At 52.2% G+C, this 121,896-nt stretch overlaps 4 protein-coding genes and 1 long non-coding RNA gene across 7 annotated transcripts; 2 read left to right on the top strand and 3 right to left on the bottom strand.

Annotated features, from left to right (window-relative positions):
• Nucleotides 1–18,802: 18,802 nt before the first annotated feature.
• PAX1 (paired box 1) lies at nt 18,803–25,251 on the bottom strand. Its single transcript, XM_066547840.1, has 6 exons — nt 25,210–25,251; nt 24,736–24,857; nt 23,243–23,937; nt 21,834–21,979; nt 21,286–21,484; nt 18,803–19,407 (listed from the first exon to the last, which is right to left on the bottom strand). The coding sequence occupies exons 1-6, from the start codon at nt 25,249–25,251 to the stop codon at nt 19,316–19,318; spliced, it is 1,296 nt and encodes a 431-aa protein (XP_066403937.1). The 3' UTR covers nt 18,803–19,315.
• Nucleotides 25,252–54,303: 29,052 nt separating this feature from the next.
• NKX2-2 (NK2 homeobox 2) lies at nt 54,304–61,912 on the top strand. Of its 2 annotated transcripts, XM_066547744.1 has the most exons (3): nt 54,304–54,321; nt 60,284–60,859; nt 61,200–61,912. In XM_066547744.1, exons 2-3 carry the CDS (start codon nt 60,604–60,606, stop codon nt 61,766–61,768), a joined length of 825 nt encoding a protein of 274 aa, XP_066403841.1. In that variant the 5' UTR covers nt 54,304–54,321; nt 60,284–60,603; the 3' UTR covers nt 61,769–61,912. The 2 variants fall into 2 exon arrangements, with proteins under 2 accessions (XP_066403841.1, XP_066403840.1); XM_066547743.1 differs by lacking the exon at nt 54,304–54,321 and having other exon boundaries at nt 60,254–60,859.
• A 9,253-nt stretch (nt 61,913–71,165) lies between these two features.
• LOC136555155 (uncharacterized) lies at nt 71,166–83,399 on the bottom strand. 2 transcript variants are annotated; one of them, XR_010783435.1, is made up of 3 exons: nt 83,294–83,399; nt 73,825–74,019; nt 71,166–71,882 (listed from the first exon to the last, which is right to left on the bottom strand). It is a non-coding gene; the product is annotated as an uncharacterized lncRNA (long non-coding RNA). The 2 variants fall into 2 exon arrangements; XR_010783434.1 differs by having other exon boundaries at nt 73,825–74,024; nt 83,294–83,382.
• A 214-nt stretch (nt 83,400–83,613) lies between these two features.
• Nucleotides 83,614–85,701, top strand: NKX2-4 (NK2 homeobox 4). The gene is made up of 2 exons (XM_066547746.1): nt 83,614–83,989; nt 84,107–85,701. Exons 1-2 carry the CDS (start codon nt 83,614–83,616, stop codon nt 84,772–84,774), a joined length of 1,044 nt encoding a protein of 347 aa, XP_066403843.1. The 3' UTR covers nt 84,775–85,701.
• A 1,472-nt stretch (nt 85,702–87,173) lies between these two features.
• XRN2 (5'-3' exoribonuclease 2) lies at nt 87,174–120,022 on the bottom strand. The gene is made up of 30 exons (XM_066546100.1): nt 119,890–120,022; nt 115,724–115,851; nt 115,528–115,639; nt 115,130–115,241; nt 114,326–114,384; nt 114,156–114,245; nt 113,076–113,148; nt 112,928–112,978; nt 112,582–112,739; nt 112,115–112,189; nt 111,877–112,010; nt 111,733–111,790; nt 111,536–111,643; nt 110,846–110,890; nt 110,420–110,551; nt 109,302–109,420; nt 107,020–107,155; nt 104,810–104,917; nt 104,634–104,723; nt 104,076–104,148; nt 103,236–103,319; nt 102,574–102,671; nt 102,417–102,496; nt 101,222–101,278; nt 100,577–100,645; nt 100,343–100,477; nt 99,355–99,482; nt 95,059–95,119; nt 91,078–91,216; nt 87,174–87,939 (listed from the first exon to the last, which is right to left on the bottom strand). The coding sequence occupies exons 1-30, from the start codon at nt 119,962–119,964 to the stop codon at nt 87,877–87,879; spliced, it is 2,850 nt and encodes a 949-aa protein (XP_066402197.1). The 5' UTR covers nt 119,965–120,022; the 3' UTR covers nt 87,174–87,876.
• Between the last annotated feature and the right edge of the window lie 1,874 nt (nt 120,023–121,896).

The raw sequence follows: 121,896 nt of genomic DNA on the forward strand, positions 1-121,896 counted from the left end.
GCTGACAGCTTTGGATGGGATTTGGGATATTCCTGGTGGGGCAGTGGGAAGCAGGGAAAAGAAGAGGGATTTGCTGCTCATGGAAGTTTAAATCTGTGCTTGGGAAGGGGTGAATTCCCTTTGGGATGCCACTCACCTTGGAGAGTGACCAGGAGGGTGGACTGTGGGATGCTGGGCATCACAGGGATGAGGGAATGAGGGAATGAGGGAATGAGGGAATGAGGGAATGAGGGAATGAGGGAATGAGGGAATGAGGGAATGAAGGACAGGATTCCTTGTGGGTTAAGATGAGACCGGAGAATACTTTTTCAATTTATTTGGGAGCTGGACAAGGAGCCAAAATAGAACAAAATGGGAAAATAAGATGAAATACATCCCAGGATTTCAGGAATTCATCCGAGGACACAGTCCTGTGGGCTGGAGCCATGGGAAGGCGACATTCCCAAGAATTACCATCCCGGGAATGTCAGGTATCCGCCCCCAGAAGGATACTTGTATCCAACCAGCCATGGAGATGAGTTATCCCAGAAAACAGTGGAGCATCTTCCCAAAATGGATCCAAAAGCTAAAACCAGGCAGTGGGATCCTTTTCCCTCCAAACAGCCATTCCCTCCCATGCTGCAATTCCAAGGACAATCCCAGGGAACACCGAGTGCTTTCAGCTGTGCTGGAGTGATGAAATATTCCAGACACACGGTCCCAGGGCTGATCCCGAGGCAAACGGTGCCTGGAAACACAGAGAAGGTTTCTGGGAATGAGCAGTGCATGGAAGTGGATTCCCAGAATGTGAGGCACATGGAGGGCTCTGGATGTAGGATTGGGGGAATTCCTCCAGGAATCTCAGGATTTAGTGGCAAACTGGAGGATTTGAATCATGGAATTCCAGACTGGTTTGAGTTGGAAGGGACCTTAAATCCAATCCCATTCCAACCCTGACACCTTCCTCTATCCCAGGTTGTTCCAAGCCCTGTCCAACCCGGCCTTGGACACTCCCAAGGATGGGGCATCCACAGTTTCTCTGGGAACCCGTTCCAAAACACAACCCAAACGTTACTCCTAAAAAATTAAACTCCCTAAAAAAATCATAACCCCTCAGAAAGTTAAATTCCCTCCCCTCTCCCAACATTTCATCCCTGGGTCTTTCCCCTTTGGAACGGCAGCACATATCCCTTGCCTCTGGATGTCACCCAAGGATTCCAGTCTGACTGGGCAAAATCCCGGTGGCTGGGTGATCCCCTGAAAAAAAGAGACAGCTTTCCCAAGGGAATTGGAATGGAAAATCCTCCCTTTCCATCTGCAGCCAGTCGTATTTGGGAGATTTGGAGCTGCAGCTTAAGCAGGAGTTGAAGGATCCACAGGAGCATGAAAACTTCGGGAAGAGTGGGAAAACTGGGCAATAAATAGGATATTTTTCTCCCAGAACGCTGGAATGCTCCAATGATCTTATCTGGCCCTCAGGATCATTGGAACAGCCTGGACTGGGGTGGGTGGTTACAAATGTGCCAGAGTTTTCCCTGTGCCTTTGCAAATCCAAGACTTTTGTGACTGGAAGGCTTGGCTTTAATGAATCCAGTCCCTCATCCAGCCAGGGCCTTAAATCAGGAATATCCCTGAGGTTGCCTTAAATCAGCTTTAAGTGACTTTAATTCAGCTCTGGCCGATTCCCGATCGATTCCAACGACTCATTTCATCCCAACTTTCACGTCCATCCATCTTCCGACCTCGCTCTCCTCTTCCCAGCCCAGAGAAATGGGATCCAGCTGTCGGTGTTTAGGTCGGGAACGGCTGCCAAGGCGGGGAATTGCAGCGTTATCCAAACATTCCGGAAGGTTGGCTCTCTGTGCGGGAGGCATCCCTGACAAATCGGACTGGGAAGGGTGTGGAGAGGTCTCCTCATCCAGCCCCACCGCAGAGCCCCTTCCTGGGAATTCCTGCCTCCATAGCCAGTGGAAGGAGCTAGCAACAAGTGGCTGGATGTATCCCAGCTCAAACCCCATTCCTTAGGGATGAATCCCTCTCCATCATCCATGAGACACTGGGATTGGGTTGGAGGGGACCTTCAGCACCATCCCATTCCATGTTCATGGAAGCAGGGATGCTTCCACTATCCCAGGTTGCTCCAAGCCCTATCCAGCCTGTCCTGGAGCAAATCCAGGGATTTCTGCATCCACCACTCACATCACTGGAGACTTAACCCAGGTTCATTCCTTCCACGGAGCAGGATAGGGATTTGGATCTCAGCCTGTTCCCCTCCTGGTCCCTCCAAGGTGTCTCCATCCTTCCCAAATCATGGATTCCATCCTTCCTGAGCTATGGATTCCATCCTTCCCAATCCTGGACTCCATCCTTCCCAATCCTGGACTCCATCCTTCCCAAGCACGCTCCAGGCTGGAGCAGAGCCACGTGTTCCATGGCCAAATTCCCAGTGATGGATGCAAATGTCATCACTTATTTTTGTGGAAATTTCATTGTTTGTTTTCCTTGGTTTTCCAGCAATAACAACTCCTCTTCCACCCCGCCTCCAGCTTTTCATCTTCTGCCAGAGGCTTCCCCTCCCGACTTTCTCCAAATTATCTTAAAAACCTGGAATGATGGACCTAAAATAATTTTAAAAGGGTGTTTGGTTGGATTCTCCAGGCTGTGGGATTCTGGCCAAACAGGAGCACAGCCGGAACACAGGAGGTCACTTCATTTTTGGCGCAGCAAATTAAAATAATCCATGGAATTCCAGCTTCTCCAAGATATCTCGCATTGTATTTGGGAGCTCTTCATAGTTCAGGCTCTTCAGTGCCTGACAGTGTTGGACTTTCAGGGGTGATTCTGTGGATTTGGAAGTTTCCTTTTCCATATTTGACTGTCAGAGCCTTAAAGGCCACACTGTAACCCAAGATGCAAAATATGATCCTAAATCCATGGATATATGGATATATGATCATGGATATATGACCCTCTGGAATATTGTCCCAGGATTGTAAATTGGATTAGCTCCCCTCATTTCCCTGGCACTGCCCAGCCCTGACCTGCCCCAGGCCTTAAGTCCAGCCTAAAATCCCTGGAATACTCAGCCAATAAATGTCCACATGCTTTGAGCTTCTCCAGCTTGGAATATCTGGGATCAAACCATCCCAAACCTGGCCCCACTGGAATTTTCCCCCTTCAGCCTCAGTTCATCAAAAGCCTCTGCGGTTCCTTCTTCTTCTCCTAATGAAGGTGGAAATGTCCATGGTGAGGGGAATTTATGGATGAAGAAATTCCAGTGGCCATCATTCCATAATAAGGCTGACAGGCCTGTAAAATATTGCCCAAAAAACCCTGGAAAAGGCTCCAGCAGCTCCCTGGAAGGTGACCCAAATATTTTATGGAGTGGGCTCTGACGACCTTCCCTTATTTATGAATTTTTAAATGAGCGGGATCTGTTTAAAGGGGGGAAAAAAAAAACCTGGGATACGAAAAAAAAAAAAAACCCAAACCAGCTTCAGATGGTGACTTTAACCTCCCCTAGATTAAAAACCATTCCATCTTTTTATCCCAATTCCAATAAAAATCCTGTCTCCCGTGGATTTAGGGACTGCTTCCAACGCCACTTAAAAGCTGATTATTTTCAGGGCAGATTTTGCACTCCAAAGCTTTTTTTTTTTTTTAAATTATTTTTAAATCCATTTTAAAGGATAACAATTTCTTTGGTACATGTTTGAGACAGGGATAATTTTACCCAGGAAAACTGAGGGAAATTTAATGGAAAACCTTTCAATTCCACCCACCCTCCACTCGCTCACTCTCCAAGCCCCATCCAAGCTGGCCTTGAAGAATTCCAGGGATGGGGCAGCCACGACTCCATAGTCCGAGAGCTGAATCTGGCTGTTTGGAATCTCCCTTTACTCCAAAGGAAGCCAAAGCTATTGGGAATGGTGAAAAGTCTAAAACACTGGGATAAACCAAGCCACTGATACCCAGACTCCTCCTCTGCCCATTCCAGAAACCACTATTCCAGCAGCTCCAGGGAGGAATTCCGCAGCCAGAAATGGGGGGGAAACGCTGCTTTTCCATCCAGGAGAGCATTTAAGGAATATTTTACACCAAAGCCCCTTCATTCCCTTCTGGAGGGGTTATAAATGGGACAATCCTGCCTTGGGATAGAGCCCTTCAAACACCACAACATCAATATCCCGGCTCCTGGAAATCCAAGGAATATTTCTCCACGTCCACATCCCATTAATCATTTGGAAAGCCATTTATGGACCCAAATTACCAAGTGCCAAAACGCCCCTGACAGGGAGGGAAATTTATTCCTCTGCTTTATTGATGTTCTATTTATTATTAGAAATCCAATAAATTCTTCCCAGATTGGGAATTTTAACGGGAATTCTTCATGGCTGGGTCCCATTTGTGCTCTGAATGCTGTGTATAAAGGGGGAGCAGGGAAGATAAGCCAAAAAAAAAAAATCCTTTAAAAACTCCTTTTTTAGGATGCACTTGATGGGAAAAAATCCCCTTCCAGCCTGGCAGTGAGGTCGGGATCAAATACAGATTCCGGGACTCTGATAGGAAAATTTGGAAAGGTCTTTAGCATAATCCTTTAATCTGTTTGCAGGGAGATCCATGAAAAATGCTTTATTTACCTGAGTAAACAGTGGCTCCCATTTCCAACGGGAGGTTAAGCTGTTTGGAGAAAGGCTTGGGAGGAAATAATTCCAAGGATTTTAAAGCTTAAGGTGTCATTGTTTGGGTTTTTTGGGATTCCTTCCAAGGAGATCGCGGGCAACTTTCAGAGGGAGCAGAATTCGCTCAAATTCACCTGGAAGGGCTGAAAATCCTAAGTTACTCCACTTTGTGGGGAGTCTCAGTGGGAATGTGCCAGTTTGGGAATGAGGCTGGAAGCTGGGAAGTGCCTGGAGAAGCATCAGCTCCCATTTTAATACGGCTCCAACACATCCCAATTTTCAGGAGATCGAATGATCCCCTTTATATTCTCCTATAATCATTCCAGCCCTTCCTCATTCCAGGCATGGTTATCCAGCAGTGCCTTCTCCTGAGATCGGGATAAACCTCTTCCCACATGCAGGAATTCTGCTCATCCCATGGAAAAGGGAGAGGGGACGTTCCCACTTAATCCTTCAGGACTCCCAAACCCTGTTGGGAATAGTGAAAGGGTGATCTGCCCCCAGGTGAATCCCCAGGAATCTTTTGGCCACCAGATGCCCCCACAGAGCCATCCCAGGTCCCTGAGGGAAGCTGGACACAATTTCCCTGGATTTTGGGAAATCTCCAGCTCCTTTTCTGCCACCCTTTCCCAGTGCCACCGTACTGCAGGGAGGGAGAGTGGCAGGGATTTCTTTGGAAGTTCCCACCACGTTGGAAGTGGTCTCCTGGACACTGGGAATGGCTGGAGGTGTCCCAGTCCTCAGTGTAAAGGGTTTTGTGGTGATGAACTGGGAATTCCCAGGATTTCTGCCTGCACCCGGAACAGTGCTGGATAAGGCTGGGGTAGGAGCAGGATAAAAGTAATGCTCCCAGTGAGTAAAGCATTTTTCCAGCTAGATTTTCCCTGGAATTCTGCACTTCAGGCGTTATCCCACACTACAGAAATCTATAAACCCAGGAAACCCTTGGAAAAACGTTCTCCAAGCGCTCTCCCTGTAAATGTCCTCACTCCAAGCTCCCCTGCCTTTCTTAAATCCCTTTGAAAGCCAGTTCCTGCTTCCCTCCATGCTCCCAGTGCCTTTCCCTTCTCCAGAAATAAATTGGGATGTCTCTTGAACTCATTTGTGCTCCTTGCTGCCTTCCCGCTGCCTTCCCGCCCTAACTCTTTCCATATGGCCGCGGCTCCTTCCATGGAGCGCCTCCGCCTGGCTTCCCCCGCTCACTTCCAAGCTCCTTAATTTTATGAACAATTTCCGAACAATTAGAATGTGGAAAAGTCCTCCGAGGGAAGCTGGAGGATCCCTGCCCCCGGGGATAATGCAAATGTGGGCCAGACAAAGCCATTCCGCCCGCTCCCTGCGGAACAATCCTCGGATGGGCTGAGCTCATAAAGCCGAGATTTTCCATCTCCGCATTCCAGGGGCTGGATCCTCCTCCCAGTGCCACCAGAGTGACGTGGAATCACTTTGGGTTATTCCGGCTTCTTTTCCCAATTAGAGCCACTGCTTCCCTCCCCTGTTCCCTTCTTCCCGTGTTTATTCCGAGTAATGCCCGACACATGCTTATTTCATGCTATTCCAGTGCAAGGAAAACATCGGGAGTGAAACCAATCCACTTTTAATGGATCAAATACCGGCCTGCGAAAAGCCACAATTTTCCAATCAGAGTTTGGATTGAGGCAGCCCCTCAGCATCCCATGGAATCCCAACAGTTTTCCAACAGCCCCTTTCCTCTTCTCATCCCAACCAGGTCATTTTCCAATCAGCCCCATTACACTGAATCCATTTATATTCCCCAAAAATACATAATGACGGGAATTAGCCCCAACCCCAGGCCTTTTTTTAATCCCTCGCCTGTTAAGTGGAACCACATCTATCTCCGAGCGGGAATTCTTCCGGAGCCCGATGGAAATGGATTCCAAACAATGCATTCCTATTCAAATTCTCCTCCGTTTTAATCAAAAAAAGCTTGGATTATCTGCTGCCAATATCTCTGAAGGCAGCCTGGAGTCAGGCCCCCTTTGCTACCCCCCTGGTTTTTATGGAATACACGGAATATATGGAATTAATCCATCTGAATATCCAATGTGATGCCTAATGACTTTGGGATCATAACACAAGCGGGTTGTTTGCAGTCCATAAATAAGGAATGGCTTTTGCTGGGATTTCCCAAACCAAAACAGGCTTTGATTGGAAACAGGAGGCAGATCCAGCTTCTCCCTTTTTCATGGCTGAGGGAATTTGGGCTGGGAGGATGGAGCACCCACTGGCAATGCTTGGCAGGGGTTACTCCCAATTCCCGCTCTCCCAAAACCATGGGATGATGGGAATCATCTCGGCATGGCAGGGACTGGGACGAGATAGGCTTCAAGTCCTTTTGAATCCAAGCCATTCCATGATTCCATGATCCTGTCTCTACCTGCCTGCAGCTCCCGCTGGATCTTCATCCCTGCCTTGTGGTTGTTGGCAGAAATTCCGTCTCCTCTCCCGGCTGGAAGATCCTTTCTCCAGGATATCTTGGAGCTCTTCTCAGCACTGGCTGGGCAGCTGAGCTTCCTCGCAATTCCTGAATCCCAACCCTGAGTTGCAATCCCTGAATTCTCTGTTAAAGATCTTCTGAAACAGGAATAAAATCTCCCTGTCTGGGTGGATTTACTCCCCACGATCCATCCCCTCTGCTATCCACCTTTTCCTGCCTGGGGCTGAAATTCCAGCTCCTCGTTCCCACAATTATCTGGATCTCACCTGGCTTTGGATCGGCCTGAAATATTTGGGAAAGAAAGGTGATTCCATAGAGCAGCTGAGATCACTCTTGGGAGATGCTGATCTTCCACCAGGACCATGAGAGGGGTCAGGGAACAAGAGATACCCGGAGCACAATTCCTGGGAATGCTGATCCCTGGATAGTCGGCGCATGGACAATGGGAAGGGGACAAGATGCAGGAGTTTTCCCTGCCAGATCCCAGTCTCCATCCCAGGCTTTTCCTGGCTCCTGCTCAGGATGGGGCTGGCATTCCCATCCCCCTGGACAGTGGGAAATTCAGGAATCCTGCCTGGCTAAATCCATTTATTCCTCTGCATGCTCCTTGGTTCCTGGAGATGCTGAGCCAGCTTGGCAATATTCTGGTACTCCAGTAAAATTAAAGATTAATTTCCCTCTAAATGCTCCATAATTTGATTTTATTAAAACTTTTACAAGGAGACAAAAGGGGGAATTTCTTCCCCCATCCCAAATATTTGCCAATAAATCCTTTACACCCCTGCAGGGTCAGGTACTCCACGGTTGGGAAACAAATTCCATGTAAAAAAGTAAATATTAAGGGAAAGGATATAAAACTTTATTGGCACTAAAATTCCTACCCCCCTTCTTTCAGGGACCCAAAGAGGGAAGGGAGGAGAGAGAGAAATAAACCCTTTGGAAAACAGGGGGATTGTTGAGAGCGCTTCGTTTTCCCTGGGAAGGTAAGACCTGGATTTGACAGCCTGGGGCCCCGGGAATTGAGGGGGGATTAGAGGAGAGTCAGGCCTGGCGTGGAGGGGCTGGGAAGGGAAATTCCTTGGCTGGAGATGGGAATTCCCAATGCAGAGGTGTTGCAATCCCAGCATTCTAGGAAGGCCGGGGTTGGAAAGGTCCTTAAATCCTCTCCAGTTCCACCTTCGACTATCCCAGGTTGCTCCAAGCCCCATCCAGCCTGGTCTGGAACATATCCAGGTGTTTTCTCTGGGATTAAAAATCCCCTCTTGGTTTTTCATCCCAGAGTTTTCAGCCCTGCTTAGACGTTTCTTCTCCAGCAGCTCTTCCAGAGTTATCCAGCTTGGATAAAACGGAGTAGCCACTCCTTATTGGAACTGGCCGAGCATCTGCTCCAGCTTTTTAAGTTTTTATCAGGAAAATTTGTTTCCTGGGTGAAGGAAACACCAGCAGTGCTTCCACGGCTCTTATTCCCACAAATCTTTAACATTGGATAATATTCCTTAATAAAAGCTGTTACAAGGTCCTTAAGAAGCTCTTTATGGCCCTTCCAGGATTTATGTCCTGAGGAATCCCCGGGATGCAGATGTTTGATGTTATTCCAGATATGTAAACTGATATTAATTGTACACATTTCCCCCTGAAAAAACAGGGATATTTTTTCTCTTTTTCCCTTGGCTCTGGAAGCAGACATCTCATAATTCCTACAGCAAGGAAAAGCGGCACATGGAGCGAAAAAAAAAAACTGGATGAAAAATGTTTGTGCAGCTCGGCCTTTCCTTGGAAATGAAAATAAATGTCCCTAAATGCCATAAATTTCAATTCCTGCCAAGGCCAGAGCCCATCTCAGGATTGAATCCCGAGGAAAAATAGGAAACATTTGTTGGATCCGTCTGCTGAAAGCAGCAAGGAAATGATGTCATGGTTGGGAAAAATGAAGTTTTGGAAAAATCCAGTTAACACACCTGGCTTTGCTGGGGAAATTGGGATGGCTGGGAATGGGGGCTGCTACTCCATAGCAGGGTTTTCCAGGGAATATCACTAAATCTGGGGGTTTTTGGGAGGAAAACACCCATCATCATCCTCGGTCCCACTTGCTGTGCCATAGCTGGCAAAACAGTGGGATACAGGATTATATCCCAGATCACCGGGAATTGCATCCCAGCTTTCTGTGCATGCAGGATTTTCCAGCCCCAAATCCATCTCTGCAGCTTGGGAAGCCCCAGCATCCCAGAAAAGGCAACTCAGTCCAGGATACCTTTCTCTTCCCATGGGATTTGCCAAACATTCCGGCATCTGGAGCAAGGGACATTCCCTTTGATTATTTCCTGATGAGATTTATTCCATTTGTTGTCCTTAATGCTCTCCTTGTTTTCCCTTCTCTCCCTCTGTCCTTCCCTTTCATCCCAGAATTTCTGTCCATTTGTCAAGCACAGGGGAAAATTCAGGGAGACAGAAATAAAGATTGAAATACGTCCCCAATGAGGCTTTTCTTTTCCTTTTTTTGGGAATCTGCCCAATCCCGGGCCGATCCTGCAGCAGGGGAGTGGGAATTCTGGTGAGATCCCACCTGGAATCCTGCATGGATTCTGGAGCAGAATTGCACTTAGGCTTAGGATATTTTTTCATTTGCCAATGAAAGCAAATCCATTAAAAAAAATAAAATTGCAGAAGAAAAGAGAAACTCTTCACACTTCAGGGTCAAGCTCAGCTATTGATTCCAGCTCGGGGAAAGCACGGATTTTCCCTTTCTTTTTTGAGGGAATGTCAAAACATTTCACTGCAGGCTCAGTAAAACATTTGACATTTCCCAAGCAAAACCTTTTGTTCCCAAAAGCATTTGTTTATTCCCGATTTGACCCAAATTGAAGGACAAAAGAGTTCAATAATTCGGGAAAACCAAACGAAGCCCTCGGGATGGTTCAGGCTGACCCAGCGTGACACAGTTGGGATTGGAGATTTTCCCCAAAAAAGCTGGGATTCAAAATGTGCTGGGATTTTTTTGGCCAAAAAATCCACTGTGGGCTCAGCTTTTCCAAGGCTTTTATGGCGGGGGGGAGATCCCGGTGTTCCTTCTTTGGGATGGGAATGGGAGGGGGAGAGGAGCCCTCTTGGATAGTGGGACAACACATGGAAGTGGAGAGGAAGGAGATTTTAGCTTTGGTGAGATATTAAGGAAAAATCCTTCCTTGGGAAGGTGGGGAGGGACTGGAATGGAATTCCCAGACCACCCGTGACTGCCCCATCCCTGGAAGTGTCTGAGGCCAGGTTGGATGGGGCTTGGAACACCCTGGGATAGTGGGAGGTGTCCATGGCAGGATGGAATGGGATGAGCTGTAAGATCCTTCCCATTCCCTGCACTGGGAATTCCCTGCAAACCATTGTGGTGATTGGAGGTGTCCCCATTCCCAGGAATCCACATCATTCCAGGAGGAAAGTGACGCACCCTGGCCAAAGTGCAATTCCCAAATTCTCTTTGCTGGGACAGTTTCCTGTGGAAAACAATCCTTCCCTAAAAGTGCATTTCTGCCCCCATATCACTGCTGCAGGATTCAGGAATTATCCTGGCCGTGCTCCCGCATGGATCAATGGGGGAATTTAATCCCAGGAGATAACGAATCCCAGCTCCTCCCAGCATTTGTTGCTGGCATTTCTCAGGTCTTCAGGGGATTTCAAGGAATTATCTGGAGATCTGGCTCCTTCCAGGTGCTTTAATTAACTCCAGTGCTCCTTGGATACCTTGGAATCCAGGAATGCACTGCCCATCCCAATTTTCCTCCCAGGTAGCTTTAGGAAGCATTTCTTAGTTTTCCCTCCAAATTGGGAATTTTGTAGGGAAAAGGTGGGCCAGGTGAATCAATAACAATAATGCTTAAATTAATTTATACCAAAAATTATGGAAAATATTAAATTATATCAGATTGGTTAATTAATTAATTAATTAGTATTTAAATATAATATGATTTTATTCCAGTTTCATGGATATCTCTATTAAAATAAATTCTGGGATTGCACCAGTTAAAATAGAAATTGGGATGTTACCAGTTAAAACAACTGGAATTCCACTGCCTTTTTCCAGGATTTATGAATGAGTGGCTTCCACAAGCACCTGGGTGCACGTTACTGTGAACTTCCTGCACAATTCCAGGAGTTAGCAGGAATTCCTTCAGCATCCTAGCATGGATCATCACCATCCCATCCACACCCCCTGCTCATCCTCAGTATTCTCCGATTTCCCTGCTCTGGAGGGAAGAAAGTCCAGGACATATCTGGGATTTATGGGCACATTCTGGTGCTTTGGATCCCTCATTTCCCAGAGAGCAGAGAATTCCAGGGCTCAGGACCTATCCCTATGGAAGGCTGAGAACCTTGGAGCTGCCTTCCATCAGATTTTCCAGCGGACAGAGCACGTTCTGCTCAGAAATCCATCCCCCCTGGAATATCCAGCGTATCAGTTTTATTAACCAGGATCCAAGGAAATTTAGGAGCCTGGCTTAATTTGGGAAAATTCATCCCACTTAAGCATTTTTCCATGTCCTGCCCAAGCTGGTTTCTGATTTATCAATGACCTATTTCCCATCTATCCCAGCTTTCACTCCGTAAATCACATTCCTGCTTGGAGAAACGCCGGGTTTTTTTATGATTCTGTTTAAAAAACCCCTCATCTCTTTCTCGGAGGCTCCATATTTTCTGTGGAATATTGAACCATCACTTCCAATAGCGATGAGTCTGAGGACTTGTGGGATGTTCCAGAGGCTTCAGCGACCTTTGGAGCATTAATCTTTCCTACAGATAATCCTCATTCCATCCATAACTGCCTGGGTATTTTTTATCCTTGCTCAGTATTCTGTATTTTCTGGGGAAGCAAGCATTGCATGGAAAGGGAGCAGCCCTTCCATTCCAGCACTTTCCATGCAGGAAGGGAGGTCTGTGGGAGTCTCTCCCACCCTGAGCCTGATTTTGGGAAGCGCTGCCTGGAAAAAACAAACACGAGGCTCCAATCCCTCTTCCCATTCCCAAGGGATCCAACCCATTCTCTCCAGCAGGTGCTGGCCCAGGCTCAGGCTGGGTGGGATAATTCCAACAAGGAAAATTAATATTTTGGGAGGTTTGTTGTCAATTGTGTCCCATCCTGAGCCACACTCGAAGACTTTCAAAGGCACAATGAAAAAAATCCTGGCTTCCCAGAGGAAACTTCCATGGATTTAATGAGCTCCCAGTCTCTCCCCATGGCAGGTTATTTATGGGGTGGTTCCATGAAGCATTGGCTAATGGATATGGGGAAATGGCTCTGGAGGAGAGTGGGTTCCCTGCGGTGCTTGGAGCTGTGTGGGAATGGGATATTGGGCTCAGTCCATCCCAAAAAAACGGCGGGTGAGGGAAAAAATAGGGAGAAAGTTGCTGGTTCGTGGTGTCACTCCTGTGGCATCAGGAAAGGGAATGATTTCTTGGCAAAAATTCCTCAAAAAGCAGGACACCTGTGGCGGGAATGATCCAAGGTTGAATCCCACCACAAACCTGAGAGACCCACAGGGATCATGCAGAGAACCAATGCCATGATTAAGGGAGGGATCCATGGATTCACCTGAAACACAATCCGGGGTGAAAACGCTTTTATTGGGAGGTTTGCACATGGCAAGAAAAGCAGGACCACAGCTCAGGCTGAGGATGTTGTGGAAACCTCATCCTCCAAAATAATTCTAAAGCAATTCCAGAGGAATCAGCGGCAGCATCCAAGGGGGCTCTGCCAGGCCCCAGCTGGGTGCAGAGGTTTTGAAATGGAAACAACTCAGAAATTCCTAAAATATTCCCAGAAAAAGAAACATTTTCGCTTTCGCCCCAGCTCTGGTCTTGATTTTCCAGGCTGGAGGAGGAATGTTGTTGAATTTTATGGAAAGTGATAGTGGGACTCTCTGGAAGTGGCCATAAAAGATAACAGATTTTGTTTTAAAGGCAGATAAAAGTTACGGGCCCGTGTTCCTTGGAACAGGAATTTCCTTGGATACCAATAAAAATGTTGGTTATGAAGCATTTCCTGAGGAATGGCTCTAACCCTGAATGATCCTGGTTATTTGCTGAGGAAAATGGGTTTTATCCTGGACAATAAACCTGTGGAGATTTATTAACCTGGGAAGCACATTCCAGGCTCCAATCCGCTCCCAGCCCTTGGAATTAATACCGTGGATAGAGTGAAAAATCCCTCTCCTGCTCCAGAGCCATTCCCTGCAGAATGTCTCCCATAAAAGAGTTCCCTGAGCAGCCCTTGAGCTGGATTTTCCCGGTCTTTGCCTGGGTCCTTCATTCCCAAAGCCCGGGCTCTGTTTTAATGGGAATATTTCCTCTGTATCGCATTACTCTGGCACTATTCCCTGCAGGAATAACAGAAAAAAGATTTGGAATAGGAATATTTGAAACAACACATTTGCGCTGTCAAGGTGATCCCAAACCTCTTTGCCTCACCCAGAGCCTGAAACCCTGGTAATTCCATGGAAAAATCAATGGGAGAGGGTAAAGGGAAGAGTTAAGGCGTCTCCTTTCTCCACAGCAATGAAAGCTCAGGGAATCCCACAAAATATTGGAATGGAAGTGGGAAAAAGCACAGGGAGCCCCCAAAATATTCCAGCCTCAGCTGCCCCGGGATGCTTGGAACGGGAGTGGGAGGGTTAACAGAGGAATTGGCATTTTGGATAAATCAGCACATTCTGCTCCTAAAAATGCCTGGACGTGGAATGGGAGCCGGGGCAGGCCCAGCCCTGGGCTTTGCAAAGCTTGGCCCAAGCGCACAGCCCAGCCTTGCAGCAGAACAGGTAATTAGTGTTCATAATCAGTTTGTAAAGCTCAGGCGACTCCAGAGTGCCGGGCACTCCAGGAAAAAAGGGAATTTTCTCCTTCGGGATGCATGCGAGTGCCAGCGGAACATCTGCACCCAATCTAGGCTCTGCTCAGCCCCCAAATATTGTTGTGGTTATGGGCAATTCCCTTAAAAGCCGATCCCTTTCCAACCCCGCGCTACTCAGGATGAAATGCTTGCTGCTCCTTTAACTCTTTTTAGGGTTGGGGTTTTTTTGAAGTTAGAATTCCGCATTCAGGGTACTCCTAACCCTGCTGCTTCCCTGTTTCCCTGCAACGACGGAGTTTTGTTTGGGAATCTTTGTGCTTACTCAATCCTTCCAAGCTCAAAAAGCAACCTCACTCATTCCTTGAAATGGAGAGGGATCCGTGGTGTTTGGAAAACAATCGGATTCCTGACAGCTTTTCCATAGTGTTGGTGTTTTGCTATTGCTTGGGAGACGGGAGGGAATTTAATCCCAGAGCAAGATGGAGTTTGACAGCTCTGGCTCTGGAAGCTCTTTCTGGCATGGAATTTTTCCTGGAGGTGATTCCCAGAGTGGATAGAGCCCAGGTGGCCCTGCCTCATCCAAGGTGGAATGAAGGAAGGGGAATGTTCACGAGGCAGGGAAGTTCCTGGAGGTGCAAAACTCCTTGGAAGGGTCTTGGGATCAACCCAGCAGGTGAAATGCAGGGAATTCCAACCATCCTTCCATGGACTCCCTCGGTGGTTTCTCACCTCCCCCTTCAGCCTTGCTTGAGGTCTCCAGGCCCTCCTGGAAGGATAGAATTCACCCAAGATCCAAGCTGGGAATCCCTTAGGGATGTACTTCCAAACCCCACGGACACAGGGCCCTTTGCTGCCAGTTCCGGGTAGGGCGTTGGCTTTGAGGGACGTGGCTTTGGAATTCACCGGCTGCCTCCAAGAGCAACCAAGTTCCTGCCAGAGGGAATTTTATCCTCCCTTTCCAGCAGATTTACTGGGTTTTTTCCCACTTTACTGGGTTGTTTTTTTTTTCCTCCTAGCGCATTTCATCCCTTTCCCCAAACCTCTGGTTCTCCAGGAGAGGCTTTGGAGCGGCCTCATCCATAACCTAACCTTGCCTCCTGTCTCATTTGCTCCAGGGGCAGTGCCTGGATGCTGACAGCCATTCCCAACCTTAAAATATGGCTCTGGCAATCCAAGGGAGCCAAAAGACGAATTCCCTGCTGCCTCCAGAGTGTTCCTGCAGGAAAAGATTTGGGCAGCTGGGATTCTCCAGCGCTGCCTGGTTGATTCCCACTTTATCCCATGGGAGCGTCAAGCAGCCCAAGGAATGTGGATCCACCTCCACGAGCCTCCTGTCTCCTCCTAGGATCAGGAAAATCTTTGGCTCCTCACCATCCCACAGGGCATGGATACTTCAGGACCTTGGGTCTTTCACTTCCCAGGGATTTTTCATGGATTCATGAGGCTTGGCAGCTCCAGGATCAGCTCCAAGCCCCTTCCTGGCAAGGGGAGATGTTCCCTGTGGGAAGGTGCACAGGAACAGCAGTGGAACAGAGCAGAGGGAATTACAGCTCCTGAGGAATGAGCAGGGACTATTTTAGGGCCTCTTCCCAAGGTTTGGGAATCCAACAGTGCCCATCAGTCCATCCCAGCTCCTCTTCCTCGCTCCTTCCGGCGGCATCCGCAAGGTTGGGACGGACGGAGGCTCCAGCCAGCCCCAAAATGAAAAACGTAAATATGGAATATTAAAACCAGACCTGCTCCAGAGAGGAACTTTGACATCGCCACAAATCCGAAGAAGAAAGGGAAAACTCTGGCACAGAAATCCCACATGACATCATTTTCTGGGATCACGGTGCCAAAACGGGGATATCTCCAGGAGTGAAAGCTTCGCTGCTCCTTGCCAGGTCCATATAACTTTGGGATTAAAAGGACTTTCATATTTCTGCTGCAGGAGATGGGATGGCAAGGAGGAGGGAGGTTTTCCCCATGGGAATGATTAAATTCCTATCAGTAATAACAAGGAAGAAAAGTTTTGTCAGCCATGTCATTGATCTTCCTTCACAATTCCTCCCAAATCCATGGAAGCTTCTGCTTCCATGGAACCCCAAAGCCACAGAGCTGCTTGGTGGTGGAGTGAAACTATTATTAGGGTTCGGGGAAATTTTTTCCTGCCATTTATCATCCCCAGTTTTCTACAAATTATGGAGAGTTCTGTCAAAACTCCTCCAGGGCCACACTCCTGCAGCCATTCAATCCCAGGGAAGGGCTGATCCCACACATCCCAGACCGATCCTTGACCCTTCCCCTCAAAACCTTTCCATTCCAAACCTCTCCCAGCAGCTCCAGGGAATAAAAGCCCCTTCTCCAGCCTCTCGCTGGGAAATGAGGTGGGATTCTCCTGGGCCATGGGCTGGGAGCAGCAGAAAACTTTTGGGGAAGGTTTCCAGAGGTAAAAACCTGCTGGATTCCCCGAAAATTAAAAACTCCCTATTAAGAGGGAATGTTATGAAGTGCCTGAGGGAGCTGGGAATCAAATTCCCATTTCCAAGTGCAACTTAAGGAGTTGCGGGCAGGTTTATAACCCTGCAAATGAGGGGGGGGATTTGCAGCTTCTCCGGAGAGCTGGGCACGGATTTTTCCAAGTTCCTGCACAAGGAGGAGGATTTAGCTCCAAAGAACCCAAAGGATTTGCACCAATCTGACTTTTGGAACTTTAGATCAGCTCTTTTCCAGCCTGGGCCCAGTCTTTGGTACCTTGGGATCATCCACAGGATGATGAGCCTGGATCTTCCCTGGGCCATCCCTCATCTCTGAGGAGATCCCCTCCAGCCCCTTCCAGCTTCTCCAGCCACAACCCGGAGTGAGGAGCGCTGGAATCCTGGAAAAGCAGACCCTGCGCTGGTGCCAAACATCTGCAAGCCCCAGTCCCCCAGCCCCTTCCTACAGCAGAGGGATGGGTTTAAATCCTTAGGATTCCAAACACACCGGGAAAGAAATCAATCTGGGGTCCACCAGCAAGTCTCCAGTAACATTCCCCATCCTGCTCTGCACTCTCCAAAGGGTGCTAAAGATATATGGAGTAGGTAGAGCTGATGGAAACAGCTCCAGCCTCATTTTTTTTCCAGACTGCAAACCCCATTCCATTGGAATTGCCGTGTTCCGCGAGATGGGATCGATTTTGACAGGATCATGGCTGCAGAAGTGTCAGAGCTGATTGTTTCCACCCCTTCACTTTGTTCCCATCAATTCCAAAAGTTTTGCTCCCATCAAGTCCAATTTTCCCTAGATCCTGTCAGGCTGGATCACCTCACCTCACCCTGCCTAAAAACCCCATTTTATTTTATTTATTTTGGGGATTTTTTTTGGGGGGGGGGTCGGGTCTCCATTCCCAGGATTTTCCATGAACTGAGGTGCATGGTGCAGGCATCGAATTTCCCCAGGGATTTTCCCCTTGCCCCCATGGGAATACAAGTCCTGAGGGTGTTCTCCCCCCCCCCAGCAAAGCTCCTCCTTTATCCCTCCTCCCTGGGAATCCCAAGCCACAATGTCCCGGACGCTCCTAACAGGTGCCAGCTGGTTTAGGGCCTCTGGATTGGGGTTTTTGGTGGCTCTGCCTGCCCCAGGAATTCTGCTGGGCACAGGGAAATATTTTGGGGATGTTCAAGGAGAAAATCCCTTCTCCACAGGAAATCATGAAAATGGCATTTTTAATCACAGCCAGGGAGTGCCCAGGAATGGCCACCTTTGCCTTGAGGCTGTGCTCAGCATCCAGCTGTTTTTCCAGGGTTTTGGCAGGTCTATGGCAGTCTTGGAAGGGAATAACTCAGGTGTTCGTGCACCATCCCGGCAGGACAAGAATGGAAAGGATCTGACTCCAGCCTAGCACATCCCAGAGCCCCCAGTCCCGTATCCACAGGGATATCCCTGCCTGGGATGGGGGAATGAGGAGTCACATCCCAGCAGGACCAGGAGGGGGAAGGATCTGACTCCAGCACCGGTGCCTTGCTCATCCCAAAGCCCCAGTCCCATATCCAGAGGGACATCCCTGCCTGGAATGCAGAGATGAGGAGCCCCAGCGGATGCTGAGAACTGGCACACAGCAAACACCACACTTAAAGGGTTTTGCTGTCCCTCAACATTCCCACAAAGCTGCTCTTCCACACGCTGGAATGCAGCTTTTAATGGATAAACCCGGCAGGGGACGGGCCAGGGCCACTCCTCCTCTGTTTCAGGTGTCTCCTCCATCCTCACACCCCTAAAATCCACTCAGCCGCAGTCGGTCTGCAGATCCTGCCCTGGGACTGTGCTCTCACCTCCTTGGATTTCCCGGCTTCCCTCCCTGCCGAGCTCTGCAGTGGGAATCAAGCCTGGCTTTAGCAGAGGCAGAACCGAGTTTTGCCACGCCGAGGCTGGAGACAGAGTCGTGTCCCGGGCTGGGCTGCGTTGGCATCTCCCGGTTCCCTCCCTCCCACCGGGACGCCCTCTCCGCAGCAATCCCGGCGTGTTTTCTCCTGCCAGGATCTTCCCTCCCTGCCCCGCTGCAGGACCTGCCCCTTCCCACACAATGGAGGGACCGACGCCAGCTGGAGGAGCCAGGGAATGCGAAACCCCGTCCCGAGCGCATCCCAGCCGGCTGCCGGGCAGCAGCGCGGGGACACGGGGACAGCGCCCCGGCCGTGGGCAGCGCCCCGGGCCGGGTGATGCGGCGGGGAGGGGGTCACGGAGCCCCGGGATGCGGGAGAATGCCGGGAGGAAGCTCAGGGAGCGATTCCAAGGGATCCTAGAGAGTCCTCCCGCTCTCGGAGAGCTTTGGAGGAGGGAAGGTGCTCACCCTGAGGGAGGGAGAGAGGGAGGGAGGTCGCTGCAGTGTGCCCACGGCTGTCGCTTTTTATTAAGGTTCCTTATTATAGAAATATCCCGTAAAACGTCCTGGCACTTTTGGTCCATTTCCATCCCGGGGCAGAGGCACTGGGAAGGGGCTGGAGAAAGGGCTCCAGCACGGAGGATGCTCCTTGGGGAAGCCGGGAATTGCTCCCCTGGGCTGGGACAGAGCCGGGAATGCTCCCGGCAGTGCCTGGGGACGGAGGGAATCACGGCATCCAACAGTCCTCGGGAGGTATGGGGGAGGAGAAGGAAAAACTGAAAGCAAGGGGGAGAAAATACAATAAAATAAAATAAAATAAAGAAGGAAGACCGAAGAGTCTCTTCCGTCATCCCTTTCCGATCCAATGGAGGCTAAGCGTCCCTCCGGGAATGTCCTGCCGGGGATTTGCCGAGGCAGAAAGTCACCTGTCACCGCCCGGGCTGTCCCCGCGTCCCCACTCCGGGCTGCAGGAGCTCATTCCAAGGTCCCAAGAGTCCCTGGGCAGCTGCTCGGCGGCTCTAGGACGAGGAGGTCGGGATGGAGATTCCATGGATGGCGCTCAGGGGCTCCGGAGCTTTCCCCGCGGGGCTGGGGGGTTTCCTGTCCACCCCTGCAGGAAGGGGGAGAGGGAAAAAGGACGGGCGAGGCAGGGGATGGAGGCGCTCCGAGCACGGGGGGACGCCCCAAAAACCGCCTCCAGAGCCCCCAGCAGCGACCGTGACCCGCCGGTGACAGGGACAGCGCCGGTGGCACCGCCAGGGACACGGGGCGGCCCCGACCAGTCCCAGCCACGCACGGAGCGCATCCCTAAAGATTCCTAAAATTTGGGGTGTCTTGGGAGGGGACTGTGCCGGGGAGGGAGGGGAAGGGGACAGGACCGTGCCACCATCCCTGAGGTGATGGAATTCCTGCTGAGCTCCGTCCCACCCCAGCTCAGCCCTCGGGAATTCTGCTTTCAGGGACCAGGATATTTATCCCGGGGCTGCTGGAGGCACGGGAATAAGCAGGGAGGGGTTTCGGGGGAAATCCAGGAAATTGGGAAAGGGATGAAATGGTCTGGCTGGATTGTCCTTCCTTCTTTCCAGCCTTTTCCCATTTTTCCCACTCGCTACAGGTACTCCCAGCCCACCCTACCCTTCCTCCTCCAGCTCGTTTGTCAGATAATCCAACAATCCAATTTTAATCCAGTTTTCCAACTGGCAGAACAAGAAAACCGATCCAAAGGGAAAAAATGGGAAAATTTTAAAAGAAAATTTAAAAAGAGAAAAATAAAAATAAATTTTAAAACCACACGCAAAGAAACCCCACCAATATATCAAAAACCTACAAAGGTTTAGAGAAAGTCTGGGGAAAAAACAGCTTAAAAATTGGGAAATCAGAAAATTCCGACTCCAAATAATTTTAAATATCTCGAAAATGTGTTAAATGTGCAAAGGTGGCTGTGATCGTTTTATATCCTTATTTTTTTCTTTCCTTCTTTCTCGTGTTTTTTTTTTTTTTTTTATTCCTTTTCCTTCCTTCTCTCCCTCTCTTTTTTTTTCTTTTTCTTTTTTTTTTTTTTTAATCTTTAAATAATCGGTTTGAATTATTTATTTTCTCCCTCAATCGCTCCTCCCCGGCACAGCTGAGGTTACGACTCGCAGCAGGTTAGAAACGGTAAAATTATTAAAAAACAAATAAAATTATTAAAAACCAAATAAAAAAATCAATCAATCAAACAAACAAACAAAAAAAAAGAAAACAACAAAAAAAAATTTAAACCCCAGAGAAAACAAAATAAAAAAGGACGAATAAACAGGGAATTAATTGCAAAATAATTAAAATAATAGAAAGTCAAATAATGCGGGGAAAATGACAAAAATGTCGAAGGGGATTTTATAGCCAGGGCGGAAAAATCGAGATTTTTAAAACGAGGGAATCGAGCTCTATTAATGAGGCGAAATAATTAACGGGAGATAAAAGCAACGCCCCCTCGGACAGCCTCAAATTGCTCCCGTGGGATTCCCGGCGGAGCGTTCGGAGGGAAATTATTCATTAATAACCCCGGGAACCAATTAAATAAAATAACAGTTAATTATGATAACTAATAACTATAAACAAATAGATAAATCACTGCTGTCTGTTCACAATTAATAGGTAATTACAAGGAATTAATGATTCCCTGTCAAGGCTTCTGCTTTTCCAGAAAGGCTCCCGCTTTTTGGAATCGGTGGAATGGGGGAACGCGGGGAAAGGCCCCTGCTCTGTCCCCCACATTCCCGCATGCCGGGGGAAACGAGCAGCCCGGCAATCCTCCCCATTCCCGGGCGCTTCCCAGCGAGCGAGCAGGGAAATCCCAAGGCAGGCCCGGTACGCGGCGGGGACCCGCGGAACACCGGGCTGGGCACCGGGACGGATCCGCTCCCATCCCCGGCGGGGCGGCCCCTCCTGAGGCCGGGGCTCCCTCCCGGCCCTGTCCCCGCGCTGTCCCCGCGCTGTCGCCGCTCACCTTGGCCGCCGGGCTGCTTGAAGGCCATGGCCAGCTCGCCGTGGTGGCCGTGGTGGCCCAGGGGGGTCCCCTGCGGCTGCCAGGGAGGGCCCGGGGCGATGTAGGCGCCGGGGGAGCCGCCGTAGACGCCGGGCTGGCTGGAGGGGGGGTACGCGCAGGCCGGCAGGAAGGTGCCCATGGAGGAGAGCCCCGCGCCGGGCTGGGGACAGGCATGGGGACACAAAGGGGACAAGGGGCTCAGAACAGCCCGCCCGGGGGGCGGACGGGGCTCCCTGGCCTCTCTCCCCACCTCCCTGGCCCCTCCCTGCTCTCCCTTCCCTGCCCCATTCCAGCCCCACTCGTGCCGCGCTCCCCTGTCCGCCGTGTCCCCCCAGCCCTCACCTGCGGGTATTTGATGTCGCCTGTCCCCTCCTGTCCCCCCAGCCCTCACCTGCGGGTATTTGATGTCGCCTGTCCCCTCCTGTCCCCTCCTGTCTCCCCAGCCCTCACCTGCGGGTATTTGATGTCGCCTGTCCCCTCCTGTCCCCTCCTGTCCCCCCAGCCCTCACCTGCGGGTATTTGATGTCGCCGTCCATGGCAACCTTGTCCAGCCCGTTGACCGCCTGGCCCGGCCCGGGAAAGCCGCTCCTGTTCACGCTGGGCCACTCCTCCATTTTTGGGGGATACGCGGCCCCCTCGGTGCCAGCCAGAGCCCCTGGGGAACAAAACGTCAGCCCCGAGCCCCCTCCCCCCAGCAGCTTTTGGGGTGAAACAGAGGGAATCCCCGCTTTTCCAAACGCCTGGCTGTGTAAACCCAGGGGCTGGGGGCACAAGAATCCGCGTTGCCTCCAGCATCCCGAAATTTGGGATCACAGCGCGGGGAGAGGCTGTGGTGTCCCCCCCCAAAACCCGCTCGCCGTCTCCCCCCTCCCTCTCCCAATTCCCAATCCCCGATAATTTAGGGGCTCCAATTTCTCTCCTGACGAAGGGGATTTGGAGAAGTGACATCGGAATTTTAAGGATAAATGATTGCGCGGGGGGAAACGCATGCGGTTGATTTACTCGGGCTTTTGGAAGGATAAAAGGACCCGCAACCCCCTGCCACGGCCCGCTTGTCCCCCCTTGGAGCCGGCGGGGCTCGGCCCTGGCGCTGCCGGTGCTCCCGGAGCCCCAAAATTCCCAGATTCCTCGGAAAAATCCAGAAGGCCGGATCCGAGTTTCCTTCTCTTCCCTTTCCTCCCCGATTTTTCCTCTCCTGTTGTTTTTCTCTCTTTTCCCCTCCTTTTCACATATATATATGTGTGTATATTATTTTTTTTTAATCCCCCTTTGCGGAGCGAAATTCAGGGCTCCGAATTTGCGGTCGGCAATCTATCATCCCTAGGAAAATATTTTCCACATTTTTCATAAAAAGTTCAAGATGTGGCTGAGCCGAGGCCGCATCTGGCCCCACCGCCCCGATGGGCTGGTGGAGCAGGGGGAGGCCCTTGGGAGAAAAAAAGGGGGAAAAAATGGGGGGGTTGGGGGGGGGGGGGAAGGAAAATATACGAAACAAACAAACAAAAAAAATCGGAACAAACAGCAAAAAAACCCGAAAGAAATAACAACAATTCGAAATAAACTAAGAAGCTGAAACTAATAAAAAAGAAGGAAAGACGCGAAAAGGCACGAAAGGAGCAAAGAGGCACGAACCAAATAAAAAGCCGAAAAGCCGAAAACAAGCAAAAGAAATCCCCGAACGAGCCAAAAGGCACGAAACAAACAAAAACCCCCGAACAAACAAAACCCCCCGAAACAAATAAAAAACATCGAAACAAACAAACAAAAAACAACAACAAAAAAAAAAAAAAAAACCACCCAACCGAACAAAAAACCAAAGAGACAAAAGAAAGAGACCAAAAAACCACTAAATCGACCAGAAAAACGGGCCAAAGGAAGGACGGGAGGGGCGGTGGGGAGTGGAACGCACGGTACCCACCCGCCTGCTCCACGAAGGTGCGGATGCCCAGGATGTTGGTGACCGAGTGCGCCGAGGGCCAGGAGCGGGGCAGCGGCACCGGGGGGGCCCCGAGGTGCGGCCCGGGGTGCGGCGCGGCCTTGGCGGGCGGCGGGGCCGCGGGGCCCGGGTACGGGTACTGGTAGATGTGGGCGCAGGGCAGCGCGGCCGGGGGCGGCCCGGCGGGGGCCAGCGGGCCGATCTTGTTGCGCAGGATGCGGCTGATGGAGCTGACCGAGGGCACGTTGTACTTGTCGCACACGCCGTCGGCCAGCAGGCGGTCGCGGATCTCCCAGGCGAAGATGCCGGGGTCGCCCTGCTTGTAGTCGCGGATGTGCTTGACCACGGCCGGCGTGGTGACCCGCGGCTTGCTGCCGCCGATGGCCCCGGGCAGGATGGAGCCCGTCTCGTGGTAGCGGGCCAGGATCTTGCTGACGCAGCCGTGCGACACGCGGAGCTGGCGGCTGATGTCGCAGGGCCGGATGCCGAGCTGCGCCAGCTCCACGATCCGCAGGCGGATGGCGTTGGGCAGCGGGCGCCCGTTCACGAAGACGCCGCCCAGCTGGTTCACCTCGCCGTAGGTATGCTCTGCGGGGCGGGATGGCACGGATCGGCATGGCACGGATCGGCATGGCACGGGTAGGAGCGGCGCTGGTGCCCGCGGGATGGGGATGGCGCTGCAGCGGGAAGGGGAGAGGGAAAAGAGGGGAGAAAGGGGAAGGGGAAGCGAGAAAGGGAGGGGGAAAGGAGAAAAAAAAAAAGGGGGGAAGAAAGGAAAAGGAAGGGAAGAAAAGGAAAGGGGGGGAAAGGAAGGAAAGTTGAAGGAAAAAAAGAAGGGGGAAAAAGGAAAAAGGGAAAAAGGAAAAAGGGAAAAAGGAAAAAGGGAAAAAGGAAAAAGGAAAAAGGAAAAAGGGAAAAAGGAAAAAGGAAAAAGGGAAAAAGGAAAAAGGGAAAAAGGAAAAAGGGAAAAAGGAAAAAAGGAAAAAAGGAAAAAGAAGGGGAGGAAAAAAGGAAAAAGGAAAAGCAAAAGGAGAATGAGAAGGGGAAGGGGGAAAGAGAGAGAAAAAAGGCCAAGGGAAGGGGGAAAGAAGGAAAGAGAGGAAGGAGAGATACAGACAGAAAAAAAGGGAGGTAAAAGGGACAGTAAAAAAAGAAGGGGGAGGAAAGACAGGGAAAGAATGAGAGAAAAAGAAAAGTCAGAAACGACGAGGGTGGGGAAAAAGGACACAAAAAAAAAAGGAGAGCGGGACAAAAGGAGAGAAGGCAAAAGAACGAGAACGGGAGAAGGAATCTCAAGGAGGGAGCGGAGCGAAAGCGAAGGGAGGCGCGGGGAGGACGGAGCAGCCCGGAGCCCTCCCGGCCGGGCACGGCACCCCGGCATCCCCAGCCGCCTCCTGCCCCTTCCCGGTGCCCTGCTCCGCCAGGAGCCCGTCCCGGAGCCGTCCCGGAGCCCGTGCGGGGCCGGCCGCACTCACCCATGGCCCGGCGCGGGGAGGGGGCAGCGCCGGCATAGAGAGCCCGGGGGGCGGCCGGGCCGGGCCGGGGGGTCCTGGCGGCGCCGGGAGCGAGCCCCGCTCGCGGGGAGCCCCCGCCGCTCCTCGGGATCAATTTGACGTGGGAATCACGTCAATCGCGGCCGTCACGGCGGCGGCGCCGCCGCCCATTGGCTCCCGCCCGCTCCTAAATGGCCGCGGCCGGCGGGGCCGGGGGAGCCGCCCCCTCCGCCCGCCCCCTCGGGGCTGCGCCGCCGCCGGGGACCCCCCCCGAGCGCCCCCGAGCTGCGGGAGGGCACGGCGGGGACACGGCGGGGGAATCACGGCCCCCGAGCTGCGAGTGCCCCCGTCCCGCCCCGAGCGGTTCCCAAGCGGGACAGGGACACGGACAGGGACAGTGACGGGGACAGGGACACGGACAGGGACAGGGACACGGACACGGACAGGGACACGCACCTGCCCCGCCTCCGGCCCCGACGGCAGCCGCGGGTGGGGCATCGCCGGGGCTGCGGGACGGGACGGGACGGGACGGGATGGGACGGGAGCGCTTTCGGGGGACACGGAGCCCTGTCCGGGGGGGCTCCTCCGAGGAAGCGCTGCTGCCCAGCCGCTGGAGGCGAAATCCGCCTGTTTCGGCCCCAAAAACCCCGCCCGGGGGTGAATCCGTCCAACGCGGCTCGGACAGCGGCCGCGGGATTCCCGGGGATTTTTATCCCCCCTCACGGAGAGCTCGGTGGGAAGACCGTGAGTGTTTCCCGCAAAAAACTGGAAGGGTGGGGGGCTCGGGTGGGGGGAAGCAGCGCCTGGAAAAGGGGGGGTGTAAAGAGGGGGGCTCGGGCAGGGGCAGCGCCCGTCACCCCCGTGTGCGGGCAGGGGGCACGGGGGGCACCCCCGGATCCAACCGCAGCCTCAGTGCTGGAAGGAGCCCTGGGAAAGGCAGCGGATCCATTCCCCGGGAGCCTCGGCTCGCCCAGGGCGGGGGTCCCGCGGGTGCTCCGCGCCCCCGGGGCAGCCCCGAGGCGGTGAAATGGCAGCGCTCGAAAAGCGGCCGGGCAGGGCAGGTGCGGCTCTGACGGCCCTGCGGATCCCCGGGGATGGGTTTTTGGGGAGGTCTGGGGGTCCCCTGCCGCCGGCGGAGGAGCCTTTTCCCCCGCACGGCCCTGGAGCATCCCTCGCTCCCTGGGGATGAGGCTTTTCCAAGGAAAAGGTCCCGGCAGGAAAAGATTCCCCCACCTGCTCCCCACACGCCACCCACGTTCTCCGAACCCTGCCGGGTTCCCGGGGACATCACTGGGATCCAGCCCCCTCAGGAATGCACGCCTGGATATAGCGAGGGTGGAAAGGGAGATGAGGCAAAAAGGGAAAGGGAAAAAAGAGGGAAGGGAATAATTGAAAAGAAACGAAGGAAAAGATGGGGGGAATCAACCTGAAAAGAAAACGAAGAAGGAAAAAAAATATAAGAAGGGAAGAGAGGTAGATGATGAAGGGAAGTTAAGCGGGGGAAATGAAAAAAAGGGAGGGAGAATAAAAGTAAAAATAAAATCGTTTTTAAAATTGGGATAAAGAAGAATAACTAAGGAAAAATAAGGGAAAACAGAAAATTATTAAAAGGAATGGGAAAAGAAAGAGAGGAAAAGAAGGGAAAGGAAAGGGGCGGCTGCTCAGGTGAGATGTGGCAGGAAAATCCCAATTAATTTGCTCCCTGTCCAGCTCCCCGCGGAGCTCCAGGAGCAGCACCGGACCCCCAAATCTGCTCCCCCTGGCCATTCCCTGCCCTGCCCTGGTCGCGATGGTTTCCATCTGCTCCGGCTCCTCTTTCCCTTCTCCAGCCCCTCTTTCCCGGCTTGAACACGGTGCGGCGATTTTAAAACCCTAATTTTCCCTGTTTTTGCCAAAGATGCTGGAATTTTGTGGGTATTTTTATGCCGGGCTGAGCCTCGGGTGACAGGCGCGATTTTACGTCATTAATTTTGCTGAATAAAAATCCAGAGGAGCTGTGAGCTCTGGAAGCTTTTCCTTTTTTTTTTTTTTTTTTTTTTTTTCCTTTTTTTTTTTCCTTCAATTTTTAAATAGATTTATCAGGAATATTGGATGGAAATATCAAGGATATTGGATAGGAATGTCAAGGATGTTTTTCCGCTGCAGCAGCTGGAGATTAGAACAGTTAAAGGTAGGGGGTCCTGGGTGTTTCACCAGTATTTATTCCCGACTATTTATTGCAAAATAATATAATTAATATTATACTGTAATAGAATAATGCTGTTGAATTATTATTCAATAACAATTATATTGTTGTGTTGTTATCTGATACTGCCATCGTATGCTACATTACTTTATTATTATTAATTGATTACTGATTCAGGAACGCTGGGGCTCTTGCAGGAGTTTATGGAGCTCCTTTTCCATCGGGATCAAACCAAACTGGAAAATCCTGTGGGATCAGACACTCTGAAAACCCCCAGAAAGTGCTGGGTGCCTCAGCCTGTGCTTTGTGTGTCAGAGACATCACAAAATTCCAACAGGATTTTTTTTCTCCAGTCTTTTGCCCAAACGCGGGGAGTTGGAGGATCCCAAAAAAATCTTCGTGGTCGCTGAAGAAGGACGTTTGAGAGCTCAGCAAAATAAAATCCTGCTCCAGAGCTTCCCTCTGAGCATCTCTGTCAGGTCTGTCAAGGCCACAGCTTCGATAATTAACAATAATATTTGTCAGAAGCGATTTTCTTCCGTAAAATCCCTCCCTGCCAGAGGCTCCTCAAACCCACACGGATTAAAACCGCACCAACCCCCCCGGGAGTTTTTCCATTTGAATTTTTTTTTTCTCCCCCTAAAAAATCCCTCTGCGTTCTGTGATCAGAGATTCTCAAAGTGAAAACCAGAGCGGGATCCCGGAGCCTTTAAATAAAAAATTCCTGATGGGAAAGGTTGCTGATCCGAGGGCAGCTCGGAGCTTTGAAAATCCTCAATAAATCGCACGGGTCCATCCTGCTTTTCTCTTTATTTGGATTTTCTCCTCCTTTTCTGCCCGGGAACCGTTTCAGTGGCTTTTTTGTGGAATCTCATTTCATGCCCTGAGCGCAGCGTGGGCACGGGCAGCTCCAGCCGCATCCCGCAGCTCTGGATGCGCCCCATGCCAGGGATCCCCTGTCCTTCCCAGGGCTTGATATTTAAAAACACCGAGTATTTTGGGAAGAATCCCGGTTAACGGCGGAGCCTGGGGCTGGAAGGAGCTGGGGGCATTGAGGGTCGGTCCCTGCAAATCCCGCTCGCCACATCTGGGAGCCGCGTGCGAGGAGGAGCCGGCAGGAGCAGCCTCTGGAAGGGACTCGGAGAGCCGGGATCCCGCACGGAATGCGGCGAAAGGACAGAGCCGGGCTCCTTCCTCTCCCTCCCGCTATTCCCGGGAAAAAACCGGCACCCCTCTGCTGGAAATTCCTCCGGGGGTGCTGGGAACCCCGCGGGGCCTCTGGTGGGAGCGGGAGGTGCCGTGAGGCACGAACGGCTCCTTCCCACCGGGAGCCCCCCTGGAATCCTGGAATCCTGAAATCCTTGAGGCTGGAGAAGCCCCCTCAAGACCATGGAGACCAGGTGTCCCCCTCTCTCTCTCTGGGGAATGAATATTCCCTGGCTCCTCCAGTGCTCTGAAAGAGAAACAAAACTCCCTCCCGGTATTTTCCTTCGGCTTGAGCTCCCGTTCAGGGCTGGGCAAGCCTTGGCTGGGTGTAAATCCAGGCGGGATCAGCTCCCGGCTCTGCAAACAAACCCCACACGTGCTGGGGCCGAGGGGCTGCTAAAGCCATTCCCGTTGTTTTCCTAGCGGGATGGATCCCCCCTCCCGGCCACCGCGAGGCCGCGGGCTTGGCAAGGAGCGGGATGTTGAGTTGTGCTCCTGGAAAAACACCTCGGGGAGGCTGGAATAGCACCGGGGGTCTGCTGGGATTGGCGCGGGGCATCCGGAGAGATGGGGAGAGCAGGGAATTTGCTCCTCCTTGGAAAGACTTGGGAGGAGATTCGATAGGATTTGGTAATGTTAAAGTCAGGTTTTAGGGCATGGATGCATCCAGCAGTGTTTGGTGCAGGATCTTCTCGTCCTGAGAGAGTCCCGTAGGAAAGAGGGTGGCCTGAAAAGTGGGATAAATAATCCATAGATTTCCCAAGGAATGGCTCTGAACCTGCCGGGCTGCTCAGCCAGAAAAAGGGGAAGAAAAAACCTGAATTCCCTGTTGGTTTTCCTCAAGGTCCTTCAGCTTTGATGGTGGAGGCGGATTTCAAACAACATTTTATAGGGCTGGATATTAATTTAATAGTGCTGAATGTGATATTACTGAATATATAAACACTGAATTCAATAGTCCTGGATTTTCCAATCTGCAGCTCTTCCCTCTGGAAGAGGGCACCAAGCCAGGGCTGTGCCCAGGGTGCCATTCTGGCCATCCCAGAGCTCCCTGGTGCAGCTCCAAAGGATCTCCCGAGGGTCTGGAGCCATTTGGAGGCAGGTAAACTCTTTTCAGGGCTCATTTCCCAGCAGAAACTCGTCTCAGTGTGAAAATGCAGGGCCAGAGCAAGGTGAGCAGCACAGAACATTACAACCACCATAAAGGCCCCGAATAATCACAGCAAAACTCTGTTTATTTCTCCCCGTGTGGGAATGGGGGATATAAAATGGGATTTAAAGCTGTGAAGAGCTGCCTTGTCCGCTCCAGCCAATTCCTTCATCCCAAAAGTCCCTCTCCCTCTGCTTCCCATTCCTGCCTGACAGCTCCTCCTTGAACATGGTCTTTAAAATTAAATACGGGGGGGTGGGGATAAAAAAGAACTTTTCCTCGCTGCTCTGCCTCCCTGAATCTGCAGGAGACCATCCAAATAAACCAGAAAATAATTATTTACGGCCTTATAAATTTTTGTCACTGATTTCTCCAGGAGTAAAAACACCTTTTTGGAGCAAAATGGGATTTTTCTGTGGTTTTTATTTGCAGGTGTGTGGGGTTGAGTAGATATGTTTTGAGCTGAGAAAGATTTGGGGTTTCAGACCTGTTTGGCAAGAGAAACAGGTAAGAGAAAGCGGCTGGGAAAGTTTCATTTCATTTGAGAAAATTTCAAATGAGCTTTTTGGTTCAAATGGGCTTTTTGGTAAGGTGAATTGCGCTGCTCTCCTGGAAGAGCAGTGGTGGGATGGAGCCTTGAAATGGGAATATCCGGGATGGGGAGCATGGACTGGGAATACAGTGGAATTCCCCCCCTAAATCCAACACTGGGAAAGCACCCGGGACATTGGAGTTATTGTGCATTACCGGAAGTGCTCCGTGCCAGAATTCTAAGCCAGTAATTGGGATAAAATGGGAATGAAATTTCACATCTTGTCCTGGCAAGAGGGAAATGGGAGCTCCCTTTGGAAAGGCTGCACACAAACAATGCTCCTGCCACTCATCCCGTGGCATCGCCAGCCCAGCGCTCCGCGGGCACTGGTTTCCATTTATTCCCCGGAATTCTGGGAGATGTCAGCAGAATTTAACACACATGATGTGGGCAGATGAATGAGCTGGATCCTTTTCTGGGAATGAGAGTTCCTGGGGCTCTGTGTGGTTCTGCAGCTCCAGAGCTGGGGGGATTTATCTTGGGAGATCTGGACTCCATTTCAGGCCGGGAAAATCGCGCTGAAGCCAAGGGAGAGCTTCCCACTCCCATCAGCAGGTCCCAGGAATGCATTAAAACCCAGGCTTGACTTTAAAGCCAGGCTTAAGTCTTGCTTCTGCTGAAAGGTGAGGGATTTAAAAGAGCATTTCTGGGCTTACCTGGCTCTGGGTTTGTAAAAGAATCCTGCAGGATGCTGGAAGTTTCATGGATCCAGGTTGTCCCTCTGCGTTGTCTGGGAGCTCTGATATCCCAGAATTATCTGGATGAACACCATGGATATGCCCAGCCAGCATTTTTGGAGAGCCTGCCTCATCCCTCCCCTCCCAGCTGTGATTTCCCCACGGGAGGTGAGGGATTTCCAGCCCAAATTCCTGCTCGTGCCCCTCTCCACCTTCACTCCATCCAGGATCAATTCCTGCTCCAAATCTTTCCTCCAAAGCAGCCCAGGTAGTGAAGAAATTCCCCCAGGACATGGCCTGGATCAGGCCATTGTCCCCCAAAACACACTTGGGAGTGCCTGGGGCTGCAGGAGCCTGATGGCTCCAGATCCTTCCGTGGACAGCAGGATCCAGGGAAAGGGAGCATCAACACCAGGGAATAATGCTGGGAGCTCAAAACCCAGCTCAGGCAGGGAGACAAAGGAACTCCCTGGGATGGAGGGAGCGGGAGAGCGCAGGAAACCATCTGCCACGATCTTCTTTTCCCTCTCCTTACCTGCTCCAAGCTCCAGCACCTGCAGCGATTCATTTCCTCAGGATGGAATTCCTCTGATTGAAACCAAGAGATAACAGCCACGGAGGGGAAGCATCCCCATCCCTCCCGAGCCCGGCTCTGGCATTCCCCATTGGAAATAATTTATATCCTCTGGTCTGCTGGGCTTGTCCCACCAGCCCTAATGACTGGTTCTGTTTAATTTTCAGCTGCTTAATTGCAGCCGAACACTTCAACACCACTAAATTAAAACAAGCTCCCAGCGTTTCCTTGCCTGGGCTGCTGGCCCCGCTCCAAGGGGCGCTTAAAGCAACCTCAGATGGTTTATTCCTGCCACACAGGCTGCTCCCTTCCCAAAAAAAAAGCCTCTGTGTGCCTAAACCCAACAAAGTGGGAGCATGGAAAACAACTTCCAGGCGGGACGCGACTGGGATGAGGCCGTGTTCCCTCCCCCGAGGGTACCCAGCCATTCCCGTGGCTTGGAAAAGGGTTTGGGGGCCAGGAGCATCCTACAGGGGAGCAGAGCCCAGCCTGGACACACTGCCCTGATGGAGAAGCTGCTGTTGGTGGGGGTTTTTGCCAGGCAATTTTACGTCTTGGACCAAATTTCCCAGTGTGGAAGCACTGTGGGTATCAGGTACCCATTAAAAAGGAGCCAGAGGAAATGGAGCTCCTGCAGCAGTTCATATTCCAGGGTAATAATGGATGTTTAGGGTTGGGATGTGCCCTTTCCAGCACCATTCAGGGGGGATTGTTTGCTTTGGGGGGGGGGGGCTGGGAATCCATCAGCAGTGCCAGGCCTGGGACACGGAGCCGGGAGAGCAAAGGACAAACAGGATCTGGCTCTGCAGAGAGTGGGGAGAAATGAGCTGAGGCCAAAGCTGGCCCCTCTCCAGCCACAGGAGCCTGATGGCTACAGATCCTTCCACGGGGATCCCATCCCATCCCATCCCATCCCATCCCATCCCATCCCATCCCATCCCATCCCATCCCATCCCATCCCACCAGGAGAGAGGGAAAAACTCAACCTCCGAAGGAGGGAGGGAAAGCAACCCCCTTTAATTGGGGGGTAAAAATAACCCAAACCTGCAAGAGCAGCCCATGGAAAACTCCTATAAAGTTGAAAGGCCCTGGAAGCCGGGCAGGCTCCTCGTGCCCATAAATAATTTCCTCGTGGATCAGCGGAAACAATGCAATTAGGGGCCGGCTGCTGCAGCACGGTGGGACTGCAGCCAGGCAGTCCCTGGGAATGCTCAGACATCGTGCGGAGCTCCTCCCAGCTGCCTGGAGCTTTTAGGGCTTTAACAGGGTTTTTCTCAGGTTTTCTGTGCTTGAAATGACCCCCAAGGTATCAGAAGGTCTCTTTTTTCCCAGCCCTGCGACAGCAGAAATTGAGATTCGTCAGTTCTGCTTTTGAAGGTTGTTTATTTTTCCTTATCTATAACTATCTATTCCCTTATCTATAACTATCTATTTTCTTTTTCCTTATCTGTAACTATCTATTTCTTTATCTACAACTATCTATTTCCTTATCTATTCCTATCTATTCGTTCTCTGACCTGCTGAGGTCTGTCCTGCAGGTTGGTTCGTGGCACACTGACCGCCCTTGGGGTGGTGTTAACTTTTTATACATAAACTACGTCTAGTTTATTTACAATAATTTTCCAACACCTATCACCTATGTTAGGCACTCTGTCTCTACTGTAAACCAATCCAGAAGTGCCACCATCCCAGCAGAAGATGGAGGGCAAGAAGGAGAAGAACAACAGGACATGCCCAGATTCCTCCATCTTGCCTCTTGAACCCCCATTCTAAAAACCCCAAATTCTACTTTTTCACCCTGTGACAAATTAACTATCATTCTACTCAAACTCTCGTGGTTTGTAAATCCTCACACACAAAGTTGGTCATTGTTTCCAAGGGCTAAAATCGAAGGCACAGGTGTCTTTGATTCCCTGCCAAGGTCTCTGAGCCCCCTGGCAGGGTTTCGAATCACCCAGGGCAGCCAGAGGAATGTTCTGGGTCCCCACAGGTTTTTGCCCTCTTTAGACAGGACAAGGGGACAAGGGCCAGGCCTGGCTGCTGCAGGGACCGAGCAGGATGGCTGGGATAAGGGATGGGACGGATTGGGAAATGGGAGTGGTGCGGCTCAGCCTGCCCAGGAAGGAGCTGTGGGATGAGGGGATGCTGCTCCATGGGGCTGTGTCCATCTTCTCCATTTTCCTACCCCCCTCAAAAAAAAAAAAAAAAAATCTTTGCAGAAACCTGGGGGGAAAAAGGGAAGAAAGGAAGTTAAAGGAGGCCTTGCATGGACACCTGGACACCTGGAGGAAGGAGGAGCCCGGAAAAAGCCTGAAAGCCGAGATTGTGGCAGGTTACCTGATCCCGGTGCGGGCTGAGGCGAGAACAGCGGCTGCCTGATCCTTATCTCGGCAGGAGCCACAATGGCCCGCGCCTGTCTCTGCGCCAGCACCGGAGAGAAAACACCTCCAGTGCGCTTCCTTCTGCACAGCCCCTGGCCAGCAGCAAGGAGAGGAAGCCCAGAGCCAGCGACCTGCACGGGATCTGCTCTCCTGCAGAAAATTCCTTGCCCTGGGATTAGCAAAGCCGCCAATAAACCTGAGCAGGATTGATTTTCCTCTAAAAGCCCAGCGGTTCAGATCCTCTGGGATTCCTTCTAATCTCCCTTAGGAGCTGGACTGGCTCCTGCATTTTCCCAAGGGAGTGAGAGTGACAGGGGACATCCATCCATCCATCCATCCATCCATCCATCCATCCATCCATCCATCCATCCATCCATCCATCCATCCATCCATCCACCCGTCCATCCTTTGGATCCCCATTGCTCCATGCCCACCCCCTTCACCATCCACTGGCCAATCTCAACCCCCAAAATCTTCATTTCTTCCCAGTGGGACACAGAACTGGGGGTGACCCCAAGCTGTGCCCCCATCCCAAGGAGGGGGCTCCCTTAGGGAGCCACTGGGAAAATGGAAAAAGGCTCCCGAGCTGGTTGTTCCTCTGTCCAGAGGGATTTTCTCTGCAGAGGGTTCAGCCAGGATCCTGCCTGTGGGCGCTCCCCACAGCCCTTCCAGAGGCATCAAAAGAGGGATGATCAGCCCAAGGAGGGTGAGCAAATATCCCAGGGTAATTTGGAATGGGGGGAAGGAAAAGGAGCTGGAGGGAACACAAGGAAACTCCCTTCCCACCAGCCCGTTATATCTCCACGCTAAGCTGCAGTTCCCTATCCCTAATTTAGGATATTTGAATCCCAAACACCATCTGGCAGAGCCTCCAGGGCTGTTTTCCAGCCTGGATCTGCTCCCTGAGGGCTCTGGTTCTGCTCCATCCCGGGTGGAGGGTGGCAAAGCTGCGCTGGCCCAGGAGATGGAGCCACCACATCCCTGCCTCCGGCTTCTCCTGGAAAACCCCGGCGAGCAGGGGCCTGCCGGGCAGGAAAAGGTCCCCTGAAGGGGATATCTTTCACCTCTCGGTGACTTCTTCCACAAATATCCCGTCCTTCAACACCTTTTTGTTGACAGAATCTTTGTCAATAGCGCCTGAACTTCAAGCTCGATCCCAATCTCCGCTCCGGGGGGGAACCGGTTGTGCCAGAAGTGCCAGCCAGAGGTGTCTGGGGGGGAACCCGGCCCTTTCCATGGAAAAATTCCTCCTCAATTCCCTGTGTGGAAGGGGATCTCGCTGTGCAGATTCCCGGCTATGGGACGCCCAAGGTGCTCAGAAGGGACAGGAGAGGTGGAGCTGCTCCACGAAGGTGTTGCTGGCATAAAATACATTTAAATTCCCAAAATGCTTCTTGGATTCAGCAGCACGTGGAGGATAATCCACAAAGAACCCCAGAATCATTTGGGTGGGAAGGGATTCTAAGGCTCATCCCACTCCATGGGCAGGGACACCTTCCTCAATCCCAGGCTGCTCCAGACCCTGTCCAACCTGGCCTCGAGCATGGACAGGAAAAGTTGTTTATTACTGTAAAAGTGTCCCTGAAAAAGTCTCTGGAAAATAAACAACAGCAACAAAATTTAAATACGCAGATTTTTACCTTAAAAAGGTTTTTTTAAGTGTTACTGGATTTAAGGAAAAAAACAGAGCAGCAGAGATGAAGGAGGCACCTTAATCCTATCAGCCATCATTTCTGGAAAGGTGAAGATCTGAAATTCAGGAATGGAGATAAAGTTCACCAGGGTTTCTCTGGAAAGATTAGAAATATTGATGGATTGTCAGCACTACCCCCCCGTTGTGCATTTTCAGTAAAGATTTATATTTTTTTTAAATAAGAGGGGAAAGTAAATTTTTCTTTTAAAATAGTTTTGGAGAGGAAGAGCTCAGGGCTGGGCGGGTTTTTGGGAAGAACCTTTTTATGGCTCCAGTGGGAGGCATCATGTGCCTCCATGCACAGCTCCGGAACAGGTCAGGTGTCAGAATCCTTGGCTGGGAAATCTCCTGGAGGGGGGGGAAAGAGAGGAAAAAGCCGAGAAAAGAGGCAGGAATGCGCTGCCAGCCTGGAGGCTCCCTCTAGCGCCGCTTCCCAGAGCTGCCAGGGGCCAGGGATCCTCTCATCCCAGCAGGAAAAGCTGTGGATGGGACAGCCAGCAAAGCTGCCCTCCCCAGCCATTCCCTGCTCCCACCCTCAGGACACTTTTGGGTGCCCTTTTCCAGCTGGTGCCACCAAAACCCCGGAGCAGGGGCCCTGAGCAGCGTGGCCTCAGCCAGCCTGGCCTTCCCGCCCGGATCCCAGCGTGGCAAATCCCAGGAAGAGCGGGAAGTGACGGCTCCCAGCCCCGGGGACATCCCAGTCTGTGTGTCCCGTGTCCCTGCCAGCACACACACAAGTGCCCCTCACCCGTATTTCCGTATTTGCCCTGGCTGAGCTGAGATGGAGCCATGGGGCAGTGTCTGGAGCCAGAGTCTGGTTTTCCTGGATCCACATGGACGCTCAGCTCTGCCCCACACACGTCCCCTTCTGTCCTGTCCATGTCCCCGAGGAGGGAGGGGCATGGGGACAGCCGTGGGGACGGTCATTGTGGAACACGGGACAGCCAGAGCCTTTTCCAGCAGCTCAGAGACTGCCCCAGATCCCAAATCCCCATCCCATGAGGATCAGCCCCATCCCACTGTGCCCTGGGGGATGTGACTCCCCCAAATTCCCAAATACCCAAATCCCCATCCCATGAGGAGCAGCCTCATCCCACTGTGCCCTGGGGGATGTCACTCTCCCCGGTCCCAACTTCCCAAATCCCAAATTCCCATCCCATGAGGAGCAGCCCCATCCTGCTGTGCCCTTGGGAATGTGACTCTCCCAAATTCCCAAATTCCCAAACGCCCATCCCATGAGGAGCAGCTACATCCTGCTGTGCCCTTGGGAATGTGATTCTCCCAAATTCCCAAACGCCCATCCCATGAGGAGCAGCCCCATCCCTCCATGCCCTGGGGGATGTGACTCTCCCAGGTCCCAAATTCCCAAATCCCCATCCCATGGGGAGCAGCCTCATCCTGCTGTTCCCCGGGGGAATGCCCCCACTCCAAGGCCTTCCCAGAGCTCCATCCCATGGAATTCGTGTCCCCACCCGGCACCATCTCCTCCCTCTCCCTCCAGGACCGCAGCTGTTGGAGGGCAGAACAAAACGGGACAGGGGCCTGGGGCTTCCCAGAGCACGGAGGGTGGGATGCGGCTGCTCTCATGCAATGGGAGCCCGGCCAGGCCGCTCCCAGCAGCGCTGCAGCATCTCCAGGCGCCGGGAGATGGCAATCTCCATCTTCCGATGGCATTCCCGGCGCCGGGAATGAGCCCTGATGGGGCCGTGGCACCCCCGAGCTCCCAGCTCGGCCTTGCTCGGGGAAATCCCGCTCCAGCCCTTCCAGAGGAGCGGGGTTTATTCCCTGTGCTCGAATCAATATCGGGTATTTACCCTGCGCTGCTTTATCCGCCTCCATCTTCCCGAATAAACGGGGGAAAATTGGAGCACGGTCCCCGTTATCTGTTTGCCATCTGCCCCGGGTTCAGCGGCTGCACGGACTAAGCTTTGGATCAACAAGGTTTTATTGGTTCCTGTCACTGCGGGCCGAGCTAAATGAGACATCAAACCTCCCTCCTTCCCTCCTCCCTCTGCTGGGCTGCGCCATCCAGGCAGCCACGGCTCAGCTTCTTTTTGGGAAAGGGAGGAGAAAATGGGGATTTCACTCAAATTTCCAGCGTTCCCTCCCTTCCATGGCGGCTGGAAGAGCCGGGGGTGCTTCCCCTTCCTGGCAAAGGAGGAGGGGGTGGGCACAGCTCCTTGTTTAATCCTATTTCTAGGAATAAATATGGGATTTTAAAGCAGGCTGGGAATCCAAACCCTGCCTTCCCGAGATCCCCGTTGCTCCTCTCACCTCAGGAAGGTGGGGTGGGACACGTGCAGAGACAACCACAGCAGAGCAGGAGGGCACAGGGATGGGGCTGGGACCTCCGGAGTTCTCCTCATCCCTGGAATTCATCCTCATCCCTGGGTGGGCAGGAAAGGCTCTGCCAAATCCCAGGGACACGCAGCAAGGGAGCCTCCCTGCCCAATTCCGAGCAAATTTGGGATGGTTTTAAAAAAAAAATGGTGAAAAGGTCACCCCTGGAGGCCTCATCCTGATGTCCCTGCCACAAACCCAGCAGGTGACAGCCACGTCTGGGTTTAATGACCGGTTCCATCCCAAAAATGGGCAGTGAGGGCTGAAATCCTGGTGGATCTTGAGTGTCGTGGTCCCACACATTTCCAGGAGCAGGGGATTGGTGAAGCGGCACATTGGCTTTATCCAGTTCCATCCCAGCAGCTTGGCTGACTCTCCCAGGTTTCTGAGGGGAAAAGAACCATGGGGATTTGATTTTTCCATCATTATAAAGGGAAAAAAACCCCCAAGTTTACAAATAGGAAACATCATCTCTACGGGGGATCCCACATTTTACAGGTGGCATCTCCCTTAGCTGGCTGTGAGGTGAAAGGGGACACTCATCCCCAAAAAACTGCTTGGAAGCACAGCCATGGCATGTGGAAACACATTTCCTACTTCCCACTCCCTTTTTTCTCCCTTTTTAAGGGTACAAATGCCATTCCAGCAGCCCAAAATTCACCTGAGGGGCGACAGCAGCCCAAAACTCACCTGAGGGGCCACAGCGGCGCTGGAGCTGAGCTCTGGGAATTTGAGCCAGGCGAATTCCAGCCTAAATAACCTGCGAATGTGCGAGTACAGGGCGAGCAGCCAGGCTGCTCCCTCCTCGCCAGAGATGTCCTGGCTGGGTTTTTCTATTACTGCTATCAGGAGGATCTCGGCAGACAGATGCATTTACTGTTTGCCGCCCGAAGATAATGAAAAGAAACAGTTTATAAAATCAGATTAGGGGTGGAAAAATTGCCTAATGATTATAATTCCCAACCCCGCCGCTGAATAATGATGTATTCAAGAGTTGTCACCGCGTGATGAAAGGGGCCTCATATGAGAGATGCTCGCCTCTGAAGCATGACTGCGGATGAATTGCAGCCAGATACAATCCCGAGATAAGGGACAATGAGAGCCTCGAGAACACTTCAGAACGGGCTCCTCAGCACGGAGCCGGAGCCGCAATAAAAAGCCCGTGAATTTAAAAAAAAAAAAAATTCTGAACGGTTTCCGATAAAAGACGAGCCAAGGTGAAGGGGGAAAAGAGGGAGAATCCCTCGAAGCCTGGTGAGGAAAGGAAAACGCACTCTGTAGGCTCCAGAGGATGGGTTGGAAAGGGAATGTTGCTGCTTCTCCTTGGAAAATCTCTCCTGTAGGGTAAATCGGGGTGTGGGTGAGTGCGCCCTGGCTGGAGGGAGGGATCGGCTGCTCCCAAGGGCAAAGGATGGATCCGCAAGGAAGGAGGGAAGCGTGACTTGGGCATCTACCAACTCCTTCCCAGCCCAGGAACCACCCAGCTTCAACCTGCCCCAAATCCCTGGATGCCATTAGGGATTAAAGAGCTCTCCAGCTCCCAAGGCCTTTCCAGGAGCACCCTGGGCATGAAAAAGCTCCCAGAGCAGCACCAGGATGTGTTCCAGCAACGTGGAGAAGCCAGGAGCCCACATTCTCCAGCCCCAAAATGAAAGGAAGCCAAAGGATGGGATTGGAGTCACCCTTCCCTGGGGACCAGCAAGCCGTGATCCCACCAGGAAGGGTGGAAAAGATGGATTTTGCACATTCTCCATGGTCTGAAATGCAGATGTCTGCACTCAAAGCAGCCGTGGCACCAGGAACGGCGATGATTTATGGGAAGCTGCACCAGCATTCATTATTCATGTGGAAAGCAAGGGAAGGGCGTTGATAGGGATCGGGAAAAGCTTCAAATCCATGGGGGAGATAAACTTGAATGGATGGTGTCACCCGGAGCGGGGGTGGAGCTCTGGGGCACATCTCACCCAGGACAGCTGCACTCCCAGGACAAGGCGGGCACTACTTCCACAGCTGCATCCCAAAATCCCAGCGGGAATCGCTGCTCCAGATTGATGCCAAGGCCCTGTTTGCTGTGGGTGCCCACAAGCCTCCCTTAGAGCACATTTCCCTCCAAAATCCGCCGACTTTTAGCTCCAAATTCCACCAGCGACCCCAAACTCCGCCTCGCCCGGGCGGAGAGGGAGTGGCAGGATCCGTCAGGAACCTGGAACGCTGCATCCCTGAGGTCTCCTGGCAGCGCAGGCACTGCCTAATTACAGCTCGGTTCCCGCTAATGAGGGGACACCCGAGCGCCGGACACTCCGCTGGTGGCCAAGTCTTCCCTGGACGCCCGCAATTAGAGCGCTCGCTGTTAATTGCGCTCATTAACCTCGCCCGAGCAGCTGCGGGAGCAGCGGCTCCAGGGCTGGCGGCGTGGTGGAGCATCCCTGGATTATCCCACTGGCATCCAGGACAATCCCGTGACAGTGTCATGATCCCAGATCCCAAAAGGCGGGAAAAGGCAGGAAGTGGATTTTGGGGACAATCCCATGGCAGTGTCATGATCCCAGGATGACCCTGGATCCCAAAAGGCAGGAGAAGGCAGGAAAAGGTGAGAAAAGGTGGGGAAAGGCAGGAAAAGGCGGGAAAAGGCAGGAAATGGATTCTGAGGACAATCCCATGGCAGTGTCATGATCCCAGATCCCAAAAGGCGGGAAAAGGCCGGAGGTGGATTTTGGGGGACAACTCCATAGCAGTGTCATGATGCCACGATGACCCCAGATCCCAAAAGGCAGGAGAAGGCAGGAAAAGGTGAGAAAAGGTGGGGAAAGGCGGGGAAAGGCAGGAAAAGGCAGGAAAAGGCAGGAAGTGGATTCTGGGGACAACCCCATGGCAGTGTCATGATCCCAGGATGACCCCAGATCCCAAAAGGCAGGAGAAGGCAGGAAAAGGTGAGAAAAGGTGAGGAAAGGCAGGAAAAGGCGGGAAAAGGCAGGAAGTGGATTTTGGGGACAATCCCATGGCAATGTCATGATCCCAGATCCCAAAAGGCGGGAAAAGGCCGGAGGTGGATTTTGGGGGACAACTCCATAGCAGTGTCATGATGCCACGATGACCCCAGATCCCAAAAGGCAGGAGAAGGCAGGAAAAGGTGAGAAAAGGTGGGGAAAGGTGGGGAAAGGTGGGGAAAGGCAGGAAAAGGCAGGAAGTGGATTCTGGGGACAACCCCATGGCAGTGTCATGATCCCAGGATGACCCCAGATCCCAAAAGGCAGGAGAAGGCAGGAAAAGGTGAGAAAAGGTGAGGAAAGGCAGGAAAAGGCAGGAAAAGGCAGGAAGTGGATTTTGGGGACAATCCCATGGCAATGTCATGATCCCAGATCCCAAAAGGTGGGGAAAGGCGGGAAGTGGATTTTGGAGCTCATGAACATCAAAGGCTTTCCCATTGCTGATTCCCTTGGATAAAAGCAGTTGTTTGTGGGATCAAACCCAGGCCCACAACACCCAAAACTAGGCTGGCATCCCAAAAAAGCCAAATCCCACAGGAAGCAGAGCCAGCAGCACATCCCAATCCAACCCAACCCATTTTCCCCCCTCTCCCTTCCCAGTGCTGCCCTTGCTCAATTTTGGTTTGGCTGATTGGGTGTTTGTATTTATTCCTCTGGCATTATTTCTATTTTTAGCTTCCCAGACTGCAGGGAAGAAGAAAAAAAAAAATAAAAAAAACAACCAAAACCCCCTTTAACTTTCCTGTGGGCTCTCCAATTCTCGCAGCTCATTCCCAGGGAATGCAGCAAGGCAGAGCCCAGGAGCCCCAGCACCTCTCACCCGAGCACCCTGCTGGGCTTCCAGGGGCAGCACGGCCCTGCTCCATCTGGCAGCCAGGCCTGGAATTTGGGAGGAAGGAATCTTTGCCTCGTTCTCCCTGTTTCCAGCAGGATCTGTCTTTCTGTCACCTCGTTACAGCTCCTGCTACCGAATCCCAGCTGGGCTGGAGGCAGAGCAGAGAGGGAACAGGAGATCCCACAACTCTTTCATCCCAAATTTTCTGCCCTTTCAGCCTTCCTCCACAGGACTTGCTCCAGCAAAGGCTCCTGATCCAGAGGTGCCCTGGATACAGACACTTCCAATCCCCAGCACTGGGCACAGATTTCAGCTTCCCAGCCCTGCCACATCCCCTGGGAGCCCTGAATTCCCTGGAAAAGGAGCTTCTCCAGCTCCAAACCAGCTTCCCTGGGAGAGGTTCAGTCCCTTTCTCCACCAGAATATTCATTTTTTTCCCCATCCATGCTTTATTTTTAAGCCCTTTCTCTCTCTCCCTTCCTGGTTTTGTTTCTTGGTGGGCAATTTTTTTTGTTTGGTTGGTTTTTTTGTTTTTTGTTTTTTGTTTTTTGTCTTTTTGTTGTTGTTGCTGTTGATTTTGGTTTTGGGTTTTTTTGGGGTTTTTTTTTGGTTGGTTTTTTTTGGGTTTTCTGGGGTTTGGGGTTTTTTGTGTTTTTTTGGTTTTTGTGGGGTTTTTTTTTGGTTGTTTTTTGGGGGGTTTTTCTGGGGTTTGGGGTTTTTGTGGGTTTGTTTTGTTTTGTTTTGGTTTGGTTTTGGGGTTTTTTGTGTTTTTTGTTGTTTTTTTTTTTTTCTGGACAGCAAACGTTCTCCTTCTGTCCCCGCTCAGTCTCTGGCCCCGATCCTGTGACAAATCATTAACACCCGAGCATCTGAAGCGGCAGCGGCGGCGGGGCCAAGCCCGGCTCCCTGGAGCACAGCCCCCATTCATGCCCTGCGCTCACCCCGTGACTGCGGCGGGACAAACTCGCAGGGCAGAAAAGTTGTTTGTTGTCCCTCAAACGCCTCCATTGTCCATTGTTGGGGCTCCTTCCTGAGCCACAAGGCACGGCGAGCGCCCTCGGGGCTCCTGGCGTGGTAAGGGGACATCTATCCTAAAATTCTGCCCCGTTTGGGAGCCCCGGGTGGGAATCTCCCCGCCTTTATCCGTGGGGTCGTGCCGCAGAAATGAAGAATAAACTCATTTTCCACTCAGCCAGACCCCCCCCTGCCCGTCTGCAGCCCCCAGCCCCATCCAGCTGCATCCCAAATGTGCGGCTTTGCCCCCCAGGTGGGCAGAGCTGGGCTCTTCCCTGCCAAATCCCTGTGGCTGGAACAGGCTGAGGAGAAAGGGCCTTTTCCGAGAGTGGCTGAATGCATCGGGCATGGTTCCTCTCCAGGGCCTCGTGCCTGCCCAAAGGGGAGATAAAAGGTCCTTGTCCTCCCCAAATCAGCTGCCTGGCGGGAACAGGGGGATTAAAAATACCTAAAAATATCCTGGAGCAGCCAGAGCCGGGCCAGGAGGGCCTTTCTGGGAAATCGCTGCATGGTTTGGTATGGAGGGGAGCCTAAAGCTCATCTGGTTCCACCCCCCTGCCGTGGGCAGGGACACCTTCCACTGTCCCAGCTGGCTCCAGCCTGGCCTTGGACACTCCCAGGGATCCAGGGGCAGCCACAGCTTCTCTGGGTACCCTGTGCCAGGGCCTCACTAGACCCACAGTAAAAATCCCTTCTGATATCTTATCTAAATTGGCCGCATTTCGTTTTAAACCAAGTTGAGTTTTATACTGTACAAAAAAAAAGCCTGAATCCAGCTCGCTTGGAAGCACTTAAGTGCCCAAATCCAGCCCATTTGGAAGCACGAAAAGTGCCCAAATCCAGCCCATTTAGAAGGACTAAAAGTGCCCAAATCCAGCCCATTTGGAAGCACTAAAGTGCCCAAATCCAGCCCATTTTGAGGGAAGCATGAAAAGTGCCCAAATCCAGCCCATTTTGAGGGATGCAGGGATCCAGGCACGAGGCTGGCAGGGTGGCGGGCCAAGGGCCATCCCCTGCCTCCACCGGGTGACCCTTCCCTGGGCTGGGAACATTTCGGGGATGTTTCGGGGCTGTTTGGGCTGAATTCCCCCTTTTGCCGGGCGCCGGGGCGAGATGCGGGCAGCGGCCACACGGTGTCAGCGCAGATCGCGACATCGCGGCCCCGTCCCCAGCCCAGCCTCACCCGGACACGCCGAGGGGGACACGGGGGTCCCTTCCCGCTCCACCTGCGCTGGGGACCCCGGGGGGACAGCGCTGTCGCCTGGGTGGGGTGGCAGCAGGGCTGAGCCACGCTGTCCCCTCTGTGTCACAGCGGACGGGGCCGACGGGTCCCAAGCCAGTGACAGATGAGCTGTGCCAGCATTCCCGCTGTGGTGTGGTGATCCCAGAGCCCCCCCGTCCCTTTTCCTGCACGTTTCCTTCCAGTCATTCCAGTCTCCTTGGCGCTCCTTGTCCCACCCATCCTCCGCTGCCACATTCCCGGAGCATTTCCAGCCCCGGCCTCCTCTCCTTGAGCCAAAACTTCTCTCTGTCATGGAATGCCAGAAGGGTTTGGATTGTAAAGGAACTTAAAGCTCATCTCATCCCAGCCCCCTGCCACGGGCAGGGACAATGCCATGATCCCAGGCTGCTCCAAGCCTCATCCAACATTTTCCTTCAATGGGGTTTTTTAGTGGCACTGAGAAATTGCCCAGCTCCACCCCTCTCGAAACAGGGCGTGCTCCGGGTCCCTCCTTCCCTGCACACCGGAATTCCCGAAAATCCATCGGTGCAGGCGCTGGCACAAGGCAAGGGGCAGCAGAGCCCCGAGCTTTGCTCTGAGGAGCAGCACACGCCAGGTGGGAATGTTCCATGAGCTTTGGGTTGGGAAAAAAAAACCCACCAAAATTCCTCTGCTCTGCACTGCAGCTGTTTTGGGAACCTGGTATTGACCAAAACTCTGTTTTCCTGCCCACACTTCCTCAGCCTGGGAATTGATGGCACTTAAGGAACGAGGCCAGACTCCCTCATCCATTCCCTGCCCTGTCCCTGCCCTGGAGAATTCCAGGATAGAATTCCGCCGGCACGGAGGGGGCTGTACCGGGGGGAATTCTCGGAGCAGAGAAACAATTCTGCTTCAACACCACCAGGTATTTGGGTTGGGAAGTTCTCCCCGCAGGAAATTCCAGTGGGATTTTCCCCCTGGGGCAGAGGCGGTGAATCGCTGCAGAGGGAGGGGAAACTTCTGCTCCCACCTTTGGGATTCTCCTCTCTCTGCCTCCAGGGGATTTTCCATGTGCTGACAGGGCAGGGAACAGGAGGGAGATCTGCTCCAGGTCGCGAGCAAACCGCAGCCCAGATCCCCTCAAAAAAGCCCTCTCTGAGCCCAAACCCTCAGGGCCCCAGGGACACAACCCCGGGACGAGCGCTCGGTTTTGGGGGGCGAGGGTGGAACCCGCTGGAACGACACCCGGACAATCTGCCAGGCACTGAGCCGGAGACAGGAGTGACTAGGGGACATTTTGAAGGGTTCTGCGGTGTGACAGGGCGCGGGGGCAGCCCGGTGAGACCCCGGGAACAAACCCAGGCTCTCCTAGAGCCCAGGGGAGGCGTGGAACCCCCAGGAATTGCCAGCAGCACCACGGCAGGTCCCATGCTGCGGGTTCCTGGTTTGTGGCACCCTTCCGAGCCCTCCATTCCCCGTCCCCAGCATTCCAGGGAGTGTGTCCCGGCCGGTGCCAGAGGGATGCGGCTGGAGAGCCGCGCAGGAACGCGGCTGCCAACATTAAATTCTGCTCCAGCTCTCCGCGTCACCTTCAATTTCTCTCTAAGCCGCCGTGTTTATTTAACCGAATCTGCCTCCCGTCACTCGGAGCAGCAGCACTCAACCTTTAAACAGCCCAAGAGCCACTTCAGCCCGCGGCGGATGCCGAGAGCTCCCGAGCCAGGCAGGCACAAAGGAGCCGCCGCTTTGTGCCGTGGGCGCCGCCAGCCCCGCTCCATTCATCCCGCCCGAGCTGGAGCTCGTCCCGAGTTTTCCAGCCGGAGCTCATCCCGAGTTTTCCAGCCGTCCTTCACTGGGGAAAGCTCCCGCGCCGCCGGTGAGTGACCCACGGCAGCTTCTGGGCATGGTGTGCCACCACACACCCGCGGGCAGCTCTTCCCGTCACCATTCCATCCCCAAATCCACTTCCCGATGGATTGTTTGGGAGCATCTTTCCTGTGCATCAGCCTCCAGAGCAAAATTCCTTTTCCCAAGACTCTCCAAGCACCCAGAACTTCCCAGCCTCCCGAGGAGTCCAAGGGACACCTTGGGCTTGTCCCCAGTGGGAGCCCCAGCTCCCAGCAGCTCCCCAGTCCCACTGGAACCTCCCTCTCTGTGCCACAAGGGACAAATCCAGCGGGATCTCAGTCTTCTGCTCACACAGAGGCCCCAAAAGCTGGGAAGCCTCCCCAGGCACTTCCCAAAGCTTTGGGCGCTGGGATCAGCCCTTCCCTTGGCAGGGACTGAGGAGGGGACGGGGAAACCGAGCTGTGACAAATCCATCTCCACACTTGTCACCCTGGGAACGAGCCCAGCTTCCCACACCCATTCCCGGGAGTTTCGTGCTGGCTCCGGGTTCACCACGAGGCGTTCAGGAACGCCAACGCAATTTGTAGGGAGGAAAAACCTTGGCTGGCTCCGCTGTTTACACTCGTCGAGCATAATGAAAATGTTAAAACGCCGAGTCACTTGACACCTGCCACCCCGGTAATGCACTCGCTTCACTTTTTTTTCTTTTTCTTTTTTTTTCTTTTTTTTTCCTTGTTGGTTTTTTTTTTTTTTTTTTTTTTTTTTCCCTCAGGAGAGTTGGTGAATTTATTTCAAGCTCTTCAATTGCCTGAAGTTGAGGAGGACTCGCTGCATATTCAGCGAGCCGCCGCCAGTGCTGACACGTCTCACGTCCTCTGCCGCGTTAAGTCTTTTCATTTATTCTCTCACAGACAGCCCCCGTGCTGAATAAAATTATCCCGGGTGTCCTTCAGGAAAACAATGAGGGGCTTTTGGAACGAGTGCGGGAAGTTCAAGGCGAATATGCCAGGTGGCCAGCACGTGAAGAACAAGTCATTGAACCTGTCTCACGGAGCTGTCATCTCCTCCCCGGGCTCGCCTGGCTGCAGACAGGCTCCCGCCGCGGTGAGTGATGAGCAGCCCCGCAGCCCCCGCCATGCCGCTCCCGACCCTGCTGCTCACCTGCGCGACACCTCCCTGGGCGGGCAGGGGGCGCCGAGGGCTGCGGCCCCCGAATTGTGGGGGTCTCGGGGCCAAACTGGGGCGGCCGTGGCTCAGGAGCGGCTCCGAGCCCCGGAACCACAGGCACGGGGAGGCAAGGCGAGCATGGGCTGCGGCCGCTGAGGGCGAGGGAGGAGATGCCTCTGCTGGGGTTTCTCAGGGTTTTTTTGGGGGTTATTCTTTTATCAGTAATGATCTTCCTCCTGCTTGCCGGTTCAGGGAGAGGCAGGAGGGCAGAGGACGAGCACTGCATCCCACAAGGTGCCCCTCTGGGGAGAAAACGCCGCCTGGGCATCCCTGGTCTCGGATCAGCTCTAAACCCGAAGGAAACCAAGATTCCACATCCACAGACTTCCCCTTCCACTTCGCCAGCTCCATCCTGCTGGGAGCTGGAGAAACGAGAACCAAAGGGAGCCTGACTTCAGAAACCCCAACCCCTTTTCCTGCTTTCCCAAACTCCCCCTTTCCCAGAGAGCCTCTGCTCTCCCCGCTGGAGCCACGTGTTTTCCACAGCTCCCGAGCCCCGGGGTGCTCCCAGTTATTGAAGGTGGTCGAACCTCTGCCTTTTGTGCAAACCCGAGCCCGAGCAGCCCGGGAGAAAGTTGATCTCGGTGTTAATTTGGATTAGGGATGCACACACGCAGCAGAATAAAGCTGGGGCTGCGGGCTCCTCTCCCTGTGTAATTTGTTCTCCATTGTCAGCGTCGTTGTTGATCCCGAAATTACAGAGCCCGAGGAGTTATTCAACACGAGATGTTGGACATGAAAAGGGAGAGAGGCTCGGGAAATGACCGCGAGGAGAACATTTAAATCAACCCCGAGATTACAGAGGTGCAGAGCACAAAAGGGACTCCAAGCTCCTTCGGTTTCCTTCCACCGCCTTTGAGTGTTACCTGAGAAGAGAAAAAATCCCAAATGGGTTCAGCACGGCGAGGAAAAGCCCAGGAATCTCCTGCCTCCCCCACACAGCCCAGTAATTACCCCGGGAGCAGCACAGGTCAGGCATTCAGCACCCAGCTAATCCCCAGCCAGGAGCTGCATCAGCTCACCTGCGTCCCTGCTCCCTGGAAAAGCTTGGACTGGGGAGGAATTCACGGAGCCATCCCAGAGTGGTTTGGATTGGAGAGGCCTTTAAATCTCACCCAGTGCCATCCCTCGCCATGGGCACCTTCCGCTGTCCCAGGTTCCTCCAAACCCCACCCGACGTGGCCTGGGGCACTCCCAGGGATGGGGCACCCCCTGTGCAGCTCACAGTGCTGGTGGTCCTCTTTCCCCCTCTTTCCCATGCATTTTCCTCCTTGTTCCGGCCTCCCTGCTGCTCTGCTCTGCCTGCACAGCAATTGAAGGCTGATGTAATTCCCATTTTCCCCCCAAATTTCCAGCAAATCCCTGGGGATGGAGCCGGGTTTGCCAACGCCGCTCCTCTCTCAGCAAAGACAAGAATCACCCCCTCCACACTCCCAGCCAGGAGTATTTTCAAGGCCCCCAAATTCCTGGAAAATCCCAAATCCAGCCAATTTCTCCTCTGTCTCTCGCTCAAATTGGGTTTTTGTGAGCCCCCAGCCTGACAGGGGGGAGGAAACCAGACCTCGCTGTTGCTGTGAATAATATTGGTGATAAGGAAATCTTTTGGCTTTACTTCCAATTATCTTTTTTTTTTTTTCAAACAGCGAGTTTTATCTCAAAAAGAATCAACTTTTCTCCACCTTTGAAGAGCAGAACCCTCCTGATATTCATTACATGACTCAGAACCTTCCCTTTGATGGAAAACTTTGGATTAGAGGCAGCATTCGGCATCCTGATTAGTACGAATGTGACCTACTACTGCAGGAGTTTGCTCAGTGGAGCCAAGAGGAGGAAACAAACCCTCAATGGGCATTATCCGGCATAAATACTGAATTTATTAAAGGAAAAAAAAAGGAGGGGGAGAAAAAAAACAACCAAAATGGGCACATTTTTCCCGTTGGGACTGCAGGAGCCCATCCCCATTCACCCCCTTGCCCCGGTGGCTTCTCCCAGGGTTTGAGTCCCAATAATTCAAGTCTGAGTGGGTAAAAAAAACAGGGGAACATCCCTAAAGGTGCCTCCACAGCCCCAAAAGCCCGAGTCCCACTAAGGAGAAGAGCCAACCCAGGTGTTTTTTAGTTATTCCTGTGGCAGGGCTGTGTGGGGATGAGCAACAACCACCCAAAACCTTGAGCTGAGCACCCTGAGGGAGCAGCACAGACTCCTAGCATTCCCAGGAAAAAGAGCAGGATTTAACAGGAAAACAGCCTCTGTGCAAGTTGGGCTTGGTCCTTTTGTCCCTCAGGCTGCTCTGTGCCCACAAGGAAGCATTCGGGGGTGCTGGAAAAACATTTATCCATAAAAGCCGAGGAGATCAAACACTGTCCCCTGCACACCCCAGCTCCTGAGCCAGCCTAGCTACTGGGACATCCTGGCGGGCAGGAGCAGCGAGGGCTGGGGTTACACATTAGCCAGAGCAGCCCGGGGCCGGGGCTGGTTCCCGGACAGGCGGGGAGAGCAGCGCTGCTGTCCCGGTTAATGTGTAACAGCGGCTCTGCCACGGCTCCCGCACCTTCTGCTCGCCAGCAGCTGCCAGGGCAGGCACCAAACCTGAGCCAGGCAGGGCTGAGGAGCCCCTCAGGGGGAGCTGAGGTTGCAGGGGGTGAGGGAGGCGTGGGCAGGGAGGGGTCTGTCCTTGGGATCAGGGGTGGGGGAAAGCTGGGGGGGTTTGCTCCCAGGTCATCCTGAGTGGGCCAAGTCCTGCTCAGAGCCCTCCAGCTCCCTGTGCCTTCCTCAGATGGCTCCCACGAATCCATGTCCCGTTCCCACTCTCTGTGTGTGTTTCCCTCATCCTCCTCATCCTCAGGTTCTCCTTTTCCTGGCTGAATGGCTGTGGCAGGAACTTCCCTCAGGGCTGGGCTCCAGGGCACAGAGACCCCAGGGACAGATTTTGTCCCTCCTCCCACCCCACAAGAGCTGCCCTGTTCCCCTGGGATTCCACTTTTCCTATCAGCCATTCCCACAGAAGTGGAAGAACCTGGGAATGAGCTCCTCCCAGCCCAGCTTTGAAGAGCCCCTGGAGCTCTGCCCTGCTGTCCCTTGGGATGTGGCAGGGTTTGCCAGGAATGTCCTTGGGGCACACAGTGCTGTGATCTGCTCCCGCTGGGATCTGCCGTAGCACACATGGAATTCCTGGGAGGGTCAGCAGCCAATGCTCCCACCAAGATTTTCCATGTGGAAGCCATCAGTGAGGGGCAAGTCCCGATGGAAAACGAGCCAAGCAGCACCCTGATCTCCCAGAGTGTCAGAGAATCATGGAACATCCTGAGCTGCAAGGACCCACCAGCATCATCCGTTCCAGCTCCTGGCCCTGTGCAGACACCCCAATAATCCCACCCTGAGCATCCCTGAGTTGGGTTGGAGCCATGACCATTCCCTGGAGAGCCTGTTCAGTGCCTGACCACCCTCTGGATGAAAAGCCTTTCCCTGATATCCGTTCTAAACCTTCCCTGTGGCCCTGTGTCCAATAGGGGGACAATATAGGAATGTGCCCCTTGTTGATGGAGTGACAAAACTATCTTTTGCCTCTTTAAAAAGGAAAAAAGCTTAGAGGTTTCTTTCTTCAATTAGCAAAAAAGACACCTCATAGGATTTGGGGAACTTCACCTCAAACTTAAGGATAGCCAGTTGGACAGAAGCCAAAAGTCTTGCCTAAGCAATTTACCAGAAAAAGAAGAAAACAAAGAAACCAATGGCTTTTGTGAGGTGTTTTACCAGGGGCAAGAACTTCTTGCACCTGGCTCGGCTTTTCTCTGTAAGGAGCTCTGCTATTTTGCCTTTTATTAAAACTTTTATGTCTCTAACATTAGCACAGAAGCCATCTTGCTGGTTTTATGCCTTCTAAGGTAGCTGAGTGTGATACAAGGTAGCTTGGGTGTGATATAGATCTCCAAGAGCTTATGAGACCTGGCTTGAGGAGACCAGACACCATGAGAATCCCGCCTGGTGACTTCCCGGGAAGCCACCGGCCGGTGTTGAGGCCACCACTGTGGTGTCCCCTTGGGCACAGCATTCCCAGCCTGGCTGATGATCCTGGCTGCTGCTCCTGGCTGACAGTGATCCCACCGCGCGTTCCCACCGCTCTGGGGTCCGGGCGGTGGGAGACGGACGCGTGATTGATGGGGCGCCCGCGATACGGCGCGAGCGCTCCTTATCTGCGCCTCGCCGGGGGCTCCACGTCGCTCCCAGGCTTTATGGCATCACTGTCACTTGCCTTGCCTTTCTTTTTTTTTTTTCTTTTTTTTTTTTTTTCCCACCCTGCTTGGTTTTTCCCACCAGGGAGCCTGTTTCACCTGCAGGATCTGTGGAGTTGGGTGAAGCGTCCCGGGCGAGTCACCATCCGTAAGCGTGGGTGGGCACAGGGGAGTCGGAGCAGGTGCGTTCCATGGCAGGGTGCTGGGAGCTAAATCCATCCAGACCAGCTTCCTGAGGGATTCCAAGCCCAACACTGCAGTGGAGAATTCCATCCAAAAGGTTGGGTGTGCATGGCAGGACCAAGGTTGGCTGTGGAGACAGGGGAAGAGGGGAGGAGAAAGCCAGGCAGAGTGAGAATGTCATTGGTGTCACCGGGGCATCCTCCCACTCCCTCTGCTTCCCCAGGAGCATGGCCCTCCACCTGGAAATGCTGGGAAACCTCCCCTGCTCTGCCAGGCTGGTGAGATGAGGCCAAGGCTACAGTGTCCCCATGGTGTCCCCAAGGCCACAGTGTCCCCATGGTGTCCCACAGAATTGCTGTTGTCACAGGACCCCCTCAGCCCACACATCCTCCCATGGGCAAGCGCTGATGTCCCAGCCTGGGGCTGTTGTGTCCCCACCAGCTCCAGCCAGTTCCTGCTCCTGTTCTGTCCCAGGGCAATGCCCAGGAAAAAGCAGAATAATGTGAAATAAAATGAAATTCAATTCTATATTTTACAAAGTGAGAGTGGGTGCTCGCTCCCAGCCAAAGCCTGGCTGGATGGGGCAATCCCCATCTCCCTCTGCACAGGTTTCCTCCTTCCCTGCCCCGTTCCAGGTGCCAGGAGCAGGAGCTGGAGCGAGCTGCAGCAGATTGTGCTGTGTGCTCAGCCTGGGGACAGCCCGTGGCCATCTGTCACCCCCAGGTGTGTGCCCAGCCTCACACAGGGACAGGGCTCGGGCTCCTCAAACACAGCAGGGTTGTAAAGAGGGGTGTGGGGCTGTGGGGCTGCTCCCCCAGCCCCTCCACCTGCTGCCTGCTCTGGTGGACTGGGCACCTTTCGAATTCCTCCTGCAAACCAGGCTGGAATAAGGAGCTCAGCCCAGGCTTCCCAGCCCTGTCCCAGCGCTGCTCTGCACTTGGGGCACTCTGGATTCCTTCACTTTTGGGAAAGGGCTGTGGATGACAAGTGGGAATGCATCCCTTCAGCCAGGGAATTTTTGGGGGTGTTTCACCCCCTCTGGGCATTCCAAGCCCAGAGCTCCCAGGCTGCTCCCGGTCCTGGGACACCAAGAGGCACCAGCAGACTCCGCTGGAGAGGAGCTGGGTGACTGCAAATACTTGGGAATAAACACCCTGTCACGAGGTGGAGCCCATCCCAACCTCCCCAGACTGGAGTCCAGACCTCCCACCTTCACCCCAGCCCCTCCAGGAGATTCCACACGGGATGTTTGAGGAGCAGAAAGAACTAAATTCCCAAGGCTGAGTGGAGCCCGCTTCACTCTCCAGTGCCTGGGCCTGCTGGTTTGGTTCCAGCAGCTCTGGGGCATGGTCAGATCCACGCACCAGGCGCCAAAACACCCTCAAAGTATAAAAATAATGAATAAAAAATGGGTCTATCAATTAAATAGGGAGTTCTTATTAATAAAATAGGAACTGGTTTACAGCAGAGCCCAGGTTTCACAGCACAGTCTAGGACAGTTGTCCCAAGGAATGCCTGTGGGGGCCCAAATGCAGCTCCTGCTCCCTTGCCTTTTCCTGCACTTTCCCTCCTCCCTGGATGAGGGGAGACAGGAGCTGGAGCTGCTTTATAACCAAACTTACAGAGTTCCAATCCCTCTGCCCAGCATTCCCTAGGAATGGAGCGAGATGTGGCCTGGACATCCAGCCTGAATTTCCTGCTGTGAAAGAGGAGACCCTGCAGATTTATGCAAATGAAGATTCTTTATGCAAATGAATATGTCTGCAAATCACTGTCCTTTGATTGGTATTTTTATGTGGGTGACATAAAATTACAGAATTATTTTCTCCCCCAGTTTCACTCCCTCACTCAGCAATCCAGGCACTTTATCCAAACAAAACAAGCTTGGCAAAGTTATTAATTGCCTGGAATGAGTTCTCTATTGATCGGTGTGGGGATCAATCACTTTATCTGCGGGCAGCTCTGCTGGAGCTGCCTGTGACCCGGGGATTTCACTGAGCCACACCTGACCCGGGACTTTCACACAGGACTCCAAGGTCTTTCCAGGAACGGGGCAGGTGCTGCGGAGGATCCGGGGCAGGTGGGATGGAGAAGGGGCTCTATCGCCTTCCCACTGCCCCCAGCAGCCAGAGGTGTTTGCATGTCACCCACAAAGCCTTTGGAAGGGCCGTGGGATGCCCAGGAAGCCCTCGCGGCCGGCTGGGAGCTCTCCATCCCCTCTGGAATCCCAGCGGGATCGTACCTTTGGCAGGAGCCTCCTGCGACCGGGGGCGGCTGGGAAGCGGCCGCGGCACCAGGCTCGGGATGTTCGGAAAACGCTCCGGGGCACGTGGGGTGTTTTTTTGGGGGGTTGTCCCGGAGCTGGGCTCCGTGAGCCTCGACTCAGGATGTTCCAGCACTCCATGACCGCTCCTCACCCTCCAGGGAAGTCGGGCAGCACCACCCTCGGTCGACAACTCCATCGCCTTCTTTCCGAATAATAATAATAATAATAATAATAATAATAATAATAATAATAATAATAATAATAATAATAATAATAATAATAATAATAATGTTAAAACCCAAAAAGAACCCCGGAAAGGGGGGCAGGGGAGGGGGCAGCGGCCGGAGGCGGCCGCGGCAGCGCGGCTCGGATCTCCCGCACACCGGCGCTATCAGCGGCCGGATCAGGCGCGTATCTAATGTAAACGAGCCCCGGCACATCAATACCGTGCCACATCAATACCGTGCCACATCTGGCTGTTTGGCTGCGCGGCGCCCCGGCTACCGAGCCATCCGCGCTCGGCCAGCGGGACCGGCCCGGGCGGGGGGCGGGGGGGGCCGCAGCCAGCGGCTCCTCTGGGGAAGGGGGGGCCGGGGGGAGGGCTCTGCCCCCCGGGGGGAGAGAGGGGCCGGCTCAGCCTTAAAAGAGCCACCCAGGAACCGGCGTGTTTGTGCTTCTTCCCAATTTATGGCCGCGGAGCATATGGCCGGTGTTCCGCCCGGCGGCAGCCGCCGGGGACGGCAGCGAGCGGCGCGGGGGATGTGAGGCCGGAGGGACGAGGAGCGGCCCCGGCACACGGCGGAGACAATGCGGGAGGCGGGGGGCCGCCGCCGGAGCCCCCCCTCCTAGGGACCCCCCGCCTCGGGACCCCCGGCCAGGTGAGCCCCGGCAGGCGGCGGGGGGACGCTCCTCTGTCCCAGGTGGCTCCCCGGGGGACAGCGGGGGGACACCAACGCCGAGGGACCCCGGCGCAGGTGAGTGCCGGGGGCGGCGAGGGGCTCCCCCCGCGCGGGGACCCGCCCAGGTGAGCCCCGGCAGGGAGCGGGGGGACCCCGGGCTGGAGCGCCGGGGGCAGAGGGGACACAGGGGTCGCCGGGGGCGGCAGCAGCAGGTGGGAAGGCTCATTGGGGGGCCGGTAAGAGCCGGTGCCGAGAGCCGAGGGGGCGCGGCCCCGGCCCCGACGGCGCGGCTGCGACACGGCCACGGCCACGGGTGGCAGCGGGGCCGGGGCAGCGCCGGGAAGGGGAGCCCGGGGCGCTGCCCCCTGCCCCGGCCGTGGGACACTTCTCAGCCGCGACGGCAGAGTCCGCCAGAGGACCGGGAATGACCGGGACTGGCCCCGGCCCCGGCGGCGCCCCCTCCTCCTTCCCCCCTGCCCTGCCCTGCCCGTGCCACGCGTGTGCCCCCGGCTCGGGCAAGGCTTTCGGGGCCGAGCCCACGCGGGTGGGCCCATCCCCACGCAGCCCTGGTCCCCCCCAGGCCGGTGCGGGCTCCGGGGCTCCCCGCAGCCCCACTCGGGACCCGCAGCCGGCGGTGACCCGGGCGCGGAGCCCTGCGCGGAGCGCGGAGCGAATTCTGATAAGGGAGCGAACCCCGCCGCGCTGCCGGCGCCCCGGGGCCAGCGGGCCGGCATCGCCAGGCCCGGCAGGAAAAAAAATCATTTCTGACAAAGCTTAATCTCGTTGGGACACGTTTAATCATTAGAGACGGGGACGGGCAGAGCCGGGGGGCTCCGGGGGGGACACCCCCGTTTGTCCGGCGAATAAACCGGTTTGGAATAGGCTGGGAAGGGGAAGGGAGCCCCGGGCCAGGCTTACAGCTCCCCCCGGCACAGGGAGGGGAATTAAATAAGACAAAATGTGGGTCGGGGGGCTGCGGGCTCCCGGCTTTGTGCCCGTACCCCACTGCCTCCATCACTATGGGCAATAATTTCCAAAATCTCATTAAAGTGCATTTATCAAAGCCCTAACATGTGCCCTCCGGCTCTGCCATAACCCCGACGGCCCCCGGGGAGCAGGGGGGGGGTTCGAGGGGGGGGGAAATCCCAATTTCTATGACAATTCGCCACCTCGGGAGCTTGGCTGCGGGGCAGATCCGCATCTACAGATTTATAAGGAATATCGGTGAATTGGAAGGATTTCTCCGCCTTTGAAGCTTCGGGGGGAAGGAGATAGAGCAATCGTGAGAATAGGGAAGCTCATTTAGATTCCTATGTCCTGGAGAAGAATTAATTGTCTGCTGGAGAAAAGCAGGCCGGCGCCGGGATTTTGGGGGGCGGTGGGGGCTTTCCCTGGAGCTTCCATAGGGAATGCTGCTGCTGACTCCCTTCCTGCGTGCGGGGCGATCTTCCCCCTTTTTTTCCCCCCCTTTTTTTTTTTCCTCCCTTTTCTTTCCCCCGAAACATCCTTAACGCCTTTGCTAATGCCATTTTTTCCAGCCAGGAAACGAGCCGGGAATTTCAGCCCGCAGAAACTCCGTTACAATTAAGTTCCTGTAAGCGCCGGAGGATTCGGGAGGCTCCGGTTCCCCTTGATTTTAGGAAATACGATTTTTTTTTTTCTTTCTTTAATGGCGCTCTCTCTCTCTCTCCCTGACCGGGCTGCCGGTGTGCGAGGCAATCCGGTGGCGTGGGCTCCGTGCCCACGGCCTGGCGTGGCCAATCCCCTCCGAGCCGGAGCCGCTGCCGAGCAGCAGCAGCAGCAGAATTTCCTCTCCAGGGCTGGAAAATGCGATTCAAAGCCCTCCGTGCGAGGGATGTTATTTCGCTGCGATGGTTTTACTCTGATTTTTTATATTTTGGTTTTATATTTTTACGGCCGGGGAGAGATGTCCCCTTTCGTGTGGCAGCTCTTCTTCCCTCCTCCACACTTTAAAACAAAGAGGGTGTTACTTACAGGGATGCTCCCGAGGTGAAGCTCCTCACGACAATTATCAGGACACGGGCTGCTCTTCCCTTTCCCCATTCATTCCAAGTGGATCTCATTCTAGGAGATAAAATCAACCTGTCCCTTAACAAAGGCTTTGTGTGGGCTCCGCTAATCCGGGCCGAGCGGCAAGGTGCAGCCCCGCTCCGTTTGTTTATTTGCGGGCTGGAGGGAAGGGAAAACAATGTCTCGCATCTTTGGCTCCATCAAACAATAAATTGATCCACTTGTCGGCCGCTCCCGGAGCCGCGGAGCGGGAGCGGGAATGGAGACGGGCTCGGTGCGGGTAGGGAGGGGAGGGAGAGCGGCAGGCTCCTGCCCAACACCCTTTCCTACATTTCTCCCTCTGCCATGTGCCATCACACTCGGGGGTACCACACCGTGCTCTCCGCGCTGCGTGCGTGGGATCCCGCTCGGCGGAGAAGGGAACGGAGCTGCGGCTCCTCCGGCTCAGAGCAGAGGGGGAACCGCGGCGCCGTGCGGGGACCCTCGGGCCGCGGCCGGGAGGAGAAAGGCGAGGACACCGCTTAAAATCGTCCCCGCGGGCCGCCCGTGGCGTGGCGAGAGCTCGCCAGCATTGGCGGCGCCCGGGCCCACGCGTGACTGCGGGCAGCCGCTCGGGAGGCCTCATTCCCCCTCCTTCCAGCAGGAACTGTCCCTTTCCGATTCTGGAAAATAGAAAAATCAGCCTTAACCCCGCGGGCGAGGGAGCCATCCGTGAATCGGTCCCTGTGGGCAGAGCCCCTTGTCCCCGAGGGCCGCTCGGCCCCGGGGGCTGGGGCAGGAGGGCACCGGTGCCCCCGGCCTTGTCACCGCCTGTCCCGGGGCTGGAGCATCCCCGCCACGCGTGGGACCAGTCCTGGGGCGCGGGGGGCTCGGGGCGGGGACAAGGCGCGGTCCCGGCTCTGTCGCGACAGTCGCGGCGCTGCCGTCGGGTTTTGGCTCCACGCAGCGCGACCCCAGTGCAGGGCAGTGTCCCGGCCTCGCGACCCCTCCTGACGTCATGGGGTCCGCGCTGCTCTGACGTCACACCCTCCGCCGGTGACGTCACGGTGTCCCCGCGGTGCGCAGCGCTTTCGGGGAGGGGGCCGCGACCCCCGGGGCTGTGTCCGGCCTCCTCCCGCGGGGCCCCCAGGGTTCTGCGGGACGCTCTGCCCGGGCCGCACGGGTGTGGGAGTGTTTATCGTCATCACCATCATCACCATCATCATCATCATCATTATTATTATTTTTATTATTATTATTAAGCTGACAGCCCCGCGGCGCCCGGCCCACGTTGGCTGCTCCGGGGATGCTCTGCCCTTCCCTCCCCGGGCTTGGCTTCTGTCGGGGTTCTCCATCCCGCCACTATCGCGATTATCGCCGCTCTGCCAGCTCTCTTTTCTCCCCTCGGGGGAGTTAAACCCCACCCGGGCCGGGATGAATCCATCGGTAACTCCGAGATTCAGTGGGAATTGGCGCTGTCGGAGCGGGGCAGAGGAGCGGGCGGGGGCCGGCCCGAAGGAGTTCCCTCGATATCGAGGAGGACTCCGCAATGGATGAAGAGATAGCCATTGAGTGCGGTTGAATACCATGACAACTAGGAACAACCTCAGATTTATTCCCAACAGTTAGGGCGCGCTGAAAGAGGGCGTCAATCACGTATTATTTCGCCACTGAAATAAATGCAAAAACTGCGCCGAGACAAAGGGTTCCAACAGGAGCCGGACATTTGTCTACATTGCGGACATTGTCCCCAGCTTAGCCGTCGGGTTGTATTTGTGTTTGCGCGGGGCCGACCACCCAGGATGCGCGCTGGGGCTCGCTTAAAAAAAAAAAAAAAAAAAAAAAAAAAGGAAAAAAAAAATCCCTGGGCATTGTCAGCCACATCACATACTTTATGGGAGGCAGGCTGGGGGCTGGGGCAGGAAAAGTGGGGGGAGCGGAGAGGGAGAGGATGGGAAGGTGCGAATCCATTGATGGGCGCGGAGGAGGAAGCCCGAGGCGGCGTCTGCCCGGCGGCGTTGCGGCTCCTTCCCCCCCGGAAGGGAAACTCGGGCAACTTTTCCTGTCTAGAAATGAGGGGAGTAGGGGGAGCCCCTTCCCAGATTGTCCAAACCCCGTGTCCCGCACATCTCCATGGCCCCCGCGCTCCCGGGCGGGGCTCGGGAAAGGCAAAGGGATGGAAAACAAGCGAGAGGGAAAAAGAGTGGGAAAAGGAAAGGGAGGAAGGAAAGAGAGGAAAGAGAGGAAAGAGAGGAAAGAGAGGAAAGAGAGGAAAGAGAGGAAGGAAGGAAGGAAGGAAGGAAGGAAGGAAGGAAGGAAGGAAGGAAGGAAGGAAGGAAGGAAGGAAGGAAGGAAGGAAGGAAGGAAGGAAGGAAGGAAGGAAGGAAGGAAGGAAGGAAGGAAGGAAGGAAGGAAGGAAGGAAGGAAGGAAGGAAGGAAGGAAGGAAGGAAGGAAGGAAGGAAGGAAGGAAGGAAGGAAGGAAGGAAGGAAGGAAGGAAGGAAGGAAGGAAGGAAGGAAGGAAGGAAGGAAGGAAGGAAGGAAGGAAGGAAGGAAGGAAGGAAGGAAGGAAGGAAGGAAGGAAGGAAGGAAGGAAGGAAGGAAGGGGAAAGGGGAAAGGGAAAACGATAACGATCCTGGCCCTGGTCCGTGGAGGTGTGCCTCCTCGGCAGGTGCAGAGAACAGGACGAAGGAAGAAAGGCAATGAAAATAAAAGTTGGTGGCAGACAGAGAGAAGTAGGGGCGGTCTGTGCATCCCGCGCCGGGCAGGGCGAGCCCCCGGAGCCGCTCCGAGCCGCTGCGGGCTCCGCGGGGCCGGAGCCGAGGGCTGTTGTGTGCTAGCGTGGTGACACCTGGGGTGCCGGCTTTCCCTTGGGAAGGAGCCCCTTCTTTGCCCCTCTCCCTCCTTCCCCAAGTCCTGAATAAGAAAGAAATAAAGAAAGAAAGAAAAAAGAAAGATGGAAAAGAAAAAAAAAAAATCCAGTGGTGTATGAGTCCATCGGGCTGCAGCCCATCGAATGATCCCAACGGGCTGGATTCATTCCCCTGGAAGAAGGTGGCAAAATCAATGAGACCTCTTCAAATAAGCACACACTCCCCCCCTCCCCAATAATCACCTCCCGGATCTCGTCGGGTCGCGCCTGACGATCGCGTTTTGCCAGTTCGCTTAATTTCGGAGCAAACTAGAATCAATTACTCGCTGTTTAATTTCCAGCGCTCATCCCTAAGCCCCAACCAAAATATTGACCTAGGCGGGTTAGATAAGTTGGGCTCTTGCCATCTGAGCCGCTTCGGTCCCGAGCGGGGCCGGCAGCGCTGGGCGCGCAGCCTGAGCGGCTGTGGGAACAGCAAATTATTATTATTATTATTGTGATTATTATTTTTTTTTAATCGGAGGAAAACACGGGTGGAAAACACACTTTGGAGCGTCCGGAGCGTCGGGGCTGGTGCGGAGCTCTTTGTATGTAAATAGTGCCCTTAAAAAGAGCTGGGAAGTCGCCCCCTCCCTCCCTCCCTCTCTCTCCCTCCCTCCCTCCCTCTCTCCTTCCTTCCCTCGCCCCCTCCCTCCCTCCCTCCCTCCCGGCGCCGCCGCCCGCCCCCCCCGCGCCGAGGACCCTCCCCGCGCCGGTAATTAACTGACACGTTATACCACTCATCACCAATGGTGGAAGCTCGGAGCTCGCCCAAAACCCGCAATTTCACATCTGCAAACACTGTCTTCATCCACTTGACTTCCAAGACCCGCCCACACGTGGCCAACCTTTCCTGGGTTTAATGTAGGTTTTTTTTCTCCCTCCTCTCGGCAGGTTCATGTGTGGGGACCAGCCTTATATGGACTCCTCGCTCCAGCAATGGCTCGGGATTTTCCAGCGGCAGGCGCGGGTTCGGCGCGGCTGAACAAGATCCAGAAGTGATCTTTTTTTTTTTTTTTTACTTTTTTTTTTTTTTTTGGTGTCTCTTCCCCCCCCCCCCCCTTTTTTTTTTTTATTTTTTTTTTTTTCTTTTTTCATTTTCTTTTTCCCCTGGAGTTACAAACTATTCCCGAAACCAGCTGCTGCTGCCGCCCTCGGAATTTTCCCCCGTGGCTGAACAACCACCACCGCGCAGAGACCCGTCGCTGCGGCCGCTTCTCCCGCACAACCCCCGCCGCTTATTTTTCTATAAATCCATATTATTATTCTATTTTTTTCCCCCCCATTTCTCCACGCGTGCCGTGGCCCCCCCCCGGTCCCTCCCCGTGTCCCTGCGCAGTGTCGCTGTCGCCGCTCGGCGTGTGCGTGCCCAGCCGTGACCCGGCGGCTCGGCCAAGCCGCGGCTCCAACTTTCCCAGGCGGAATTTGGCCGGAACATGTCTCTGACCAACACAAAGACGGGCTTCTCGGTGAAGGACATTTTGGACCTCCCCGACACCAACGATGAGGACGGCTCGGCGGAGGGCGGCGAGGAGGAGAGCGAGGCGCCCGAGCCGCCCAGGAAAGCGGGAGTTTTGGGACAAACCCCTTTGGACACTGTTCCGACGCTGCCTTTGAAGAGTCCTTTCTATGATAACAGCGATAATCCCTACACGCGCTGGCTGGCGAGCGCCGAGGGCATCCAGTACTCCCGTGAGTGCCGTGGGGACGGGGCAGCCGAGATTGGGGGGCGCTGGGGGAGGGACGCGGCTCGAGGGGGGCACTTGCGGCTCGTCCCGGCCGGAGCTGGGGAGCCGTGGATGGATGGATGGATGGATGGATGGATGGATGGATGGATGGATGGATGGATGGATGGATGGATGGATGGATGGATGGATGGATGGGTGGGTGGGTGGATGGATGGGGGGGTTGCCTCTCTCCACGGCCGGCCTCCATCCCGCCAGGGCCGGGCGGCGGGAGGGATGCGGGGGGTGGCGGAGGGGCGCTCCCCCGGCCCGTCGCCCTCCGCTGACCGGGCACGGCTTGTCCGCAGTGCACGGGCTGGCGGCCGGCGGCGGCGGCGGCGGCCAGGACCCCTCGGCCAAGTCCCCGGAGCCGTCGGCAGACGAGTCGCCCGACAACGAGAAGGAAGCGGTGGGCGGCGGGGACGCGGGCAAGAAGAGGAAGAGGAGGGTGCTCTTCTCCAAGGCGCAGACCTACGAGCTGGAGCGGCGGTTCCGGCAGCAGCGGTACCTGTCGGCGCCCGAGCGGGAGCACCTGGCCAGCCTGATCCGCCTCACCCCCACGCAGGTGAAGATCTGGTTCCAGAACCACCGCTACAAGATGAAGCGGGCGCGGGCCGAGAAAGGTATGGAAGTGACTCCTCTCCCCTCGCCGCGGCGGGTGGCCGTGCCGGTGCTAGTCAGGGACGGCAAGCCCTGCCACACGCTCAAAGCCCAGGACTTGGCAGCCGCGACGTTCCAGGCGGGCATCCCGTTCTCGGCGTACAGCGCGCAGTCCCTGCAGCAGCACATGCAGTACAACGCGCAGTACAGCGCGGCCGGCAGCCCCCAGTACCCCACAGCGCACCACTTGGTACAGGCGCAGCAATGGACTTGGTGAGGGCCCCGCGCACACGCCCCCGAGAGCGGAGGAAAACACAGAATTAACAGGCACAAACCGAGAGAGAGAGAGAGAGAGAGAGAGAGAAAACAAACAAAAAAAGGAGACAGACTGATGCTCCGAAAATTAAAAAAAAAAACAAAACTGCGGGGGAAGGAATGGCGAGGGAAACGCTATTATTATTATTATTATTATTGCTATTATTATTATTATTGCTATTATTATTATTATTATGGGTTCTTTCCCTCTGCCGTTTCTTTTCCCCTCCATTTTTTTGGGGGGGTTCTGTTTCATTTCGGGGGGAGGCGGGGGGTAAGGGAAGGGAGGTGTTTTTTGTGCGTCATTGTTTACAGAAATTTTTGCGCCATTCAGAGTGGTCCTGTCTACCTACAAATAAAATAAAAGAGGAAAAAAAGGGGAGGGGGGGGAGATCGTCAGAATTACAAAAAAAAAAAAAAAAAGAAAAAAATAAAGAATAAAATCCCCCCCGCTGCTCCTGTGATTTTGTGAGGAACGGGGGTGCGGCCGCCGCGCGGGGCACCCCAAAAGGGGAGCTCGGGCGCTGCCCTTGGAGCGCAGTTTGCGGCCCCGACAGCTGCTGGCGGGGGTGTTTTTGCACCTTGTCGCAGTCGTTGTCGCTGCCGTGAGCCGCGGCCGGGGCGCTCCGTTCGCTCTCTCCCATTTGGGGCTCGCCTTAACCATTCCCGAGCGGAGGAAAAAGCCCCGCGGACGCTGAAACCCTCTCGGCCCGGAGAGCGGCCCCCTGGGCACCCCCGCCCCGCCCCGGCCTCCCCGCCATTTAATACGAATTTTATTATTTTTTTTTAAAGCTGCTTTTGGAGGGAAAATAGTAGAGAAGGAGCCGATAACAACGACGGAAAGTCGCGGCCTCGGCGGCCGCCCCGCATCCCCCGAGCCAGCCTTGCCTGGGCCCGGCCGGGGTGACACGGCCGAGCGGGGCCCCACGCTCGCCCCTCCACCCCCTGAGCTTCTTTTTTGGGGGAAAAACGACTTTTTTTTTTTTTTTTTTTTTTTTTTTTTTTTTTTGGTGGGGCCAGTCGGTTTCATCCGCCGGCGAAAAACGCGGAGCGGGGAGAATTTATATTTTCCTGTTTTCTGTCTGTGAGTGCGCTGTTCTGCTCCTCGGTGCTGCTGCGATTTGGGTTCTGGCATCGCCCCGGTGCCCCCTCTCCGGGCTGGAGGGAGAGCCAAACTTCGGGGTCAGCCCTCGGGGATGCACCGGCGGCCCAGGCAGGGCAGGGGAAAGGGTTAACACCGGAAGAACCCCCCCAAAAAACTCGGAGGAGGAGGGAAAGAGACAAGGGGGAGGCGAGGCGGGGCTGGGCGGCTCTGCCGGGCTGTAACGGGGACCGGGACCGAGCCCGGCCCGCGGCGGGTTGCGGCAGAGCTGCGGCTCCTCGCCCGCTCCTGCGGCTTTCAGGCTGCTAAAGATGCTTCAAAAAACGAAAACAAATCCAAACAGGCTTTTGTCAGGAGCCGTGGGGCCGGTGCAGAGCCCGCCCCGTCCCGCGGGGCTGAGCCCGGCCAGGACGGGGCAGTTCAATGCCAAAGGGACGAGCGGTACCGGCCCCGCAGCATCCCAATCCCGCACAATCCCAATCCCGCAAAATCCCGGCTCTCCAACGTCCCGGCCCCGCCGCCCCAGCGCATCCTGCAGCCTCCGCTGGGGTTTTTTATCCTTTTCCTACATTTTTCCTCCGCTCTTTTCCCATCCCTACTCCTATCCCCAAAGCACCGAGGCTCCGCGCAGCGGCGGAGCAGCCGCGGCCGTTCCGCGGGGCAGCCAAGCCCTGGGGAGCTCCGCTGCTGTCCCACACCCGAGGGGGACACGGCGACGAGAGCCGGTTTTCCCTTCTCCAAACCCGGCGTGCGAGCCAGGAGCGGACAGACGGAAAACTGTCACTTTTTCCTCCTTACTTTTTTTTAATTAAAAAAAAACCTCCCCATTTTCCCCCCGTTTTTCTTTGTTTTTTGGTTTGGGTGGTTTTGTTGTGGTGGTTTTTTTTTTGGTTGGTGGTTTTTTTGTTTTTTGTTTTTTTTTTTTTCCCCTCATTCCCCTCGGGCTGTGCCGAGTCTATCAAACCAGTTGTGTGGCCCTAACCTCCGTGGCCTTATATCTGCCGTGCTGCCGGGCCAGTCTATCTTTGCACAATATACAGTAGACTTCAGAGAGCAGCACAATGGGGGAGGCAGGGAGGTGAGCATGTTAGAGGCGTGCATATTAACGAGCCGCAGCCAAGGAAGCCAAAGGAGCCGGCGAAAAACCGGGAGAGACGGTGCGGGAGGAGCGGGGGGGGCGGGGGGACGCCCTCCCTGTGCCTCGCCTGCCTCGGCCTTGGCTGTTTTCTGTTTTTTGGGGCTCGGCATTGATGCGGAGCGCGGAGTCAGGGAGCGGTGTCCTCCGCGTTTTGTTCGGGCTGTCACTCGCGCTCATTGTTCGGCATGTTCTACATGTTGTATCCCATATGGCCAGCTGGGCCGGGGACCCCTCACAAAACCCAAATTGTGCCCAGCTTTCAAACCCAGCATTGTTGTCTGTGAAAGGCAGGCGAATTAAAAATTCGTGCTATATCTATTCTGGAAAAAAAAAAAAAAAAAAAAAAAAAAAAAAAAGAGAGAGAGAGAGAGAAAAGGAAAAAAAAAAAAAGAAAAAAAAAAGAGGGGGCGCAAGGAAAAAGAATCCCGCTCTCTCTTTGAAGGCCAACAGAGACTCTCCTCTTCTCTGACAAGTTTCTCTCTCATTTCACAGGAAATTCCCCCCCCCCCCCCGTCCCCCTCCCCACCGAAAGCCCCGAGCGCGTCCCCTCGCAGGAGCCCGCGGAGCCGCGCTGCGCGGCCGCGGAGGCCGGGGCAGAACAAGGCGGCATTGAGGGCGGGCTGGGCTGCAGCTGCCGCCTCCCTGCGCGGCCCGGCCGTACCGCCAGCCCGGCTGGCACGTCCCGCTGCCTCCCGGAGAAATGGCCCTTTCTTGTCCGCGCTCCTGGTTGTGCAAGGCGGGCCGGCTGAGGGAGGAAGGGAGGGAGGGAGGAGGAGAGGGAAAGGGAGGGATAGAAATTAAAAAGTAAAAAAATAAAAGAATAGGGGGAATGATTTATTTCATTTTAAAAAGAAGGAAGAGAAAAGAGGGGAAGAAAGTAACGAAAATGGGAAAATGAATGAAGGAAGAATGAAGAAATTTTAAAAGGAAAAACGATTAATAGAGAAAAAAAAAGAAAAAGGGGGGAAATAGAAAAATAAAAGGGAAGAGCGGAAAAAATAACGAAAAATAAAAGAAAATAAAAAGAAGAAGAGAAAAGAGGAAAAAGAAAAAGATAACAAAACAAAATAAGAAAAAGCGAAGGAAGAAAAAACAATCTGAGAAAGCAGAAAAAGAAAAATAACGGAAGGGAAGGAAAACAGGGGAGAAAAGAGAAAAAGAGCGGGGAGAAGCCCCCAGCCCGGGCATCCTCCGCGCTCCGGGCGGGACGCGCTGCGCTGCGCGGGATCCTCGCGGTGCCCGGAGCTGCCCCGGGCTCGGAGCGGGCCCGCAGAGCTCGGACGAGGCTTCCAGGATGGGGCTCCGGCCCCTCCGGCCCCGGCAGCCCCTCTCGGCCGCCAGGGCGGGGCTGGGTCTCGACACGACCCGCGAGTCGGGATTTGGGGATTTGGAAGCTCGGGCCGAGCTTCAGGCCCCTCTCCATTTCCTTTTCCCGGTTTTCTCCCCGCGGAGCCCGGCGGTGGCTTCCCCCCGTCCCCTATTGACTGTAGGGCTTAGGCGGCAGCGCTGTGGGTTTTTCGGGGCTGCTCGAGGAGCCGCTCGAGGGGAAGCTAAGCCAATATTTACCGACCGCCAGGGCAATTCTCGGCGGGGTTCATTAAGGAGCCGGGGGGGCTCGAAGGGCCGGGGGGCGGCGCTGGGGCGGCGGGGAGAGCCGCGACCCCGGGCCGCGTTCGGGGAGATTTGCGGCGGCTCCCCCGCGGATGACACCCTCCCAAGCTCCACGAGAAGCGCCCCTGGAGGGGTTCCTTGCTCTGAACGAGGGGCTGCGCTCGGTTTATTTGCCGAGCCCAGGCAGCGGCCGCGGGGAGGCAGCAGAGCCCCGCGGAGCCCGGCGCTGGACGGGGCGGAGGCTGCGCTGCCCCTCCGCGCCCCCGGGCACGGCAGAGCCGGGCACCCCGAGGCTCCGTGTCCCTGTCCCCAGCGACACCCCCGTCCCCGGGCCGGGATGGCCGCGCGGCGGCGCTGCTGGATAAGGGACGCGCCGTCGGGGCCGCCCCCTGGGACCCCGAGGGGAGGGGACCCTCGCAGCCGCCCGGTGACACCGAGAGGAGGGACGGGACGCTGGAGGGGTGGGACAGGCCCCCCCGGCCTGCAGGAGGAGCGGCCTGAACCCTAAACCGGGGGCGTCGCTTTGAAATGCAGCGCGGAGCTCGGGGAGTGACGAGGTCTGGCCCCTGACCCTCATGGGGGACTGGTGCCACCCCTCAAACTCCCCAAGCCCCAGAACCTCGCCTTTGGGGCAAGCAGAGAGTCCCAACCCCCAGAACCTCACCTTTGGGACAAGCAGAGTGTCCCAAGCCCCAGAACCCCGCCCTTGGGACAAGCAGAGTGTCCCAAGCCCCAGAACCCCGCCCTTGGGACAAGCAGAGTGTCCCAAGCCCCAGAACCCCGCCCTTGGGACAAGCAGAGTGTCCCAAGTCCCAGAACCTCACCTTTGGGGCAAGCAGAGTGTCCCAAGCTCCAGAGCCCCGCCCTTGGGACAAGCAGAGTGTCCCAAGCCCCAGAACCTCACCTTTGGGGCAAGCAGAGTGTCCCAAGCTCCAGAACTCAACGTTTGGGACAAGCAGAGCGTCCCCAAGCCCCAGAACCTCACCTTTGGGGCAAGCAGAGTGTCCCAAGCCCCAGAACCTCACCTTTGGGGCAAGCAGAGTGTCCCAAGCTCCAGAACTCAACGTTTGGGACAAGCAGAGCGTCCCCAAGCCCCAGAACCTCACCTTTGGGGCAAGCAGAGTGTCCCCAAAGTCCGGGCAGGGTTTGGTGCTCAGCTCTCGCCCTCTCCACGCTGGAAGAACAAACAAACCGATGGCGAGGACGGCGTGGAGCTCCGGAGGGCTGGGGAGGATGAGGGAGCACATCCACGGCTTCCTCCCGGCCCTCCGGCCCCATAGGGAGCCACGGGGACAGCTCCCTCCCTGCACTGGGGACACTGGGGACACTGGGGACAGTGCAGCCTGAACACTCAGAGGGAATCAGGCACCTGGGCACGACAGGTGAGTGCCTCAGGGCAGCCCTGTGCTTCTCCCTCTCCAGGTGATGCCTCAATGAATTTTGGGTTTCATTCAGTGCTGGCGAATTTACTGCGTTTTGCACAATGCCGTTAATTTACAGTAATAATTTGTAGAGAATCAGGGAATTTCTCGTGAGAGAGACACAGGAGAGACCCCTCCATTCAACTCCCCCATGGCCCTTGCAGGCAGCAGCTTCCCTCTATTCCTCTTCCTCTCTTCCCCTCTTTCCCTTTTTCCTTCTCTCCTGCTCTCCTGCTTTCCCTCTCTCCCTCTCTCCTGCCCAAGGCTGGGGAATGTCCCCACCTCCTCTCCCTCCCCGATATTTAAATTATCAGTAGACTCAGAGAACCTGGGATGCTTCAGCTGCAAAGGACAAGCACTTGATTGAGGGGAAAAAAAAAAAGAAAACAAGAGGAGGATTTAAGGCTGCAGAACGGTTGGGTGCAGCATCCTTCCTTCCCACAGGCCCCACAAGTCTCACCAGCCACAAAATTCAAAGTTTGTCTGAACGTAATTTTATTGAACATAATTTTATTGGGTCATACAAAGGTTTGGGCAGTTTCAGTGGGGTTCATGCACTGTCCTGAGTTCCACTGACATATCTGGGATTAAACCACCAGGAGTCACATCCACGCTCTCAATGCAAAATATCCCAGATCTGCTGGGAAAAACCAAGAGCTCAGGCAAACCTCCCTGGGATTTCTCCAGGTTCACTTGGGCAAACAGAGTGCCTTAATCCTGCCTTGGGATCTGCTGCTTTCTGTGGGATTCAGCCCCAGTTCAGAGAGAAAGTTCTCCATGAGATAAAAACTGCAAGAAATAAATTGTGTCAAATCACGCTTGTCAAATCACTGCCTCTGATTGGGTCTGGCCAAGCAGGCTCAACTATTTCAGGAAAAAAAAAAACAAACAGGTTTAAGAAGTGGTTGTGTCTTTGGATGTGCAGGGATGGAGCTGCTCCTCCCCACCACCTGTGGGATGCACCACTCCTGGCTCCTACACACATCCTGCAGGGGAGAGGTGTCTAAAGAGTTCAGCTCTGGTTGTTCAAGAGCCTAAAAAAAGCATCCCTGGAAGATTTCCCCAATTGTGGAGCTTCCCAGCTGTTATCCAGACATTATTTCTCCTCTCTTCAGTGAGAGCTGTCACACAAAAAGTCACTGACTCCTAAAAGAGATGAAAGCACTACACAGGAATCTTAACCCAAAAATCAGGCCAAGCGATTCAGCCTCAATAAATTTTGGGTAGAAATGGCCATGAATCCCTCATATCCTCAGGGATGTGTCTCCATCCTTTGCCACAGCACAGAGGAGCTCTTGGCAGCACATCCCACGGGTAACACGATTTCCCAACCCTCCTTGGTGCAGGTGTTCCCTGGGGGTGCAGCAGCGTGGCTGAAGGCTTTGCTCATCCTCTTCCTCCCCTTCACACTCCAGTGGCTTGGGAAGGGCTGCACTCTCCTTCCACAGCCTGCACACGAGCAGGAGTGTTATTCATTCCCAGAGAATGGCAGGGATCAGCCTGAAACATTTCAGAGGGAGCTGCAGGAAAGTGACCCCTGAGTCCTTTCCCCAGGTGTTTTCCCAAAATCCCACAGCAATCCCATGAAAGTGGTTTTGGAGCCCCTTTGGCTGAGGTAGAGCCCATGGGGTGAGCCCAGGACTAAAGCAGTGACTCCCAGTGATTCCTAGGCCAGCCTCGTTGTGCCCCAGGAGTGAGGAGATGCTGTCCCACACGTATCCAGAGGGGCTTGGAATTCCCCCAGCAGGGAGAGGGGCCCTGGCTGCACATCAGACCCATCACAGGTGAGGAAGGGAAGGGATCAGCAGTGATTTTGGACACAAACCCAGATCCAGGGGCCACCACCCCTTCAACACCTCCCACTGGGAATTCCCTGCCACCCACTCCATCCTCACAGGCCCTTGGCCCCACTGGTGCTCGTCCACCGTGGCCATCCCAATCTGTCTGTGCTCCTCTGCACCAGATCCATGGATTTCTACACCCAAGGGAATGCTGGCAGTGCCAGGCATCTCAACAAGCTCCTCCTGCCACATCGCAGCCAGGATGGAAACTCCTTGTGCGATCCTAAATATCCAAAATGCCCAAAGACAAAGGCCTTAAAGGGAAAAACCCCCTCCTGGCTCAGGGGATGCTTTTTAAGCTATGGATAAGTGCAGGACTTGCCTTTGATGTCCCTCTCAGAGTTAGGGAACATCTGGATGGAAACCCAGGACAAAAGGGAATTCAGCGTTGTCATTAGCGGTGACTTGGGGTGGCAGCTGTTTGCTGTGCGTTTCAGGCAGCTCCTTGATTGGTCCCTCTCGAGTGAGGCCACTTAAAACTTCATATTACATGGAAAAAAGGCAATGGAAGCATCCCCAGCTTTTTGTATTTCAGTTCTCTCAAGGGTTTCTGAATGAGGTGAAAATAAAACACCCCAGAGCCATAAAAGAGCAAAGCGAGCTGATTGTGGCGAGGAGGGAGGGAAAGGAGGAGGAATGGTCACTCACTGTGCACCCTATTCCTTCCTGGAGCATCCCAGAGCACTCCACACACAGGAAATCCAACCTCCTTTCCCACACAAAGTCTTGGGGAAAGTTAATCAATAAACAGATTGCTCAGTGTAGCTAAAAAGTCAGAGGAACGGTAACTTTGGAGGTCACTTCGCCATGGTGGAGTCCATTCAGGATAAATTTTTATTTCCCATGGTGGAGTCCATTCAGGATAAATTTTTATTCTCCTCTTTTCCTCTTGAACCCAGAGTTTGCAAATAATCAATAAATAGTGAATGCCTCATTATGGAAGAGCAGCCCCAGTGCTGTGTGGTCCTGCCTGACAGAAACCCACCCAAAATTTGGCCCGTCCAAAATCCCTCTGGAGCACATCAGTGGCTCCCAGCTGGGCCACACGGCCACAACATCAAAATGTTGTCACCTCCAGCGCCAGCAAAAATGTCCAGCAGGGATTTGGCAGTGTTGTGGCAGACCTGGGAAAACCCCTGTGACATCCAGCTCCACCTATCCTGGTTTGTGTGGCTGCCCAGAGACACCAGCTCTCCTAATTTGTCTTTGGGAGGCTTTGACTTTGGAAAATATGTTGTGTTGTTTTATTCCCTGGATCTCCCAGCACCTGTGAAGGGATAAATCAACTCAGTGGCGTGCCTGAAGCCATCTGGCTGGGCACATCATCGGGTTTGTGCCACTGGCATGAAGAAAACAATAAACAAGCCCAGATTTTCCATGTGGCTGTTGCCATTGTGCCGGGATTCAAACAGGAATCCGGGAGCAATCCCAGTTCAGCTCCACCCTGTTGTTCCAAAGCCGGGCTCTGTTCACACCCCGAGGGCAGGGAACAGCACCTACCTGGGTTTGGGGTTTTCCTGCTCCAGCTCAGCCACAGGGGAGCTGAAGAGCTTTGCTGCTCCTGCTCCCTAATTGATGATTACCACTGATTATCAGACAGGGAGAATTCCACGTGTCCTTCCAGCAGCTCCTGCCCCTGGTCACCAGCAGGGACGCTGGGGACCTCTCCAGTGCCCCATGCAAACAGCATTTACACCCCTAAGTACTCAGTCTCTCCTTTGTGCAGCTCGATTTTAAAGGCAAACAGCAGCTTTTCTCCATCAATAATTCATGGGCCACTCCAGATAGCCATCAAATATGTAATCAAATTAAGTTAACAGTGTCTTGAGGTTTGCAGCCCAAGGTTTCCTGCCTCAGCCCGCGGGATGCCTGCCTCTGTTTGGGTTGCCACTTAATCACTGCACAATATTTGTTTTGGCTTGGCTGTATGTGAGGAGAGATTTATTCCATCCCATCTGGCTGCAGCCTGGGAGTCAGCAGGGGGAAAAGCCACCCTTAGCTCCCCCCCTGGCTGCCTTGGGCACCTTTGGGAAGGAACACCACAGTGGAGCAGCTAAAAATGTTCCAGCTACCTGCTTGGACAGGTCGTTTATCCGTACTGTCAGTTTTTAAGGAATAACTCCCACCCCTCCAGGCTTCTTCTTCCACCTCCTGAGCTGCCCACGCAGCTCTCAGAGGTAATTGCACTCAGAGCAATCCCAGCTTTGTCTGTGCCCCTTGAAACCCCCCCAAAATAACGACAAGGGTTTAATCTGCATTTATTTGGGATGATTTCAGCACGGCTCAGCACGGCTCCCAGGGAGCTGGAGAGGAACAAGGAGCCCATTGTGCCTCGTGTGCCACACTCGAAGCCCATCAAAGCCAGCGCCAGCCTGGAAGAGTCTTGACTTGAGATCCACTGGAAAAACTCCCAGTGACTTCAGGAGACTTTGAATCAGGTGCTCCAAGGAGGAGAAGCCACGCTGGTAGCGGCAGGCTCCGTGTTCATTGCCGTTTGGAGATGGAACAAGAAGCTCTGAGAAGCCACAGAGGCAACAAACCAGAAAATATCAGCAATAAACCTCGACAGCGTTATCTGTAATTGAGTATGGCACGAGTGGAGAGAGCACTGAGCGCTTCCCAGATCTGCCCTGAAAGCTTTGGGACTGGGGAGGAGGGTGAGAGCAGAGAACTCACACAATGCAGCTGAGTTTGCCACGGCTTGGGCACGGAGCAGCTCCTGGGAGGGAAAAATGGGAGCAGGGAGATCATCAACTCAGCCCAGCCCAGCCCAGCCCCACCTCCTGGGTGAGGCACAGGGGAGGAACCAGCCCCTAAAACAACAAAAAGCAAAAGCAGCAGGGCAGGAGCCCCAGTGCATCCTCCTGAGGGACCAGCACCTTCCTCAGGCAGCTCTGCATCCAGAAAACTGCCCGGGAAACCTCTTATCCTTGGAATGCTTGCATGGGGTCTCCAGCCAGCGCCTGGTGGGGAAGAAGAGACAATTTCAGCTGTTATTCCAAGGGAGGGAAAGCAGCGCCAGCAGGAGAGGCTCCACTGAGCAGCAGTGGCATGGGAGGAGCAGTTTTACTCCCCGAGTGGCATCTGAGGCACCAGGGTTTGTGTTTCTGAAAATTCCTGGCACCCGACTCTGCAACAAAAGTCTCTCCACGAGACCATCCCCAGGCTCCATCAGAAGGGATCTTAACTGCCACAGAGACACTTTTCCCTCCCACCTCTGGATCTGCACTCGGTGGTTCCTGCGCTGGGGAAATTGCCGCTCTCTCCTGATTAAGTGCTTAATTGTGGCCAGAGCTTCCTCAAGTGTTCCCAGCCCTGAGCTGAAGTTCCACTTCAAACACGTGCTGTTATTGACTTCCTTATCAATTTCCTCCCTGGGAATCCCTTCCAAAGGATGCCTGAGGGGCCCTGGGTGCATCCCTGTTCTGCAGGGAGCCAAGTGGAGAGCTGGGTGCACAGAGAGCACTCACTAACTTGGGCTCCAGCAAGATGTTTTCCTTCCAGGAAAACCCAGACAAAACCAAAGGAATTTAACCGTGATTTTAACAGGTGTCCATCCCTGGGAATGCTTGAGGCCAGGTTTTGAGAATCTTCATTCTACTGGAGGCAGTTCCCACCTGTGAACTCTCACCCACAGCTCCACAAAAAGTTTCTGGCCAAGGGGAAAAGCTGAGGTTAAAATCCCCAGAGGCCTCGCAACAGTGACACCAGCCCCGGCTCAGAGCTGCTTAATGGTTAATGGAATAATATTTCCATCCGTTGTAGATGAGAAAAGATAATTACTTTCGGGGTTTAAGAACCAAATGTGTTGATCCAAATGTAATCTCAGTGTTTTAGCATCTGATTATTACATCAGAAACACAAATGTCAACGGGCTGCAGCAATGGGGTTGTCAGGAGGGGGGGGAAGGGAGATGTGTGACTTAAATCACACACCAGGGGAAAGATGCCCCCAGGGGACTTTTAACTTGAGTTAATTAAAAATACTCTACTTCCCTGAAGCATTTTGGGGGCTGGGAGCTCATGTTTTCCCTCAGTGATCCTTCTGCTTCACCCAGAACAAGGGACAACCAGAGGGGACAACTGTGGGTCATTCCCTGCTCACCCAAACCAGGGATACAAATCCCAGATGGATCATTCCACACAGGAAGGAATGGCTGCAGGAATGTTATACACTGAGGCTGCTTTGGTGCTTCTACCCCAGATCTTTTTTCTGGAATTCATCCTGTCACCTCCATGGGCCCAGCTGGGCCTGTTTGTCCCTGCTGTCCCAAACCTGCTCTGCTGAATCTGGAGAACACAGGAGAGATTTCCTTTCCAACCCAAACCACCCCAGAACCTGCAGCAGCAACCCATCCCTGAGGCAGCTTAGACAGGAGATGACAGGAATCCCTGTTCCCCAGGAATCCCTGTTCCCCAGGAATCCCCGTTCTCCAGGAATCCCTGTTCTCCCTATCCCAAAAGCATCCAGCACACACAGGGACCAGCACACGACGTTAACACGAGCGTGCCGCCAAGAACCAACTGGAATCGTGGTGCTTTGCTGCTGAACAAAGCCCTTGCCTTGATTTCTCAGCCAAGTTCAAGTTCCCAGCAGGCTGATTGTCCCCCACCCTGTCCCTGAAGCACCCAGTGCTGCATGGAATTTTATTAAATTGCCAGCACGGGCGGCCGCTCAAAGTTTGTGTGGCTTGATGTGATCGATGGCAGCAAAACACGGGAAGAAAGGAAGGAGGAGGGGGGGCACCCCTGTTTGTTAAAGCTTTTTCTTTTCCCTTTTGAATAAAATGTCAACTCCATTATATAGATGTCAACTCCATTACTGCAACACTCCCGTGGCAGCCTCAACATGGAACTATCTGCTAATAAAACAACTTTCTCGCAGGGGGAGCAGAGGGCAGGTTACCTGCTGGAGGTTCCAATCTGGTTAAGAAAATTCCTGTTTATCCCTGCAGGCACAAACACCATTTCCATTATCCTGGTTTCCTCCTCGTCTTTGTTGGCCCCAAAGGAAAAACCTGCTCTTGTATCCTGATGAGCTTGCGGTGGTCACGGACCTTTCCTCGTTAGAGAAGGCGGAAAATGGGGAGAGCAGTGCCTGCTGTGCTGCAAAAAAAAAAAAAAAAAAAAAAAAAAAAAAAAAAAAAAAAATCTGGGTTAGAATCGTGGAATAGCCTGGCATTGAAGGCACCTGAAAGGTCCCCTTGTTCCAGCAGCAGCCAAGGTGGGAAAAACAGAGGAGCAGCTTCCCGGGGGTCCTGCTCCAGGGGGATGTGCTGCCAAGCCATCTCAGGGGGGTCTGGGGACAGGTGCCCCCCCAAATCAGCAAGATCTGCCCACAGGCAGAAGGTACCACAAGCACCACCCCAAAAGCACTTTCAGAGAAGCCCCTGGACTGGTTTGGCACGTTTGTGTGCCTGGGAAACCAGGATACACTTGGAAAGAGAATTTGGGAGTGTGAAACTGGGGGGCTCCCATCCCTCCACAGCTCTTTTGGGATATAAATTCTATTTTTAAACAACCAGGAAGGCGGGGAAGCCCCTCAGCCTTGCCAGGCATGGGTTGTGAGAGGCCAGGGCTCCTCCCTCGCTCTCAGGTTCGCTGGCTGCACACAGCCCCACGCAGACAGACAAAGATGAGAACATATTTAGAAATGAATAAAGAAACCCATTCCACAACGGGAGTTGTTTAGATAATTGATTTCCCTTGGACTTACAAGCACTAAATAACAGCCAGGCAGGCACATCTCCCAGATAACCTTTTCCTTCAAATCTCTCTTCCAAAGGATTGGCCTTTGACAGAGGCGTCTCTGGGAGCGCAGCTCTGAGGCAGCTCGTAGGTAGGACCTTGCTGAGAGAAGGCTGTGACTATTCCTCAAGCAATTATTTTTTCCCTCTGTATCCTTTGCATAGAGAGAGCTAATTAACTGCCTGCCAGGTTCTGCAGATCCAGGGCGCAGAATGAAGTAGCACAAATGTCATAATTAATTAGCAGTTTAACGCCAGAACGAACACGGCAAAGGTGCCCTGTCAATATTCTGGCACTGGCATGGGGAGCATTCCACGTGCCAGGCACTGGGGCAGATCCCAGCCTGGACAGCAGAGGGAATTTCTTCATGGGAAGTGTGGTCAGGCATTGGAAGTGCCCAGGGAGGTTTGGAGTGGCCATCCAAGGAAGGGCTGGAGGTGGCACTCAGTGCTGGGGACAAGGCCGGCGTCGGGCACAGCCTGGACTGATGGGCTGGGAGGGATTTTCCAGCCTCAGTGGTTCTGTGATCACATCACAGAGCCCCAAACTGTTGGAAGCTCAGCTGGAATCACTGAGAAATGAGGAATAACCTGTCATGTCCCCCTGTGGAGCTGGGCAGGGTCAGCCCACCCCAGGCTGGGATCGTCCCTGTCCCTGTGCTCAGCCCCAGGCCCTGCTCTTTCCCAGGGACAACACCCATCCTACCTCTCCCTCATCCACCAGGACCTTTTGTTTCCCTGTTTTTAGTGAGAATGACCCTGGCAGTGGCCACCAGGCAGCCCCCAGCCCACCTTGCAGTGGGGACAGGGGTGTGTTTGGCACAGAGACCCAAAGCTGTCACACAGACCCGAAGCTGTCACACAGACCCGAAGCTCTCACACAGACCCGAAGCTCTCACACAGACCCAAAGCTCTCACACGCCTCCCATGGACCCCAATTCCTCCCCTAGGGATGGAAGAGGGGCTCAGCAGCATGGAGTTACCAACTTCCCCCTGGACTAAGGCTGACAGAGCAGGGGTTAGACCTGGGGCAAGCCCAGCACCAGACTTGCCACAACAATTAAAACCAAATCAATTAGAGTCATCAAGGCTGGCTCCTGGCAAGAGCCAAAACCCAAGAACTCCCTGAGAAAGCTCTCAGCCCTACCCTTGTTCCCTGAGCAGATGTTCCCAGTGCTGCTGTGCGCTGGGGAGTGTATCCCACATACCTGGAGCCCAGCAGGGGACAGCTCCCCATGGGACACCCCAAATCCTGCCCTTGTGAGATCCACTGCCCTGAAAGTAAAAACTCCAGTGTCACCGGCACATTTTCTGGAAAAATCCCTTTGCCCAGGATGTTGCTCCTGGGAAGCTGAGAAGCCTCAGAGAGAAAGGAAAACAATATTATCCCATTTGCTTCTCCTGCGTTTTGCTGCTTTGGAATGTGGTTGGAGATTTTTTGTCCAACACGTGAATTGTTTTGACTTCATGACCAATCACAGTCCAGTTGTGTCAGGACTCTGGAAGGAGTCACAGGTTTTTCCTTAGTATCTTTTAGCCTTCTGTCTGTATCCTTTCTCTATTCTTTAGTATAGTTTTAGTATAGTATTTTTTAGTATTATATTTATTAATACTAAAATACTATAGTATTTTTTAGTATTATATTTATTCAGGTGCCTTCAATGCCGGGCTATTCCATGATTCTATTATATTTAGTGTTATATTTATTTAGTATAGTATCTTTAATACAATATAGATCATAAAATAATAAATTAGCCTTCTAAGAACATGGAGTCAAGATTCATTCCTTCCTTCCCTTGTCTGGGCACCCTGAAAATACCACACCCCAGGACTCAAGCATGATTCCCAAGGGCTCCAGAGCAGGGCAGATTCCTGCAGGAAAATAAGAGGGAGGACTTACAGGCATCCATGTCTCCTTCCATCCTCAGCTCCCCCAGCTCCACCGTGGGAGATCTTCAGGGGGAAAAAGCAAAGCGAGGGACGAAGCCCCTCAGCCCTGCATCCGTTTGGGATCATCCCGCTGGCAGTGCCGGGGGAAGGCAGCGCTGAGCCCGGTTTGGGTGATTGAAATGCCACTCCTGCCTTGCAGAGCCAACTCCATGGTGACAAACAGCTCCGGGGAGCCGTGACACCGGCGGGTCAGAGCCGGCACGGCAGCACCGGGAGGGAACAATGAGGCGGAGCAGGAACCCGGGCTCTGGGAAAAAGGATGGCCTTGAGGAGGAGAAAACGCACGGCACGCAGGAGAAGGTCCTTAACTTCAGTTTCCTCTTTTTTTAACCTAATGAAGTCTTTTATTAACCCCATCTGGAAGAGGCCAGCACCTCTCCAACATCTGCTCGGGGGCTTTGTTCAAGTGTGAAACTTCTCCGCTGTTTTTCCAAGCGTGGCTTATTCCAGCACTTCAACAATGGGATGTTCCCAGGGATTTCTGCCCCCACAAAGTGCTGACTCTTGCAAGTGAGAGCCCCAAACCCGTGGTTGGGTAATGTCCATCAGTCCTGAGGGACTCTGCACTGCAGAGTTCCACACGGGAATGCTGCTCCTTGCGACAGCAGATTCCCAAACCTGGGAAGGCATCAGCAGGACACTTATCCATCCTGCCACTGCCTCCCACAGCCCAGAGGGAATTTCCCTGTGGAACAGCTTTGGATCCAGGCAAAGGTCGCTACAGCAGCAGGGATTTCTGTGGAGAAAGCCTGGGAGACATCTCCCACCACCACGTGCTCGTTTGAGAGCAGAACTTGTCTCCTTTGGGGCCACATCCTTCATAAATCCAGTTTAACAGACTCCTTCTGGCCCTGTCTTGTCCTGCTCTGTTATTCCCAGCTCTGGCCATTCCCCATCCGGGATCTGGATCACTTCCACACCAGGCTGTCCCACAAACCCCAGGACGCAGCCCCGCAGCCTCCCTGGGTCCCTCAATGGGATTTAAAGGATGCCTGTGTGGTGTTTCCCAGCCCTGCACAGTCTGGAGCTGCTGGCAGGACCCAACAGGGCCAGGAGAAGTCGATATCCAACATGGAGAATCCAGCAGCACGCAGGATCCAGCAGCACAAGGGGCTCAGGGTCCCTTGGACAGGTCCCATCTGGAGGTGATCCCACAGCACAGCCTCAGCTCCCACAGGTTTGTCCCAGGCTAATCCCACCTCTGCCATGTCTGGGCTCCAGCTCCTTCTGCTCCAGTGACAGGGAGCAAGCCCTGAAGCTGCTCCTCAGCTGCCAGGGGGATAAATATCCCAAAATCCCAGTTGATCCCCATTTCATACCCACAGCTGCACCACTGGACCGTCTTCCCTGGCTCTGCACATCCCTGGGAAATGACACATTCCCTATTCCTCTGTTAGGTCCTGCACCCATCAGACACAATCCTACTCCTCAGGGTTGCACAGAAAAGAGGGATGGATTTTTCCTCCAAAAGAGGGGATTTCTCCCCACTTTGATGCTCCAGGGCCCCGAGTCACTATGGTTACTCCTAACCGTACATGGAATATTGCTCTGATTGTAGAATTCGTGGAGATCATCCTTCAGGGAGTGTCTCTACTTCATTACTTCCTCACACTGTATCTAAACCAAACCCAAATGGAGTCTTTTCCATCTTTTTATTTTCCCCTTTCCCAAGAAAACCCATGTGCAGATCCAGCTCTGTCAGAAGTGAACTTCCCAACTGGACACTGGCAGCCTCTGGCTCCTTCACCCTCCCTGCCAGCACAAGGATCTCTCCTGGGCAGCAGAGACAGGGATAAAGCTCACCCCAAGTCCCCAGCAGCAGCACAGTGTCCTGGACATGCACTGAACCCAGCAGCCAGGAGCATGGGAATGCTGGATAACCCTGGAAGTGCTCCAGGCCAGGCTGCACGGGACCCTGGCAACCTAATCTGGAGCTTGGCACAGGATGGTCCTTCCAGTCCCTTCCATCCCAAACCAGGCAGGAATTCCATGGTGATCCCACAGCCCAGGCCAGGTAAAACCCATGGAAAAACATCCACCATGTGGAAGGGCTCCCATTCCAAAGGCAGGTGCAGTCACGAGCAGCACAAACCAGGAGGGAATTTAAATCTGGGAGTAACTCAGGAGCCTGGGATTCCCTGGTGTTCCCTCACCCATGCTGCAGCCACAGGGAAAGCCAGCCTTGTTATTCCCACTAATTAAACTGGGAAAACCATATGGAATGAAAAACAGAGCCTCAACAAAGGGAGAGAGGCAGTGAGCCCAGCACAAAGGAGCTGGTGGCACACGCTGCTGCCAGGTGGGATGGGGCAGGTGTCAGGGATCTGCGATCAGGGATCCAGGATCAGGGACCCAGGCATAGAGTGGTGCCAGGGAAACATCCATGTTCTGTAATCTGAGGAAAAGCTGGAGGAGATGCCTCAGGAATATCACACAGCACTGGAGCATTTCCTGCCACCTCAATAATTAGGAAAACCTTAAAAGCAGCTCTGGGATATTTTGCCTGCCAGCTGCCTGCACTGGAACCTGCTCTGCTCCCATCCACACTCTTTTCCCTTTCCAGAAACTTCTCCCAGCTGGATCTGAGGACACAAGGCATTTACCTGGGAGCTCAGGAGCTGGAAACATCCCCTTTCACAGGCAGGATGAAAGCTGGCTTGTCACCCAAACCCCACGGGAAAACACATCCATCCAGCAAGCAGGAATTCCAGGGAAGGCTGTGTGAGACCAATATATTTATTGGTGTGGGGGGGTGCTTATCCCAAAAAAGCCACATAAGGAAAACCAACAACCGCAAGGATAAACATCATGCCATGACAGTTATCATCACGTAAACAGGGGCAGGGGGCACAAGGAGATAACACCCCCTAAACCTGACTTTAGGGCAGACCAGACCTGTCACAGAGTGTGCTGCTGCGGCCGTGCCGGTCTTGGTGGGCATTCCTGATGGGCATTCCTGCCGGGCATCCCTCCTGCGGGCATCCCAGCCCGCAGTTCCCGGCTCAGGGCTCGATTTCCCAGGCAAGGCAGAGGGGCGGCCGCGGTGTCCCGGTGGTGCCGGGTTAATTTCTTGCCTTGCCTGTGAACAGCTCATTTAGCGCCACTTCAAACTCCTAATTCCGGGGTTTACGTGGAAATGGTTTTAGAGTGCGCTGGAAACCCCGGGTTCCTTTTCCAATCTCGCCACGTCTTTACAAAGCAATTCCTTAAGCCTCCGTTTCCGAGACCCTTTTAATCTCAGCAAATTATTGGTGAGAGCCGAATCGAGGCAAACTGCCACCACAGCGCTGTCACCGCGCAGAGAGAGGCCACCGCTGATTATTTAGAGGAAACCATCGCTTTTCGGGCCGAGAAATAAATTAGCATTTATACTGGATTATTGAAAAACGCCCCCCCAAAAAAATCAGCCTCCATCTCCGTGTCAATTGTGGCTCGCCGAGGTCAACACCTCCGCTGTGACAGGCACGGGTTCGCACAGCAAAGGACAACTTATGTGTGGAAATGAGCCCCGAATGTGTCATTATTATCCGGGAGACAAGGCGGGCTGGGAAATAACATCTGCACTCCTGCAAATAACATCTGCACAGCCCGGGATCCGGGCGACCTTCCGCGGAATGGGGGTAATCAGGGAGCAGGGAAAATCACCCCCAAAAATTAACACCCAAGAGTTTGGCTTCTTGGCTTTTTTGCTGTTGCATTTCCTATGTGTTTGGGTTTGTCTGTTTGGGTTTTTTTCTGTTTTTTGGGTTTTTTTGCCGTTGTTGTTTTGGTTTTGGGGGTTTTTTGTTTGTTTTGGTTTTTCTCCTTTTTGTTTGTTTTGGTTTTTCTCCTTTTTTGTTTGTTTTGGTTTTCTTTGTTTTTGTTTGATTTTTTTTTAAATTTGCTTTTAAACTACTTCACATGGAATCTGCAGCTTGATCCTCCCAGGGCAGGGAAGGAAAAAGTCCTGTTTTGCGTGGAACCTGCAGGTGATGGAGGGTTAGGTTAGAAAAACACGTTCTATAAGTGACAAAGATTTCAAGGTTAGTGGGTTGTTTTTTTGGGGATACATTTGCCACATCAAAAGGAATTTCTTTACACCCACCGCTGAAATGAAGTTATGCTTTTTATCCCAAACATCACTGATGAGGGGAAAATTCTGGGGTGTTTTCAGTGCAAAACGGCCACGAGGCGTTCGGCTGGCTGCATTTCTGCCAGCTCCCCCCGGGCTGTGCTTCTCCCTGGCTCTGTCAGGGGATGCAGCGATGCCTCTGCCCCCAGGACAAGGGTCAGGGGCGCCCCGGTGGGCAGGGCATGGCTGAGCCCCTGCTGTGCCCCAGGGACCCGTCCCAGCCCCGCCACCAGGGAAGCTCCACCTGGCTCCTCATCCCAGCTCCAGCAGCAGATCTGGGGGCAGCCGGGGTGTTCAGGATCCCTTTTGCCCCAGCTCCCCCTTCCTGGGCTGCTGTCCCGGGACACCCTGGCTGGATTTCTCTCCCTGCGCCCCAGGTGCCCAATCCAGGGTCCTGGTGAGTGAGCAGGGGCTGGTGACACACCTGTCCCCTGAATCCCTACAAACCACCTCGCTTGTGCCACATCCCAAAATCCCGGCTTACGGGGCCAGTCTGACACAAACAGCACCAGTCCCTCCCAGCCCTTCACCTTATTCTGGCTGGTTTGACCCCAAAGCAGCACTGAGGCCTCGGGGAGATCCTAAATGCCCCAGTGGCTTGCAGGGAATCCTCCCTACAGCACCAGGAGCAGCCTCTCCCTTCCCAGCGGGAAGCAGGGACACCACGCTCTGCCTCTCATCCGTCCATCCATCCATCCATCCATCCATCCATCCATCCATCCATCCATCCATCCATCCATCCATCCATCCATCCATCCATCCATCTCCAGGGCACGGTTCCTGCTTTGCCAAGCTGCCCCCTGCCCCAACAGCACACGGGCACCTCTGTGTCCAGGGAGGAGGGAGGTTCCAGCAGCTCCTTCCTGGAGTGTGAGCCCCAGAAAAGAGGGGACCTGCTCCAGTAGGGATGGAAAACTACAGGTGCCAAAATAAAATAAAGTTAAATAAAAAAAAAAAAAGTAAAAGTAAAGTAAAATAAAGAAAAAAAAGTAAAGTAAAATAAAGGAAAATAAAATAAAATAAAGTAAAATAATGTAAAGTAAAATAAAGTAAAATTTAAATAAAGTAAAAAAAAGTAAAAAACTAAAATAAAAAACTAAAATAAAAAATAACAGTAAAATAAAATAATAAAATAATAAAATAAAATAAAATAAAATAATAAAATAAAATAAAATAAAATAAAATAAAATAAAATAAAATAAAATAAAATAAAATAAAATAATAAAATGATCAGCCTTTGGAGGAAGACTCTGATGAAGGAAGAGCTGGGCTCAGACAAGGTTCAGCAGTTCACTGGTACCACTGGTGACACTGGCGGGCACCGGTGGCTGTGCTGGGGGACAGAGCTGTGTCCCGCCCTGGGTTACCCCGAGGGGCAGCAGTGGGGCAGCCCCTGTGCTGCTCTCACACGGATGTAGAGAGGCTTTTGCTTTTTCTCTCATCTTCTTTTTTTTTTTTTTTTTTTTTTTTTTTTTGAGCAGGGGAGGGGAAGAGAGGTGCAGGGAAAAAGAAAAAGGATGGAGGTGCCAGGAATTCTGCCCGAATGGTGGGAAGACTGCAACTGAGTAGAGCTGTCGGGAAGGCGGGATTTGGACGGCAGCACGTGGAGATTCGGGACCCGTTTAGCTCTTGACCCTCACCGGGGTCTCAGAATTTCAGCGTGGAGCACGAAGTTTAAAACGCAAAACTGTGCTCCGATCTTTTATTTTTAACAATCACCACAGAGCTGCAGGTGCCTTGCCTCCAAAAAGATCAGGAAAAGATGGGGTTTGAGACGGGAAGGGTCCAGTCTGGAGGGTGCGGGGTACCCCTGGCTCCCCAAAACCGGCCTCAGTCCCCGTAGAGGGAAGTCCGTGCGCGAGCACCGGCAGCACCTCGGGAACCGGTGCCGCTCCGGAGGGAGGCTGCTCACTGAACACCCCGAGTTTTATCAGTTTCTGGGGAAGGCGCAGCGCCGCGGGTCCCCGCGCACGGCCGGGTGCGCACCCAGCGCATCTCCCCGCGCTCGGCTCCGCCCGCCCCGTCGCGGCGGTGCCCGGCCCGGGGGAGCGGGAACAGCTTCGGCCCCGGGGTCTGGCTGTGCCCCGGCCTCTGAGCCCGGCCGAGACCCCGCTCAGCCCCGGAGCGGCCCCGGGAGCGGCCCCGACGGGCGCGGGGTGCCGGGGCAGGAGCCCCGCAGTCGCTCCCCGGGCCGGGGGAGCGAATCCCGCAGCTGGCCCGGCCCCCGCCCGCGGGCTCGGGCTGCTCCAGGAGCGCCTTTCGTTGCGCCAAAACCAACGAACAAACGAAGAAAGACCGAAAAAAACCCGAAAACGCCACCGCAAACGAAGCATCGGCCCTAAAGGGGCCCCGGTGCTGCGGGGGTCCCCGCTGGCCTCGCACCCCGCGGCAGCGGCTCCGAGGGGCCGGTACCGGGGCCGGGAGCCGTGCAGCCCGGCCGGGAGAAGGGATGGGGCTGGCCGGTGCTGCCGTCGGGGCCGGGCGGGAGCCGCTCTGCGCCGGGACGCTGTGCCCGGGGGTGGCCGCGCACCGTGGCGAGGGGCTCGGGGGAACGGGCATGTACTTACGGGCGAGGGCGGCGGGGCCGGGGCCGCTCGGAGCCGCTCCGGCGCTGCCCTGGCGTGGCCGGGCTTAAGAGCCGTCGGGCGGGCGCAGGACAATGGCCGGGAGGAGGGGGCCGGGGCCGGGGGCCGGCGGGAGGCGGGGAGGGGCCGGGGCCGCCCGCCGCCGCTCCGCCCCCCCGCGTCTGGCGTAAACCCGGCGCCGGGCTAAAAGAACCGGCGAGCTACCGGCGCCCGGGGCTGGTGGCCGCCGCCGCGGACGGCTCGCCGGTGCCGGCGGCAGCGCCCGGCCCGGCCCGCCCCGTCGCGTCCCGCCCCGCCGCGCCATGTCGCTGAGCCCCAAGCACACGACGCCCTTCTCGGTCACCGACATCCTCAGCCCGATGGAGGAGAGCTACAAGAAGTTCGGCGGCATGGACGGGGCGGGCGGGCTGGGCGCGCCCCTCGGGCCGTACCGCCAGGCGTCCGTGCCCCCCGCCGCCGCCGCCGCCGCCGCCGTGCCGCAGCACGTCCCCGCGGGCGCGGCCGCCTACCACATGCCCCACGGCGTCTCGCAGTTCCCGCACGGCGCCGTCGGGGGCTACTGCAACGGCGGGCTGGGCAACGTGGGCGAGCTGCCCGCCTACCCCGAGGGGATGCGGGGCGGCGCGGCGGCGGGCGGCGGCTGGTACGGCCCCGGCGGCGACCCCCGCTACTCCAGCAGTAAGTGCGGGCGCGGGGGGCGCGGAGGAGGAGGAGGAGGAGGATGATGGGGGCGGCCGGGCGCGGGGGGAGCCGCGGCCCCGACGGGGCGGGCGTTGAGCAGGCCGTCCCGCTCAGTCTCCAGGTTCATGGGCCCGTCGGCGGGGATGAACGTGGCCGGCATGGGCGGCCTGAGCGGCATCGCCGAGGGCGCCAAGGCCATCGTGCCGCTGCACGCCGCGCCGCGGAGGAAGAGGAGGGTGCTCTTCTCGCAGGCGCAGGTCTACGAGCTGGAGCGGCGCTTCAAGCAGCAGAAGTACCTGTCGGCGCCCGAGCGGGAGCACCTGGCCAGCCTGATCCACCTGACCCCCACGCAGGTGAAGATCTGGTTCCAGAACCACCGCTACAAGATGAAGCGCCAGGCCAAGGACAAGGCGGCCGCCCAGCAGCTGCACCCCGACGGCGGCGGTGGCGGCGGCGGCGGCGGCAGCGGCGGCCTGTGCCAGCAGCCCTCGCCGCGCCGCGTGGCCGTGCCGGTGCTGGTGAAGGACGGCAAACCCTGCCCGCCGCCGGGCAACGCCACCCCGGGCCCCGGGCCGGCCGCCCCCGCGGCCCCCGCCGCCGCCGCGCCCGCTGCGCACCCGCACCCCGGCTCGCTGGGGCAGGCGGCCGACCTGGAGGAGCTGTCGCCCAGCCCGCCGGCGCTGCACGGCCCCGTGGCTCCCCTGGCCCCCCTGGACTCGGCCGGCGTCGACTACAACGGCGGCATGGTCAGCCCCAACCTGCTCTACGGCAGGACGTGGTAATAATAATCGGTGCGTCCCGTGTGTGTGTGTCCCCGACTGCCCCGCTCCTCCGGCACCGGACGCTCCGCCCTGCCCGATGCCCGCGGGGATCGCCGACGGCCGCCCCACCCCCGGTCCTCTCCCGGCCTCCCTTCGAGTTTTTTTTTAAGTCTCTCCTGTTTTGGACAAACGGCCCCGACGGCAGCGCCAAGTGCTTGCGTGAGTGCGAGTCGGTGTGGATGTGTGTGAGTGTCGGCGTGCACGCGTGTCCGCGCCTCCGTGTCCCGGCCGCCGAGAGCTCTTCCCGACGGGGCGGGGGCGGCCGGGGCAGCGCGGGGCTCCGCTCCGGCCCGGCCCCTCGTCCCGGCGGCAGCGCAGCCCGGGAGCCCCGGCGCGTCCCGCGATAAACCCTCCGAGGCGCTGCTCGTCGCGGCCGAATTCATGTCGTGGGGGTGCCCCGGAGCGGTGCCATTCCGTTCTTATCTCCGTCCGAGGTAAATTGGGTCGCAGCTCAGTTGAGGCGGGAGCCGTGGCAGGAGAGCCCTGCAGCGCCGGTGCTCGGATTTAAGGGGAAAACCCCGTTTTTCTCGTTGTTGTTATTAAATACCGCGCAGTTAATGAATGCCCGTGCGTGGACGGGGCGCGCGTCCCGCGGAGCCGCCTCAAGCCCCCGGCCATTGGCTCAGCTCCCGACGAGCTCGGAGCCCTGCGGAGGTGACGGAGAGCCCGGGGATTCCCGGGGCTGGACCCCGCTTCCCGCCGGGATCGGACCCCGCAGCAGCCGGGGCCGGAGGATGCGCGGCGCCGGAGCCGGGTTTATCCCCGCGCCACTTTCCGAGGAAATCCCGCACGTCGGGAAACGCTCCTCGGGACTTTCCGGCAATTTTTCTCTTTTATTTTTTATTTTAATTTTATTTTAAACAATAAAAGGAAGCCTTGTTCTCACAACTCGGCTGCTTCTTTCTCGGTGTACGGACTGAAGGACAACCTCAAAATCCCCTTTTTTCTGCCTCCCTGTCGGCTGCTAAGGATTTAATTCCGCGTCCCTCCCGCCTCTGCCAGGGTCCCCCATTCTTGGGGGACCCGCTGAACCCCAGCCTCGGTGGGGCTCCCCAGCACCTGGTGCTGCTCCACTCCCGGCTGTGCCATGAAGGAATGATTCTGAGGTGAAAAATCGGGATTTTGGCCTCTGCAAGACCACAGACCCACTCCCAGACCCGTCCCCAAGCCTTATGCGGGAGCCTGGAGGGGAAGGGAATCTTCACCGTTCTTCTGGAAGGAGACCCTCTTCCCTCTGGCTCCCTCCCCTTTCCATGAGGGAGAATTTCTCCCTGCTGGGTCCCACGGGAAACAGCCCAGAGTGTCTGGGGTGGGACTGAGCCCAGCCTGGTGAGTGGCTTCTCCCTCAAACTCTGTTAAATCCAAGGGGATATGTCGGGGTCAGCTCCAGCGTGGGGAAAACAAAATATTAACCTGTCAGCAAAGCAGCCTGAGGAGCTGCACGGGGATGCTGTCCCAGGGTGACCCCCAGGCCCCCCAGCAGCTGGGGGCTCAGGGAACTGCAGCAGAGCCCCAGGAAGGGTGGTGGTCCCCGGCCCGGTCCTGCATGCCAGCCCTGCATCTGAGCCGAGGAAAGGAAGCCCCAGACCAGCGCGCTGCTCCAAGGCGGCAGCACAGCTCCCAGGGCCCAGGCTGGCTCCGCTCGGGATCACACTGCAGGGGGTGAAGGGCTGGGCAAAGTGAAGCCTGCAGGGATGAGCCTTTCCCACAGCAGCCCCCCAAATGTCTACCCAGACTTTTTGTGCCCCAAAAAATAGGAGCAAGGGACAAAGCCACCAGCACGCGGGTCCATCCACCTTTGGAATGTAGGCGACCCACCCCACTCCTTCCTCCAGCCCATTCCCGTGAAAACTCACCCTCAGAGCTGGTTTTGTCCTGCTGGAAAAGCAAAATGGTTCTTTTTGAGCACCCCAATCTTTTCCTGGCCTTGAGAGAAGGCCCTGGGGAGGGCTGGCAGCTCCCAGCCCCAGGAATGCTGCATCACAATGAGGGATTCTGCTCCACCTTCCATCACTTGAAAATAATGAATCCAGGTTGATTTCTTCCTTCCAAGTTAAAGGGGGCTGTCAGGGCTTTTCCCCCAGCTGCTGGTGATTAACACCTGGATGTTTGGAAAGAAGGGAGCACCAAGGAGTGCGGGGCTGGGAACTTTACACAATACCTGGATTTAATTGAAAAATCCAAAGGGAAAGCTGAACTGGATGCTCTCCTAATTTTCTTTTTTTTATTATTACTCAAAGATTTTAAATTCTAGAGGTTGGGTGGAATTATTTTCCAATAAATCAACAGGAATGTGTGCACACAAGTAAAAGATCCAAACAGGCTCTGGAGGGGGCTGGAAATTAACCACACGCCACTGCTCAGAATTTCAAAAGCCACTTTATAAAGCAAATAAAAATATTTACTGATTTGGTACACTCACACAGAAAATCCCTAGAAAGAGTGCTAAAAACGAATGGAATTCCTGCCCTTCGCAGCCGTTTTAAATTAGGTATCAAACAGACAAACCCACGGCCCCTGCCTGGTTATGCCATGACAAAACCCACGCCAGAAACGGGCACACATCCAAAAAGTTGAAATGTTTTACTTCAGAGTCCGAGAAACTGAAGGAAGCATCTGCCAAGGAGCAGCGAGGGCCGTGTCTCTCTCAGTGCCGCTGGCTGCCTGCTGGGTCTGCCCCGAGAGTCCATAAAATCCCAGTTCTGGGCATTCTTTCCAACTCCTTGTCTGTTTTCAGGCTCTTGTGTGTGGAGTAGAGGATGTTTGGAGTTCAGAGGGGCGGGCAGCGCTCGGCACAGCTTGGGTATGTATGGAGGACAACGCAGCACTCCCACCTCGTCCGACGGCAATCCGCTCTTCCCAGTCCCTCCCAAAAAATCATCATCAGGTCCGTAAGAAATGTGCACATTTAAAACAGGCATCCGTTTAAAAACTACAGGGATGGTGCTTAACCTTAACAACTTCATTTTTTTTTTTTCCCCTCGCACCACAAATAATAAAAAAGAACAAAAGCAAAAAACCCGGACGTTTTCCATGTTTAAAAAAACCCCCAGGAGGCAGGAGCTAATTCCAGCTGTACCTTCCTGCGGGATGCGGGAGCGGGTAGGGCCTCCCGGGGCCGTACGCCTGCAAACAAACAAACAAAAGCAAGCATTTATTTTTGGGATTAGCAGCACGAGTAAACAAGTGGGGTGAGCTGGAGGCGCCATACGGAACGGGGACAAAACATCCTCTGCTCAGAGAGGTGCCAGGGGCAGGGCTGAGCATCCCTCATCCGGCTGTGGAGTCTCCCAAAAACACAGGCTGGGGCTGGATCGCCTGGTGCAGAGCGGAGCTGCGCTGCACAGGCTTTGGAATCCCAAATAAATCCACCCCCAGCCAGCACCGTGGGTAAGAGACTTCCCACCTGAGACACTTCTGCTGCAAAGGGACAAATGCTGGAGCCAGGGACATGGGGCAGCTCACACTCAGCATTTTTACACAAAAGTATTTTAAGGAAAAACGAAAGCTGTATTTGTTGCAGAAGAGGTGTCTTCCAGCACTCGTTCTCTTTAATAAGAGGTCAAAGAGATCCAAATCTCACTTTGGAAATTACTCCAAATCAGATGTATATTTGTACTTAAATTCAGGCATTTGCTACATCAAGTATCCAAGGGAAAAATCTCTTTGAAAATTTCACAGAGCCCCAATGAAGCATTTAAAATTATTTCCAAACCTGGTACATTGCAGAGACCAGCAAGTTAATTAAAGGTGATGCACCAACACCAGCTACAGCCTTGGTTTGCTCTTTACTCAAGGATTTTGGGTGTGGAGGGAAAAAGCGGCTTCCTTCCTTTAAAAGAGAAATCTCTCTCTGTCACAGCACACGGTGGCTGGGATAAAAACCGCGGAGCCGGCGAGCAGACCTGCCAGGGAGGCTCCTGCAGCCTTGCCCATGCAGGGAGGGTTTGTTTCCAGGCTTGATAAACTCAATTAAAAAAGGAAACAAGTTGGCTACATCCCTTAAAAAACCCTTCCAAACCATCAGCAGGGAAGGACAAAGCGGAGGCCTGGGAGTGCTGCAGCAGCCGCGGATGTGGTGGACGCTCCGTTGTGCGCTGCTCCAGGCTGGAATAAAACTGCCCAACACCTGCACCACCCCAGCAAGCTCATTCTTTGCTTCTCTGGGAGAGCTGGAAGGCAGCAAAGCCCCACTCCCAGGGAGCCCCCCAGATCCATGGCAGCTGCATTAATTTTGTAAGCACTCTGCGGCAGCGCGTTTATTAACCTCTTCAGACCATGTTCTGTACGCTGTAAAAAAAGAATTCAGAGGTGAAAGGGCCCAAAGATAATTATTTATGCTGCTACGTGTCACCACTTCCACTTGAATCCCTTTTCAAGGCTTTAAAGCTTTGAAATTTTCAGGCAGCAAGGCCGGATTCAATGATTAGGCTGGCACCCTAAACCCTTTCAGGTACTTTCTCATTTCACTCCAGCCTCGAAGAAATAATGACATCTGAAAGTTCATTTAAAAATAACAAGAACAGAAAAAAAGAAAAAAAAATTAAAAGCAGATAATCAGTTGCAGCACAACTGCAAAGGGATTTTTTTAAGGAAAAAAAAATCACTGGAGCTAAAAGATTTGTGTTTAATCATGAACTCATCATGTATGTGAATAAAAATTAAAAAAGGTTTGTCACTGCTGGGTTAAATGTTTCCTGCACCCACAGGTGGGTCCATGCCAGCACCAGTGGAATTCTGTTCTGGGCAAGACCACATCTTTACCCAGGCTGTGGATGTCCACAGGGCTCCAAAGTGGGAATTAACAGGGATACCCTCCCTGGGCCCCCACTGCAAACCCTGCTGGGAAACCATTCCTGCTCCCCCTCACAATTCCAGCTGTTGGGCGCCACAATTTAAGGCTGGGAATGAAGCACTCCAAGCACAGATTCCTTTATAGGTGTATCCTGCCCGAGATGAAGGGCAGAGCAGGGTGTGCCATGGCATACAGACTTTTCCAGGAGTCCATTTGCCAGACTAATTAAACCCTGCCCAGACTCCAGCAGCACAAAGATCCTGCCCCAATTTTCCCCCGGGAGCACAGCAGCCCCTGCTATGGATTAGTGCAATCGGGGATTTATTCCTCTGGCTCTGGGGTTTTGGGTAAACCTGTGTGGCACAAAACAAAAGATTTCTGAAATCTGATCCTATCAATGCACCTCATCCAAATTTAAAATGTATTTTAGAGCTCCACTGGTTGGGCCAAGGTTCAGGCCCCATTATTTCCCCGTGATTATAACCCATGTTGTTGAGTTCTGCCTCCAGTCACAATCAGTGCTGGCAGGGCTTGTACTGATGCTGTGCCACGTAACACACATCTGGGTACTGGGCAGGTGAGCAGGCTGAGAGGAAGAACATTAAAACTAGGAGTGACTAAAAAGTGACTTGTCCTGAGCTGAATCAAGCCCCAGCAGAAGGCACATTTCCAACAGTTTGTGCCTTAATTTCCACATAAAGGACAGGGCAATGGGGCTGTCACCTCCTCCTCCCTGGGACTGGTTTTCCCACAGTTCTCACTTCCATAAACAGCAGTAGAGCTAGGAGTTCAACCTAGATATCCAAAATTTATTTAAAATGAGTGTTTAGCAGTGTAAATACCCAGAGTTCTGGTACAATATGCAGATCATGTTTTACTGGGATCACACCCCCAAAAAAATTCCCTAAGCAGAGTCACCTGCTACTTTCAAGCAGCATTTTCACTCTGTGGCATTTTCTTGAACTGCTGACCAAGTCACCTGCAATTTTGGATGAAGTTCTCCCCTCACAATTGCTTGTTTCCTTTTAACTGCAGAGAGCTATTTCCACATGTTTATTCCTCTGGCTAGGAGAACCCAGCATTTGCATTAAGCAGTTTTTCAGCTCAGAGAAAGCCAATAAAAAATTCAGGAAGGTGTAAGAATCTACATTTTCAACATGCTGGGGAGAACCCAAAAGGTCCAGTGGGCAGATTTCCTTGTGGAAGAGGAAGGCTGGTGGGAATGCTTTCCTCAGGCTGCAGGAGGAGAGTGACCATATCATGGACACTGGTGGTGCAGTCCCAGCAGAGGCCTTGTGCCAGGGCTGGCCAAGGCTGGGCAGTCACCCACCTGTGTGTGGTGACACAGTGACACTAAATCCAGCTCAGCAATGCCTGCCCATGCCACGCTCCCTCTCCACAGCCCAAGCAGGGGGAAGCCTTGGCTGGGAGGGGAGCACAGCGCATCACGTGGGGCCCCTCTTTCCTACCTGTCTGCCCCTGTCCATGCGGTCCTCGGGTCTCTGGGGGTATCCCATGGGCCCCATGCCCTGGTACTGGGCTGGCTGGAACTGGTTTGGGGACTGCATCACGCGGTTCCAGGCGAGGAGAGGAGCAGCTCCGGCGGTTCTGCGCAAGGAGAGAACTCTGCAGTGGGAACTGGGCTCCTGCAGAGCGTCCCACAGCATAGACCCACTCCTGGCTTTGTCTCTGAGCTGAGCATGGACAGCCCAGTGCTAGTGAGAAGCCAGGAGCAGGGAGCATTTTCCCAAATCCTCCCTAAAGGCCGCTTTGCCGACCTCTTCCTTCGGCACAGCTTGGAAGCTGCGCTGCCACGAGCGGCAAACCCGGCTGCACGCAGCAGATTTTTCCAATTCCCTGGAAGGCCTCCGTGCACCTCTTATTGCAGGGGCAGATTTGCTGATCCCAAAGGCTCCCCAGCACCCCAGGAGTAAACATGTGCCACATGGGAGCCAGGGGCTTTCTTTGAACGCCCAGACTCTTTCTGGGAGCCCATTCTTCCCAGTTAATTGCAGGTTGCAAATGAATTCTTACGGCGAGCATTCGGAATCTAGGGTAGGGGCCTTGGCTGCTTTTTCCCATCCATTATTCTGCTCAATATGTCAGGAGGTCTGATCGGGAAGAAACCTTTTCAAGTTCTATTGATGCCGTTTTCAATTGACCACGGTGACCTAGCAACATAAGCACTAATTGGCACGGGCTGACTGACATTTGGTGTACAGTTTATATGGGAACGCAGATCCCACATCCATTATGGCCCAGTTTGCCATCCCGGATTACCCACAGCAAGAAATGTTTTCATTTCCTTCAAGTACCCATTCTGACATGATAATTAGAAAGCAACAGGTAGAACACGTCCAATATTGTTTGATTCAAAATATTTAGGGAAATGCTACAGCCGTGATCTGGTTGTTACAGCTGAGCACGGCTGAGGGACAATTCCTTAAAGGATTCAGAGCAGGTGGGTCCTGCAGGACAATATGATGTTGTGAGGGAAAAACATGGAGAGTGGAGACAGTTAATCCTTCCTGACCCCTGCTGAAGAGGGACTTGGCTGAGCAGAGCAGGGCCAGCCTGGAGGGAGACAGGGACAGCAGAAAACAGAAGCTCTGCATCCCAGGTTTGGGATCAGAACAGAGGCTCTGCATCCCACGTTTGGGATGGGGGACAGCAGAGAGCAGAGGCTCTGCATCCCAGGTTTGGGATGGGGACAGCAGAGGCTCTGCATCCCAGGTTTACCTGCTGCACTACATGCCACCCCTCAGAAGGAGCCATGCTGTAGTTAAAGCTAAGAGCACTTTACATTTGTGGGAACTAAACTCTCAAAATCAACATTTTAAGTTCATCCTTTGTTCATGATAGCTTCTCTGGATTTAGTATTTTGAGTACTAAGTTTTTTCCCCTCATGATTCCTAGAAAACAGCAGACTCTCCAGGAAAAGTGCACTGCTCAGCCATAAGGAAAGCTGCAGAGAATTACCTATACAGCCCCAGCTCTGGGGCTTTCATTAACAATCATTCTGCCTCTACAATAAGCGCTGGTGATAAAAATGACTGAGGCTCAGAGGCCAGCTCTTGCTCCATGCCTGGAATGGGGAAGTTTGACACAAATTTCTTTTGACATTAATTTTTATTTGGCACAGAGTTTAAACTTTTAAAGTGCTATTTAGTGAAAAGTTGAGCTATTTAACAAATTAAACACAACACCACTACCATCACTGCTTTGTTGGGCACTGGTTGGTGATCTAAATCACCTGAGGGTGGAGATCTGTACACAGCAAAGCTGTAACCAAAAAAAGAACTGTGCCAATTGGAATACCCCAGGAGCTCACATAGGCACTATCCAGAGTTACATCAACTCAAACACATTCAGCCAGGTCAACTAAATTCAGGAGAATTTATGCAGGAAAACATTCCTGTCTTCACACCCCAGCCACCTTGGAAATTATTTCTGTGAATAGGTTAAGAAAAAAAGATCTGTTCAACCAGATGACACATTTCCATCAGCCAGGTAGCAAATGTCTCTCAATAAACTCTGGACTGGCTCAAGAGCATGGAAAGGACCTCTGCAGTGCCCAGGAATGTCAGGACAGGGGAGAGGGATCCCAAAATTCAGTTTCCCTGCTGCACACCAAGGTGCACCACTAGGTTTAAAAGCAAGAAACCCTGCACAGGAGACAGGAATAGGTGGATTATGGAGCAGCAGCTTTACACTCCTGGTTTTTCACCCCAGGCCTGAAAAGGAAGAGCCAGTTTAGCCCCTGCTGCACCATTCCACCCCTGAAATAGCACAGCTGGCAGGGACAGGGCTCCTTGCTTATACCTTAGTCAGAGTGGTGAATCCAGGATATCCCAGCCTCCTGCCCACCCACTCCATCCCACAGGGCTGGCCTCTCCCTCAGCTCCTGCCCTCCCTGAGCAGAAATCCCTGGCTCCTCTCCCCCATGGCACCTATTGCTCCTGGAGAGCTGCAGCAGCAAGAGGGGCGGGAGTTTGGGGAGCCAGCAGCTCCCAGGGAAAGAATAGGAAACTCAAAATGCCTTCAACAGGTTCAGATGCTTTTTCCTGTACCAAGTGTCTCTGTGTTTAACCTTCTGCTTAAGTCTCTGTGCAGCAACTCAACACCAGCTCTAAGCACGTTTGATCTGCTCCCCAAATCCAAAAACCTTCCAAGAACACGGCAAAACTACTTATCCTCAGTGCTGGCAGAGCTTTTCAAAAACCCTGCACAGTGTAACAAAGGGAAGGCAGTGACAAGTGACAGACCTGCAGCAGTCCTTCAAAAATAAAAGTATATAAATTGGATTTAATTAAGGGGTGGGAGTGGCAACTCCCATGGCCCAAGCAGTATTAAAGTTTGCATTATGAATGAATCTTGCCTTGCAATATTCCACACAGATGAGGCACAGGACAAGGGAGCCAGGCTTACTTCAGTGGGGATCAAAATGGTTGCCATGGAAAGTGACTGTGGAGAGCTCAATAAATTCCCCCAAAGCCCATATTTTCAATGGTGAAACATTTGCAAATAAACCCAGGGGGAAAAAAAGCTGGGTGTTGGAGCAGAAACTTCTCTCCCTCCTCCATAAGCATAAATAAATGTCATTATTCATAGCTGACACAGGTAGCCTGGGCTTATTGAGCCCACCCCACCGGAGGACACACAAGCCATCAATGAGGGGATGCATGTAAAACATCCCTGATTATCAAACCATGTCACATTCCTTCTATTCGATGGCACTTATTGGGCTGCAGATTCCATAATCCTTCCCTGAGTCCCTTCTGCATTTAATTCAGTTCAGCCTTAAGTAGTTAAAGAAACTGTTTTCAGTGGCAACTAATAACTACTGACCTACAGTGACACTGCCCTACAATGGGCTTGTCAGGCCTGAAAAACTTGTACCAAAGAAGCTGATTAGGACTTCAAGAGGTTTGTAGCAAGAATCAATGGCTGGTCTGTGCTAATGCTGCGGCTGTGGCACAGGAATGATAAAAGTGGAACACCATTAGTTATGCCTCATTAAGCTCCACAGCCCTCCTAAAAAGAAATTTGTTTAGCCTGTCCAAAATCTAATGCAGTTTTAAGCTCTCTGTGTTCAATTTCATAGTATCTCAAAAGCTTCAATAAGATAAAGGCCAAAGAACCAAGAACGGTACCAAAGCACCAACAGTAAAGTTAATTTTGAAGCCTGAGTTTTAATGGAAAGTGTTTTTCCCTCCTTTTTTTTAATACAAAGTACTCGAGCCTTTTAAAGGATGAACACCACGTAGTGGGCTCTCAAAACATCAATAAATCATGGACATTAATTAACTCAAAAAAACCTGCTGCACCAGCATCATTTCCACAATTTCTAACCACAATACTGCAAACAGAGAAGGGAAAACCAAACATAGGGAAGGCTGGCAGAACCCAGTCCACCCTCCTGGGCACGTTTCACATCCCTCCTGCCTTACCTTTGTGGTGTCTGCTGGAACAAGGGTGTGGGACCTCTCCAGGACTCCTGGGGCCGAAGATCTGGAGGGCAAAACGAGATGGCAAAATAAGAGAGAGCAAGAACAACTCATGAGCCACGCTCACTCCTCTGCGTGCCCCAGAGATGCTTTTGAGAAGCCAGACAGGAAAGCTCAGGCTGGATGTGCCACAAACACACTCCAAGTCATGGCTTCCTGCTGCTGGCTTGGACAGAGTCCTGCTGTCAACGGAGCAAAAGCAACTTTTTTGGCTCTAGCACACCCAATAAGCTTCATAATAGAGATTTATGAATTTTAATTGCTAGAGTTGGCGTTGGTTAGTGCTCAGATGCTTCGCAGGTGTCTCCTCTTGAATTTTTGAAGATGCAAAACCTCGTCTGTCACCCTAACAACTCAGTTTAATATTCATGTATCTTACCAGTACATTCATTACTGTATAAAAAATACAGGCACTCAAATACACTCCCACCACTGTGTTACCACAACACACCATGTTTGTGACCAATAAAGTCAAAATATGGGCCAGTTTTCCTGTGACTGGGCTAAGTTATTCCATAAAGGCAACTATAACAATGGCCAGAGCATGGAATAAAGTGGATGATTCTGTTTTATTCACGTTTAGGTAAATATAGCTATATTTAGGATACAAAGGGTAAAGTATTCATTAAAACAAAATATAAATACATTATCACTAAATATACTAAAGGTACATTTAAAAGTTACTGCAGGCAGTGATAATACACTAATAAAAACCTATTAATGATGTCTCAGATAATGGAATCAGACTGAATTAAGCCTTTTTGGGTAAAACCTTGGCCGGAGCCCCAGTGCTGGCGTGCAGGAGACCACCCACTCACCCATTGTGCAGGGCTGGTTTGGGTGGCACAAACAAAGGCCAGGCAGGAGCAACGCTGCTTTAACAGGGCCCGCAATTAAACGCTTGTTGTCCTTCTAAATAACCTGGTCAGCAAACAGGATAAAAGCAGCAGCTCCTCAATAGCACCCAGGCAGCCCCCAGCACTCGGGGCCAGCGTCAATCAAAAGCTCCAGTTTCACTGACACCTTTGATGGCTTTCAATGGCCTTCAAGTGTGACCTAATTCCAACAGCTGGTTCCAGCAGCTGGATAATGGCCGGCACACGGACACCCTGCCGTGCTGCCAGGGGCCAGGACATGGAAGCCTGGCCTCCCCTGGAAAGGGGAAGGGGGAAACATAAAATAAATAAGTCTGTGCCTCTCTCCTAGCTCTGGCTGGATTGTCTGTCCCAGCCCCAGCGAAGAGAACACCAAATAAATTCCCAGCCCCAGCAGCACTGCTCTTTCCAGGAGCCTGCTGGGCAAAGCCAATCCAGCCCATAATTCTTCATTTATCCCCCATGCAGGGTTATTTATTCAGCTTTACACCTATACACACAACTACATCAACCAGGATATGAGCCTGGTTTTACACCCCCAGACACACACAGAGCTACCAACCGATGCTCCTCAGCTCCTCTTTTCCAGCCAATTTCCAGCCTGAAGCAGACCAGGACTGAGGGTAGGGAAGTGGCACTTCCCTGCTGATCAGCCTGGGAATCTCAAGGGCTTTTCCAGGCCTGAACAGGCTGCACCCACACAAAGCCATGTTTATTTTGGAATACAAGGGGAGGGCAACGGAATCCACAACGCTGCTTTAGGAGAAAATGAGCAGTTTTTCAACTGGAGCTTAAAGCATTTTTAAAAGTTTTGGACAGCCCCTGAGTGGCACAACTTTCAATCAAAAATATCCTAAAATGACACTGTTTCTGGTAACTTTCAAGTTTCATAGACAGCAGCAGCAAAGAAATACAGGCAAGATCTTGTTTCCAGACCCTTTCTCTCCATGTGAGCAAGGACCCAAATCTCCTGCTGTAACCACACCTTTCTGCAGCTCAGTTTAAGCAAGACTTCAATGAAATCATCATCAAAACATTTAAAGCCCCCCTATTCATTGGTATGGCTGACAGAACAACCTTGGAGGGAGAGAGTCTGGAGCAGTGAATTGCACTTCAGAAAGTTACAGAATGGGAGAAGGAATGACACTTAATATTTTCTTTAGCCTGCAAAACTTAGGCATTTCCCAGAGCTATAAGGCCAAAGAAACTGCCTTGTCTAGCAGCTCCTCAAGTAACAATTTATCTAATCAGGGTGGCAATCAAAGAGAAGATTTTGTGTTTACTGATTGCACTAATCAAAATCACTTTTCCAAGGCAGCTAATTGACAAGTTTACTGCCTGCCACACAAGTCATAAATCAGGTGTCCTGCTCTGCAGGAGCCAAACCTGCCATTCCCAGAGCGCTGCCACCCTGCACTTGACTCCCCAAGTTATCAGCACAGACAATTATTCATCAGCTGAAAATTGGCACATCCAAGGCAAATCAGGGAGCACTGGTGAGGAACACCCCCAGCCCCCAGGCTCTTGAGGAGGAGCTGGCTCCTGGCTTGACCGCATCGCCCTTCTGGAGGCTGATTTTACTGCAGCATGTGCACGAAAACACCACACACCAAGTGGAAAGTTCCTCTGCATCAGTCCCACTGAATGGGGGGGTTTTGACCACATCAGCTGTGGGTTTTCAGGGATGTGTGGGCTCCAGGTGCCTCCCAGCACAACTGCAGTTCTCTGACAACTGTAGAGCTGATGAACACAACTTGCACACTGGAGAGAACCTTGTGTCATCCAAGAGGCCTTCCCATTTCTCCTGATTTGATCTTCCAGCTGAAGGTACCAGTGCTTTGATGAGGATACTCGGGGACTGAAGAGGTGACTGCAAAAGGGAAGATGCTGTGATCCTGACAGATCTAGGAACATCTCTGGGGATTCCAGGCAGAACATTGTTGGGGGGAATTGGCCCAAGTGCTCATGAATTCCCAGCCACACTGTGCAGGCAGACTGCTCCTATTCAGCAAGAGCCTCACTGCAGTGGGGTTTGGGGAGCTGCTGACACTCCTCATCTTCACAGGTCTGCTCAGCACCAGACCCACACAATCCGTAATCCAGGATGTGTCATGATCTTTGGGCAGGTGAACATCCAAAAGGCTGATCCCAGCAGAAATCCAGGGTTATGCCACCTGGAGGTGTTCTTCTAACAAGGGTTTAAGCAAGTCTGACTCTATCTGGTAGAAGAGGAGCTGAGGCACACGTGGTTCACTTGGCATTGACAGTCCCAGGTGGGTCAGGCTGGGGCCTGACCCTCCAGCCAGGCAGCATGATGGGTTTTGGGAATGGTTCTAGGGAGCAACACAGCCCTCAGGCTGTTTGCTCCATCCTCCTCATGGACATGAGCTGTCCTCAGGCCCCAAATAACAAGGCACTGAAAGAAACAATCTCCAAACTCCAAGTCAATCACTGCTGCAATCCCTTGCAAAGACCTGACGCTGCGGTCAGCGCAAATGAGGAGCTAATTAGAGTCTAAGTCTAATCTCCTAGGACAGCTTTAGCAGAAGAGGAGGAACAACACCACCCAGTGAAGTGCCAGAGGACACGTTTGCAGCATGCTGCACTGCGGTGTCCCATGAAAGCAGAGTGCCAGGAAGTGGCTCCGGAGAGCGCGGCTGGCACACGACCCCGCACGGTGAAGGAGCCTCCACAAGGCAGCTCCACCTGGCTCCTCTCCCTGCTGCTCCACACAACAGCAGCACAGCAACCTCTGCCTCGTGGAAAAAGCAGCACAGGGAGGAGGGAAGAAAAGCCCAACCAATTGCTCTGTGGTTTGCCAGGCACACCTGCAGAACAGTGACTGGGGATGGCTGTGGTGCTCCGAGGGGGAGGGAAGCCCACATCAAAGAAAGCCACCAGACAGTTTTCCAAGGCCAACAGATGGACTGGGATTTCTCCTCTAGCAGGGGCTCCAAGCCTCCTCAGTTTGAACCAGTTTATGGCACTGGGGGGTATTTGTCTGCAGAGTGCTGCCTGTTCAGCACAAGGGGCTTGGGTGCCATGAAGATGAGAGCTTGGGAGCACCTCATTGGCAGGACCAGGTCCAGGGATGTGGGACAGACAGAGCACATTGGAGCATTTCCCACAACACATCAGGACTCAGCAGGAACAGCAGCACAGGGACTGCTGGGCTCCCAAAAACCACATAAATATTCTCTTTTTGGAGATGAATTTGTATGTCTGTCTGCTAGTTCTGCCTTCCCATTCCCCACATTCTTCTTTCCAGATTGTATTTAAGCACAGATAAGTAGGTGAAATAGATGGAGAGAGATGATGTTTAGACCAACCCAGCTGTGAGAAGCAGGAAGCAGAGGGCACTTACTTGACAGCAGTTTGGGGATCTGCTGCTGGCTGCCCATGAGGGGCCTGGCGTAGGGGCTGCCGTAGGCTCCGAGCGGCACAGCGTTGGGGTACATCCCTGGCATGCCCCTGTCCCTTGGCATTGTGTGCCTGTTATGGGAAGAAATGGCAAGGCAGCAGGTCAGGATGCTGTGCTGGGCTCCATCTCCCAGCACAGCTGCCTCCCAGCCCATCCCAAGCCCCCTCTCTTTCCTCTGGGCCAGGGATGCACTGGTGGAGCGGGGCCCAGGCACATCCCGACACACACACACCGGCCTGAGGGGCTGCTGCCAGGGAAATGCTCAGGTTTCTAATGGCACAGCTGCGCTTTTTATTGTGACTGTGACATGCAAAAGGGTTCTCAAGTGCAGCACAGGACAGCTCTGCTTTTCCTTCCTAAAAGGGAGTGCTTTTCCTTCTTGCAGCTCCCCCAGAGCCGTAAGATGAAGAAGGTATTTTCTCTTCCTAAGGAGACACTCCAGAGTCCAACTTTATTTGCCAGTCTCCTTTAAAACATTCTCTTCTCTGGCTCTGATAAATGCATGGCTTCTTGCACTCCCCAATATGGAAACCCATTTAATTTTTAAAGCATTTTTGTTTATAAAAGCTTAAAAGACATTCCTGTCTTCATTAGCAATCTTAATTATCACTTGTGCATAATATTCTCATTGTACCTACAAACAAGCTTCCACCAAACAAGTTTTAAAAAACCCCAAACAGCAGGAAAATTACTTAGAACTGTCTAGGAGGGGGAAAAAAATCAAAAAGCAAACAAGGCTTTACTGCAAAATCGCTGTAATGTTCAGTTTTCAGCAATATTGAATTTAAGTATCACATGCTGAGGCATCCAACATGGAAGACCAGCACCTAAGCCTGGACACTCCATGCCCACCCCTTTCTTTTTTTTTAATTTAAAAAGGGAAAAAGAGGTCAGTCACCCCAGCAAGGCAGCAGTAACCCCACAGCCTTACCCCAAGGTTCTGAATGCTGACTGGTCCAAATGCACTGGTTTCCTGTCCCTGTTAAAGCCAAGCTGTGGTCTCCAAGGCCTGCCATCATTGTTGGTTTTTTCCCAATCTCCTGGCTTCAGAACTGGAGCAGGTTTCCTGAACAATAAGAATAGTTCCATAAGTACTTGTCAGAGCAAATACCTCAGATGGATAAATCAGAATTAAATGATTTGCAAGCTGACAGCTGACACTTACTTTGCCCCAGGTAACACTGTGGCCTTGAAAACAAAGTCTTCAGCAAATTGTGGATCTTTGAATGAGATGCTGGAAGAAAGTATTTGAGGATTAGGTTTGTTGCATAATGGAGACAAAGTGAAATAGCAGTCACTGCTTTATGACCAAGAAAGCTAAAAGCAGACAGATAAACAGAATAATCTCACTCTTCCAACTGGAATTCATGTTTTCCAGAACCAAGAAAGAATGAGGCTACAAGGAAAGAGAATAATGGCTCCCTGCAAAATTCAGCCTGAGTGACACAGCCTGAAGAGCAATGCCCTGACTGCACATAGCACCTCCAAAGACAGGAGGAAAAATCCTTGTGACAGAGAAACAGGGAGCAGCACAGAAACAATTCCGACCTCCTGACAGTGGCAGATGGAAAAGCCAAACCCTTCCTTTAGCTGATCACTCACAGGAACTACATCCTCATTTAGGACATCCTTCCTACAGTGCCCTGACAAAGTGTAACTCAGCATTATATACTTCTTTGCACAGCTGTTGCTCTGGTTGAACCAAGCTGTGCCTCTCTGGAGGTAAAAATGACATAGATCACAGGTGATTTTCAGTGTTTTGGGTGCTGCACTTTGCACACCCTTGCATGGAAGCCCACAGTTTACTGACCTGACTGCAGAGTTCTGTGTCAGATCCCGCAGCATGGGAACAGGAGACTGCACCACCCTGGTGAAGAGAAAAACCTCTGTCAAAACACCACCAAACACATTGCTCACCATCTGCTGCTCTGCCAACTAAGCCTGCAAAGCATTTATTTCAAAGTTAACTTGCCCTTCCCCTAAACCAAGTACTTCTCTAAGCACTGGAGTGACTGAATCCTTATTTCTTAATGTCACCTCTTTTGCAGCAGATGTGTGGGGATTCTCTAGGGTCTGTCTAGGGAAATCAAGGCTGGAGGAGGTTTTTTTGGTCCTGTTCTGTCCAAGAACAACTCTAACTTGGTGATATTCTTCTCAACCATGACAAGAATGGAGAAATGTCTATTAGAGTGATCAGAGGTACATTTTCTGTCCAACCAAGCTGGTGTTTGTGCACTTAATGCAAATGAGGCACTGAACACTTGCTTGTATCTCTGAGCACAGTCAGAGAAATGAGTGTGCATCCTACAAGGAGAAGATTACACTGATCATTCCTCAGACTGGATGCACTCTCAAGAAAACTAAAAGTATAAACATTCTTAGTTTGTGTAGCTGGGAACAGCCTTGATTTTAGTGCTGCAGACTAAATGGAAAAAGCCAAAATACATCTAAGCCAAAATATATCTAAGCTATCACTACCTGGATTTTTCTCTGATGTAATGCAGATGAGCATATCAAAAGCAGAGTTTTGGGGTTTTTAGGCAATGTACACTAATGGGATATCACAGCAGCCCACATTAACATCCACACAAAGGCAGAGAAGCCAAAACATGTCCCTACTGAACCAGGCCACTGAGCACTACCCTTTTTATTACCCAGGCCTTGTTTCCTCATAAAACAATAACTAAACACATAAAAATCAGCCTTCCACAGGCAAAATGACAAACAAACAAAGCTTCCTCAGCAAATAAACAAATGCATTAGAGCATTTTAAAGATATCTGAGGCTGCTTTAAAAGCCAAGTTGAGAGGTTAAAAAATGGGACCATAGAATGCAAATTTCACTGAGCTGGAGGTAACACAGGCCTGCTCAGAACCCTCAGACCTACACATGTGGCTTTGTCTGGAACTTTAATTTAATCCTTGTGGATACAGAAACATTTCTGCTGCCATAAGAGCAGGAGGGGTCCTCTAGCAGCTAGAGCCCACCCCAAAGGCCACACTCACTGATCCGGCAGGACGGCGTTGTCGTTCAGGGTGAGCTTTCCCTGGATGCCGTGGCACAGCTCCGGTGGGATGTCCACTGCCTAGGGAGGAAGTTTTCAGCTGCAGCACTTCAGACCTCCCATCTCACCATTTCCCCTGAGCAACAAGTGCAACCTACCTCTGTGTTCTTGGTCTTGTACTGCTCCACAATGAAGTCACAGAGTGGATGGTGCTTCCCGACAAAGAGAACATCACCGCCGAGGCTGTTCCTCCTGGCTGGAGAAATGATGGGAATGGGGCAAGAGTTCAGGGGAAAGAGGGAAGGAAGGAATGCAGCAAACCAGCAAGGCTGTCCTGGTGACACCTCCACAAAAGCCAAGTTTCTCTGTGATTTAGGAGAAAGCTCTGAGAACATAGGAAAGACAATGTCCCCCAAGAGGAGGATGTGTCTGGTCCCAAGGACAGCTGGCAGGCAGCAAAATAATGGGAATCTTGTGTTCAATGGAGGAATGCTGAATTTAGAATAGAGTAACACTGCAGATACAGACAGAATTGAGAAAAAACAACCCCAAATCCCATACAGCTCCACATTTTACCCACAAGAACCAGATGTTATTTCTGTACAACAGAGAAACAAACATTAGCCTTTATAAGCTGAACAAGTGTTACAAAACAAATCCACTGAGGATCTCTCTGATTACCAGCAGCACCCCTGAGAAAGAGTCTGCCGTAAACTCAACCCAACCAAACATTCAGGACGCCTTCTTAATTCATTTACAGTGAATTTCATAGGTGGCAACAAAATACCCCAATTCTTTAGCTCAACAGCCCAATTCTTACTCTCTTCAGGTGTGAGGTCAGGGTACACTTCCTCCAGGGCAGCTCTGAGGCGTCGCTCATCCACAAAGGGCAACAATGCCACACCTGGCAAAACCAAAACAGTGTTTCCTCCCACTTGTTGAAAAACCCAGAGCATCCCCAGAAACAGACACCAGCATGGCAAGCACTGATATGATTCCTTAGCCAAGAAACAGCCAGAACAGTGTGAATCTGAAGTAATCATGTTTTTGCTTCAGAAGTCAGATCTTTCTGTGGCTTTATTCAAACAAAATCTGTCGCACTCAAACTGAAAACTTTAACTGCAGTGTAAATTACACTCAGCCACAGAATCTGGCAGACCTTGGAAATTAACATTCTCTAAAGAAAGGAAAAGTTGAAAAAGAGCTACAGCATTTATGCAATTTTTTTGTATGCTCCAAAATATTTCTATATTCCCCAAAGTATTTTTGGCACAGTACTAATGAGCCACTGATTGTGCAGAACAAGATCCATTAATTAAATGCAAAGGAGACAAAAGACAATTACACACTGAGGCTGATAAAAAGAGAAGAATGATTACTCTAGTTCAGGACAAATGAACAAATCTAGAATGACTGCTGAAATTACCAATAATCATTGCCAATCTAAAACCAGTTACTGATTCATAATTTGCTCTTCATTTCTTTACAATGCTAATTTCTTTACAGAAATACACCTGCTATAAAATCCTTGTCCCCACAACAAGTAACACAAGTTACCTCTGTGGAGCGTTTTCTCACTAAGATAATTTTTCAATTTCTACTTTCACATGTTTTTAAGACTAATGTCTAAAAATTAAAAAAAGGAAAGTTGAAGTTTCACCTTGCCAAGCGTACTTCTTCCCATTCAAATCAATAGCAAAATCTTCAGGGTAGAAGTCAATGATGCTTGATTCCTGGAATTGGAAAAACAAAAATCACCCTTAAAGCCAACTTTAACATGGGTTCAGAATGTCATGTGGTGTCAAAAAGAAAGGTCTTTGATAAGAGAAACAGCTTTCATTAAAAGCCATTTAAATACAAAGTGAGGATGGGCAATTGTGCTACTCAGAGATTTAAAATAAGAAATTAAGGAGGAGAGAAAAATTAGGATAAGGAGGAGAGCTAATCAGGGTAAGTTATCTGGTCCCCAAGTAAGTTTTGGAAGATTTCTGGAAGAAATTACACCATTTCTTCCAGAAGTGTAAGAGAGCTGGGAAATAACATCTGAATTCCAAGAAATCACTTTTAAGGATTTTGAAAAAATCCTTGCAATCTACCAAAACCTTTCCCTCCTGGTCTGCAGCCTTTCTCTGCCTGAAGTGGGAAGCAGCAGGTCCCCCTCACACCAGTGCAAGATGACCTCAGCTTCCAGAGAGAGGAATACAAGAGGGATTCTCACTGGGTCTGTCATGAGTTTCCTCCACGTTGGCGGCAGGAAGTTTCCACTGGCGGCTGGGAACACCCCCATCAGCTGCTCAAGAGGCTTGAACTGTTGACAACAGACAAGCAGGTGTGAGACTCTTGGAATGAGAGGGCAAATCAGCAGTGAATGAGTTGATAAATCAGGAGCCCTACCGGTTTGGAGCCCTTCTCAAAGTCTGAGGGCATGTCTGCAATGCCCTCGAAGTCCGAGGCGAAGGGAGCGTAGTGGAAAGGGTAATACCAGTTCCAGGATGCACAGCCCTGGTGGGAGACACAAAAATCAGACGTATCAGCAAATGAAAATCACGCAGCCCAGTCACCAAACATGACAAGATGGCAGAGAGCAGTTTACACCCCTGTTTTCCACAGCAAAATCCCGATGCTAACTTGGGGAGGTATGGGAGCAGAGATCCCCAGCACGCCCTGCTTGGTGTGTAAATGTGAACAGTATTTGCTGCAGTGCTGAGAAGCATTCTGGTTTTCACTGGTGCTCCTCTCTCCAGTACCAGCACTACTGCACACTTGGAGGAGCACTTTGCTCTTCCCCTCTCCTTCTCCTGCCTTGAGCATTGGGGAATACAAAGTGTCTCCTCAGAAAGGAGAGAATCAAGCAAACTCAAAACACACCAGAACACCGTGTACCTCCTAAAGGAAACGTGGCTCTAGAGGGCCTAAGTCAAGTTTTCACCTCCTCAGCTATTTTTCTTAGCAGCACCACTTGAAACAAAAGCCCACTACTATTTTGACTTCCAGTTCTGAACGATTAAATGTCAACAAGGCTCCTCCAGTGATATTTTTGGTATACAAGTACAGAACCTATAATTATTCTCTGCAGTCCTTTGGACAGACTTGGAATATTTCAAAAGCCAGGTGGATTGCCTTCATTCTTCTTTTTTTCCCCCCCCCCTCTCCAAACAAATGTTCCCTCTAGTGGGACATGCCCTGCATTATTAGCTTTCTGTAGGAACAGAAAGGCATCCAATATATTCTGGCACAAGTTTTATGGACAGCCAGCAGTAGTTACTGGAGTCAATTTTTATTACGGTGAGAAGAAAAAAAGCCAAACAAAGATCCTCAAGCAAACCTGTTTTGAAGTTCCCCCAGCCCAAAGGCTTCCTAACCTCATTTCCATATCAGCAGGGAGTGATTTTCCAGCTGCTCCATCCCCATACAACAGACTGGAATGGTCTTGTGCTCTTGTACCACTGAAGGGCACACTTTTACCCACAGCTCACCTGAAGGCTCATTTCTACCCTTGGAGGCAGGTAGGCACATAGAGAGTTGTGGGAAAATACCCTGTCATGATTAAAAAAAACACAGTTTCCTTGTGCCCAGGATCCTGATAATTCCCACCTATAAAGGCATCCAGGTGACATCTGTCCTTCACAAAAGGAGGTCATGTACACAAGGATGTGGGGAAATCAGCTTCCCTGCAGACGAGCTGCACCAGAGCTTGCAAACCTTGAACTTGATGATTTTCATCCCTCATAACAGATGAGCCAGAGTTCAAACTCAAGGAATGGTTAGAGCAGGAGGGAAGGGGACACATTCCCATTTTGTTCCAAGGAGGGAGTGAAAAAACCTATTGGAAACTGCATTTTGTAGGCACCTGAGGTATCTGCCCTGCCTGTGCTCCCAGCTGGACAGGTGGCAGCCACTGAGGAAAAATACAAAGTTTTAAGAACACAGCCCTGTGTGGAAGCTCCAAATTCCTGCTGAGACAGGACAAACTCCCTGGGCTGGAGCACACTGTGCTCCCAGTTCACACAGCCAGTCTGACTTTGCCTTCAGGGCACGGAGCTCCTCATTAACCATCAGTGCAACAAACCTCACCGTGGCCCACTAATCTCTTGCCAATCTGACGTCTCAATTATCAAAAGATTTAAATCTGATACAGATTACTTCAATCACAACACACTTCATGGAGCAGCATTACAATCTACAGAGGAGACTGACAACTCTGTCCCTTGCAAATTCCTACTGGCATTTCAAGGGCTTTGTTCTCTCATTTAGGCATCTGCAGTGTCATTATTTGTGGGAAAGGGAAAATAGCAGCAGTTCTTGCTGCACCAAGCGCTGCTGCCGGATGTGAGAACCAGAATCCTGGAATCACTGAGGCTGGAAAAGAGCTCTGAGATGAGAGTCCAACCTGTGACCAATCACCACCTTGTCAACCAGATCAGAGCACTGAGTGCCACATCCAGTTGTTCCTTCAGCAGCTCCAGGGATGGTGAAACTGCATTCAAACACCCAGCGTCAGACAGAATGGGCACATGTTTGTTTTACACCTTCAAAAAAACCCCACAGCTTTTCCAAAACGAGCAACAGACTGAAACAACTTCAGACAAGAAACTTTGGGGTACCTGATAATAATATCTGAGAACCCAGCAAAGCCCTTCCACGTAGGACTGCACAACCTTGCGTCGGAATTTCTCATCTGACGCGTCCACATCGAATTTGTTTTTATAGTAGCGCTGCTTCCAGCCAGTCTCCCACAACCTGCAACACAACCAGGCACAGGTAACATGTTAACATGGATGGGCACCTTAGCAGATGCACATCTGCAGGTCTGAATAACACTGTAAAACAAAGCCACTTGCTACTTCAGTTGCCATTTTTATACAGTTTAAATCAAAGCAGAAAAAGCGATGCTCAGCAGCAACAGAATAAAATGTGACTGTTGGCAGAATTGACAGAGTTTTCCAGCTACCTCTAATATAAAGGCAAGCAAATGCATAACAATTTCTGTTCTGTTCAGACAAGCTGTGATTATCAGAGGCACTTCTGCAGCTCAGCACCCTGTGCTTGCTGCCTCACATCAGATGAGCTCCCTCTCACACAGGATTTTCAGTCTCTCAGGCCAGAGGTGGATGTTGGGATCACAGGAGCCACCTTGGCCACAGTTCATCCTTCCTCACACAGCTCCCCCTCATGTCTGTCCACAGATGGGGCAGGGAAAACAAACACTGGGTCCTCTTTCACACACGGGCAGCTGCACCCTTCAGCTCTGCTGTATCATGTCAGCAAAGAACCAAACTGGTTAAACCACATAATCCCTTAATAATGATTTGTTTTCTTACACGGAATTTTATTCCAAACCACTCTAAGAGGTCACCTCAAGCTGACACTGGTCAGATCTCCCAGAGCCCTAAGTCCTGTGTATGGAGCTTTAGGAGAGAGCCACAATCCATTTATGCTTCCTTACAGGATGCACATCCCTTTGGCTCTGCAAAGAGGATCTTCCCTTGCTTCTGTTTTGAGACAGTTGCTCAGGACACTTCCTAAATCCTTCCAAGACCATTCACACTGATGAGCAGGCAGAGAAGCCAAGAGATGCTTTCAAGACTCCCATAAAAGCAGGTAAGCAAGAACAGAGCTCCTGGCACTGAAGGCTTGAGGGAGGGAGTCAAGAACATCTGCAGGCTCTGAGCTGCCTGGCAGACAGACACTTGCATAAATTCAAAAAACCTTTCTGTGAGATAAAACCCATCTGTAGCCGACTGCAACAATTTGTTCTGGTTTCAAAGTCATTGTAAATACAGAATTTATTTTCAGAAACAGTGTGGTCGTATCTAGGACATCAATGCAGTTCTTTTTATTTACAGTGGCAAGCATAGAATTAATTTCCACTCAGAAAAGGACATGAAAAAACATTCTGAGCTACAAAAGCTTAAAAAAACTGTGGTTGAATGTAGCACATCCTTTTCCTTGGCAATGCCAACCCTGTCAGAACCACTGCTGCTCGTGAATCACCACAGTTCACTCATACTGCTCAAGCTTCTTCTAGCAGTTCTGCTAACACTCAGATGGAAATGAGATGGAGTAATTTATCCTTAAAATTTATGATTTTATACAAAAATACTGCTTGATAGATTAAAAAATACAAAAAAAAACCCCAAAAACCAGTCTGTTCAGATATAGACACACTGGAAAGAAAATAAGAATGAGAGCAAGAATTGTGATATTGCTAGAGCTGATGGGCTACATGTCACAAATACATTGTGATGACTGTGACCAGAACTCCAAAAGGAAAGAACCCTGAGTGTTAGGCCATGGGCAGACTCCACAGAAAACAAACCCCTGTGGCTGCACTTCTCAGGAACAGCTGTAAGGGCCTTCATCCTCAACACAAACAACAAGAGTTTCATTGAAACCCTTGACCAGTGCAGACTCACTGGTGGTTAATTCCCAGAAAATTCCTGTCTCAACCATCCCAGGCTCAGCCCTCCTGAGACAATGCAAGAACTCAGAGACAAACCAGGGCCTGCTGCAACCCAAAGATGGTGGAGAGCACTGACACTGCTGCCCACGTGTGGGTTAAACAGCTCCCAGATTCCAGGAACATAACAGGAGCATTCTGCTCACATAATCAGGGAATGTCTCGCCAAGCTCGGTCTCAGAGGGAGCAGTGGCTGGGAGGCTGCAAACCTGCATGCATACTAATCTGGATACTTAGCTTGAACAGCCAGAGCTCACCCATCTCACCGGAATTTACTGGATATCTTCACCCTCCGCGTTAATTACCGCTGGATAAAAAGATCACAAAAGCATCCGAAGGCAGCGCTGCACTGAGCTAAATGGCATTAATTAGGCTGCATCTATCTCAGCAATTTGCTAACAAAGTGCTACAAAAAAATGGCTTCACCTGATATTATCCTCTGGCTCAGGTTCACTGTCACTGTCCTCAGGTTTCCGCTTAATTCCTCCTCCCAGGGACGGGCTGTTGTCAGGAGTCAGGCTGGTGTTGGGAGATGCTGAAGTTGTCTAGGGTCAGAATTATTAGAGATAAACAGGGGAAGGTTGTGGGGAGGAGGGGGAAGAGGAAGATTTATTAGGCTTTTAAAAATGAAGTTAAAATTATCAGCTCTGTGATAATCACAAGCTTTCTCTTCAGTTCTAAAAAAACTCCAGGCAAAGGCTGCACAACCCATCATAGTCAAGGGGCAAAAGGGAAAACCACATCCCTGTTAAAAGGCAGGCATTGATGCACACAGGAAAAGATGTCACTGGCTTTGAAAAAGAAACAAGTGCAATAAACACAGTATGAATTGATTAAAACTGCCATTCTGGATATAGTCCGATTTTGGAACACCACTGCAGCTTCTGCTGCAACTTCCTTTTGTGGCACTAGTGAAAAAAAGGTGCTTCCAACTCAGAACTGCCAGAAATACTCCAGGTTCCTTCACAGCTGGTCTCTTAAACTCCTCTCAAATTTATCTATTTTAACATTAGAGCCTAAAGGAAATGTCTCCCATTCCATAAAGGAACTAATTTGTGTATCTCACGTGCAAAAAAGTTTTGAGATTAAAAGAGAAGAGCAGCAGAAATTAAACCTTGAAAAAGCACATTGTATTTTGACTTCAGAGACAGAACACACATCTCTGTGATGAAAAAGAACTTTTAATCTGTTCACTGTTTGGATGAAGATTTATACCAATAAAAAAAAAATATTTATCATAATTGTTATTTAAAGCTAACAGGACTTCTAACAGAGCACTTCTTTCCAGTTTTTCCCTCACTAATACCTTGCCCAAAACTTCATCCAAGTTTCTCCCTTCCCCAGGGAAAAGCATCATTCCAAGCAGAAATAAAGACGACAATTTTATTCAAGCATGCTTAGAAAAATCACTTATTAAAACCCACTTCCTTGAAGAACAATGTTTGAGGTGCCGGCTTTTCAAGAAAACTCGACAGAGCGCACAAAAAGATGCCTGGAGTAACACAGGCTGCAATTCTTTCCTTTCTCTGTGCAGATCCACTCACCGAGTTCTGCCTGTCGTGCATCCTCATCTCAAAGGCAGCTTGTCGAGGGTTACAGATTGCCTGAGGGCTGGATCGATTTCCCAGGGCTTGAGGGGAAAACTGACCACCAGGAATAAAGGAAGGCTGATCCCTCTGCAAGATAAACACAGACAAGGCTGCTGAAAGAGCTGTGTGATCTCCCCAGCACTGGGATGATGCTCTCTCACCATTTTCAGATTAACATTATGGGGAAATGAATATAAAAAGGCACATTTTTTGAATATGGAATAAAAAAAAAAATCAACCTAATTTAATTTTTTTTAACTTTGAAATAGTTACATACAAGGCAGAAAACACCATGATTACACCTGCAGTTCCAACATCCAGAAACTAAAGTAGACATTTAAATTCTTGCTAGTTTCTGCATTGGGTAAGGAATTCACTTACCTTCAATCTCTTCCTTTTTTCTTTTTGTCGTCTTTTAAAGTTATCCTAAATGAAGAGCAAAGGGAAATAAAGTCAGTTAAGGACACAGACTCCGTGGCAAATGATTTCATTATAATCCTCAACTGACCACACCATGAGGTTTTTAGGGAATGTTCTGAATAAGACATGGGTCAATTCTTGTGTCTTTAATCCAAAAGAAAAGGGATAGAATTTTCTACCCTAGCCTGAAAATCTATGGGGGAAAAAACCAGCTCGGTACCCAAAGCTCCAAAACTTTGGTAAGGATTTAAATGATCTACTAAATTTAGCTGCAGCCTTATTTGGGGGTGACAGCAGTGTCAAAGCACACAGACTTTTTGCCTGCACTGCAGAGCTGCCCCAAAAAAATGTCAGAGAGACATTACAGTCTTAGAAATAGGAAAAGAGACTCAAGGAAAGATATTTCTTATTCTGTGATTCCTGGGCCAACTGAAAACTTGAACGTCAAACTGGCATTTTCAGGAAAAGAAACTCAGCTGGAAGCACAAGTTTCTTTTTTGAGCCTGGAAGAATTCACCAGATATTATAACAATGAAAATACAAATTTCGGGTATTTTACTTTTTCTTATTCTCTTAGAGGAGTGTATCTGGCTAATAGTAAGTGATTAAAACCTAACTCCAAGAATGTCAGAACAACAACAGAAAAATTACATCGTCATCTTTCCTCTTTTTGAAAATGCTGTCTTCAACTTCCCCAACAGCCAGCATGATCATCTGGACCCGATGCAGGTTCACAAACCCACTTTCAGTCAGGTAGCCCTGCAAGTCAGAGAATAACAGAGTTGAAAAACAAGCCTATTTTGTGGCAAAGACCCAGATATTTTTAGAGGAAAAGGAAAAACTCTCACCCCGGTTTTGTGCACCACGTTTTTATAGATGTTCACCAAGCGATCGATTGCTCCCTCCCTAAACACAAAGCACAGGGTGAGATTCCTGGCAGTGAAAAGCACAGGAGCTGTTCTTGCAGGAAAAGAACACAGATTCTCATCTACCTGATCTCTAGAGATGGCAGGTGAGGGAGGAAGTCATTCCCCACAAAGAAGCACATGAAGACCCAGTCATCAACACTCCTTTCAAAATCAAAAGTGAAAGGCAAGCTGGCCATGGTGAGCTCTCTCTCCAAGTACTGCAACACACACACACAAGCAAAAGGAGCTCAGAGAACACTGCAGGGGTTTGGATGGAATTTATAGGAATTTATACTTTTGGTTGGAATTTATAGCACCTCACCTCTCGCAGGACACACAGGCGGATGAAGATGAACTCTTGCTCTGAGACCGGCAGGGTGTCGGCAAACTGATCGTGCTGAAAAACCAGAGGGGACTCACATCAGATCCAAGGGCATCCCACAGCTTCTCCAGCCCCACTTGCAAGGCTTGCCTCAAGAGGAGTTGAGAGAGATCCAAAAACAGGCTCCTGAGCCCTCGTGCCAAGCGTGTATTGTGCTGCTTTGCACATCTCTTCAGTTACTGATTGTTTGTTCTCATTCAGTGGGAAAAAACCCCAAATAACAAAACACCACAAGTGTGGATATCAGGCTTGGCGTGACACTTTGTATTTTTACTTCCAGGGGGAAAGCTAGGTACTCCCAGCAACAATTTGCACCATGCTTCAGCTAAAACCAGTAGCAAGAACGATTTGAGAATCTCCTTATACACTACAGATTAAAAAAATCCTAGAAATAGCAAAATTCTTACCTTTCCTTGTTTCTCTCTGGGCAGACCTTGGCAATCCTTAACCTCATGCCCCATCTGGTTACAGAGAGCACACGGCTTGGGTTTGTTTGGTTTGAATTCTTCCCTAATGATGGTGAAGTTTGGTTCGTGTGTAGCTAAGCCAAGCATGATGAGATCAGCTACCAAGCAAGGGAGAAGAATAAAATGTGATTAAGAATAAACATAATCAAGTTTGGTTTTTTTTGTGGTTTTTTTTTTTTTTGTTGTTGTTGTTTTTTTTTTTTTAATGTTTAGAAGCAAAGTGGATTCTGCTTCAAGCAAGATACTGATGTGATTACCCAGGAACCACAAGCAAGAGAGAACTCACCATCAGCCCCACACAGACAGTGGTGAGTGTTTGGGTCGTGGTTGGGTTGAGCTGCACAAAAGAAAATTACATTTTGTCAAAGTCATGCTAAGTAAGTTATTACTGAGCTTAACTTAAAACAAAATGTCCACATTAATTGGAAATTTACCTCTTTGTCTCCTGATGTAATCCATGATTTTATGTTCCCCTTCACCAGGAGCACTGGCATCTGACAAAATAACCTGAAAAGCATTCAAATCATGGCAACAATTAATACTGCCACAGGAAAAAAAACAGTAATATATATACTGAACACAGCATCTGACTTATGAATACTTGAAATTCTAACTTGTGGTTTGAGCTAAAATATTGTGATTTAAGATGAAATTATTTACACGCAAGGAGCAAGTGAAGAGACTTTCACTTTGCTCTACCAGTTCCAGGCTGAAACTGACACTGCTTCAAATTCCACTGAAAAGATCACATCACATTTGATGTGCCCAATAAATTATCAGGGCAATGAAATGGGCACTAGAGAACTCCCAGTTTCAGCTCATTGATGCACTGAAACACGATCTCCTCACCCCCTCCTCGCCCTGACGAGAATTAGTGTTTATAAAACCACTGTCTGATGGGGGGAATCAAGCAGAGCCAACTGCCCTCTAATTAGAGCACTTGAACAGTCAGCTCGGGCCACATAGCACAGGCAGCTGCATTTCCTGCCTGCACTGCTCCTTGTGTGCAGCACACACAGGGCTGCCACAGACAGAACTGGGGGAGTGGAGCGGCTGGGCAAGGCCAGGGGAGAATCTCCAAGCGCAGGAAGGCAAGAAAGCTGGCAGGTCTTATTTTCGCGGCCTGCCATTAGAGGAACAGAGAAATTGAGCCTGCTGAGGGAGCAATTACAAAAAAGAAACAGTGCAAAAGATACAACTACAATGTATCTTGACACTTCCCCCAAAAGCAGAAGAAGTATTCCTAAAGCCCTGTCTCCCCATTACATGAAATTGTGGCTTCCAGCAGCAAACCTGCTCCTTGTCCTTCAACAAAATCACAGCAAATGGTGCTGGGAGATGGAGTTATCAGCACGGAATGGATCTCTGAAGCCTCAGAGGGATGTGCATGTTGGCCCGCTGTTAATAACAGCTCACAGCCAGGCCAAGAGACAAATCTGTTAGATTTCTACTCTTCAACTGGACCTCAGCCCAGCCCGAACATCTCCTTCATCTCCCTCAAGTGTGAAACTCACCGTCAGGTTCTTCCAGCCCGGATCGCTGTTCAAGCGGTCAGCGATGTAATAGCGGAGGCATTTAGCAAGATTGTCCATAAACTCAGTTCCCTACAGAGGGTTGGAAGGAAAGGAATTAAACCAACATTCAAGCCCCTGGCAATTGCTGGGTACAGGGCCAGGCCACTCACCGGGGTGATACAGTTGCTGTCAAACCTCTCCTTCACCTCCTCTGGAGGCAGAAAGCCACCTGGAGCAACAGAGAGCAGAGTTACATCCAGGTGGACCATTGCCAACATTTTTGCATGGCAAAATCCAGACAGCTCTCCTGGGAATAATGAACTCATTGAAACCAGGTTGTTTAATAAAATTCCCACAAAACCAAACCAACTCTTACCATTGCATTATCTCCATCCTACAAGGTGCTGCCACATTTACAAACATTGTTACTTCAGCAAGGTGATTTCAAAGCCCAGCCAGCAGCAACACACTCCCCTCTCACGCCAGCTGTGTCACCACCACCCTCAAAGTTGCTCTGACTTTTGTTTCCTCACTGAATTGAGTTTCCACTAACTAAAGGGGAGTCAAGTAACTCTCCTTGCTGGCAGCTTATTATCCCTGTAGAGGAGTATTTCCATCTGATCCCTGCTTTTAAGCCTCAATCCTCCTTTCATCAAGTCCTACAAACGTGTACTTCCTTCCAGAAGGGTTTTGGTTGTTTCTCACTGCATTTATCCCTGCTCTTCTGTTCAATTTATTTTCAAAAGGAATTAAGAGCACTCAACACAAACTCATTTCAGGCAGGAGACTGAAGAAGAAAAGATGACATTTTGTTTTGTCTCAGTTCTTAACTTTGGAAAACACAGATACAGCCTTCTCCAGGCTTGCTCTCCCCTTCTCCCAGCAATGTACACACAGTCCTTCTCTAAACCTTACTGAGGTGATCAAACAAGGTGATTCTCATAGAAAAACCTCTGATAAGGCCACTGCCCTACCTTTGGCCAGAATTTCTTGTCGGATTTTTTGCTTCTCCTCGGCAGCTTCCATGCCCTCCTTTGAGGCTCTGAATCTCCTGGACCGCTGTTGATTCATTTTGGCACGTGGCGCCTAAAAGAAGTACAGGAGAGCTTGGGTCATTTTTTTCATCTAGACAATCTGTGTCTCTCAGCTCCTGAAAGCTGCTTTAAGTCACAAGTTATTACAAAGAGTTGACTTCTCATCAGACCTACTGATGGCCAGGTTAGATGGAGCAACCTGTGCTGGTGAAGATGTCCCTGCCCATGGGGAAGCAGGAGATCTTTAAAGTCCCTTCCAGCACAAATCATTCCATGATTCTGTGTATTGAGGGGAGGTGAGGATTTTCCAGCTGGAAACCCAATGTGTCAATACTCACCACTCCATCTATGGCCATGTAAAGGAGTCTCCTTGGTCTCACAATGTTGAAAATCCTGTCGATGTACTCAAAAATGGCCACCATCATCTCATCTTCATTTTTGGGCGCTGGCCTAAAACACAGAGCATTCAGTTTAATACTTGAAATGCTGTGAGAGAGAGATGCCACCTGCAAAGGGCCAAACAAAGAGCCTTACTTGTCCTCTGGGTGTGTGCAGGGGTGAATGATGCCGTTCATGTCCAGGTAGAGGTTGTCGAACTCCACCTCGTTGGGGTTGGGCTTGCTTGTGTCAATGGGGACCTTGACACCATTGCACTCTTTGGCCTGGGGATGCAGTGGGGACAAGGATTTCAGCTATTAATGCACAGGCTCATCAAAGTCTCTTTTGGTTTTAACAGCAGCAGAAGAAAATGAGTACCCACACTAAGTAATAAGTAATTATTACTACTAAAATCAAGTGCCAGTAATAAGTACCCACACTACCTGCATCTGCACTTTTCACTATTAAACAGCACTTCTTTTTACAGCTGCTTTTAACCAGAAAACACAACGGTGGGTTATGGAAGAGCTGTTTTTTCCTCCTGACAAGAAGTTCCCATATCTCACATTATTTCTTCATCCTAAACCATCTAGAGCCACCTGTGTGCCAGGACTGCTCCAGCAGTGGATTCTTCAACATCCTCAACAACCACAGTCACTTTTGTTTCCTCACCATAATTTCAGGTTTGTTTTGTTTGGGCCTTTGTTGTCCTTGGACTTGTGGTTTGGTTTTGTGGTTAGTTTGGTCAAAAGGAAATCAGCAACACTGATTCTCCCTTCCACCAGCCACAGGCATAACACACACAGATTAAACCTCAAGAGCATGGAAGAGACAGGACCTGGGCAAGGAAAAGCCTGATGATTTTCAGAGGAATTCTGGCTGGAATGGGTTATAACACATCCAAAGGTGGAACAAAGTGTGCTCTTGAACAGCTGGGCATAAAGCCAAGTTTAAAAAGAAATAAAATGAATGGCATGTTCTGAGGTGAAAGCTACAGGAGTGCCTGGGATGGGGAAAACCGGGATACCCCTGGGTCTCCCATCACATGGAGCTCAGCAGCTGCTCCTGAGCCAACATCAAGCCCTTCCCAAACTTCTGTCTGCAGACTGCTACTCACTGAGTGAGTTCCCCACATCTCTGATAGAGATTCAGAGAGAAAAAACCCCAAAACTTCCAGATTACGCTGTCAACTTTGGACAATTTTCCTGCTTAAAGCAGCAGCAGGACTGGCTGACATCTTACCCCCAAAACGAAACCCAAGTTTCATGTCATTCATTTCTCAAGACTTGATGTTCTATTTACATTTGACACAGTTATCCTGAGAGATGCTGCCCCCAAGCACTGCTGTTTGCCTCCTTCACTGAGCTCTCCAGATGCACATACACAAAATGAAGGTGTCGTTAGCAGAAACTAAGTGTCAGCGCAAACATTGTACCTTCCTCTGGGCTACCCCCCTGGATTCTCCTTGATCCCCAGCCACCCTCTCTCCAGAGCTAAATGGATTCAGAAGGAATCCCAGCTCTGTGAGGCAGAAAAGGAGCCCCCCTTCACAAGCCCACTGGGGTTCTCATGCAGCAGCTGTGTGCAAGGAAGGCTGAAGTGTGTGGCAGCGATATCTCTTGTGATAGAACTAAACTGTTCACTTCTCATCTCCAGCCTCTTTTGAAACCATTGAAAACAGATCTTCAAACATGATACTTTAGCTGTAGCTTTATTAATTCCTATCCATTTGATTAAGAATATTCTCTCCTGGTTTTTTTATTATCTTCAAGATCTTCCTCTCATTCTTCCCGCTCAGCTTAAGAAGAAGATTATTTCTTTTTCTTAAATCTGATTAATCTAGCAAGGTAAGAGAACAAGGATCAACTTTTCAATATTTCAAAGAGACAAGCTACCGGGAGATACAAAATTTCTGATTAGAGAGATTTACAGCAATCCTAAAACACACACGGAGCTGATTACAACGTGAGAGAAGCTTAAATTCATCGACAGGAAGACAAACTACAGCTTCTCCCTGCTGTCCTAGTCCACTCTCAGATTTATGACCAGATTTGAATATAAAAAATGTTAATGAATATGATTTACCCACGTGCTGTCCTGCCTGTAATTGCAACGTGCTCTTGAGTTGGAACAAGGCTCCAACGTGCATGAGGACAGCAAGAGCTGCCACTTCACTTATGGCAAATACAACTCAAGGAATTTGTTGTGTCTTTCCACTTATTAAAATAAATAACTTTGGCTGGTACAAGCTCAGTTATTGAAGACTGAAAAAAGAGACACACAATCATTAAAATCGGGGCTATGCAAACCTTTGTTTTGCCTAAATGTGAGAGCAGCTTTGATTGCATAGAGATTAATCTAACGTTAACAAATGTGCTGAAAAAGGCAAACCTGCTCTTAGAGACAACTGCTCCAAACTGTTACAGATGTAATTGCTGTTTAAGTTGTGTCTGCTTTTCAAGGACAGATCATAAAGGGTTATCTAGGACAGCCCCTAAACTGAGGGTTTCCAGATCCTCAGGAGAGGTCACATCCAGGAGTTTGGTGCAGAGACCAGAAGAGCCAGCGCTGCTGGAGCTCAGCATTAAGGGAAACTGTAAAGCCCTTAAACAACTCCCCCATTTTTTCCATAAAAATTCCCAGGCAGATTCTTAGATCTTAATTATCCCCAATTAAAAATTCATTAATCTCGCAGCGACAGGTAAAATAAACTTCCCATCTTGCTGAGAGGGCCGGAAATCACAGCTGCAATAAAACCTCAACAGCAACTCACTAATTTTAACCAAACCTGTGCTCCACTGCCTGAACCTGAAACACAAAAACGGCCTGGGAAAGCACAGAGCTGAACATCCTGCTGCAGGCAGGGCACACCTGCAGCCTCAACACAGAATTCCACCACTTCACCCTCTTTTCCCTGATCTCCTCCACCGTGCTCCCACACTTTATCCCCTTCTGGGTGCTTCCCCAAGGTGAGCACACCTTCGGAGGAGGAGTAGAGAGGCAGAAGCCCCAGCACATGCCCTGAACTTTCCAAACCAGCAGACAGACTGCAGCCAGTACAATCTAACAAAACAGAACACAAATCATCATGGGAAAAGCAGCTTGGGAAGCAAGAACTCCAGAGTCTGCCTCCTCAAAAAGGCTTGAATTAACCCTGAAGAGGAGAACTTGCCATGCCCAGGGCACAGTAAATCCACCACGGTGCCACTGAAGGGAGACCTCTCCATCCTCCCTGTCCCCTCCCACTGTGTCCCATAGGATGGCACAACATCCTCGTGCCTGCAGGGATGTGCCTGAAGGAACCAGCCCAAAAAACCCCACGTAAACAAACATAATTTCAGCTGCAATGCTGCCTGGAAAGGCACCTGTGGAACCCTGTATCTGAGCCTTCACTGAAACCTCCTCCTGCTGCCACTGAAAGCCAGATTTTAGAGGATGTCTTTGGAATAATCAGCTCCCTGTTTGGCCAGAAGATTATCCTGAACTAGAGTTCTAGTTCAGGAGTTTATCCCGAACTAGAAATCACCAGCAATGAGACAAAACCCCCTGAGGCTGCTCTAGGTTAGAGCACAAGCAGAGGCTTGGTGTAAGCCTTGGACAGGCAGCTGCACTCGTGTTTCCAGCAGGTCCCGAAGCTGAGGCTTCTAATTCCAACCCAAAACAAAACAAAACAAAACAAAACAAAAAAAAAACCCAAAAAACCAACAAAAAAAACCTAAAAAACTTGTGGAAAAGCAGAGACTGTGAAAATCATTCAAGAAGCAGCAAAAAGCGCTCCCACTGCTCCCTACTCAAATTTCACCAGCGTCTCAAATCCTACTTTTCCGGGTCTTCCGGGTCGCACGAGCGCAGAGCCGAGGGCGTCGGGAAGGGCTGGAATTCCAGGGAAGGAAGGAATTCCAGCGAAGCGGCCGGAGCAGGGGAAATAGGAAGAGAAGCTCGACTCCCTGCTCCGGCGCCCATTCCCACTTCCTCCACGTGCCCATTCCCTCCAGGAGCTCACACGCACCCCCGGCACTGACCGAGGCGCGGGGACAACTCCCCCCGTAGAGCGGCCGCTTCCACCGGGATTAAAATCCGGGAAAAACTCCAAAACTCCCAAAAAACCCCCAAAGCTCCCCCAATCCTAAACAACACCCGAACCAAACCCAAACAAAGCCCCAGTCCACCGAGCCGCCTTGGAAATGCCCCAGCAGCCCATAGGGGCTCAGCACCAGGGGCTGCACTGGTGCGGCCCCACCGGCCCCGACCCCCCGCGCCCGCCCCGCAGAGCCCCGCCGCGACCACCAGCGGGCCCATGCCGTGCCGGGCGGCCGGCTCACCTTCTCCTCGACGCAGTTGACGATGATGGAGGGGTACTTGCGGCTGAGCCAGCGGAAGAAGGCCGGGACTCCCATGGCGGGAGCGGGACGGGCAGCGCCGAGCGGGACCCGCGGCGCCGGCGGCACTTCCGGGGTCGGGGGGCGGCGCGGGGCACGCCGGGAACGGAGGGAGGGAGGCGGGGCGGGGGCGCGCGTGCGCGCGGCGCGGCCCCCGCCATCTTGGGTGCGGGCTGAGGGCGGCGCAATGGTGGCCTGAGGGGAGGCCGGGAACGTCAGGGGACAGCGCCCCGTAAAACGTGTCTGGGCAGCTCCTGGGGGAAGAAAGGGACGCTCAGAGGGGAAAACAAAGCCAGAGGGCACAAAAGTGATGTCCAGGAGGAAAAGCGAAGCCTGACTCCTGAGACAGCCCCAGTGCTGCCCTCATGCTCAGCCAAGACACAGTGTGACAACTTCTCTTCAAAAATGGCCCATAAACGTGCAGTTTAACAGGAGAATCACCCTCCCTTAGCACCTTGTTAAACAAGCATGGGGTGCTGCTGTGGGGTGTCACTATAGGACACATAACGCGACATGCACACACTGCTGTTCTCAAGGTGAAAAAAGGGAAGTTTATTTTTTGACTCCAACGTTTATAGATTTTCAAAAGTGACAGTGGATTGGAGGGTGAAAGTGCCACCTTTCCAATGACAAACCAACAGTTCATCAAAATTTTCTTCCTCCATAAAAGAATGCAAAACAATGAGTTATTTTCAGAAAGTGTGTGAGAAAGTTTGTTATTAAAATGTAAACATCAGAAGGCTTAGAAAATCTTAAAAAATCACGGTGCCAGTGGGGTGCTTTAGGCTGCACACACACGGCAGTGTTGCCCAACAAGTCAATAATTAAGAGAGACATTGATTATTTATTTCAATGCTGCGTGAGCTGCATGCTCAATATATTCCCTAAATCCAGCACAACCACTGTTACTTAGAAATCCAGAGCTGGCAACTTCCCCAGCACAGCCCCTCTTTTACGATCCGTCAGTAATTTCCGCGTGAGTTACGCAACCCCAGCCAACTCTTCCACCTGCTCAGGGTAAGGGTCTGCACCTCTTTTTGACCTGTAGGTGTGAGTTTTGGTGTTACAACAAACACAGTTCAGCTATAGGATACATGGAATTTGGGTGTTTTGCCAAGTTAGGAATGCATACATAGGCACCAACATCTGGATTTACTACATCCTTAAAGCTTGGTGGTTCCAGGGTGTTCTTGAGGAAGGGATGCACTAATTAGGTCTCTGCATGAAAATATACAAAGATCTTACATTAGAGAACATCCTGACTTCAGACAATTTTGACTCATCCTGTGTTGGGCAACAACAGGAGCGATTCAGAGTATGGCTGCTCTGAGCACTCTGAGGGGACATTTCACTCGGTGGGAAATGGCTCCACGTAATTCCTGAGAGCAACACGAGGCAAAAGAGCCGCCGTCCCCTTGCTCTGCCTGGCATAAGCAAATACTGTTAATTTGTGCCCATTTGATGGCACCAAAATGGACTTAAACGGCCGGGAATTAAACGGGATTAGCACGAGGCGGGTTTTGCTCCACCGTGTCCCGTTGCTGCACATCAGCTCTGTTAGCAGGGCAGCCACAGGGCCGAGGACAGGGAACAGCAGCCTGGGAGTCATTAACAAAAATAACAAAATCTCAGCAGTGCTTGCTGAGTCAACGCTGCCGATTTGGGGAGCAGAGGGGAACCTTGGTACCTGGCTAATTTGCTGTAGAATAAATTAACCCGATATTGTGTCTCTCATTATTCTTATCCTCACTTGGCTGTTGTTAAGCCGTTTTCTGTTGTCATTCCTCTCAAAAAAATCTGTGACTTGAATAAATTTCCCTTGCAACTTTGTAGTGGCACCACACCTGTGGTATCAGCTGAAGATTGTCCTTTATCTGTTCCTTACAAAATGTTCCCTGATTGAAGCTTCCTATTGTATTCCTTCCAGTGCTTCTCCTCCCGGAATTTTGT

The sequence above is a fragment of the Molothrus aeneus genome, chromosome 3 (genome assembly GCF_037042795.1).
Source record: "Molothrus aeneus isolate 106 chromosome 3, BPBGC_Maene_1.0, whole genome shotgun sequence".
NCBI classification, from domain to species: Eukaryota; Metazoa; Chordata; class Aves; order Passeriformes; family Icteridae; genus Molothrus; species Molothrus aeneus.

What these genes read in the sequence shown, in the direction of transcription:
- NKX2-4 (XM_066547746.1), top strand. Translation starts at nt 83,614, where the DNA reads ATGTCGCTGAGCCCCAAGCACACGACGCCCTTCTCGGTCACCGACATC. An exon ending in CGACCCCCGCTACTCCAGCA is followed by an intron (nt 83,990 to 84,106) that starts GTAAGTGCGGGC and finishes CGTCCCGCTCAG; the next exon opens with TCTCCAGGTTCATGGGCCCG.
- PAX1 (XM_066547840.1), bottom strand. Translation starts at nt 25,251, where the DNA reads ATGCCCCACCCGCGGCTGCCGTCGGGGCCGGAGGCGGGGCAG. An exon ending in CTCCCCGCGCCGGGCCATGG is followed by an intron (nt 23,938 to 24,735) that starts GTGAGTGCGGCC and finishes TTCCCGCTGCAG; the next exon opens with CGCCATCCCCATCCCGCGGG. An exon ending in CACCTTCGTGGAGCAGGCGG is followed by an intron (nt 21,980 to 23,242) that starts GTGGGTACCGTG and finishes TTTGTTCCCCAG; the next exon opens with GGGCTCTGGCTGGCACCGAG.
- XRN2 (XM_066546100.1), bottom strand. Translation starts at nt 119,964, where the DNA reads ATGGGAGTCCCGGCCTTCTTCCGCTGGCTCAGCCGCAAGTACCCCTCC. An exon ending in TGCACACACCCAGAGGACAA is followed by an intron (nt 115,640 to 115,723) that starts GTAAGGCTCTTT and finishes TCTGTGTTTTAG; the next exon opens with GCCAGCGCCCAAAAATGAAG. An exon ending in GCATGGACAGGGGCAGACAG is followed by an intron (nt 87,940 to 91,077) that starts GTAGGAAAGAGG and finishes GTTTGTTTGCAG; the next exon opens with GCGTACGGCCCCGGGAGGCC.
- NKX2-2 (XM_066547744.1), top strand. Translation starts at nt 60,604, where the DNA reads ATGTCTCTGACCAACACAAAGACGGGCTTCTCGGTGAAGGACATTTTG. An exon ending in CGAGGGCATCCAGTACTCCC is followed by an intron (nt 60,860 to 61,199) that starts GTGAGTGCCGTG and finishes GCTTGTCCGCAG; the next exon opens with TGCACGGGCTGGCGGCCGGC.